This window comes from Chiloscyllium punctatum, chromosome 34, assembly GCF_047496795.1.
Source record: "Chiloscyllium punctatum isolate Juve2018m chromosome 34, sChiPun1.3, whole genome shotgun sequence".
NCBI classification, from domain to species: Eukaryota; Metazoa; Chordata; class Chondrichthyes; order Orectolobiformes; family Hemiscylliidae; genus Chiloscyllium; species Chiloscyllium punctatum.
The window spans coordinates 12,874,895-13,019,073 of record NC_092772.1 but is presented as its reverse complement, the minus strand read 5'-3'; positions in this window follow the sequence as shown (position 1 = coordinate 13,019,073).

Here is a 144,179-nt window from a genome sequence, read left to right as displayed (position 1 = left end):
GTGGGAGATCCTCAGGGTAGCTTCCTCTTCACAAACATCTTCAGCTGCTTCAACAAAGTCTCTGCGCCCCCACCCTCCCCACCATAAGAGCAGAAGCGGGGATGGTCACTGAAGATTCCACAATTCTCAGAACATTTTGTCCCCTGTCAACTCCTGAACTGGTCTGTGTCCCACAAGCAGCAAGACCCAGACTCCATTGAGGCTTGTGCTGTCAAAGGGTCCATAACATTCACGTAAAAGCACTGCCTGGCACTGCACATTGCCACAGTAAAATAAGAGTTCATTCAGCACCTCACGCTGGTTTCACAGGAATATGAGGAAGTCGTTCAGCCCATTGACAGCATTGGAGAAGAACAGGGGCAGCCCATTTGGTGCGTCCAGCCTGTTACTCAGGAAGAGAGGGAGTCTAGTGTGATGGGCCACACCAGGGCCCCTCGAAAATATTTGAAGACGGTAACCTCGACACTATTTTTTTTATTTTAAAGGAAATGTAAACTGTCTGTAGCAGATGCAATGTGACTGGTCAAACTACACGGTGTGAAGCAAAACACCATCTACTTAAACACCAAATATAAACTGAAACCAAAGAAAGAGGAATTTAGAATAACGTAATTCTATTGGACAAGTTAACAGAATAAAGGATCTAGGAACTATTACTGATGAACTGTACCAATATAGGAAAATCGCATAAACACAGCCCTTGGCAAAAATGAATATTCAGACACAAATTGTCACAAACATTTCTCCAATCCAGGAATTAAAAACAGCACCAAGAGAAAATTCAGAGAGAGGAGCAGCGAGGAGATAGTCACTGAAGCTTCCAACTCTGTGGAGATCACAGTAGTTTTTGATGTTACTGAGAAAGCAAAACCCAGAGATCCTAATCTGTGAGAGCTGGCCACACCCATTCAGGCTGCATTAAAATAAACCCGAAGCCTCCCTCGCTATTTACTCGATGGTCATAACTAGCCAGCTTGGTAAGGATCATTCAATCTCTCTCTGAAAAGAAACCAGAATAAAAAACCTCTTAAAGCAGCATCATCACGCTTGTCAGTACATCGAGCTGTTAAACAGGAACCAGGGGTAACCCAGTCAGGCCCTTGGCCCTGTTCAATCGGACGAGGAAGAAGCCATTCAGCCCCTTGAGTATCTTACACAGGAACAGGAGGAGGCGATTCAGCCCCTTGAGTCTCTTACACAGGACAGGAGGAGGCCATTCCCCCCACAACGCACTTACACAGGGACAGAATGAGGTAATTGATGCTGATTCGTGATGAATGGCTTCTGCCCAAAACATGGATTTTCCTGCTCCTCGGTTGCTGCCTGACCTGCTGTGCTTTTCCAGCAATCGACTCTCTACTCTAATCTCCAGCATCCGCAGTCCTCACTGTCTCCTTATTGATGCTCTAATATGATGAATAAGTGGAGCAGAGGCTGCACAGGCAGACTGCTCCACACTGTTCCTCCTGGCTCCGTTGCTCATGATATACACGTGGGACTTTAACGTGGTTTGCTCGCGGTGAGGATGGAAGCCATATGTCTTGTGTGAAGTCTCAAGAAGGCATCTTCCATCTCCGAGAAGACAGCCTGGTGTTCTCTATGTAGGGCGGAAGCTGGTGGGAATTAGTACCTGTTTCAGTTGGAAGGTATTGTGGCTGCTGTTGGGGATTGTGAGCAACTGACGTTCAGTACGGGTTCACACATCGACTGCATAATAACGTGGGGAGAGTTAATTTAGGCATATAAACTATTAGGAAAGTCATGTTAGACTGGACTCTCTAAGTTCAAATAATGCTGATCATGTTCAGTTGATCTTGTCGAATGCTTGTCTTGTGCAGTTTATCCTGTATGCCTTACTCTGTCCAAGCCTATTTCCACGCTATGATCTGCCTCGCCATGCTTACTATGATCTGCTCACAAATAAAGTTTCCCTGTACTGAGGTACACATGGCCATAAATCAAACCAATCAATCCTGGGTAAAGTATGGAATTTCTCACCCTGACAATGTCTCTTTTGGAAATAAGTGATCGCTGACACTCCTCGTGTTTCAGCGTTACCATTTCTTCATCTCTCACAGCTCTACAGATTAAACACTCAGCTTCTTTAGTCTATCCTTATGTTACCATCATCTGTGTCTGTGTTAAGGGAATCATTCCGTACAAAGGACATCACATCTGTAGAGAGTGCCCCAAATACTCTCTTAGCAAGGCTCTATAACAGCAGGAAGATGGCTTTACTTATGTACTCGAATCATCTTACAATGAAGGACAGCATGCCATTGACTGAACCCATTACTTACACAGGGTTTGATTCGGAGCAGTCAGCATAATCTTGTGAGTGGGAGATCATGCTTCCCAAATTTGTTAGAGTTCTTTGATGAAGTGACCAGGAAGGTTGATACCTGTATGGATTTCAGTAAGGCCGTGTAATAAGGTTTCACACGCCAGGCTGTTCTGGGAGATTCCATCATGTGGAATGATGGCGGAACTGGCCAATTGGATACACTGTTGGCTTGATCATAAAAACAGAGGGTTTAGTGGAAGGGTGCTTGTCAGACTGGTTGATCAGTCCATTGCTGTTTGGTCTTTATGATTTGGCTTAGAATGTACAAGGCATGATTATTAAGTTTGCAGATGACACTAAAATCAGTGGTATCTTGATCAGTGAGGAAGTTTATCAGAAATTGCAACAGGACCTTAATCAGGTGGGGAAGTGGGCTGAGAAATGGCAAGTGGAATTTAATATAGAAGTGTGAAGTCATGCATTTTTTGAATCTCAAATCAAGATAGGAGTTTCATGATGAATGGGAGGGCCTTAAGGGGTGCAGTGGGCAGAGAGACCTTGGCATTCAGGGACACGGTTCTCTGAGAGTGGAGACACAGGTAGACAGGGCAGTGAAGAAGGCTTTTGACAAACTGGCCTTCATCAGGCAGGACATTGTGGATAGAAGTTGGGAAATTATGTTGCTGTTACACAGGACTTTGGTAAGACCACACTTGGAATATTGTGTTCAGTATTTGTCACCTTGTTATAAGGAGAATGTTATGAAATTAGAAAGAGTGCAGAAGAAATTTACAAAGACGTTGCCAGTACCCAATGGTCTGAGTTATAGGGAGAGGTTGGACAAGCTAGGGCCTTTTCTTTAGAGTGTAGGAGACTAAGTGAGGGGGGGGGGAGGGACCTTATAGAGCTGTATAAGATTACAAGTGTATGAATAGGGTTAATGCTCTGAGTCTTTTTACAAGTTTGAGAGAAATGAGAATGAGGGGGTATCAGTTTAAGGTTAAAGGGGAAGGAATAAAAGGGAACCTGAGGGGCCACCTCTTTACACAGAGGGCTGGTCCGTGGATGAGCTGCCAACAGATGTGGTTGAAGGGGTACATTAACAATATTTCAAAAGCATTTGGATAAATATGTGGATAGGAAGGGACTGGAAGGATATGGGCCAAATGCAGGGAAATGGGGTTAGTGTGAATGGACATTTACAAGGTGGAGTCAAACTCCTCTGTTAATTAATACCAAACACCCAGAAAAGCTCGCCTCATCTTGTAATCTGTTAAAATATGAGTGACACAGATCTCCTACATTCCATTATTTAAAAAAAATTAACAAGTTAGTTTCTTAACTTTATTAGTGAACACCAAACAACAACTATTCACAAATACAAGCTCCTCTTTTCTTCACTACTTACTATCTGACTCCAACTCTGCAAAGATATGCTGTTCCAACAACCCATATATTAAACATTATAATCTCAAGACCATACAGTCTTTATCTTCCCCGCTGTGTTCACTCTTCCAGCTGCTGGTCTCCCTGGGTTTTTTTTTAATGCAAGTAGGTTTGACATGAACATGTGTCTTTGATAGAGAGTGTTTGAGATGGTCAGTTAGCACTCCTGCTCTACAGCAGTTACTCTGCTGTTGGATGGCATTGGCTCTCCCTCAAGAGTTCAAAATGCTGGGTTTATATACTCCCTATGATACAACATTTCTCATAATTTGATTGCTATCCAAGTGTGCAAACAATAATATTCAAATCCCGTTGGCTTCTGGTATCCTGAACGTTATTTAAACACTTTGGTTATATTTGAATTGTTGTCAAAACAGCAAGCAAAACCCAGATATTCTTTTCCCAGCCAATGGTGACATGTGGAACAGCCTGATCTTTAGCTGGCATCTGTGGCTGTACCTTCTATGCAGCAAAACCCGTTCTGTCTTCAAGTGACCAGACATGTTTTAGGCTTCATAACACCTCCCCGCTTCAGAAAAGAAAATGAACCATCAGAATGAAAAGATGGCATCATTCCTTAACCTCTAATTCTTAATCCCGTTCTTATGAAATACAAAAGTACTAATCTCAGTTATACCATTCATATTAATTCTGCCCACCTATATAACACTGGAATAAGTCAAATCTTATCTAAATGTCTTCCTTTAAATCCGCGATAACACATCTGCTATCAAATTTAAGGACCAACAGCACGTACATTTTGTAACTTTAAAGTCGTTAACATAAGACTCCAATGAAATAGTCTCATCGTCTGGACTTTAAATATTCCAAAAAATGCGAGAGGTTTGTCGTTGTCCACAACCATCTCCAACAATTCCTTTTACATATAAACATTAAAATATTGTCAGGCCAGTACGAAACTTAATCATTCTTTTTCAATAATGGAGATATTGTATATTTTTTCTGGTGGATATTGAGTTTTTTCGACAAGTAGCCAATTGCCCTTTCAATTCCATCATCAGCTTTCTGTATCAATAATCTCCAACCCCTATATCCCGATCATCAAACACAATTTTCAATGATTTCAAAATATTTGATGTATCTAAACCTGATGCGATTAGTCCTGCTTTTAACTTCTCAAATGCCTGTTAGCATTGTTCTGTCCACCACAATTCTGTGATCTTATTTAATAAATCCATCAGTGGTGCCAATACGCTGCTGAAGTTTGCAACAGACTTCCGATAGAATCCACCTAGTTCAAAAAATCGAAGCACCTTTTTCTTCGAGGATGGTCGTGGAAATTCCTAAGAACGTCCCCTCTGCCTTCGCCAATTCTGTTTCCTTTAAGTTTATTACCAAGTTTGCTTCTTGTAATCGTTCCAACATGCTCTGCCAACTGTAATGTGTGAGCTTTCAATCACTTGCTAAAGATCACTACATCATACAGATAACCTGTACAATTTGTTCATCTGGCCACAACTCTGTTCCTGAGTCTTAAATGTGGCTGCAGAATTATTTATTCACATGACATTCTCTAACATTTTTGTCATATCCGATATCTTTACCAGTTAGTTTAACTGATTCAACATTTTGTTTTAATTTGAAAGGGGCCACTAAACCTGTCTTTGAAGAGATTTCCTACCACTGGTGGCGATACTAATACGTCATCCCCATAGGAAAGTGTCAAAGTTTCAGAGTTTTTACCTGCCACTTGCTTCATTCTATACTCTGCCCTCTCTATGTGCTGTTTAGCTAACTCAGCTACTCCATCTAATCTCTCCCTCACCTCCCATACATAATCCAACTGTGAGATCTCCAAATTCGGTCCTGTCAATTTATATTTAACTAGCTTCAAAGGACCTCTCACTTCATGTACGAATATTAACTCAACGGAAGTAAACTGAGTAGATTTTTGTGGGACATCTCTAATGGCAAACAACTTAATGTGACACCTTTATCCCAATCATTCGGGTAATCCTGACAGTACGCTGTTAACATGGTCTTCAGTGCCTGATGTTAACTTTTCAATGCTCCCTGGGATTCAGGATGGGACGCACCTGATTTGAAGTGTTGTATATCTAAACTATCCATGACTTCCGTAAACAGCTGAGCAGTAAAATGAGAACATTTGTCTGAATGAATCTCTCTGCGTCGTCCACAGCGAGTAAAGAAAGCTATCAACCCCTCCACCTCCCTTTTTACCGAAACACTCTGTAATGGAATTGCCTCTGGTAGTCTGGTAGACACATCCATTATGGTCAGCAAATATTGGTTTCCACTTTTATTTTAGAAAGGGGAGCTACATAATTAATCATAACCCACGTGAAAGGTTCTTCGAATGCAAGAATTGCCAACAAAGGTGCTGGTTTTATTACTGCCTGTGACTTGCCTACCATTTGGCATGTATGACATGCGAAACAAAAATTAACCACGTCCTTTTGCATTCCAGCCACTAGAAATGCATCTGTACCTTAGCCTGAACCTTCTGTACACCTAGGTGACCGCCTGCAGTTAGTTCATGTGCTACCCGTAACACTGTGTGCTACCAGTAACACAATCTGGTGCACTTCGGCCCATTTCCCTTCTACATTAACCTGTCGCGGTCTCTATTTTAATTTTTTGATTCTATCTTTAAATTAATAACGTTCGATAATATATTCCGATTTATTTTCTGTGTGTGTGCATGTATGTGTTTGTGTATGCGTGTTTATATACATCTGTTGTAAGTCCATTAGCCTTTATGGACTAAAAACCTCTGCCTGACCCTCTGCCTGTTCAGGTTTTGTTTCCTGCACCGTGACATCAAACAGGATGTCAGTTAACTGAACCTCAACTCCTTTGTCTTTTTCTTTCGTTTTTTTTCCTTCCTGCTGTTACTGATGACAGTGGGATCATGTTACTATATAGTCTGCAAAAATTCCTGGTATTTTTCTTTTAACTCCCGAGTTCCCTAGTTTTCCTTTGACTTCTCCAACACAAGGGGGACCTCTCCAACCTTGACTCCTACTAAATCGTTCCCAAGTACAAACTGTCATCCTAGAACTGACACTCTGTCACTCACTCTCACTGTTACTTCTCCAATATTGATTTGGAACTCCAAACTGATGTTACACAGGGGAATGCTTAATTTCTGTCTCCATTCCACAAATTATCAAGCTCTTGATTAAAACGTCAGAAAGAGTGAAAATACTTCCATCTCTTACTATTAGAAGCTGAGAGAAAGTGAGGACTGCAGATGCTGGAGATCAGAGTTGAACACTGGGGCTGGAAAAGCACAGCATGTCAGTCAACACCTGAGGAGCAGGAGAGTTGACATTTCAGGCACAAGTCCTTCATCAGGGAAGTGGGAGGTAAGGGAGTGGGAAGGGGGTTGAGAAATAAATGGGAGGGTGGGGGTGGAGCTGGGTGGGAGGTAGTTTGGAAGGCGATAGGTAGATGCAGGTGGGGGGTGATGGTGATAGATCAGAGAGGAGGGTGACGTGAATAGGTGGTAGGACAACTGGACCCCTCAAACAATGTAGCATCAACATCGGCTTCACTCATTTCCAAATCTCTCCTCCCAAAACCTTATCCAGATCCGAGCATTGAATTTAGCACCACCCTCTTTCACTGTCTTAATTGTCCATCTTCCTTCCGACCTATCCAGTCCATCTTCCCTTCCGACATATCACTATCACTCCCACCTACATCTTCCCATCGCCTTCCCAGTGACCCTCCCAGCAGCCCAGCTCCTACACTCCTGTTTAACTTACAGCCCCCTTGTGCCCCCGCCACATTCCTGACGACGTCTGATATGTCGATTGCCCTGCTCTTCAGATGCTGCCTGATCTGTTGTGCTTTTTGGGCGCCTCACTTATCAACTATTGGAGACTTAGCAGATCTCGCATTTCACAAAATAATAATTTCTTATCCTTCACTCCCCCCCCCCCCCCGCCCTTTCTGAGTTAAGTTTATTCATAGAGGTGAATTCTTTATAGAGATCAGGCACTGCCTCCATACCCAGCTCCTGCCTCGGCTGTGCACTCTCCTTCAGCTCCTTGACTCTATTTGGGGTCTCCTTTACCAGTTTCACTAATACCACTGGCTTAAACTCTTTTACTACCTCTTTTCCCAAAGTGTCTTCCTTGAACGCCCAGCACTGTGTGTCCCAGCTTACTGCAGTGAAAACACCTTTTCCCAATGCCCTTCTAAAACCATCAGCACTGTAATTTTATGTGTTGCACACCGTTACAGTGAGAACACCTGAGGCCTTTCATCACCTTTCAACCCCTTGGCCATCTTTTCTCACCTGTGGTAAATTATTGCCAGTGTGTTTTATTCTATGTCTTGTAGTGTAGGATCTCTCCTTCTCCCAATTTCCATCCCTCACAGGATGAAAATCCTCCCAGAAGCTAAATTTAGTCTCATGAACCAATGCGTATTTAGCTGCCATTTCTGCCACGCTTCACACTTCTTGAACTGTTTGTTCATTCAAGTGAATTCTTACCATCTGTGGAAATAAGTCTTTAAACTCCTCTGGCAGAATAATCTCCCTTCGAGCCTTACAGGTCTTATCCATGTTTAAGGCTCACAACCATCTATCAAAATGACTGTGTTGAATTATTTCAAGCTCAACATAACTCTAACCTGATTCTGTCTCTATATTTCTGAACCTATGTCTGTCTGATTCTAGTACCAGTCCATAAGCACACAACATAGCTTGTTTGACATCTGCATAATCTTTTGCCCCCTCAACTGACAGCACTGCACATACCTCACCAGCTGTGCCCACCAACTTAGTCTGAACTCGCATTACCCGCAAATTCACTGGACACACCATCTTATGTGTCAATTTTTCAAATGAAATAAAAACGGTTTTTCGCACTGAAATATGGCAATATATTAACATAGTTGTATACATCACTACGTTCTCCCTTCATCTTCATTCTGCTAATTTAACTTTCTTACCTAATTCTCAACTTCTGAATTTCAAATTCTCTCTCCCTTTCTTATTCCTCTCTTTCTCTTTCTCTATCTTCTCTCTCTCTTTCTGTCTCTTTTTTTATCTTCTAAGTCCAGTAGCCACATTTGCAATTTAAGTTTTTCTAACTCGACTGCAGTTGCCTGTTTCTCTGATACACCAAAGTGCTTGACCAACTCCATTACAATTTCAGCTTTCCTTTTGTCCCTGGTTCAAGCCAATTCTAATCTATTTGTTAGTTCTAAACGTATGCCCTTTCTCTGTTTTTCTAAACTTTCCTGGCAAATTTGGGAATCATCTTCAAAACCCAGAACCTCTTCAGTAATGTTAAAAGTCATTACTTCTAATTTAACTAACCAAAGTAAACAAAATTAAACAAATTTTCTCACCTGTTTTATTTAAAGATCTAGGTCACTAATTGCCAAGTGATGCAACCTGCTGGGACCTTTTTTTAATCCCAAATATGTTCAAATCTGTCCAAATCCCATACGACAAGCTCTCAAACTGTTATGATGTCAATGTAGAACCCCTCTGTTAATTAAAACCACACACCCAGAAAAGCTCACCTTGCCTCGTACTGTGTTAAAACATGAGTGACAGAAAAGTCCTAAATTCCTCTATTAAAAGAAAAATAACAATTTACAACTCTGTAAGTTAGCTCGCTGCGCTTGAATGTTTGTTTTCAGATGTTTCATCACCAATGCCATCAGTGAGAGTCTCCGGTGAAGTGCTGGTGGCATGTCCCGCCTCTTTATTGAAAGGCCTTGGTTTCTTAAATTGGGTGCTGTCATTTACGGTTCTTTTTTCAAGGCAAGGTAGATCGGATCTAAATTGATGTGTTTATTAATGTACTTCTGGTTAGAATGCCTTGCCTCTAAGAACTTCCGTGCGTGTCTTTGTTTTGCCTTTCCTCGGATGTGTGTATAATCCCAGTCAAATTGGTGTCATTCTTTGTCTGTATGTATAGAAACTAGTGAAAGTGGGTCATGTCTTTCAGTAGCCAGTTGGTGTTCATGTATCCTGTTAGCATGACAACAGTACAGTTTTAAAAGTAGGAAAATGGTTTTATATACACTGTTTAATCAGTGTGTGTTCAGATATGTAATATTGTTCATATGTGTACAACACATTCTGAATGAACCACGGAGACACAGTGATCAAAAAATGATGCAAATGATGTATAACATTTATAAAGCATTAACACATTATTTGGTCCTCATCTGAAGTGATTTGTTCGCCTTCTCTCAACGTTCCCCCTTTTCTGGGATTCCCTACTCTTGGCTCTCGTTCTTATCAGGATGTGTGTTATAAATTCTTGCTTCAGGTGTCCCAACTTATTTCAGTTAATCCCCTTTCTATCAGGAATCCAATGCATTGGTTGCTGGGTTCTTTCCAAAGCCAGTGTCTGTCATATTATTGAAGATGTAAATTCTAGCATCAGACCCAGTATTTGAGCATATTACGCTGTTAGACATGCACTTTACAAAGGACCTCAGCACACCGAAATTGTCAAAACATTGAGGGATATACATCGACTTCTTTTGAAAATCTAGTTTTCTCAATTTTCACATCTCCACATTTATATTCTGTCTCTCTCGTTCTCTCTTTGTTTCGAATTATGAAATCCACCAATTTTTCTTCGTGTCACATCTTTCAAAAGTCCTTCTTTTGGTTTATACCTATTGCTCTGTTCTTGATGTAATGCGATTATAATTAAGCAATGTATCTACAAAGACATGCGGGAGGAGCTAATTCGAAGGGGAGCCGAGCAGGAAAGACCATGGAGTAGTAATGGCAGGAGCTTCTGAGGATATCTGAGGATATCAGAAATTCATCCCAAAGACGATGAAACATATTCATGGGAGGACAAGGCAACCATGACCGATAAGGCAAGTCAGGGACAGCACTAAACCAAACGAGAAAACATGCAATGTGGTGAAGCTTATTGAGAATCCAGAGAATTCATTGGCTCCGAGACTACATGAGGCTGGTATCACTCACACTACAGAGCTCTAAATCTGGTCAGAAAGAGAAACAGAGGGAAAAACATTCTCTTTAAACACGGAAGATGGTATTACTCAAGGAATCAAACAATTGAAATAAACTCAGTTAAATGCTGTTTTAAAATGTGTCAGATTGAAAGCGTGACCCGGGGAGAGACTCTCAGCACAATGAAAATTTGAAAATGGAAGTATTATCACATCAGAAACCAGAGTAGTTCATTGAGTAGAGGGCTGATGGGTGAATGGGTCTCGATGTGAACTGAGGAACAGACAGCAGAATTGCATTGCAGTTTTTGCAGCTCAAAACTATGTATTCATGTCGTGCTGCAGACCACAACAGCAGGAGAAGGGGACCTGCATTCAACCACAACATGTAACTTGTTTGCCCGGGATAATCTCCTCAGTCTTGCGTTACCATCAGTGGGTGAACAAGTCATGGTCAGAACCACTTGAAGCGAAAACTGATGCTAGCCCATTAAAACTACCGCACTTGACCAACAGATCTGACTGAAGCTCTGCAATCCTGCCACATTCAGTCATAAATGGTGATGGATAATTGAACAAATGACGGAGGAGAGGTCTCCACAAGCATCTCCACTCTGTATAATCAAACAGCCCTGCACATCAGTGTAAGCGACAAGGATGTAGTATCTGCACCATCCTCAGCCAGAAGTGTTGAGGCAATGACCCAACTTACCCTCGCCATGATACCCACCGAATCACAGATGCCAGAATTCAATCAACTCGATTTGCTGCAATTGACATAAAGAAACAGCTGAACACTGTAGATACGTCATATGCAATGGGTCCTGACTCCATTCCCGCAATAGGACTGAAGACTTGTGCTGTCCTTGGGGAACCTATTTCATTCCAGCTCCAAATCCCTGGCAATGTGGAAAATTACTCAGCTATGGCCAGTCCCCTAACAGGGGAATAATTACAATCTGACCAATTACCTCACACTCAGTCCCACCACGACAGTCAAATTGGTAGGAGTTCGTTTTGACAGAGATGTCAAGCAGCACAGAAATAACCTGCTCAGTGTGGTTTCCGATAGGTCCCCATGTGGAGATGTTGCTGCTGTGGGAATGTCACTGGATTACTAATCCAGACCAGGTTAATGCACTGGCAGCTGGGGGAAATTAAAAACAATAAATGAAACATCGAGATTGAGAGGGGATCTGATTGAAACGTATAGGATTATGAAAGGACTGGACACTCTGGAAGGAGGGAACATATTTCCGTTGATGGGGGAGTGCCGAATCAGAGGACACAACTTAAAAATACGGGGTAGACCATTTAGGACAGAGATGAGGAGAAACTACTTCACCCAGAGAGTGGTGGCTGTGTGGAATGCTCTGCCCCAGAGGGCAGTGGAGGCCCAGTCTCTGGATTCATTTAAGAAAGAATTGGATAGAGCTCTTAAAGATAGTGGAGTCAAGGGGTATGGAGATAAGGCTGGAACAGGATACTGATTAGGAATGATCAGCCATGATCATATTGAATGGCGGTGCAGGCTCGAAGGGCAGAATGGCCTACTCCTGCATCTATTGTCTATTGTCTATTGTCTATTGAGATCTAAAATCAGGTACCTGTAATACTTACCTTGAAGCCAATGTCGATTGTAAACAGCAGTTTGCTTCCCAATGTACTTTCAGGAAGTGAATCTCCCGTGGTTTCCTGGTCTGGTGTAAACGTGACTCTAGACACACAGAGATGTGATAAACTGTTCAATGGTCTCTGAAATGGCTCAAAGATTATCATCGCTGCTTCCAATTTGTCTCGCCCTTTCAGAGTTTTATATATTTCCTTGAGATCTCCACTCATTTTCCTAAAGCCCATGGAATACAGGTCCAGTTGCCCCAAACTCTGCTCCCACAACAAGCCTGCCATCCCAGAGATCAGTCTGGTCATCCTTCACTGCACTCCTCAATGTCAGGTTTGTCCTTTATTAAGTAAGGAGACCAAAACTGCACACAATATTGCACAATGTTCAAGATGGGGTTTCACGAAGGCCCGATACAGCTGCAGTAAGACACCCTTACTCCTGGACTCAAATCCCCCTGAAATGAAGTTAAACACACCCTTTACCTTCCTAACTCCTTTCTGTTCCTACAAAAAATTACTTTCAGTGACTAGTATACAGGGAGATCCAGATCGTTTTCAATGCTACAGCTACCCAACTGGTGAGTCTATGTACACTGGGAAGTGTCTCAATACCATACCCAGTATTTTCTGGCTTCAGAACTCACTGCCCTGTATGGACGGCGGGAATCGGTGAAGAATGAAACAAAAAGAAGCATAAGACCCTTTATAGAGTAACATTTTTCAACCTTTTCAGATGGTCGGCTACCATTCTCTTTTTCCCATCAAAAAGCACAACGTCACATCTACCCACATTGCGCTTCATTGCCCCGTATTTGCGCAGACACTCCACTTACCTCAGTCACCTTGGAGCTTTTTTTACATTCTCCTCACCCACTCATAATCCGATATCGGTTAATACCATCAGCAGGTTTGGGAATATTGCATTTGATTCCCTCTAACAAAAGTTTGGCGTGTATTTGAAATAGCTTGGGCCCAAGCACTGAATCCTAGCATATCCCCGAGTACTCTGCTCGAAACAAACATTGATTTATTCCTACTCACTGTTTCCTGTTAGCTCTCCTATCCTAAGACCATACTCTTCTATTAGCCCCAGTCCCATAAAATTCAGATTTGCATTGTTGGCTTGGGGCTTTATCAAAAATCTTCCTGAAAACCCAATCGAGTTGCATTGATTGTTTCTCCATAGTTTTGCTGCAAGTCAGTTTCTCAAATATGATTCCCATTTGATAAATCTCTGTTGTTTTTGTCTCAGCCCATTACTCTCAGTTAAAATACGTTCTCCATATCATTTATTTGCTAATTTTATTGTATTCCCTTTTTCACTCTCACCAGATTAAACTTTCCTAGTATTGCTGGGAAGATTGCTTTTCTTTTGTTTTGTTTTCTTCTTAACTGAAATATTTGCTGCATAGTTCTACCATTTCCCTGTTCGACATTCTCCATTCTCTGGTTTCAGACTGTAATGAATCTGCACGTTTTTTTCCTGTAATTTTGCCATTGACACACTTTTCGAAGCTATTCCAAGTTGACTCGTACTACCCTTGTGCATATAGAGTGTTTTGAAACCCATCAATTCCTGTCTTAAATTTCTTAATGATTGACCTTGCACAACAATGCACTCATAGAAGCATAGACTCTGCACCGTCATAAATACAGCATGGTCTACACTAGTCCTACTTTTCTACACGAGCCCCATAGCTGGGAATGTTATGACACTTCAAGAGGTCGTCCAAGTACTGTGTAACAGCTGTGAGGTGACCCGTGACAACTCCCTCTCCGATAGTACATTACAGAATCCAAAACCCTCTGGGTGCAAAACGATCCTCAAGTCCTCTCTAAATCACAAACCCTTCACTTTAAGAGTGTGCTCCCCATTATTCTTTTGCCCCTGACGAAAGGAACAGATACTGTCTATCCACTGTGCCCACGTTCCTCATAATCTTTTCCTTCTGATTCACGTCCCCCTCAGCCTCTCTGCTCCAACGTAAACAATCCGAGTTTATCCAGCCTCTCTCCATAGCTGATATGCTCTATCCCAGGGAACACCTTGGTGAATCTCCTCTGCACCCCCTCAGAGCATTCACATCCTTCCTGTAATGTGGTTCCCAGAACTACACACTGTATTCCATCTTGTCCTCACCAAAGTTTCGCATAGCTTTTATAATCTGTGCCTCGATGAATAAAGGTTATGCTTACGCTCCCCTTTGCTTTCTCAACTTGTTTATTAACCTATTTAGTCACATTCATGGATGTGTGGAGAAGCACCCTCTGAATTTTCTAGTGTGCTGCCATTCATTGAGTCCTCCACTGTCTGGTTCTTTCTTCCAAAGTTTATCACCTCATATTTATCCGGGTTGCATTCCATCTGCTCTTGATGTGTCCATCTGACCATTCCATCTGTATCTTCCGGTAACATTAGACCTTCCTCCTCACTGTCAAACGCCCGGTTAATCGTTGCATCAGACATAAACTTAGTTATCACACTCTCCTCACCCCTCGTCCATATTTGCATATGCACCATTTATGAATATCACAAAGATCACAAAACAGCAGGTTATAGTCCAACAGGTTTATTCGGAGCACTAGCTTTCGAAGCGCTGCTTCTTCATCAAGTGGTTGTGGGCTTTGAACGCTCGTGCCTCCGAATAAACCTGGAGTTGTGCGATTTTTAACTTTGTCCACCCCAGTCCAACACTGGCACCTCCGAATTCCAAACAATAAGGGACACAACATTGATCCCGATAGTGCACCATGAGACACAAGCCTCCAGTCACACCATCAGGCTTCTACCACCATCCTCTGTCTCCTACCACTAAAATTGACTTAGATGCAACTTGGTAAGTCACTCATGACTCCTATCTATTCCCTGATTATTCCGTTCCACTTGACACACTTGCTGAATACCTGGGGATTCACACTAAACTTGCCCTGCCAGCAGATTTCCATGACCCTATATTAGTCAGTTCTCTCCGAGAGAAGAATTTCCTCCTTATTGCAGGCTTAAATGGCCTGTCCCTTATCCTGTCATTATTTGCCTTAAATATAGAGTAGACAGCCCGAGAAACATCCTGTTTTTTTCCACCTTGTCATATGTTTAGTGAATTTTCTAAATTTCACTGCGATCACCTCTCATTCTTTGAAAACTAGAGAACACAGGTCGAGTTTCTGCATCAGATCATCTCGACATCTAAGGGACGAATCTGGAGAATGTCCATTGCACTTCCGCTGTGGTCAGTATATTCTTTCTCAGCTTAGGTCACCAAAACTGTACACAACATTCCAGGTACAGTCTCACCAACTCTGTACACAATAGTCCAGGCACAGTCTCACCAATACACTATGAAACTACTTCAACATTTTATTGCATCGATAGTCTGATTCCCTGAATTGAAGGTGAAACCAAGTTTAACTTTTCACTTAAATATATTCTTCCAAATACCCTACAAAAAATTCAGAAGTTATCAAGTATGATTTCCTTTCAAAAACGCATACTGATTCTCTCCAATGTTGTTGTTAATTTCTAACTATTCAATATCACATCCTGTCTTATAAATTCCAAAAGTTTATCTTCAGATGTCAAGTTATTTGGTCTGCATTTCATTACACTATCACTTTTTCCCTTTCTAGATGCCTGGATCCATTCTATTCATCTACCTACCATGCTTGGATCATATTTATTTCCTTCCATTTATCTACAATGGCTTTGCAGCCTCTTTGGAATGTACAGGAAAGTAAAACACAGTCATCAACAATGCAATTAATACTTCTATTGCTGATTAATTTTAGACATTTTGAAATGAATTACATCAGTTTAGTTAGACTTAGCAATGCTCCATCCAGCTACATGTTCTAGTACAGATGTACTAGAACAGTTCTTGTTGCAGATGTGAATTGCTTTGTGTCTTAAGTTCCACAAGCCCTATACGATCACTTTGTATTTCTGGGTGATTTTCTGGGTCTTCCTCCATGAAGACAGGTGCAAAGTAACTGGTTATTTTCTCGGCCATTTCCCTGTTCTCTACAATAAGCAGTCCTCTCGTGATTAAACATTTCCACATTTGATCATGCTTTTATTTTGTTTCCTTTGAAAGATAGATCGTAGATTTATGCAGTCATTGTCTTCCTGTTTGTTAGCATGCTTGTTCTCTTTTTGATTTCCTTATCGGTTTTACTGCCCTCCTTTTCTGGATTGTAAATTTCTAACATTTTGCAGGTTTCCACAATGTCTGGATTTCTTCTGAAGTCACTTCTTATGATTAATATAATTTTTAATTTGTTATGTTAACCATCATTAAGTCAGTTTCTCATTCTTGGTTGATTTTACCTTAAGAAATAGACTTTTGTTTCAGACTTTGCAGTATTCCTATAAACCAGATATATCCAAGAACATTGCAAGAGGACACAAAAGAGATTGCGGGGGCCTGGCTGATATTTTTAAATTATCGCTGGCCATGGGAGAAGTCCCAGATGACTGGAAGACAGAGAATGTTGTGCTCTTATTCAAGGAGGGAAAGAAAGAAAATCCTGGAAATTATAGACCAGCAAACTGTACATCTTTAGTAGGTAAAGTACTTGAGAAGATTCTGAGATAAGATAAATATATATTTGGAAAGGCAGGATGTGTTTAGGAGAAGTCAGCTTTGTGTATGGCTGACAAATTTATTACAGTTCCAGCAACGTTGACGAGGGCAGGGTGATATACGTAGTCCAATTGATTTTAGTAAGGTTTTCCATAAGAGTTCACATGTATGCTGCTCTGGAATGTTAGTTTGCATGGAATTGAGTAGGAACAGGGCTAATTTGATAAAAAATTGTCGTGATGATAGGGAGCAGAGAGTAATAGTGGAAGGATGCTTGTTGGACCGGAGGCCTGTCACTAGTGGAATGCCTCAGTGTTCGGTGCTGGGACATTACTGTTTGTTTTATGTATGATGATTTAGTATAGAATGTACAAGGTATGATTATGAAGATTGTAGATGACAATAAATAATTTGGTATCGTGGACAGTAAGGAAGGTTGTCAGACATTGCAGCAGGATCTTGATCAGCTGGGGAAAAGGGCCAAGAAATGGCAAATGGAGTTGAATGTGGATAAATGCGAGTTTTTGCATTTTGCAAAGTCAATTCAAGGTCGGAGTTTAATGGTCGATGGTTGGGACTTAAGGGTTGTAGTGGAACAGATGGACCCAGGAATTTAGGTGCACGGTTCTTTGCAAGTTGATTCAGAGATAGACAGGGCAATGAAGATGGCTTTTGGCACACTGACCTTCATCAGTCAGTTCATTGAATATCGAAGTTGCTGAGTTATGTTACAGTTATACAGCATGGTGGTGAGGCCATACTTTTAGCACTATGTTCATTTGTGTTCACTTTATTAAGGGAAGGATGTTATGAAACTGGAAAGAGTGCAAGGGAAATTTACAAGGATGTTGCCAAGAATTTGGCATTTCTGGGTTTTAAGGAGAGGTGCAACAAGCTAGGACGTTTTACTTTAAAGTGTATGCGACTGAGGGGGATCGGATGGAAGTGTATAAAATCATGGGAGGCAATAGGTAGAGTGAATGCACTCAGTCTTTTTTCACCAGGGTTGGGAAATCCCGGACGAGAGGGCATCAGTCTCCTGGCTGATACAGAGATAATCTGCTGCCCCTCCCCCTTGTATCGTTCCCTCAATCCACCCCTCAATGCGATTACAGGGTAGAGGTCCATCCCATTCAGCCAGACTGAATGGCACACTGAGACAGGAGGAGACCATTCAGACCCTTGAAGGAGTTACACAGGAATATAGAAGGAAGTAATTCAGCTCGTTGAGTACATTACACAGCCCAGGAGGAGGCCATTTAAATTGCCTGATTTGCTGCACAGGAACGGGGATACTGTCGCTAACAGGAAATTGACAGTAGAGATAAATCAATTTTTTTTTACAAAATTGTAACTAGTTTTGCCTCGGAGATCACCGTGGGGTCATCAATGATCAATATTCTATATCAAATATCTGGTTAAAGGGACTGAATGGATCAAAACTGCTTCATCAGATGATAGTGGAGGGCTCTCTTGGAACACAGAATTTATAGCAAAGATTTACAGTGTGATGTAACTGAACTTATACATTGAAAAATTGATTCATGTAGAACTCTAAGCTCAAAAAACTTCACGAATTTCGGTAAAACTCTGTTATCTCACTTTTTAGATTAGAATCAATCTAAACATAATGGCATAGACAGAGAACACAGGGGGCCAACACCTTCAGCATGTTGTCTAGCTATCACTACTGTTAACAGCTAACCCGGGAATGCAACTTTTAAAACAAGGTTTTGTGATTTACACATGAAAGAAGTGGATTTATCACTGTGTTCTAACCGATGAACGGCTGAACAGACAATCAATTTTTCAATGTATAATTTCAGTTACATCACACTGTAAATCTTTGCTATAACTTCTGTGTTACAATAGAGCCTTCCACTATCACCTGATAAAGGAGCGTCGCTCCGAAAGCTAGTGTGCTTCCAAATAAACCTGTTGGACTATAACCTGGTGTTGTGTGATTTTTAACTTTGTACACCCCAGTCCAACACCAGCATCTCCAAATCAGAAATAATATAATGTGAGTTGTCTATTGTGGTAGGGATGATAGAACAGCAGGAAACAATTTAAGTGGGAGAGATCACAGAACTCTGTGATGCAGATGCTTTTCATATTCCTGGTACATGATGCAGATGTGTGCAGATGCAGCAAGTGATTTGGAAGGTAAGTAGAATGATGCTGTTTGTGGCAACGGGTATTGCGTTTAGTCAGGAATGTTTTACTGCATCTGTACGGACATTGATGAGACCACATCTGATAGACTGCGTGCAGTTTTCATCTTCTAAATAAATAAAAAAAACATGTCACTCCTTTCAAAGATTTTCATTTCCTGAATTGAAGGCCTTTTCTTATTGGAGTTACCTGTTTAGGTATTAGATGAGAAATCTTATTGAACCATGATTTTCAAAAAAAGTGTATCAGCTGGGTAGATATTTAATCTTGTTCAGGAGACTAAAGCTAGAGAATAATTTTTACGATTGAGATGTGTTGATATTAATACAAATATTATGAAGACAACAAACTATTTTTTAAAAAAAGTATGCAGACACATATAAAGATGTCATCAAATTATACAGCGGGCACATTTTTGGTTTGCTAATGAAAGGCACTTTGCACAACAACAGCAATGATGCACCTGCATATCATTCATTATCACCCATTTCCAGAGAATGGTCATGGAGATCGCACATGCTCCAGTTTGGGGTTCTGTTGACATTATTGTATTTTTCCACACAGAGGGAGAAAAATATTACTTGCCTCAGAAGCAGCAGTCAATTGGTCTCTCTCTCTTACTTTGTTTTGCTTGAAGACAAGGTGTAAGAGCAGAAAATCCCTGAGTCATCTTTACCACTCATGCAGGTTCCCTGGAGTTGGACTATTTGGCGCAGCCATTTTGGCGTGTGTGATTTGTTGTGGCCTGTTTGGCGCCGTGGACCCATTCAGGTGCAGAACTATTTCGGCGCAGCGCGTATTTATTCCTTTTCAGGCTTAGTTAAAAGCATTAATGAAAGCACTAAAAATAAAAATAATGTTTATTCTCTTCAGTAAAAATGTTAAAAAGAAAAAAAATCAACGACATAAGTTCAGTACGAAAAATCTAAAATATTACATTCATTCAAAATTATGGGCAATCCCTCGTAAATACTCGACATCATTTCTCTCACTAAATCTTCTTACGAGTGTTTGCATTCGAGCATCTGCTTCTTTAATTTCAACGGAATATCGTGCCCTGCTAGAAGATGCTTATAGTAAAAGTCCCTTCCTCACTGAACTCTTCGTAAACTATCAATCAATTTGGAAATAACTGGATGTTCCACATCAAGTTAGCATTGTCATCTCCTGTGGGTAGCTTCTGCATTATTGTTAGTTTTGTCCTCATTGTTTAAAGTTCTTTCATATAAACTCCACATTCCAACAGGAAAAAGCGGTGGACGCCGACCATTTCATCTGCGTAATCTTCCACCTACATAGTCATCCTCGAAACAGTCCAACAGGGGCTGCAGTCCATCTGGAATCGCATCAGTCAAATATTCAATAGCTTCATGAATGTTTTCAATGTGACAAAATGCAAGACCAATCATCATTTTAGCTCTGAAAGAAAACTCTGAGTCAATGTTATACGTACTCAAGTGTCTTTTTATAATTGTTACTAAATGGAATAAATATTATTTTATTTTTATTGTTTTGAGTAATGCTTTTATCGAAACCTGAAAAAGAATAAATATGAGCTGAGCTGAAAGGTTCTGCGCCTAAATGGGTCTGCGGCAAAATGGGCTGCACCAAACAGGTCCCAACAAACAGAATGAAGTATTCAGTAAATGACACAGCACAGGGGGACGCCATATAACCATCCCAGGCTGTTATGCAGAAGCAGGGGCGCCCTGGGTAGCTGTCAGGAAATACAGAGTTGACATCATTACTCATTTTGAGTTTGGAAAGCTGTAACGAATGGAATTCTTCAAGAATATGTGTGAGCTCATCAACAACTTACAATCTATGCAAATGAACCACATAAAGGGGATGGAGCTCAGTTTGCTCATGCACCAGGATAGTCATTCAATAAGATGTCAAATGGAGACAGAGCGTCTGCAATGGGATACAGGCAGGGGGAGGGCAGGACGTCTGCAATGGGATACAGACAGGGGGAGGGCAGGGCGTTTGCAATGGGATACAGACGGGGAGGGCAGGGCGTCTGCAATGGGATACAGACAGGGGGAGGGCAGGGCGTCTGCAATGGGATACAGACAGGGGAGGGCAGGGCGTCTGCAACGGGATACAGACAGGGGGAGGGCAGAGCGTCTGCAATGGGTTACAGACAGGGGAAGGGCAGGGTGTCTGCAATGGGATACAGACAGGGCGATGGCAGAGCGTCTGCAATGGGATACAGTCAGGGGGAGGGCCCAGCGTTGGCAATGGGATACAGAGAGGGGGAGGGCAGAGCATCAGCAATGGAATACAAACAGAGGGAGGGCAGGGTGTCTGCAATGGGATACAGACGGGGAAGGGCAGAGTGTCTACAATGGAATACAGATTACAGATGGGGAAGGGCAGGGCATCTGCAATGGGATGCAGACAGGGGAAGGGCTGAGAGTCTACAATGGGATACAGACAGGCGGAGGGAAGAGTGTCTGCAATGGGATAAAGACGGGGGGGGGCAGAGCGTCTGCAATGGGATATAGACAGGGAGAGGGCAGAGCATCTACAATGGGATACAGACAGGGGGAGGGCAGACCGTCTACAATGGGATACAGACAGGGAGAGGGCAAAGCGTCTGCAATGGGATATAGACAGGCGGAGGGCAGAGCATCTACAATGGGATACAGACAGGGGAGGGCAGAGGGTCAGCAATGGGATAAGCCAGGGGAAAGGCAGAGCGTTTGCAATAGGTTACAGACAGAGGAGGCAGAGCATCTGCAATGGAATACAGACGGGGGAGGGTGATGCGTCTGCAATGGGATACAGAAATGGGAGTGCATTACGTCTGCAATGGGATACAGACAGAGGGAGGGCAGAGAGTCTGCAATGGGATACAGACAGTGGGAGAGCAGAACGTCTGCAATGGGACACAGACGGGGAAAGGGCACAGCAACAAACAACGGCATTCAGACAGAGGACGGCTGATAGCAAAGCTTCAGCAGAAAAAAAAACTGTACAATATATATCTAATGGAAATCTTCTGTTTTAGGGAAAAGATAAAACAGCAGAAATTTATTTAAATGGAAGGAGAATGCAGAACTCAGTGTTACAGAGGGATTTGTGTATCTTAGTACATGAATCACATCAAATTAACTGGAAGATGTTGCAAGTGATTTGGAAGGTAAATGGAATGATTCTGTTTCGTGCAAGGTGTGTTGGGTATGATCTTAGCAATGTTTTCTGTATTAGTACAGGGCATTGCTGAGATTACATCTGTTGTATTATGTGTAGTTCCAACTGTTTAGACTGAAACAAAAACAAAGTTGCTTTTGAGACGTTTCAAAGACGTTTCTCTTTACTCATTCTTGGGATGAAGACATTACGTTATGAAGAACTAACAGTTCAGCCTGAGAATTAGGGATATTTTATTGACCATATAAGATCTTGAGAAGAGTGTAGTTGGTGAATACCGGATGCATATTTCTTCTTCTGTGGGAGAATAAAACTGGGAAAATACTTTAAGAATAAGTCAGGTTCAAGGGAAAGGTAATTGGACCGAAAAATTGAACTCTGAATTATCTTCCTACATACGGCCAGACAGGCTGAGTTATTTCAGCAATTACTGTGTGTTTAAGAATATTCATTTTAACACAAATATTGTGAAAACATGGAACGCTTATTTTTACATTATGCGAGACCATATTAACACATCTTCAAAACAAGTAGGACCATTTTTTGTTCATAAATTGATTCTGAAATAATGCACTGACCTGGAGTCGAGAATGTGATGGAGTCATATAGTTCGGACAATGTTCAAGGAGAGCTCACATGATCCAGTGTGCGACTGATAATGTAACTGATTTAACTTTCAATTGGAAAATGTAGCCTATCTGTGGAGGAACAGTCCTATCTGTTTCCCTGTCGCTCATCACAGTAATGCGTGGGAGTGAAAAAAAAGCCTAGTTGTCTTTTTCACTAATGGAGGATTTCTGATGAGGATTCATTGGAATCTCCCCACTGCCTGAAGCAAAGCAATTCAGCCAAATTCAACATTTTCAGGAAGAAATCCCATTGTCAGAAGGTTGTGCAAACAGAATAACTACAGAAGTAATTATTCAGACTCGATAGTGGGGGGAACAGGCATGAAATTCTGTGGCAGCAAATAGGAATCCGGAACGGTGTGTATCCTCTCACATGCCAGGGTCCAGGATGTCTCAGAGTGGCTGCAGAACGTTATCATCAGGGGTTAGAGGGGAGAGGGTGGTGAAGCAGCCAGAGGTCATTGTGCACATTTGTACAAATGACACAGGTATAAATAGTGATGACATCCTGCAGAGTGATTGTAGAGAGCTAGGGGAAAGGATAAAAGACAGGACTACGACAGTTGTAATATCCAGTTTACTTCCAGTGCTCCGTGCTAGTGAGGGTAAGAACGGGAGAATATGGCAGATGAAGGTGTGGCTAAAGCATTGGTCCGGGGGAAGAGCTTTTTGGATCACTGGGATCTTTTGTGTGGCAGAGTTGACGTGTTTAGGAAGGATTGATTGTACCTGAACCGGAAAGGGAACAATATCCTGGCAGGCAGATTTGCTAGTGCCTCAAGGGAGGGTTTCAACTAGATTGGCTGGGGTTGGGGAGGGGTGGATTCCTCAACAGCAGGGAGGAAAATGCGAGGCTGGAAGGGGATACAGTAATCAGAACAGTAAATTGAAGAGGCAGGTCAGGCTGGAAAACGACAGGCCGCAAGGAATGTCTGTTGGATTAAATTGCATCTGTTTCAATGCAAGATGGCTGACAGGTAAGACCGATGAACTCAATTCGTGGATAGGTAGATGGGACTGGGATATTACAGCCATTATATATACATGGCTAAGGGAGGGTCAGGATTGGCAGCTTAATGTACCAGGGTGCAGGTGCTTTATGAGATGGTGGAAGGAGGGGAGGGGGAGTTTCATTTTTGATTAAGGCGAGTATCACAGCAGTAATCAGAGATAAAATAACTGGTGGATCATCCTGTGAGGATTGTCGGGGGAGCTAAGAAATAAGAAGAGAACGGTGATAATATTTGGATTGTACTATAGGCCACCAAATAGTAACGAGGAATTAGGGGAAAAAAATATATAGACAGACTGGGGAGACTTACAGGGCCAATAGGATTGCCATAGTAGGAGATTTTAATTTTCCTAACATAGACTGGGAATGACATAGAATTAAGGACTGAGATGGAGTGTATCTATTAAGTGTGTTCAGAATAGTTTCCTCCAGCAGTAAGTAGAGGGTGCAACTCGGGAAGGGACAAAACTTGACCTACTCTAAGAACTAGGGCAGGACAGGTGACTGAGGTGACAGTGGGGAAGCACTCTGGGACCAGTGACCATAGTTGTATTAATTTTAAAATTGTTATGGAGAAGGACAAAACTGGTCCACATGTTCAAGTTCTAAATTGGGGCAAGGCGAATTTTGACGGAATTAGACAGGACCTTGTAGGGGTTGGTTGGAGGATTTTGTTTGCAGTCAAAGGGACCTCCTGCAAGTGGGAGGACTTTAAAAGTGAAATGTCTACAGTTCAAGGTCTATATGTTTCTGTGAGAGTAAAAGGCAATGTTGGTAGGAAGAGGGAAACTCGGATGTCAGGGGATTTTGACGCGATTACCTGCAAAAAGGAGATGTGGCTCAGGTCCAGACAGCTGGGATCGAGGGAATACCTGGAGGTGTACACGGGATACAGTAGTTTACTGAAGAAGGAAATCAGGATGGCAAAAAGGGGGCACAAGATAGCTTTGGCTAAGAAGATTAGGGTGAATCCAAAGATTTTTTTAAGTATATTAAAGAAAAAAGAATAACTAAATGAGAATATGACCCCACAAGGTCCAAAGTGGACATACATGTATAGAACCACAGGAGATTTGCGAGATTCTCAATGAAAATTTCTCCTCTGCCTTTACCATGGAGAACTACATGAAGACTTGGGAGCTTTACAAAGGTCATGGTGATATCTTGGGGTGAGTCAATATCACAGGAGAAGACGTGTTGAATTCATTAGAATTATGAAGTTGGATCAATCTCCTGATCCTAAACAGATGCATCCAAGAACACTGCAAGAGGCTACAGAAGAAACTGGGAGACACTGGTTGATATTTTTGCGTCATCGTTAGCCACAGGTTAGGTTATAGAATATTGGAGAGTAGCAAATTTTGTGCCATTATTCAAGAAGGCCTCACAGTGCCAGAGACCCGGGTTCAATTCCTGCCTCAGGTGACTGACTGTGTGGAGTTTGCACTTTCTCCCCGTGTCTGCGTGGGTTTCCTCTGGGTGCTCCGGTTTCCTCCCACAGTCCAAAGATGTGCAGGTCAGGTGAATTGGCCATGCTAAATTGCCCGTAGTGTTAGGTAAGGGGTAAATGTAGGGGTATGGGTGGATTGCGCTTAGGCGGGGCGGTGTGGACTTGTTGGGCCGAAGGGCCTGTTTCCACACTGTAATGTAATCTAAAAAAAAAGAAGCAAAGAAAAATCTGGGGTCTATAGACCAGGAAACCTAACATCTGAGGTAGGTAGGTTACTTGAGAAGACTCTGAAAGGTGAGATATAGATGCATTTGGAAAGAAAAGGTTTGTTTAGAAATTTTTTTTCAGATTCCCTACACTATGGAAGCAGGCCATTTGGCCCAACAGGGCCACACCGAACCTTCAAACAGTAACCCACCTAGTCCCATTCCCCTACCCTATATTTACCACTGACGAATGCACATAACACTATGGGTAACTTAGCATGGCAAATTTACCTGACCTATACATCTTTGGATTGTGGGAGGACAATGGGGGACCCAGAGGAAACACGCACAAACACAGTGAGAATGTGCAAACTCCACACAGAGTGTCACTCGGAGCTGGAACCAAACCCGGATCCATGGCACTATGAGGTAGCAGTATTAGCCACTGAGCCACCATGCCACCCTTGCTTTTTTTAACACAGTTCAATGCCACAGGGACAAAATCTATTCTGTCCTTCACCCACGATGCCCGTTCCAATGTCACATTCCATGGATAATTTATTCTCGACTGAAAATGTCATATTACTATTATTTATTAGTTTGTTATTATTAATTTTAATAATTATTAATAATAGTTGTTTTAGACTGGAAAGATTGCATGGGTTTGCATCAATGAATTTAATACACGCCGTGATGTCAAACAATTCTTCCGTCGCCTCCACCTCCGAGCTTACTTTCACAATCAGGACTGCTGCCCACCTTCCAAGGACCCCTTCGCCCACCTCCAACACCTTGCATCCACCTGGACACCCCGCCCTTGACCTCTTCATTTCCAACTGCCGCCGGGGCATTAACTGCCTCAACCTGTCAACCTCCCTCCCCCACTCCAACCTCTCACCCTCACAACGCACAGCCCTCCAATCCCGCTGTTCCAATCCCAACGTCACCATCAAGCCAGCTGATAAAGGGGGCGCAGTGATAGTTTGGCGCACTGGCCTCTACACCGCTGAAGCCAAAAGTCAACTCAAGGACACCTCTTCCTTCTGCCCCCTCGACCATGACCCCACCTCCCATCACCAAACCATCATCTCCCAGACCATACAGAACCTCATCACCTCAGGAGATCTCCCACCCACAGCTTCCAACCTCATAGTCCGGGAACCCCGCACTGCCCGGTTCTACCTCCTTCCCAAGATCCACAAGCCTGACCACCCTGTCCGACCCATTGTCTCAGAATGCTCCTGCCCCACTGAACTCATCTCTGCCTACCTCGACACTGTCCTTTCCCCCCTAGTCCAGGAACTCCCCACGTATGTTCGAGACACCACCCACGCCCTCCACCTCCTCCAAGACTTCCGTTTCCCTGGCCCCCAACGCCTCATCTTCACCATGGATATCCAATCCCTCTACACCTCCAACCGCCATGACCAGGGCCTCCAAGCCCTCCGTTTTGTGTCTCCAGACGTCCCCAACAGTACCCTTCCACTGACACTCTCATTCGTTTGGCCAAACTGGTCCTCACCCTCAACAATTTCTCCTTTGAATCCTCCCACTTCCTCCAGACCAAAGGGGTAGCCATGGGCACACGCATGGGCCCCAGCTATGCCTGTCTCTTTGTTGGCTACGTATAGCAGTTGATCTTCCGTAATTACACGGGCACCACTCCCCACTTCTTCCTCCGTTACATTGATGACTGTATTGGTGCCACCTCGTGCTCCCGCGAAGAGGTTGAGCAATTCATCAACTTCACCAACACATTCCACCCTGACCTTAAATTTACCTGGACTATCTCTGACACCTCCCTCCCCTTCCTGGACCTCTCCATCTCCATTAATGACGACTGACTTGACACTGACATTTTGTACAAACCCACCGACTCCCACAGCTACCTGGATTACACCTCTTCCCACCCTACCTCTTGCAAAAATGTCATCGCGTATTCCCAATTCCTTCGCCTCCGCCGGATCTGCTCCCAGGAGGACCAGTTCCATCAGAGAACACACCAGATGGCCTCCTTCTTTAGAGACCGCAATTTCCCTTCCCACGTGGTTAAAGATGCCCTCCAAAGCATCTCGTCTACATCCCGCACCTCCGCCCTCAGACCCCACTCCTCCAACCGTAACAAGGACAGAACGCCCCTGGTGCTCACCTTCCACCCTACCAACCTTCGCATAAACCAAATCATCCACGACATTTCCACCACCTCCAAACAGACCCCACTACCAAGGATATATTTCCCTCCCCACCTCTTTCCGCCTTCCACAAAGACCATTCAGTCTGCGACTACCTGGTCAGGTCCACGCCCGCAAACAACCCACCCTCCAATCCTGGCACTTTCCCCTGCCACCTCAGGAACTGTAAAACCTGCGTCGACGCCTCCTCCCTCACCTTTATCCACGGCCCTAAGGGAGCCTTCCACATCCATCAAAGTTTTACTTGCACATCCACTAATATTATTTATTGTATCCGTTGCTCCCGATGCTGTCTCCTCTACACTGGGGAGACTGGGCGCCTCCTAGCAGAGTGCTTTAGGGAACATCTCCGGGACACCCGCACCAATCAACCACACCGCCCCGTCGCCCAACATTTCAACTCCCCCTCCCACTCTGCCGAGGACATGGAGGTCCGAGGCCTGCTTCACCACCGCTCCCTCACCACCAGACGCCTGGAGGAAGAACGCCTCATCTTCCACCTCGGAACACTTCAACCCCAGGGCATTAATGTGGAATTCAACAGTTTCCTCATTTCTCCTTCCCCCATCTCACCCTAGATCTAAACTTCCAGCTCAGTAACTGTCCCCATGACTTGTCCGGACTTGTCCTACCTGCCTATCTCCTTTTCCACTTATCCACTCCACCCTCTCCTCCTCGACCTATTACCTTCATCCCCTCCCCAACTCACCCATTGTAATCTATGCTAATCTCTCCCCACCCCCACCCTCCTCTAACTTATCTCTCCACGCTTCAGGCTCACTGGCTTTATTCCTGATGAAAGGCTTTTGCCCGAAACGTCGATTTCGAAGCTACTTGGATGCTGCCTGAACTGCTGTGCTCTTCCAGCACCACTAATCCAGAATTTGGGTTTGTGAGTGGGAGATCATGCCTCTCAAATTTGTTTGAGTTCATTGATGAAGTGACCAGGAATGTTGATGAGGGCAGTCTGTCTGGTTTTCAGTAAGACCTTTGACAAGGTTACCATTGATAGGCTGGTCTGGAAGGTTAGAATCGCATGGAATCCAGAGCGAGCTGGTAAATTGAACACACAATTGGCTTCATGGTAGTATGCAGAGGGTAATAGTGGAAGGATGCTCTCGAACTGGAGGCCTGTGACACCTGAATTGCCTCATGCGTCGCTGCTGTGCCCATTGCTGTTTGTCATCTATAACAATGGTATTCTTGCGAATGTACAAGGCATGTTCAGGAAACTTGAAGTTGACACTAAAATAGGTGGTATCGTGGACAGTGACGAAGTATATCAGACATTGCAGCAGGGCCTTGATCAAACTGGAGAAGTGGGGCGAGGAATATTTTGGCAACATTAGATCAAGGGAGGAGTTTCATGGTGATTGGTAGGACCTTAAGGAGTGTAGTTGAACAGAGGGACCATGGAGTTTAGGTCCACCGTTCTCTAAAGGTGGCGTTATTGTCAGACATGGTCGTGAAGAAGGCTTTTGCCACACTAGCAAGCATCGGTCAGGATATAGAGGAGAGCAGTTGGGAAGTAATGCTGCAGTTATACAGGATGTTGGTGTGGCTGCACTTAGTGCACTGTTAGTGTTGTGTTCAGTTTTAGTCACATTGCGATCAGGAGGATGTTTTTAATTTGGAATGTGTGCAGACAGATTTTACAAAAATGTTGCCAGGACTCAACAGTATGAATTATAGGGAGTGATTAGAGAAGCGAGGACTTTTTTCTTGAGCGAATAGGATACTGAGATGGATCTTATAGAAGTTTACATGAATAGGGTGAATGTACCCAGCCTTTCCTTCCTAGAGTTGGGGAATCGAGGAGGAGAAGGCATCAGTTTAAGGTGAGAGGGGAAAGAATAAAAGGAAAACTGATGGAAACTGTTTTACACAGGGAGTGGTACACAAAGGCAATGAGCTGCCAACGGAAGTGATTCAAGTATTTATATTAACGATGTTTAACCGGCATTTCGGCAAGTACATGGACAGGAAAGGACGAGAATGCTTTGGTCCAAATGCTGGGAAATGAGGTCAGTGTGGTTGGATATTTGGGTCAGCATGGATGAGTTTGGGCCAAAGGGCCTCTCTGCCTCTCTCCATGCTGTTGGACTTGATGACTCTACAAATAGAACAGCATTTGTGTCAAACTCTCATTTTTCCTTTGGTCATGAGTTCGAATCATATTTGGACAATGTTCTTTCAACTATACTTTGCAGATATTTTGCATTTCAGTTTGTTATTGACAATGTGTGTGTGTGTGTGTGTGCGTGTGTGTGTGTGTGTGTGTGTCTGTGTGAGTGTGTGTGTGTCAGTGTGAGTGTGTGTGTGTTTTTCTCAGTATTTTTCAAAGGGAAAAATCAATGTGTATATTTGTGATATCCTCTCGTCATTCCTCTGTCCATCATAGTTTGAGCAACTGTGTTTTGATCATAAACATATTGGTTTAGCAGATTAAAGACATCTGCCTGACTTGTTTCTAACACTGACCCTGACACACTCTGAGAACTATATCATTGGCCATATCACCAACCTAGTTATAATTATTTTTAGTGGCCACTGGAAGATTGGAGCTAGAAAAGGGAGTAGTAATCCAAAAAAAACACAGGGAATTATCGACTCAATCAGCCAAAGTCAGTGTTGAGAATTTGTTGGAGGGGATTCTGAGGGAACAGGATTTACATCTATTTAGAAAGACCAGGACTGTTAGGGATATTCAATACGGATATGTGTGATGGAATTCATGTGTAATTAATGCGATTGAATATTATGAAGAGGTGACAAAGAAGATTGAAGACTGTGGTATACATTGTTAACACAGACTTCAGCAAGGCATTTAATAAGATTCCCCATCGTAGACAGATTACTAAGGTTAGGTTATATATAATCTAGGAAAAACTAACCAATTGGATACAAAATTGGATTGAAGTTAATGGATTGTTTTCCAGACTGAAGACCTGTGGCCAGCGGTGTTCTGAAAGAATCAGTGCTGAGCTCACTGCTTTTCATCACGGATATAAACAACTTTGATGTGATTATCGGAGGCATGGTTAGTAAGTTTACAGATAACATCACCAACGTGGTGCAATGGACAGTAAAGAAGATTATCTCAGAATATAACGGGATCCTTGACCATCAATGAGCCAAGGACTGGCAGATGGAGTTTAATTTAGATATTATGAGGTTTTGCATTTTGTTAAGTTAAAGCAGGCCCTGGGGAATGTTGCTGAACAAAGAGACCTACTGGTGAAGATTCATAGTTAAGAATACTGTGCACATGTCAGTTCGCTCTGCTAAAGGGTAGATGTTGTTAAGCTTGAAAGGGTGCAGAAAAGATTTACAAGGATTTTCTGGAACCTGAGGGTTTGAGCTACAGGGAGATGATGAATAGGTTGAAGCTTTTTCCCCTGGACTGTCAGAGGAGGAATGGTGACATGACAGAGGTTTAAAAAAAGTCATGAGGGTCATGGCTAGTCTGAATGGGCAAGATCTTTTTTCCCAGTGTAGTGGCGTCCAGAACTAGACGGCATAGAGTGGAGGTGACAGGGCAAAGACTTAGAAGGGACCTGAGGGGAAACCTTTTCTTATAGAGGCTGGTGGGTGTACTGTCAGAGGAAGTGGTGAAAGGGAATACAATTACACGTTTAAAATGTATCTGGAAAGGTACATACATAGGAAACCTTCAGAGGTATGTGGGCCAAATGCTGACAAGTGGGACGAGATATGATTAAGATGCCAGAATGGCGTGGACAATTTGGACAAAAGGATCTGTTACCACGCTGTATGACTCTCTTATTCTCACAACGGGATGAGGGAAAATTCTAAAAGGGCCAATTGAATGGTAGTTCGCTTCCCCAGAAGTTTGTGGTGCCTTTCTGATGATACGTATTCACAGCTGAGTTAGTTAAAGATTTGACAGAGAAGTATGTCAATGATAATGGTTCATAGGCAGGAAAATGAGGCTCAGATCACAATCTGATCAGCCACAATCTTAATGCCTGGTGGAGAAGGCTCAAATTCTCTAATGACCCATTCCTGCCCCCTAGCCCCATGATTCTGTGTTCCATTCAATCCCTCAAACCGGCTAGACAGGAGCTGTTGAAATCCACTGACTGTTATAGCATGGTGCACAGAAACAAAGGAGACAATTTCGTCCCTCAAAACTGTTCCACACGGTTTGGGAGATTTGGAAAATGTAATTGGAAGACCCAGGCAAGACAGAAAAGAGGTCGTTCATCTCTCTTTACGGAGCTTCCTCTCTCTGTTACTTGTGCTTCATTTGTTGATCATGTTGTAGACACAGATTCACTGTGAATACAGCCCACAAATCTCACCCAGCGATGGCTCACAAAATCCGCTGGTCTCCCTGATTGCAGCATTCCATAAAAGACCTTTCAGGAAAATAACACCGACTAACTTTCAAATAACAGAATTGGAGAACATCAGAAACAGGGGCAGGTCATTCACATCCTAAGCCTGCCTTGCCCGTCACTAAGACCAAGGCTGACCTGCTCCAAGTCTCAAATCTTCCTCAATGTCCAAGTCTTCTTGATCACTTCCATAGAATACAGAACAAAGAACAGTACTGATTTGGAGATACTGGTGTTGGACTGGGGTGTACAAAGTTAAAAATCACACAGCATCAGGTTATTGTCCAACAGGTTTAATTGGAAGCACACTAACTTTCGCAGCGTCGATCCTTCATCAGGTGATAGTGGAGGGCCCAATCCTAACACATAAGTTATAGCAGAAATTTGCACTGAGATGTAACTGAAATTATACATTGAAAAATTGATTGTTAGTCCTTTCATCTGTTAGAATGCCACGTTAGTTACACTTCCTTCATATGTAAATCACAAAAACTTTTTTTTTAAAAGTTGCATTCTCAAGTTAGCTGTTAACAATGGTGATAGCTAGACAACATGATGAAGGTGTTGCCCCCCTGTGTTCTCTGTCTATGCCATGATGTTTAGTTTGATTCTAATCTAAAACGTGCGATAACACAGTTTTACAGGAATTCATGCAGATTTTGAGCTCAGAGTTCTACAAGAATGCATGCAGTTAGGACCTTCAGCCCTCGACCTTGTGCCGTTTATCCTATTCTAAGATCAGACTAACCTACGTGCTTCTATTCACTTTGTTCCATGTGCCTATCCAAGAGTCTCTTAAGTTTCCCTCATGTATTTGACTCTATGACCACCGCTAGCAGTGCATTCGACACACCCACCACTCTCTGTGTAAAGACTCTATCGCTGATATATCCCCAAACCTTCCCCCAATTGCCTTAAAATTATGGCACTTAGTCATAGACATTTCTGCCCTGGGAAAATGCTTCTGGCTATTCACTCTCTCTATGCCTCTCATCATCTTGTACAACTCCAGTGAGAAAAGCCCTCGCTCCCTCATGGTTTCTTCATAAGACCTGACCTGCTCCTGGTAAATCGCACTTAATGAGTATTAATTATGACCTCGACACTTTTTGGAGTCATTCATGGCACAAGGGCAGATAATTATAATTGGTGGGCACCAATCATTTCAGCCGTGGGACACATCTGCAGGAGATCCTCAGCGTAGCTTCCTCAGCCCAGGCATCTCCAGTTTGTCATCATAGAATCCCTACAGTGTGGAAGGAGACTATTCAGCCATTGAATCCAAACTGAGCAAATTAGATTCCCTTGAGTGTGGAAACAGACACTTCGGCCCAATCAGTCCACACCGACCTTCCGAAGAGTAACCCACTCAGACACATTTCCCTCTGACTGACGCACCTAACATAATCGACAATTTAGCATGGGCAATTCACCCGGCCTGAACAGCTTCGGACTGTGGGAGGAAACCGAAGCACCCGGAGGAAACTCATGCAGAAAAGTGGGGAATGTGCAAACTCCACACAGACAGTTGCCCAAGGCTGGAATCGAACCTGGGACCCTAGCGCTGTGAATCAGCAGTGTAAGCTACTGAGCCACCATGCCAGCAGAAGAGGGGGCATTCACTGAAGTTTACAAAATTTTCAGAACAAATTGTTCCTCTTCAACTCTTGAAACAGTCTGTGACCATAGGCAGCAAGACTTGAACAACAGTCAAGACCGTGCTGTTAAAGCCTGGGTAACATTTATAAAACAGCACAGTACATTTCCACAGTAAAAGGAGGAGTTCATTCAGCCCCTCAATCTGGTTTGATAAGAATGTGAGGAAGCCATTCATCCCATGAAAACTACTGGGCAAAAGAAGGATGGACCATTCAATCCCTCCTGCCTGTTGCACAGGAAGCCAGGGAGTCTGCTCTCTCCCACATGTCACGTACATGGGAACAGGAAGAACCATTTCACACCCGGAGTCACTTACAAAGGAACAGGAAGAGGTTATTCAGCTTGTCAAGCCACTAACGCAGGAATAAAAAGTGTCAGAGATGCTCCACCATCACAAACAAATGGAACAGGGGCTGCACAGACAGACTGCTCCAAAGTGATCCACATGGCTTAATTACTCATGGTACGTATGTGTTAACTTAACATGCTTTTCTGGTAGTCGGAATGAAGCCAAAATCTTTTAGCCATTCTCCAAGCTATCTTCCATCTCCAAGAAGGCAGACCCATGTCTCCGTGGAGGTCAGAAGCCGTTGGGGAATAACTGACTGTTTCAGAATGAAGGTATTGTGGCTGCTGACAGGATTGTGTACAAAGTGACATTCAATGCAGTGTCACACAGTAACTGTGCATTCAATTGTTCAGAGTTCATTCAGAGCCTGTACCACTGTGTCAATCGACATGGGAGCTCTTCAGATACATGTAAACTATTCTGAATTAAACGTCTAATGAAAAGCATGAAATTTTCACCCTATTCAGCTGTTTGGGACATAATGAGTTTCTGTCCATACCCATCAAAGTTCAACTTTTTATTCTCTCACAGCGCTACAGATTAAACACATAGTTACGGCACTCTCTCCTCATGGTAACATAAAGCCAGTGTTTAGTCTGGTCAAAATAATTTGCACTGTCTCAGTGACAAAGGTATCATTGTTTATAAAGCAATGGGAAAGATATTCTAACTTTTGTACTTCAATCATTTTGCATGAAGAGCCACATATCATTTACTTCCTGCCCCCGCACGAATTCTGTGGGTGACTTATGACCAAGGACATCCAGGTCCTTTTCAATAAAAGAACTTGCCAACCTCTCTACTATTTAATAAATATGAATGTACATGATATTTGCTGTTCACATCTGTATCATTTTTACACCTTGAGAACAGCTATTGCCCAAACACTGATCCTGCTGCCAACCATCAACCCTTCAGACCAGAGTAAAACAGTCTTCTTCTCGTATCTCTATTACCCAATCTTGAATCCATGTGATATATATTCCACCCCAACGTACCGATGGATTATAACATTCCCCATTCTCATGTATTCAAACATGTCAAACGTCTTCTAAAAATACAAATACTCCACTCCCATTAGTTCTCAACTGTCGATGTCACAACGAACAATCTCCACAAACAGATTTATCAAAGATCATTTTCCTTTCCTGAATCTAGGCCGAATGTACCAAATCATATCATTATTCTCCAAGTGTCTAGTCGTCACGTTCCTTATAAAACGTTCCAATATTTTTTTCTCACAGCTGACATCAAACTAATTAGTTTTCTGTTTTCCCACTCCATCCTGTTTTAAATATTTAGTTTTACAGTAGTTGTTTTCCAGTCTGCGGCATCCTTTCCAGAATCTAACTAGCTTTGAACAATAATTCTTTCATTACCTCTGTTCTCATCTCAATCGCCCTTGGATGTAGCTCATCAGATGCAGCACGTTATGAAACTTCAATTCAATTAGATTTTCAATAACATGCTCTTCATTAATTCTGATTTCCTTCAGTCTCCCATTTTTACCAATTACTCTGTTCCATAATATTTGTTCAAGTTAGTTTCTGTACCTTCCTCTGTGAAGATGGAACCAATGCATTCCTCTCAGCAGGCAGGTGGTTTCTGTCAGCTTGTGAATACATTGGAGGACTGCACTCCAGAGATGGTGGGTATATTACCCACAGCTGCCTGCAAAGTTCCACAATCAATCCAGTTTAATTCATCATGAGAGTCAGCACAGTCCTGTCCCTGGTGTGAGACGACAGGTTATACTGAAGGAGGGGATACAGCTCAGTGATCACCTCAATTTTGAGACAAGCTGGTTTTATACTTTACACCTGAATGGGTGTAGCTTAGACAAACATTCCTGAAAATCCCAGAGAGTATAGTACAGTGCCTTGCTCCTCCCTGTTTACACAGCTTCCCTTCTTTGTAGTCTCAGCTCCATTTGTTTACCATGGACCCAGACACACTGTAAATGCAGTATTCCGAGTGGGTTCCCCAGACCCTCGGGGCACCATGAATGAACCCAGTAGCTGACATCACAATCCTGAGAACACCATCCACAGAACCTCCACTGACTTTCTAGATGACAGCAGCAAGTCAATTCCCCACACCCACAGTGCATCCATTCAGTGTTGAAAATGCCTCGGTCTCCTCAGTTTCTCTTCCTGGCTGAGAAAGCTCTTACATCTCCACCCAGTCTCACAGTAACAGTTCCTCTCTCTAAAGAAACAGTTGACAATGGAACATTACGCTTCTCTATATTTCAACGAATATGAGTATTGCTGATGGGCGTGATCACCACAAGAGAGATAGAGGAACATATATCACGGTAAGCAGGGACATCCTGTAACAAATATGATATTCAGGAATATGTGAAAAGGGGAAATGTTAGAATAACTTCCCATTCTGTTTTCCTTCCAGTCCGTCATCAGCAATCCTTTTGCTTGCTTTTTCTTTCTCTCTCTCTCTCTCGCTCTGTCTCTCTCTCTTTCTCTCTCTCTTTCACTCTCTCTTGCTGGACATCATCCACTCAACACAAACCGCCCACTCACCCTTCCAACCATCCTTGATATCATAATATTATTTCTCAGCTGCATTCAGTTTTGTTAGGTTCACTGAAATCGAAACGCTATTTGTGTTTCTTCAGACAGACTGCCATACCTGCTGAGATTCTCCAACATTCTTTCAGACGGTGGAGAATTTTATTTCAGATCGCCAGCATCCGCATTTCCTTGGTTATTTCACTTTTAATGTTGTTGTTTCGAGGGATGCCAGCATCACCGGCAAGGGCAGCATTTGTTGTTGATCTTAACTGCCCTTGACCATGCGGCCATTTGTTAAGTCAATATGGAGACAACCAGATTATTGTGGGTCTGAGGTGACACTTAGTTCAGAGAGGGCAAACATGTTCGGTTTCTTTATGAAAGGTTATCAATAAAATAAGAAAAGAAATCCTGATGGTTAATGGTTACCATGAGTGAAATTAGGTTTCATTCCAATTTTTGTAATTGGAATTTAAATTTAGTCATCGGCAGTGTTAGGATTTCAGACAATGCTTTTAGAGTCATAACCCGTGCCTCTGAATTACACAGTCAGTGACATTATTACTCTGTATAAGAGTCCTGTTGTGAAGTAACTGTAGAGACAAGATCAAGTTTCTGGTCAAAATATTTGTAACTGGAAGAGAGGTCAGAAGAGAACTGGAGCCATAAAATCTGTCGTTAACGAAGGGGTAGGTGATGGCGATGTCAGCAACCGAACTCAGGCAGAGCTGGAAATTGTGGATATTATGAACGTGGGCGTCGGCAGGTTTGATCACAGAGAGAACATGGAGACATAAAACAGTTCACGATAAAAAGGGACTCAAGGTTCCGAACAGTCTTAGTCCTTCTCAGATGTTTATGAGTAAGTAGTTTGGAAATGCATGAGAAGGAAGTGGCGTTTGTGACTGAAAGTTTATGTATTTGTTAAATATAATCAACCAGAATAGCAATAACATTCAGCATCATTTATAGAATTGACAGAGATAGACTTACCAGGAACACTAATAATAGCAAGGATGGTATAGTACCCAGCTTGAATAATCATTAGTATTGCTCGAATCCGTAACTCTAACCGCAGCCAATCACGAGAAAGCCAATAAAGACCCAAGGATAAACTCCTGTCCATGGTTGGAACATTCCAGTCTAATGTTCTCAGATTCTGATCCATTGTTGGAACATTCCAGTCTAATGTTCTCAGATTCTGATCCATTGTTGGAACGTTACAGTCTCAGGTTCTCAGATTCTGATCCATTGTTGGAACATTCTAATGTTCTCAGATTCTGATCTCTCTCTCTTTCTCTGTTGCTGCTGATCCCAATCTTGTTGAGGTTGACTCTGCCCCGAATATTATGGCATAACAAGGTGAAGTAAGTCCCTAATTATGGAAGAGGGAAATCCTCCAGTGACCCAGTTATGTCCAAGAAGGCTTATATTACTCACAGTCACTGAACAAACAGCTCCAGTTAACTCATTTCACGGCACCTCTGATGTATCACAATAATACTTGGTGTGGGTGGGATTTTGATATCGCTTATTATTGGGCTCGTGGCACATCTCCAGTTGCAAACGTACACGTGAGGTAAAAACATAATTCTTTCTCTTCACAAGCTCGATGATTCTGCTGTGTTTTGTCAGTCTAGGAATCGCTCGTCTCCCGAGGCCGTCTGAGTCTGATCAATAGGCCTGTTGCATCTTTTCGTTTTATGTATTTATGTTTAACTTTGACTTTTGTTTGTCGAGCATTAAATGGCTTAGGTGGGTTTAGGCATTTCTGAGAGACACGTACAGAGCCATAGACGATGTAGATACAGTCCAACTAGTCCATTCCTTGTGTTCTTCCAGCCGCGGCCTGGTCCTGTGGAGCGATGGTAAAACTCCCACAGAACCAGGATTCTTAGTTTTACCTTTCGCCAGTTATTGCTGGAGTCTCAGCAGGGTTGGAAGGCAGTAAATCTCTCCCGGGTGCTACACACTCTCTCTGTGATTTCTCTTGGAACTGTCTTTTGATGTTATTTCCTCTTGGGTTGGGGAACTGCATGTCAGACAATCTGTTTCCTGCATTTGTTTTTTGACATTTGTATCCTTATTTGATACCATATTGGAGCAGTTAGTATATAGTAGTTAAATAAACCATTATTCTGCTACGTTTTCCAACAGAATTATGTTATTGCAATTTCCTCTTCCTTTTGTTGTCTCTTATCGACAGTGTTCGAATAAATTGTGTTTTGCTTAATGTCGAATATTTTGACCAAGTCACCTCACATTTACCAGCGGAATGGGCCGAGCTGGAGGAGTGATGATCATGTAAGGAATTATATCGGATACTCAATCCACCTCTCAGATCCAGCCCGGACACGTATAGGCTCAGATGAGATATCTGCTCAGCATGAAGAACTGCGTGGACCAGGCTAGTGTCCTGCTCAGCAATCCGTTCAGGATAGAACACTGTTTAGAGCTCACCAGTTTACTACTTATGTGTCCAACAATGCACTGATCTATAAACTTGGACTAGATGGTCTGTTCAGCACAGGGCGCTATGCAGAACACACAAAGGCATTGTTCCATACACACAGACTGGATCGCTGTGCAGTATGGGGAGCTATGCAGTGAATAGCAGTGAATTTATTCATTAATCTGGAACATTTACCTTCCCCGCATACACAGCTGTGTACACCAATCACTGCATTCCTGAATAACACTGTGTGAGATCACTGCCCAGCGTGGGGAAACTTGCAGCTCATGCTGGAAGTGACAGGATATGCAGCTCCCCTCCATTTACAGCTTCATATCTACATTGTGACATGACACAGGAGTGCTGTGGGTGTGAAACTCACTGCCAGAGGGAGATGGCGGGGGAATCAGGTTAAATACTAAGAAATGGGAGGAGCTTGGTTAAAATAGAGGGGGAGATTGAGAGAGAATTTCAGAGAAGGATCTGATGGTAGGTTTAAAAATTGTGAAATGAAAACATTTCGATAGCATCTTGCAATATAGGCCACTGTTTCCAGGAATGATGGGTGAGCAGGATATTGGTGTAAGTTAAGATGATGGAGAGTTTTGGATAAACAATTGTCCTGCAGCTTTGTAACTGGGAGTGGGATCAGCAGAGTCTTTGTCTCATTGGGCTGAATCGAACAATAATTTGTCTCAGTGCCATTTTCATTGAATGTGAGAGAAGGAATGCCTGCACGAGGCAGAGCTAGTTTCCTGGTGTTATCTTATCGAACTCACCTCGTTAACTATGCACCCCACCCCATGGTGTCCCTCTCATTCAATACCATCCCGATTCTCCCACACATCATGGATGGAGGTACACACCATCTCCCGGATGCCCCTGTATATTCAGTGATCATTAAAAGGCCAATGGGCACACGGTTGAGCTTTCTCAGTTTGGAGCTGCACTGCATAGTTTACCGAGCATGGCAGATAAGGGGAAATTACACCACAGATTGTCGACAGGGGCACGCAGGCCCTGGTGAAGAGGTACAGAGGTACAGAGGGGGACCATTCTCTTCCCAGAGGGATCTGCACCACCAGACCACCGAGCATGGTCTGAGCACACCACCCAGCTCAGTGCAGTACCTGCGGTCCGAAGAAAAGTCCAACAATACTGGAAAAATACCTTCCCGCTCTGTCAGGATAGGTGTCACCGTATTCTCTCTACTCTCTCACACTCACTGTATATCTTTTAGCGCATTCCCCAGAATAAGGCTCCATCACTCTCACCAGTGCAATGCAGCACCTTCTCACTCTCCCACCTAGGCAATACCCCCACATGGTTATAAAATGTTCTTCTGAGTACAGTTTCTAGAATTCTCTGGATGATGTCGTTTGTACAATGTTCCAGATTATTTTCAAATTAATTCAACTTTAGCAAAATGTTCATCCCCCAGTATGTAACGCATCAGAGGAAGGAGCAGAGTTTTCTTTTTTTTTAAAATCACTCAGGATGAAAGTGCAACATGAGGCCATTAAGCATCTCAAATATGCTCCATAATTCAGAAAAAGGCAGCACCGAAACACTTGAAGACTCACTCTCTTCTTGAAGACAGGCGCCACATTGGAGTTTCGCCAGTTTCACTGGAACACGCCTGTAATCCCGAGAGTTATGGAATATTTCACACAGTGACACCAGTCACTCTGTAACCACTTCTATTAAAACAAGCTATGAATTGCTGATGAATTGTTTACCTTTGCTCTTTTCTGTTTGAAAAAAGCCTTGTTTGTTTTCTTAGAGACAGTGCAACACTTACATCTGACTACAATTTTGTTTATAATATTGAAACTCTTTGTGCTTTCCCCTGTGAGGAACGATGTAAAATACTGTTTTAGATGCTCTGCCTGTTCTCTGAAACCAAATTCCGAGACACATCTTCCAGGTGTCCCACATATTCGTTGCTGCCTTTCTTCCAAGGGTCACACAAATATCATGAACGTTTTTTATTCAATATGGGAAAACTCTTGTGGTTAGCTTTTTTTTCGATATTTCTTGCCATTTTGGAATAATTTTTTTTTGTATTTTGTTTTATACAATCTGCTCCTGGTTCCAAAAGTAGAACTCACCAATTTGCCTTCATTAGTTTGTGATTGATTAGTATCCTTCACAGCCTTTGTGCATCATGGGTAGTTCATCTTCACATCTTCATATCATCTTCTTTTTGACCAGAGTCAATAATAGCTGAGCGTTATTAAGCAGTACCTGCTTAAGTGACCCCCAACCCCCACACATCTGCTGACCTTCACCTGTGTCTATTTTCACACTCCATATTTGATCAGATATATTACATAAATCTGCATTTGAAATGCTTGGCCCCCTCTTTACAATCATTCATAGGGAACCTACGGATGTGGCTGAACACATGGAGAGTGACTGCATTCTGTCAGTTTTTCTGGCTCTGTCATTTCTGTTCGATGATGTCACATTCCAGTGGGAAGTTTCCTACATGACATCCTTTTCTCTCAAACGAGAAATCCCCTAAATCTGATGGGCTGAGCTTTCAGCTGTGTCTGTCCCATCTCCCTCACTTCTGCCTTCACTCCACCCCTCCTTCAAAGAGCAATGATAGACCTTCCCTTGTCCTCACTTCCTACTGCACTAGAATCTGCATTCACCGAATCATCCTCCGCCACTTCCATCACCAACAGCAGGACAGCACCATCAAACACATCTTCCCCTCCCGCCCACACTCTGTATTTCACAGGGACCATTCCTTCTGTGGCACGCTCCATCACCCCGAACACTTTCCCACACCTCCATGGCACCTTCACATGTAAATGCAGAAGCTGCAACATTTGCCCAGTCACCTTTTCCCTCTACACTGTCCAAGGCCCTAAACACACCTTTCAGGTGAAGCAGCATTACAGTTTTCCTCTTTCAATCCAGTCTCCTGTCATTGCTGCTCACAGTGCAGTCTGCTTTACATTTGTGAGCCAAACAGAAACTGCTTTGAGGAACATCTCCACTTTGTCTGTAGGAATGACCCTGGCCTTCTGATTGCTCCCCATTTCAATAACCTACATAGCTCTCAGGATAATGAGAATTCTTTGAGGAGGTAACGATGCGTTGAACCAGAGAAAGTTACCTATCTGAACTTCCAGAAAGCCTCTGATATGGTATCGCACAAGAGGCTGCAGCGTAAGATAAGGACCCATGGTGTCAGAGGCCAGGTACTAGCAAGGATAAAAGGTTGGCTGTCTGGCAGGACGCATAGTGAGGATAATATTGTCCCTCTCAGGATAGCAGTGATTAGCAGTGTTCCACAAGAGTCAGTGTTGTGACCACAACATTTCACTTTATAGGTTAATGATCTGAGTGGTGGGACAGAAGACATTCTGACTACGTTTGCAGACGATGCAAAGGTAGTTGGAGGGGCATATAGTATTGAGGAGGCAGGGAGCCTGCAGAAAGATTTCGACAGTTTAGGAGAGTGAGAAAAGGAGTAGCAGATGGAACGCAATGTGGGAGAGTGTGAGGTCACGCACTTTGGTATGAAGAATACAGGCATGGACTATTTACTAAATGGGAAAAAACTTCAGAAATCTGAGTAACAAAGTGACTTGGGATTCCAAGCGCAGGATTCACCTCAGATAAACTTGCAGGTTGAGTCAGTAGTTAAGAAGACAGATACAATGTTGTCATTCATCTCGAGAGGAGTAGGATATAATGGTGGGGATTCTGAGGCTTTCTAAGGCTCTGGTCAGACCACATTTCCAGTATTTTATGCCTCATACCTCAGGAAGGATGGATTAGCCTTGGTGTGTGTCAAGAGAAGGTTCACCAGAAATGAAAAGCTTAACACATGAGGAACGTTGGAGAACTCTGGGTTTATACTCGATGGCGATTAGAAGGAGGGGGGTGGGGGGATACCAATTGAAACTTACAGAATACTGAATGACCTGGATATAGACAAAACTGGCAGGACGTTTGCACTAGCAGGAGGACACAGGCTTAGAGAAAAGGGAAAACCCATTACAACTGAGATAAGGTGAAACGCGTTTAGCCAGAGAGTGGTGAAATTGTGGAATTCCTTATCACAGAAGGCTGTGGAAACCATATCATTTGGCACCAACGATATAGCCAGGAAACGGACTGAGGATCTGAAAAGTGACTACAGAGAGTTAGTTTGGAAGCTGAGGAGTAGTACGAGTAGAGTAGTGATCTCAGGTTTGCTACCAGTGGGACGAACTAATTAGATGAGGAACAGTCAGCGAATGCAGCTTTACACGTGGCCGCGAGGCTGGTGCAGGAGGGAGGACTTCAGATACCTAGACCATCAGGATACCTTCTGGGTAAGGTGGGACCTGTACATGAAGGACGGGTTGCACCTGTACTGAAGGGACACAAATGGCCTGTTTGTGGGGTTTGCTCGTGGGATTCTGGCGGGTTTAAATTAGTTTGGCAGGGGGGTAGGAATAAAACCACATGTCAGAGAGGGGGTTAGTTGCAGCCGGAACAGTGTATGGGTATATTGAACCTATCAGGAAGGTTTCTCACGCGATGAAACAAAAGGATAAGTTAAAGTGTGTCTGCTTTAATGCAAGGAATGTCCAAAATAAGAGTGAGGAACTTAGAGCATGGATCAGTACTTGGGGCAACGATGTCGTGGCCATAACGGAGACGTAGGTTTCACAGGGGCAGGGATGGCTGCTTATTTTTCCAGGGTTAGAACGGTCAAAAGTGCTTCAGGGCAGCACGGTGGCACAATGGTTAGCACTGCTGCCACATAGCGCCAGAGACCCGGGTTCAATTCTCACGTAAGGGAGTTGTCAGTGCGTATTTTGCAAACTTTCCCTTTGGATTTCCTCCGGGTGCTCCGGCTTCCTCCCATAATCCAAAAATGTGCAGATTAGGTGAATTGGCCATGCTAAATTGCCTGTAGTGTTAGATGAAGGGGTAAATGTAGAGGAATGGTTTTGGGTGGGTTGCTCTATGAAGTGTTGGTGTGGACTTGTTGGGCCGAAAGGCCTGTTTCCACACTGTAAGTAATCCAATCTAATCTAAAAAAAGAATAGGTGGGTGGAAAATGTGGAGGGGGTGTAGAATTGCTAATCAGAGAGTGTGTCATAGCTACAGAAATGAAGGTTGTTGAGGAAGGTTTGTCTACTGAGTCAGTGTGGGTGGAAGTTAGGAAGAGCAAGGGAACAGTCACCGGATTTGGGTATTTTCTACAGACCAACTAACAGCAGTAGAGAGATTGAAGATCTCATAGGTGGGCAGATTCTGGAAAAATGCAAAAGTCGCAGGATTATTGTTATGAGTGATTTCAACTTTTCCAATATCGACTGGAACCTCCTAAGTGCAGATAGTGTGGATGTAGCCGTTTTTGTCAGGTGTGTTCAAGACGGTTTCCTTGCTCAGTATGTGGACGGAGCGTCGAGGGGAGAGGCTATTTTGCATTTGGTGCTCGGCAACGAGCCAAAACACGGGTCAGAACTTACGGTGGGAGACCTTTTTGGTGAAAGTGATCACAACTGCATCAAATGTAGCATAGTCTGCGAGAGTGAAAGGAGCAGTTTCCGAGGGAAGATATTCAATTGTGGAAAAGGAAATTATGATGCTATCAGACAGGAGTTGGGAAGTACAGACTGGGAGCAATTGTTCCACAGAAAGGGCACAGCACACATGTGGAGACTGTTAAAGGAGCAGTTGTTGCGACTGATACACAAATTTGTTCCTCTGAGACTGCTAAGAAGGGGTAAGATTAAGGAACCTTAGATGACGAGAACACAGGAACGCCTCGTAAAAAGGAAGCAGGCAGCAAGTATCTCGCACAATGTTAGAGGATTACAGACTTGCCAGAAAGGAGCTCAGAAAAGGACTGAGCCGAGCCCTGATGGGGCATGAAAAAGGCTTGACAGGAAAGATTAGGGAGAATAAGAGAGGAATAAGAGAATAATCAGGGAGAATGTAGGGCCGACCAGGATTAGCGTAGGGAACTTATTGTGGAGTCTGTGCAGATAGGGAAAGCCCTAAATGAGTTTTTTGCTTCGATTTTCACCAAGGAAAGTGAACTTGTAGTAAATGAAACTTAGAGGAGCTGGGACAGATCAGTCTTGACCAGATCATGATTGAAGAATTTGATGTGCTCGCAATTTTGGAAAACATTAAGATGGATACATCCCTAGGGCCAGACCAGATTTATCCGAGACTGCTCCGGGAAGCAAGAAAGGAGGTTGCTAAGCCGCTGGTGAGGATATTTGCCTCCTCACTCTTCACAGGAGTCGTACCAGAGGATTGGAAGGAGGCAAATTTTGTTCCTTATTTCAAGAAGGGTAATAGGGAAATCCCTGGCAATTAGAGACGAGTCAGTCTTACGTCTGCGGTCAGCAAAGTTTGGAAAAATTCTGAGGGATAGGATTTATGATATTTAGCAAAGCATAGTGTGATTAAAGCAGGCAGCATGGCTTCATGAAGGGCAGTTATTGCCTCACAAATCTTATTGATTTCTTTGAGGAGGTGTAAAGACAGGTCGACGATGGTCGAGCAGTGGATGTGGTGCATGTGGACTTCAGCAAGGTATTTGATAGGCTTCCCCATGGAAGGCTCATTTATAAACTCAGAAAGTATGGGATACAGGGAGATTTGGTTATCTGGATTCAGAATTGGCTGGTTGGCAGTAGTCAAACAGTGGTTGTAGATGGAAAGTATTCTGCTTGGAGGACAGTGTTGAGAGGGATCTCACAGGTCTGTGTTCTTGGGCCTCTGCTCTTTGTAGTTTTTATAAATGACTTGGATGAGGAGGTTATGGTGTGGGTTAGTAACTTTGCTGATGACACAAAGGTTGGAGGTGACGTCGATAGTATAGAGGGCTACTGTAGGCTGCAGCACGAAATAGACAGGATGCAGAGCTGGGCTGAGAAATGGCAGATGGAGTTCAACCTGGATAAATGCAAAGTAATGCATTTTGGAAGGTCAAATTCGAATCCTGAATATAGCATTAAAGACAGGACTCTTGGCAGTGTTGAGGAAGAGAGTGATCTGGTGCACAAGTGCATAGATCCCTCAAAGTTTCCACCCAAGTGGATAGTGTGTCAAGAAAGCATATGGTGTTTTGGCTTTCATTTATAGGGGGATCGAGTTTAAGAGCCGTGAGGTTTTGCTGCAGCTCTACAAGTCTTGGTGAGACCACACTTGGAATATTGTGTCCACCTGTGGACGCCCTACTATTGGAAAGCTCAGAGGCTTTGTAGAGGGTGCAAAGAAGGTTAACGAGGATGCTACCTGGATTGGAGGGCTTGCTTTATGAAGAAAAGTTGAACGAGTTTGGATCTTTCTCTCTGGAGACAAGGAGGAGAGAGGAGAGCTGATTGAAGTGCACAAAATAATGAGAGGAATAGATAGTGTCAATACCCAGAGACTTTTCCCCAGGGCAGGATTGACGAGTACAAGAAGTCATAGTTTGAAGATATTAGGAGGAAGGTAAAAGGGAGACGTCAGAGGTAGGTTCTTTACGCAGAGAGTTGTGAATGCATGGAATGCATTGCCAGCTCTGATGGTGGAAGCAAAGTCATTGGGGACATTTAAGCGACTGTTGATCATGCACATTGATAGCAGTGAGTTGAGGGGTGCGTAGGTTAAATTACTACATTTACATTAGGATTAAATCTCGGGACAACATCGTGGCCCAAAGAGCCTGTTGTGTTCTGTACTGTTCTATGTTCTATGTTCTATTTAGTATATTTAAAACAGACACGGATACGTTTTGATTGACAAGGGGATCAAGATTATTGAGAGGAAGCAGGAAAATGGGGTTGAAAATCTGTCAGTCGTGGTCGAATGGCGGAGCAGACTTGATGGTCCGAATGGCTTACTTTCTGCTCTTATAGAGTTGTGGCCTTATAATATTTCGATCCTGGATGGCACGGTGGCTCAATGGTTTGCACTGCTGCCTCACAACATCAGGGAACTGGGTTCGATTTCCTCTGGGTGTTCTAGTTTCCTGCCACAGTTCAAAGTTGTGCAGGTTAGGTGAACTGGTCATGCTGCATTGCCGATGTTGATGTTAGGTGCAATAGTCAAGGGTCTATGTATAGTATTAGGGTAGAGAATGCGATTGGTTTGCATACTCTTTGGAGGGTCAGTATAAACCTGTTGGGCTGAAGGGCCTGGTTCCACACTGTAGGGATTCTAAGAAAATGCAGGTTGCTGCAATGTTCCAATGAAGCGCAACCCAAGCTCAAATAACACCTCACTTTACACTTTGATACGTTACAGTCTGTAGGAGTTAATATTCAATTCCATAAATTCACAGCCTGAACCCATAATGGCTGTTCTCCATTTTCCGTACACTCTCCCTCCCGGGCTCCCGAAGTTCGTGTCTTGTTTTGTTCCATTCAACAGAGAAAATCAATTTCTAATATTTACACATTAATTAACACCCATTATATATCTGCGTCTCTTTCACCACAATTTCAAGCCCATTGTCTTTCACACTGTGCCTCAAAACACACTTTCCCACCTCTGCCAAGATACTAAAGCTCTCACTTTCCAATCCTTTGTACGTCTGAAGAAGATTTGCACTGTACTTGAAACATTAACATTGTTTCTCTCTCTCTGCAGATGTTGCCAGACCCCTGAGTTCCTTCAAAAATGAAAAGTTACAGAATACGTTTTCAATACAGCAAAGATCATTGGATATAGGAAATCTGAAACAAAAACAAAAATTGTTGGACTTACTGGGTGCTTTGAGGAACAGTCACAGAACCCGAAATATTAACTCTACTTTCACTCCACAGATGCTGTCCAGACTTGTCACTGTCTTCAGCAATTTCTGGTCTTGAACAAGTTTCAAACATATGTGTCAAAGCTGCTCACACGCCCGGTCCAACATGGGGCGCCATACACCGGGAAATGAATGCTAATGCAAGGTATACAAATTCATTTGCTCTGAAACTACATAAGGCTGTCATCACCGACAGTATAGAGCTCTTAACCATGGTCATGGAGAGAAACAGAGGGAAACACAGTCGCTTTAAACAGAAGATGGCATTACTGGAGGGGCAAAGATTCAGGTGAAAACGTTAAATGCTTTTGAGGAATGCGAAAAATTGGAGGCATGGCATCATGAAGGTACCCTAACAGGATGAGAATTTTTTAAAAAGGAAGCATTCCCACATCAGAAACCGGGATAGAGCGCGGTGTACAGGGGAGAAAGGTGACCAGGTCCCCGTGCGAATGAGGACAGGCAGCAGAACTGTGTTGCAGATATTGCAGCTGAAACTGGGCATTCATGTGATGCTGCACATCATAGCAGCTGTAGTAGCAGCAGTAGCAGCAGTAGAATTTTATTCAACCACAATGTAATCTCTCAGTCTACCATTTACCATGAAGCCGATCTCCGGTTCAGTGATGAGTGTGGGAGAACATGCCACGGTCAGAACCGTTTGTACCTCAACCTGATGACAACCCATTCAAGCTACCGCACTTACTCCTTACATTAACAAACAGCAGAACTAACATCTAATAGAGAGGGCGCCATGACCCCAAGAATGTGACCACGTCTTTTAAAACCAGCTGTGAATTACTGCTGGCCTGTCTACTCTTACTCTTACCTGTTAGAAAAATCCTTGTTCCTTTTGTTAGGGACGGTTCAAGAACTTCGCTCCTATTACCATTTTGTTTACATCATTGAAACACTTACTGTACCCTCCCCTGTGAGGAAAGATGTAAACTATGGGTGAAAATTATCTGTCTGCTCCCTGTAGCCAATTCTTCAGTCACACCCTCCAATTATCCTCAGTATACTTTCCGAATTAATTTCACCTAAGATCACACACTCATCTTGAACTTTTTTATATGCTCGGAAAAGCTCGTGCTGCTTGTTTTTGTATTTTTTGCCAATTTACTACATCATGTTTTTTCTCCACTTTTCCTCGCTTTCTAAATTCATACAGTCATATAGCGCACATACAGACCCTTTGGTCCAACTTGTCCATGCTGATCAGGTTTTCCAAACGAAACTAGTGCCATCTGATTGCATTTACTCCAAATGCCTCTAAAATTTTCCCATTCATATGTTTGTCCTAATGAGTTTTAAATGTTGTAGCTGTACTTGCATCTCCCACTCTTCCTCTGACAGCTCATTCCATATACACACATCACCCTCTGTGTGAAAACATTGACCCTTCGTCCATTTCAAATCTCCTCTCTTTCACCTTAAACCTATGCCTTCTTTGGTTGAACTCCCCCATCCCGTGGAAAAGACCTTGGCTATTCACTTTATTCCTACCTCTCATGATTTTATAAACTTCTACAATGTCACACCTCAACCTCCTACACGCTATCTGACACTAACTTCATGAACAAGCATTTAAGGATAATCACTGCAAATTTGAAACCGTATTCAAATGACAGGTAAATAACATTCAGCCCAAACTTCATGCTGTGATTTGTTTTTCTCTATGTTACAATACTAAGGCAGCAGGAAACTGTTACGAGTACCAATAAGAGGTCAAACAACTGAATTGCTTTGTTCAAATGGGGTGATGATCTCTACAATGAAAGCGCATCACTGGCCTGAACCATATAAAAAGGGGAATTCTTGTACCACAGAGTCAGCGTGCAGTTACCTTTAGCAGAGTGAGATGAAGGCTGAGGATACCTTTTGAAATTTGGATCACAGTGTGAATTCAGTGCAAAGGGGAAGAGGTAGTTTCAATAAAGTTTACTCAAAGAAGGAAATTTTCTGGAGTGAGATGTGAGTGGGAGGTGTAAAACATCATGACTGGAGAGGCCGAGCCACACTGAGACCAGAGGCAAAGTGGCAGCACTAAACGCAGCTTGATGCTACTGCAGAGTAGGTAGACTTGATCAAAGAGTTTCATTTGAAATGGGGAGGGACCATAATGTAATAGAATGTACACTGTAATTTGAGAGGGAGAACCTGGAATCACGAAGGGGACACGAGCAGGGAAGAGGATGGAGCAGCAATGGCAGCAGTTTCTGGGGGGAATTCAGGAAGCACAGCTGAAATTCATGCCCAGCATCTGCTTCTGGTCCCTGAAATAAACATCCTGAATTTGGCCCTCCACTAATGCTCATCAGTTGTATCCTTGAGAGCCTTTGTCAACCATCACCTGCTTATCGAGTTCTTCTTTTTGAACAGAAACAATAATTACTGAGCGGTTTGGGATATCTGCTTGAATGTCTGCTCACGTATACTCACTGGCCTTCCTCTGGGTCTATTTTCACATTCTGCTTCAGACCTGATGTGAGGCAGAAATCCTCAAATTAGATGCGTGGTTCTTTTCAAACATTCAGGGGGATCTTCTGCCTGTGTCATACTGAACTTGAAAGGCTAACTCTGTTTCTCTGTCTCTGCAGATGATGCCAGACCTGTTGAGTTTCTCCAGAAATGAATAGGCGCAGAACAAGTTTTCAATTAAACAAATAACTATGGATATACTGGAAATGAAAATGCAAAAATTGCTGGAGAAAATGGGAGCTTTGTAGAAGGGTCACTGGTCCCGAAAGATTAACTCTGCCTTCACTCCACAAGATGCTGCCAGATCTGCTGAGTTCCGTCAGCAATTTCTGTTTTTGAATAAGTCCCATAGACGTGTGGTAAAGCTGCTCGAACGCCTTGTCTCACATGGAACGCCGTGCACTGGGAAGTGACCGATAATGCAAGGTGCACAAATTCATTGATCTGAAACTGCATGAGGCTGGCATTACTGACACTGCAGAGCTCTTAATATTTGTCAGGGAGAGAAGCAGAGGGGAACACATGCACATTAAACACAGAAGATACCATTGGGGGAATGGAAAAGATTCAGATGCATATGTTAAGGGGTTTGAGTAAAGTAACAAATTGGAGGCGTGACACCAGGGAGAGACCCTCAGCAGAATCAAAATAGGAAAATGGAAGTGTTACCACATCAGAAACCAGGTTAAGACATTGGGTACAGGGCTGATGGGTGAATGGGTCTTGGTGTGAACTGAGGCATAGTCAGTAGAATTGAATTGAACATATTGGAGCTCAAAGTGGACATTCATATGGTGCGGTAGAATCACAGCAGCAGCAGAATTGTATTCAACTACACTCTGTAACATTTTCCCCAGGATAATCCTCAGCCTGCCATTACTATCAAATCGATCTATGGTTCAGCGATGAGTGTGAGTGAGCATGATAGGGTCGGAACCATGTGTACCTAAACCTGATGACAATCCATTAAAGCTACCGCACTTGACTGGTTATATTCGCAACAGCAGGACTAACATCTGATACAGAGGACGAAATGATTCCAAGACTAACAGATCATATCGAAGTTGTGCAGTGCTGCCACATCCAGACATAAATGTCGATGGATTATTAAACAACTCACTGGAGGAGAGGACTCCATAAATATCGCCATCTTAAATAACGGGGCAGGCCTGTAAATTAGTGTAAAAGGCATGGTTGCATTATCTGCACCGTCCTCAGCCAGAAGTGTTGATTTGATGATCCACCTCACCCTCGCCATGCTGCCCGCAGAATCACAGATGCCAGTCTTTACTCGATCTGATTCACAATATGTGACATGAAGAAACAGCTGAACACAGTAGATACGACATGGCAATGGGTCCTAACCCCATTCCTGCAATAGGACTGAAGACTTGTGCTGCACAACAAGCCGTGTCCCTGGGGAAGCTATTTCATTCCAGCTCCAACTCTGACATCTCCCTGGCAATGTGGAAAATAACTCAGTTATGCCCAATCCCATAACAAGGGAATAACTGCAGTCTGACCATTTTCCACGCCCTGACTCCCATCACGATAGTCACATTGGTGGGAGTTCTTTCTGGCAGATCTATCAAGCAGCACAGAAATAACCAGCTCAGTGTGGTTTCAGATAGGTCCCCATGTGGAGATGGTGCTGTTTTGGAAATATCTCTGGATTACTAATCCAGACCAGGCTAATGCTCTGGCAGCCGGTGGAAGTTATAATTAATAAAATATCGAGATGTAAAACCTGAAGTTATTAACAGTGACCTTGAAGCCAATGACGACTGTAAACACCAATATCCTTCCTCAATGTACTTTCAGGAATTGAATCTCGGGTGCTTTCCTGGTCTGGCCTAAAAGTGACTCCAGATACACAGATATGTGGAAAATTCTTCAATGGTCTCGGAAACGGCCAAGCAAGACACTCTATTGTATCAAACTGCTCCGCGTTCTTAAAGGATAAAACCGTACAGATCACCCGGCGCCAGCCTCAGTATTGGAACGGGAAACACTATCCGATTGACCCTGCAGAGACCTCCTTCCTAACATCTGAGAGCTGGTGGCAACATTTACGGAGCTTTCTCACAGACTGAACAGAAACTTCTGGAAAGGAGTAGGTCATTCAACACACTGAGCATCCTCCATTCTAGTTCATGGTGAAAATCATCTCAATTCAGTTTTCAACACACATATCCTTTAACATGGTTAAACCTCGGAACACATAAAATAGGAACTACTGTATTCGCTTTGGTCCCTAAAGTTTGATCCTCCATTTGATATACAGACAGTGATCCAATAAGGTGTGTTTATTAAACGCAATTTCGCTGCAACACAATTAGTGAATTGAGCCCCTTTCTTTATAAAGCGAGCTCCTGTTCACTGTTATGGGAGTCCGTCTCTGGCACCAGCTGAACAGCAAATCCCAGCCTCAGGATCCCTCTGTCTGCCAAATGCACCCTCAGTGTGTTCAGATAAAGCAGGTCTGTAATCCGCTCTGCCAGCCTTGAAACTGTGCCTGAATGTGAGATTTGTGGTCTACATTTAGAGGAACTTTATTTCAAACTGGGAGAGGAATATTTTGGAGAGAGTGGAATTCCGCACCATGTGGTCAGTCAGCCCGCGTGATTTCTAGTGAAGATCTTGGTGAAAGGTACAGTGCTGTAGTCAGTGACTGTAGTGTTAAAGTGTGGCATTTACTACACTAACTCATTACAATATACAGTTTAAAGATTTATGTAGCCTGTGCTATTGTTTGCGTTCGGCCGACTATTATTTTTGTTTTGATTTTAACTGGTAATTTTGGGTTTCACACCAAATCCTCTTTTTCCCATTGGCCCCATTGTTGATATTGCATCGTTTTCTATAATACAGTATTCCACAGGAACACAGTTGCCACAGAATTGGATAACTACCTTTAATTATTGCTGATTCTATATCTCCACACCAAACCCCTACACTCTCCCCATCCCTTCTGTGTCTTGAAATCCTTATTTATATTCAGCACTTTAGCTTTCACAGCCTGATCAGGGAAATAATTCCCCAAGTTCACCAGTCTCTGAGTGCAGACATTTAGTCTCATCTCAACGCAATTTGGCCTGGCTGTACCCAACACTGTGAGCCCGTGTTTTGGACATCCAACCCAGGGGAATTTTCATCCCTGCTTCCAATCTGTCTCGCCATGTCAGAGTTTTATATAGTTCACCCATTTTCCTAAACCTCATGGAATACAGGCCCAGTCGCCCCAAACTCTGCTCCCATAACAAACCTGTGCTCCCTGGGATCAGTCAGGTCATCCTTCGCTGGTCTCCCTCAATGTCAGGTTTGTCCTTTATTAGGCACGGAGACCAAAACTGCACATAATACTGGAAAATGTTCAAGATGGGGTCTCACCAAGGGCCTGTACAGCTGTAGTAAGACGCCCTTACTCCTGGACTCAAATCATCCTGAAATGAAGGTGAACACATCATTCATTTTCAACAAAATTGTGTGTTCCTGTGACAGCTGAGCCTGCTCTAACCTGAGTGGGAACCTTACAACAAGCTGGTAAAGTGTGGCTGCTGCTGTACAGGGTCTTAGTGAGATCACATCTGGAGTAATGTGCACAGAATTAATCTCCTCACTAAGAAAGGGTATTGGTATTAACTCAGATATTATTCCCTCAACTGATTTCTGCAATAAAGGTGTTAATCATAGAATCCCTACAGTGTGGAAGCAGACCATTTGACCCATCGACTCCACGCTGATCCTCCGAAGGCCATCCCATACAAACCCCACTCTCCAACCCCCTTCCCAACCCAATATCTGCAACCGAGCATTTTCCATGACTAATGCACCTAACTAGCACATCTTGGGACTTTGGGAGGAAACTGCAGTACACGACAGACACCCCTTGCAAGCACAAGGAAAATCCGCAATCTCGACACCAACACTGACTCGAGACTGAAATTGAACCCTGTTCTCTGGTGCTGGGAGGCAGCAGTGCTAACCACTGAGCTACCCACTGTGGGCAACGCAACTTGCTTGCACAATTCAACACTCGAAAAGTGGCATAACAGCAGGGAGATTCCATAAGTCTCCAAACTTGTCATTGTGCAACAGGATAAGGACATTGAGACCTTGAGGGGCTTGGTCAGGAACAGGCGCAGGACATGCAAGACATCGAAGCTATAGTGTAGGAACACCAGGAGGACATTCAGCCCATCTTGTGTGTAAAGCAGGAACCGAATGAGTCCAATCAACCACCCATGCCTCTTACATGGCTATTGGAGCCGATCTTTTACAGCCACGTGCCTATTACACAAGAATTGAAACGGACTCTCGACGTTATGGAAAGTGAAGAACTTAGAATAACCAACTTCATTCGGGAATGGAAAGGTATGAGCAAACGATTGAAGACAAATTGTTCGAATCTGTTATTAAGGAATTAACAACAGGAGACTTTGAAAGTGAAACCACAACCCATCAAATTCGACATGATGGTATTAAGGATAAATCATATTTGAATGATTTTCCGAATTTTTTTACAATTAAAACGTGTGACAAACAAGTTGAATAACGGAGATCTGAAAGATGCATTATATCTGGACTTCAAGAAGGCAATGCTTGACGAAAGATTAATATGCAAGAGAAGAGCACATGAGTTAGGACAATTTATTTGCTTGGAGAGAAAATTGGCTGACCAATAAAAAAACTATAACATGGAGGTGCTAGCTTTGGACTGGGTTGAGTAAGGTCAATAATCATATGGCACCAAGTTATAGTCTGACGGGTTAATTTGAAAACACAAGCTTTTATTGTCCTGCTCCTTCGCCAGTTGTTAGAGAGAAAAGACCTTAGGCACAAAATTTATAAGGAAAGGATGACAGGCTTGTACAACACATGCACATGAATTGATCACATCTAATATGGCTGCCAAATCTTTAATCGGTTAGAATGGAGATGCAGATTTTGATTGAAGATTATGCAAATCCAGAGTTCCTTTCAAGTCCTGCCTGGAGATACCTTCAGGTATTATCGATGTAAAGGAGGTGACCCCTCCAGTCAGACATTGTATTTTAGGCACGCTGTCTTGTTTGGAGTCTGTCTGTGTCTTCACCTGGAATCAGACTAGGTTTATTTCCAAAGTAGGAGTTAACAAAATATAGCATTGACTGACTGTCTACAAATTGTTTTTTTTTGGAGAAAAGATAATGCATCTGGAAATACAAACTGGCAAATGAAAATTCATCTTACAGATTAGGTGTGTATGTGTGTGTGTGTGTATTTGAAAACAAGGTGGAGTGTCTGTGGGAGGAAGAGAGAGCGTGTGTGTTTGTGAGAGAGTGAGGGGGAGTATGTGTGTCTTTGGGAGGGAGAGAGATGGTATGCGTGCGTGTGAGAGAGGGGAGAGTTTGTGTGTGCATGTGAGAGATGGGGAATGTGTTTGTCTGCGGGAAGTAGAGGGTGAATTTGCATGGGTGTATTTAAAAGGGAGAGGGAAAGGATGCGTTTCTCCTCGTTAAAAGACAGGCAGGTTTGGCAGATCCCTTTCCCCACAAACACTCTGTGGTTTCAGTGCTACCCCTCTCTGCAGCCTCTGCTCCACTTATTGTTCATGTTGAAGACCCAGATGCTGGAACTACAGTCCCCATGCTCCATCCAGAGTTGGTTCACCAAATCCTCAGGTTTTCCTGAATGTCTGAGGCAGTCACAGCACAACCTCCAGTAAACCATCTCCATCACCTCCACTAACCTTTCCATGACAGGAGGCAGTCAGATGCCCCTCAGCTCCTGTTCCTTGACAATAATACTCGAGGGGTTTCCTCATGTTATGGACTGCACAATCAACTGAGAGGGACAAACTCAGGCCTACAGAGGTCAGGCACAGCCCAAGTTTCAAAGACGTGTCTCAAAGCTGCTGGAACCCCCTTTCCAACTTGGAGCCACAACCCGCCACATACCATTGCATTTTTTCTGAGCTTCACAATGCCAGCACTCGATACACTCGGGAGTGAAAAAAACAACACCAGGGAAAGGTACAGAAAAACAAACAATTAATTAACTGATAACATATTGTGAAAATATGGATAAGGACACAGGGGAGTGGGAGTAAATCGAGAAGTGAGACAATGGTGGGTTCAATCACAAGAATGGGAGCATTCAAAAAACAATTGCCAGATCAGTTTAAATGGTTAGTTACATCAAATTGTGAATCTGCCTCACAGAACCATCCAAGACACCATAAACTGGGACAAGGGACTAGCCAGAATGGAGAGCTGTTCAGACCATGCTAGTGGACTACTCTATAAACGGGGCTACCTGCCCAGCATGGGGACCATTGCAAACCTTTGCCAGTATATTGCTACTATACTTGCACTACAGAAATGTCTTGCACGGGAAGATGTGTAACCCATGCAGTAAGGGACAGTAAATGGACTCCCACAAATATATAGCTCTGTATCTCCACTGCCGAAATATAAGATAAGAGATTGTGTGTGTGTGTGTGTGTGTGTGTGTGTGTGTGTGTGTGTGTGTGTGTGTGTGTGTTGGTGGCAGTAGATATGAAAATTATTATTTGAGAGAGAATAGACACAGAGGAAATCAGTTTAAATGTGAACAACTGACATGTTTTTGTGTCATTAACCGAGGGAGACTGAGCACCGTGTTATAGACAGAGGTGACGACATGATTGTGAATATTAAAGTAAAGGCATTGCCAGACCCAACAACAATACAAAGCAATCCGTACGGGAATGATGGAATTTTGGTCTGCCTTTAGATACAAGCCATGGAATACCGACTCAGGTTTGGTTAAGCAACATCAGATTATTGGCTTTATTAAGATTGTATTTCGTAGCTGAAGGTTCAAACAGCAGATGGGACGAACCAGTGAAGTATATTCGGCAGTTGTCAATAGTTAAAATTAGGAATGGTCAGGATATGGTGTCAGTAATCAGCTTGTGGCCAAATGGATCACCGTAGTTGTGACTCGTCGGTTTCAGCCTCAGTTACTGGCCAGGGATGAGATGGAGTCAGAGGAGGGAAATGGAGTTTGCATCCAGAGCAGAAGACAGCGACATCCAAGCTCTCAATATTTAAATAGCAAGGGCAGTGATGCAATGCATCCTGGTTCATACGTGAAAGTGAGTAGGTCAACCAACAAGGCCCAGTGCCAGAACTAACGAAGGAGAGAAAGAATGAACAAGTTCACTGTTATTGTTGTGGTTTGGAGCGTGAATACTTACAGAGTAGAGTCATTGAAAAGAACAATAATATAGTCGCACATGGTTAATTCAAATAATACATCGACAGTGAAACTTGCCAGGGACAGCAACAATAGCCAGGATAGGATAAGTAAAAACATTGAATTATGCAAAGTGCATATCTGATCCGTAATGATAACGGCCACCAATAATATGTAGAAAAAAACCCAACATAATAGGATAACATCCTGTCCATTGTTTGAACTTTCCAGTCTATTGTTCTCAGATTCTGATCCACTGTTGGAACATTCTGATTCTGATCTCGCCCTCTCTCTGGAGCAGCCGATCCCTGTTAGTGCGATCGGTGATGCTCCCGCTCATACTATAGGATAACATATTGAAGGGATCCCTTTTATCATGAAAAGATGGAAACTCTCCACTGGGATAATTAGAATCCATGGAGACTGACATTAGTCACAGTCACCAAACAAACAGGTTCAGTTAAAGGTTCAGTTAACCAGTTCCTTACATCATTTTACATAACACAATAAAAGGGATGCTAGGTTTGGATAGAATGAATGAGAGTTGCTGAGGGATAGATCATAAATCTTTCAATCTTTTTAATCTTTCTTCCCTATATGTGAGAGTATTGTTGGAACACTGCACTGTTGTATATGATTCACCCTGTTTATAAAAGGAGATAGGAATAAAATAACAGACGGGCTGCATAAAATGTTTGGTGGAGACGTTTCTAGATACCTTTATGTAATGCTGCTCCAAGTTTGAAATTCCCTGTTATCAAGTCCTTTCTTAATCTTGTGACATCATTCAGAGCATTGAAACTGCTGTTCAGGAGCAGGAAGAAACAGGAGGTAGTCACTCAACTGCTCGAGACTGGGACAGAGGAACAGGAGGAGTAACTCAACTGCTCGATACTGGGACACCGGGACAGGAGACAGTCACTCAACTGCTCGAGACTGCGATACAGGGAAATCTGGAGGCGAGTGAGGCCCAGATTTCTGTTCCCCAGGAACAGGAGGAGGTGACTCACTACCCACCACTGTGAGACACTGGGAGAGAAGAGGAATTGGCTTGGTACTAACAGAAATGTCTGAATAAGTTGCATGAATGAACCATTCAATCCTGCTGCAACATTCTTCAAAACCATGGCTGATCTGATTGTAATTCCCTCATTCCATTTTACAGAGATTCCCGTCTCTGCAGCCTCTGCTCCATTTGTTGGTCATGTTGCAGATCCAGATGCTGTAACTACAGTTACCATGTTTCATCCAGAGTTGGATCACCAAAGCCCCTGGTCTTCTTGAATTTTCACAGCAGCTTAAAACACAGCCTCCAGGAAACCATCCCCAGCATTTCCACGAACGTACAAAAACTAGAGTTAAGTCAAATATCAGTCAAAGGCAAATGAGAAGCCTGGTCTGAATCACTAACAGTTGTGAGGATTCCTCATGTTACTGAGCACATGGGCAGCAGAGAGTGATTAACACAGGCGTTGAATGAATAGGCACAGAGCAAGTTACAAAGATGTGCCTCGAAACTGTTGAAACCCCATTATCCACCATGGAGCACAGGGCAGGATACTGGGAAGTCAAAGAAAACGCAAGCAATGATTTTTGAACACTGTTTCTAAGCTTCTTAATGTTGGAAGTTGATTCTCTTGAGTGAGCAACACTCAAGGGCAGGAAAAGATATAGGACGGCTATTCACATTGAAACTGGACAATTAAAACTGGATGGCGGGGAAGCAGTTTAAACACCAACAAATTGGAGGGATTTGGGAAATAAACAGAGGGAGAGATACTCTGAGTCAGTGTTATGGAAGGATGTGTTTGCAGGTTTCAGAATGCTGTAATGAAGACATTTCGATCATATCTAGCAACATAGGTTAGTATGTCCGGGAATGATGAATTAATACGATATTGGTGCAAGGTCAGATAGAGTCAGAGTCTCGAAGGTGTACAGCACGGAATAAGGCGCTTCAGTCAAACTCGTCCATGCTGATGGGATATCCCAAATTAAACTAATCACATTTGGCCAATGTCTATGTAAACCCTTCCACTTCATGCACCAATCCAAATATCATTTAGACGTTATAATTGTAAAAATCCTCCACCACCTCCTCTTGCAGCTCGTTCCACGCATGCACCACCCTCTGTGGGAAAAAGTTGCTCCTTAGGTCATTTTAAAATATTTTCCCTCTCATCGGAAGCCATGCCCCCTAGTTTTGGGGAAAAAGACCTTGGCTATGCACACTATACATGCTCCTCACGCTACAGGAATAAAATAACCCAATCATCAAAGTTTGTGAGAACCCAATCTACTCGCACTCTCCCTATAGCTCCAATCCTGGCAACATCCTTGTAAATCTTTACTGACTCTCTTCAAGTTTCACAATATATTTCCAAAAGGAAGGAGACCAGAATTGAATGCAGTACTCCAAAAGTGGCCATAGTCATGTGCTGTACAGCAGCAACATGACCACCCAATTCATATAGTCAAAGCACTGGCCAATAAAGGCAAACATACCAAATGCCTTCTTGACTATCCTACCTAACTGTGACTCTACTTTCAAGAAACTATGAACCTGCATTCCAAGGTTTCTTTGTTCAGCAACACTCCCCAGGGCGTTAGCATGAAATGTATATGTCCTGCCCTGATTTGCATTTCCAAAATGCAGCACCTCCCATTTGTCTAGATTAAGAACCAACTGCCAATTGTCAGCCCATCTGCCCATCTGATCAAGATTCCATTTTACTCTGAGGTAAACCTTCTTTGCTGTCCACTACACCATCATTTTTGGTTTCATCTGCAAACTAAGCAACTATTGCTGCAATGTTCACATCCAAATGATTTATATGAATCGTAAAAAGCAGTGGAGCCAGCACTAACCCTTGTAAGCACACCAATGGTCACAACCCTCCTTTTCGAAAATCAATCCTTCACCATCACCGTCTGTCTCCTGCCTTCGGGCTAATTCTGTATACATATGGCTAGTTCTCCCTGTATTCCATATGAACTAAACTTGTTAACCAATCTACCATGCAGGAAGTTGGCAAATGCATTACTGAAGTCCATATCAACAATGTACACCTTTGCCTCAATGAATCCTCTTAGTCACTTCTTCAAACATTAATTTAGTGAGACACAACTTTCCATGCTTCGATCCCTGTGGCCTATCACTTATCAGTCCTTGCTTTTCAAAATCCATCCTTGTGCCTCATAATCCTTATCAACAGCTTGCCCTCCACTGAAGTCTAGCTCACTAGCTTTTCCTTACCATCCTTCTTAAATGTTGTCAGTAATCGCACCAATTTCGCAAGCCTCCTATCTTCCTGTACCTATTCTGTGAAAATTGTTGATACAAATATTTCAGCAAGGGGCCCAGCAATCACTTCACTCGCTTCCCACAGAATTCTCGGGTACATCTGATCAGGTCCTGAAGATTTTCCCACCTTTACGTGTTTACGAACTCCAGCATCTCCTTCTCTGTAATGCAGGCACTTTTCAACATGTCACGGTTTAATTCCAAAGTTCTTTAGTTTCCATATCCTTCTGCACAGGCAATACTGACGCACGGTGCTTGTTTAGCATCGTCTCCATCTCCTGCGGTTTTGCAAATCGGCAACATTGCTGATCTTTAAGTAGACCAAAACTCTCCTGAGTTATTCTTTTGTCCTTAATGTATGTGTAGAGTCCCTTTGGACTCTCCTTAACCCTATTTTTCAGAACTATCTCATGTCCCATTTATGGCCTCTGGATTTCCCTCTTATGTATACTCCTACTGGCTTTAGACCCTTCTCAATAGTCACTTTAAAACTGGAATTAAGAACCAAATGACGATGATGAATCCATTTTCGATTTTTGGAAAAACCCATCAGGTTTCCTGATGGCCTTGAAGGAAGCAAACTGCCTGAGTTACATGTAACTCCAGACCGACAACAATGTGTGTGAATAGTAACTGGATTAGTGGTGTTGGAAGAGCACGGCAGTTCAGGCAGCATCCGAGGAGCAGTAAAATCGACCTTTCGGGCAAAAGCCCTTCTTTAGGAATAAAGGCAGAGAGCCTGAAGCGTGGAGAGATAAGCTAGAGGAGTGGGGAGGTAGGGAGAAAGTACCATAGAGTACAATAGGTGAGTGGGGGAGGGGTTGAAGGTGATAGGTCGGGGTGGGGGGAGGGAGGAGTGGATAGGTGGAAAAGAAGTTCGGCAGGTAGGACAAGTCTGGACAAGTCACGGGGACAGTGCTGAGCTGAAAGTTTGGAACTGGGGTGAGGTTAGGGAAGGGGAAATGAGGAAACTGTTCAAGTCCACATTGATGCCCTGGGGTTGAAGTGTTCCGAGGCGGAAGATGAGGCTTTCTTTCTCCAGGCGTCTGGTGGTGAGGGAGCGGCGGTGAAGGAGGCCCAGGATCTCCATGTCCTCAGCAGAGTGGGAGGGAGAGTTGAAATGTGACTCGTAACTGCACGCTGGGCAATTAGTAATGGGTAATGAATGCAGGCCCAAGCAGTGATACCCTCAACACGTGAATGAGTACTGAAAAAAAACCTTGACTCCTGCTCTCTCTACCTGACATGTACTTCCCTCTTATCCATGACCAGACCCTCAATTTCTCCCGTCCTCCAGCATTCCTTATACCTATCAGCCTTACCCTTCACCCTAACAGGGACAGACTATCTCTGTGATTTTGACATCTCCTTTTTGAAGGCTTCCCTCTTCTCAGCTGGCCCCGTAACTGCGAATATCTGTTCCAATCCAGTTTGGAAGTTCTTGCTAATATCATCAAAATTGGCCGTCCTCCAAGTTAGAGCGTTACCTTTTAGACCCAGTTCATCCTTTCCCATCTCTATTTTGAAACTAATAGAATTATGATTATGTGTCGCAAAGGACTTCCCCACTGATACCTCAGTCTCCTGTCCTGCCGTATTTCCCAAGGGGAAGGTGACGTTGAGCTCCTTCTCTGTGATGAAGAGCATTGGTCAAGCAGCTGCAGCATTGTAACTGGGATTGGGCTCAACAGTGTCTTCGTCTCATTGGGCTGAATCGAACCATAATTTATCTCAATGCCATTTTCATTGAGTGTGACAGAGGGATTGTCTGCACAAGGTCGAGCTAATTTCCTGGTGCTACCTTATCGAACTCACCTCATTAACTACCTACCCCACCCCATGGTGTCCCTCTCATTCAATGCCAGCCCTATTCTCCCACCCATCACGGCTGGAGGTACTCACCATCGCACTGATGCCCCTGGGTATTCCGTGATCCCTGGCACTGGTGCCATCTTCAAAAGGACAGTGGGCACACAGTTGAGCTTTTTTGATGTCGAGGCTAGTTTGTACAGTTTACCCCGGGCGTGGCAGACAAGAGGCAATTACACCACAGTTTGTCGACAGGGATACGGAGGTCCTGGTGGATGGGCTAGTACAGAGGGGGACAAGTCTCTTCCCAGAAAGGGCCGCACTATCAGATCCACCGAGCATGGTCTGAGCTTCCCACCCAGCTCAGTGCAGTACCTGCGGTCTAAAGAAGTATCTAGCAATACAGGACAAGCATCAATAACTTTCCCCGATCTGTCAGGATAAGGGTCACCGTATTCTCTGTAGTCCCTCACACTCACTGTATATCTGTTGCAGCAGTGACCCAGAACAACGTTCATGCACCACCACTCTCACTGCTGCTTACAGTACCTTCCCTTTCTCTCTCTCCCCATTATTCCCCCCCCCCCACACACACACACACTAATAACATTCCATGGATACAACATTGTGGACTGACTCCCTCCAGACACCTCACCATATCTCCCCCCACCTACACCAGCACTAACAGCAGAGGTACAAACTCCCACCCTCCCTCCCTCCGTCCCTCCCTTTCTCCCATTCCAGGAGAAACAGCTTGGAAGAGGACAGTAAGGGTCAAGCCGAGTGGTGGAGTGCCCGATATCCGTTCCCTCACATCCCCCCGCCCCCCTCCATGTGGGGAGGATCCCGGTAGGAGCCGGAGAGGACCGGGACGCCTCGTGTGGAGATTCTGAAACATCCACGTCCCACCGACCGAGTAAGGAGCAATGTTCAGTGACGGACAATTCTCACTATAAACCCACTGGCACCTCCGTTTCCCCCTGGCACAACTTAGAAGCCGTGGCCCTGATGCCATCTCCCTTTTGTGTCGAGCTGGTACAAATGGAATCCCCACGGTCTCGGTGGGCAGGAGGGTGGGCTCACAATACATCATCACCATCACCTCCCAGGAAAGGAGCACGGAGACTCCCTCCTCCACCTCCCCCTGTAAACAGCTCAGATACTGAAACTAATCTGTGAGATTTACTGCTCTCCCCACTTGTCCTGACATCTTCAATAACCTGTTCTCATATACACCCTGGGCTCTCTGTTCCTGCACCTCCTTTATAATGGTACAACCTGTTTTCTATTGTCTTTCAATGTCCTTCCTACTAAAGAGCATCACCTCACACTGCGCTGCATTGATCCTCATCTGCCATACACCTGAACACTACATCAACATACAACTTTCCTGTTGTAGTTCCACACCATCCTCAACAAACTTTACAATTCTTTCAGGTTTGGTATCTGCAACTATTGAAATTGTCCTACAGTCCCACTCCACTCAAAAATACTGACACACACCAAACAGAGCGAGTGTATTACTGTCTGTATTACTGTCAATGTACAGTGAGTGCTTCTATGTGTCTGTATTCGTGTGTGTATCTGTGTGGGGCTGGTCAGGCAGTCTCTGTGATGTTTAAAGTGATGTAATATCCCCCGATATGAGTTCTGAATAAGGATCACTCGATCCAAAATGTCAACTTTCATTTTTGTCCGAAGATGCTTCCAGAGCTGCTGAGATTTCTCTTGTTGTCAATTCCTGTTACACCCCCTCCCCAATACCCCACTCCCCAAGCCACTGTAATCGTGGTGCTAAAGTGTGTAAACGATCAGGGATTCAGTCTGAGAGTGAGATAGGGAGGGCAGCAGCTCGAAGCACAATCCAACCCTGAATTTTGATTGCACCAAACACACACACACACACGCACATGCACACACTAGGTTGCTTTGGAGAGGATTGTCATTGTACTTAGACCCTCAGAGTGGAACTTGTTAGTGTGGAGAAATGTCTGCGCTCCTTCTGCAATGTGGAAATGGTTTGTCACTGGGTAGTATTTCCAACACACAGTGTACAAATTAAAGCATATTTCCATTGCAATTACATACAAGCAATTCCGAGTGAGCCACTTACCAAGGCGATGTGATTAATTTTAATGCACTTCTCTGACTTGGAAGTTTTAATGTTTTACTCTTATAAGTAACCTTACATTTGAGAAAGGATTAAAAAGACTTAAATCAGACTATCAGAGTGTGGGCTTGTATCACTTTAAAGAAAAGAGGGAAAGGGAGAGGAAGGGAAAGTGGTTTTGACCCCGTTTCAGTGATTCACGCCAAAAACGAGAAGAGTTCCCATTGCACAGAGATGCAGAGACAGAGATCCACACACTAATGCAGGAACACGTGTAACAAGCTCAGAGAGATAGACATGCAAACAGAGGTTAACAGAGACATATATAGACACACAGGAATAGATTAACACGAACAGAAATATGCAGATACAGACTTGGACATACGAACACACATAAACTCATCGAGTTATACAGGGTATTCGCAAACAGGCGTATCGGCCCATACAGTCCATGCTGACCATAATAACAAACTAAACCAGTCCTACCTGCCTGTGCTTGGTCAGATTTGTCCAAATGTTCTCTTATTCTTGTACTTAACCAAATGCATTTTAAATACTATAACTTTACCCGCAATCCATCATTTCCTCAGGAAGTTCATTCCCTTTATGAACCACATGCTGTGTAAAAAATGAATCACCTCACAGGTCCTAATCAGGTGGACCCAAGAAATTTGTAGGAAGCTAAGGAAGTGATTGCTGGGTCCCTTGCTGAGATGTTGTCATCATCAATAGCCACAGGTGAGATGCTGGAAGTCATATGTTTAATTAACGTTTTGTTATTAAACAAAATGGAAAGAAAAAGCCAAGAACGATAGATTGGCGATCCTGACATCAGTTGTTCACGGTGTTGGAGGGAATAATGAGCTACAGGATTTACATGCATTTGGAAAGGTAAGGACTGATTAGCGATAGGCAAAAGAGAGGACTGCTGATGCTGGAGATCAGAGTCTAGATGAGAGTGGTACTGGAAAAGCACAGCAGGTCAGGCAGCATCTGACGAACAGAAGAATCGACGATCTGGACAAAAGCCCTTTATATGGATAGTGAAATTGGGTTATGCGTGGATAATAATGCCTCACTAATTTGATTTTGTTTTTGTTGAGAAGTAACAAACAGAATTGATGACGGCAGAACGCTGGATGTGATCTATATAGACTTCAGTTAGGTATTCGACATAGCTCCCCATGGAGACTGGTTAGCAAGATTAGATCACAATGAATACAGGGAGAATTGCACAGTTGCATCCAGTACTGGTTCAAAGGTAGAGGACGGAGGGTGGTGGTGGAGGGTTGTTTTGCAGACTGGAGACCTGTGACCAGTGGAGTGCCACAAGGATCGGTGCTGGGTCCGCAACTTTTCATCATTTATAAAAATGAATTCGATATGAACATAGGACAGTTACTAAGTTTGCAGATGACACCAAAATTGGAGGTATAGTGGCCAGCAAAGAACGTTACTTCAGATTACGACGAGATCTTAATCAGATGGGCCAATGGACCGAGGAGTGGCAGACAGAGTTTAATTTAGATAAATGTAGATGCTGCATATTGGAAAGGCATATCAGGGCAGGACTTATACACTTACTGGTAAAGTCCTGGGGAGTGTTGCTGAATGAAATGATCTCAGTGTACAGGTTTTTACTTGCTAAAAAGTGGACTTGCAGGTAGATAGGACAGTGAAGAAAGTATTTGATATGACATTGGTCAATGCATTGTGTATATGTGTTAGGAGACTGGATTGCGACTGTACAGGACATTGGCTCGGCCACTTTTGGAATACTGTATGCAATTCTGATCTCCCTGTTCTGTAGGAAGGATGTTGTCAAACTTGAAAGAGTTCAAAAGGATTTACACTGAAGTTGCCATGGTTGGAGTGCTTGAGTTATAGGGGGAGGCTGAATAGGCTGAGCCTGTTTTCCCTGGAGAATCAGATGTTCAGGGTTGATGTTAGAGGTTAGTAAAATCATGGGTTCAACGAATAGATTGAATAGCCAAGGTCTTTTCCCTATGATTGTGCAATCAAAAACTAGATGGCAAAGTTTTAAGGTGAGGTAGAAAAGATAAAAAAGGGATCTAATGGGCAACATCTTCATGTAGAGGATGATCTGTGTGTAATGAGCTGCCAGAGGAAGGTGTTGAGGCTGGCACAAATACAACATTTAACAAGAATCTAGATGGACAGATGAATGGGAATGGTTCTGATGTAAATTGACCAAATGTCGACAAATGGGAGGAGAATAATTTTGGCTATCTGGTTGGCATGGACACGTTGGACCAAAGGGTCTGTTTCCACGCTATACAGCTCTATGATGCTATGTCTTTTAAGAAACTTCGTCCTCTTATCTTAAAACAATCACCCACTCGAGGGAAAAACATCTACCATTCAACATTGCTGATACCTCTCATGATATTATAACCTCTACAATGTTACTTCTCAGCCTCCTACGCTCCAGTAGAAAATGTCCGAGTCTGTTGAGCCTGTCCTTATAATGCAAACACTCCATTCCCAGTAACACCCTGATAAATCTCTTCTGAACTCTCCCGAACTTGATAATATCCTTTATATGACAGGCGACCAGAACTGCGCACAGTCCTCCAGGACATGCCTCATGAATGTCCTGTGCAACCTGAACATACCGTCCCAACTCCTGTACTCAAAGGACTGTCCACTGCTATTCGTCATTTATATAAATGAGTTGGATGTGAACATAGGATATATAGCTAGTAAATTTTCAGATGACATCAAAATTGGAGGCATAGTGAATAGTTAAGAACGTTACCACAGAGTAAAATGGAATCTTGTTCAGATGGGCCAATGGAATGTGGAGTGGCAGATGGAGATATATAGATAAATGCGAGGTGCTGCATTTTGGAAAGCAAATCAGAGCAGGACATATACACTTATTGATAAAGTCCTGGAGAGTGTTGCTGAATAAAGAGACCTTGGAGTACAGGTTCATATTTCCTTGAAAGTAGAGTTGCAGGTAGATAGTATGGTGAAGTAGATGTTAATATGCTTCCCTTTATTGTTCAAACCACTGAGTACAAGAGTTGGGAGGTCATGTTGCGGCTGTAGAGGACATTGGTTCGGCCACTTTTGCAATATTGTGTACATTTCTGGACTCATTCCTATCGGAAAGATGTTGTGAAACTTAGACGGGTTCAGAAAAGATTTGCAAGGATGTTATCAGGGCTGGAGGTTTTGAGCTGTAGGGAGAGCCGGATTAGGCTGGGGATGTTTTCTCTGAATCATTAGGGGCTGAAAGATGAATTATAGAGGTTTATAAAATCATGAGAGGCATGCGTAGGGTAAATAGACAATGTCTTTTCCCTGGGGTGGGCGAGTCCTAAACTAGAGGGCATAGGTTAAGATGAGAAGGGAAAGATTTAAAAGGGACCTCAGTTGCAATTTTTAATGCATAGAGGGTGGTATGTGTATGGAATGAGTTGCCAGAGGCTGGTCAAATTAAAGTATTTAAAAGACATCTGGATGAGTATATAAATAGGAAGGATTCAGAGGGATATGGGCAAGTGTTGGCGAAATTGACAAGATTAGGTTAGAGTACCTGGTCGACATGGTCAGGTTGTACCAGAGGGTCCGTTTCCGTGAAGTACATCTCTATGACTCCACGTCTATATAATGAAGGGCGTCATGTGAAACACCTTCATAACCCCTCTTTCTACATATGAAGCAAACTTGAAAGAATTATGCCTGAAACCCTGGGTTGATCTGTTCTACAACACGACCAATCGCTCAACATTTAATTGTATATGTGTTTTTTTTTAGTTTGTTTTACCAAAGTACAATACCTTGCATTTATCATCATTAAACTCCATCTGCAATTCTTTAGCCCACTGAGTTACAATACTGGGGAAGAAAGGCTGGAAAGTAATCAGTTACCTTGTACCATTTAATGCTTTTAGGAAGACGGCAGTCACACGTTAGAGCTGGGAAACGGTGTTCGGTGTTTCAGGCCAGAAAGTATGCTCTGTCTTTGTCTCTGATGTTCAGTGTTGATATCTATTCGAGTTCGTTCATAGTGCAGAGTGTGTCTGCAGGATTTCATTCTGGAAATAATAGCTAAGTATTTAAAGATGTTCATAGTTTATCTCGAAGGCTGAGTACATAAACTCGACATCCTACAGTTGAGGCAAGTACCTTGCATTTTTTAACAACGTTATCATTTTACCTGGGTAATTTAGTAGAGTGAACCAGATTTCAATGAATCCATACCGATCTGGAAGCTGGCATTTAAAGTTAAAAGTTTAGGCATGGTTTAGATCTTGTGTCGTTGGTAGTATCCCTGCCTCTGACGCAGAGCTCTGGATTTTATTCCAATTCCTGAACATGTCTGGTAGTGTCCCTAGCTCGAGACAAGATTGTTTGGATTCAGGTGCAGCATGTCAGAACAGGCTGATGAATAAACACACAGGAGATTAATGTTGCAACTTTTGCGGCTATTGTGGAAGTGTTGGTAGTGTCCCTAACTCTTGCCCCCAAAGGGCTAGCTTCTAATCTTACTAGAAGTGTTTTATAATATGTCTGAACGCGTTGACTAAAATGATTTTAAAATTGTGGTTTGATTGAGATGGAAGAGGTGTCAGTTTTGAATTTCAGAATTTAAGCCCTGGATGACTGAAAGCACAGAGGTGGGAGTCACATTTGCACCTTCTAAAAGTTTCTAAATTCATGAAGTGCAAGGATAGGTGGTGAGTAGTCGAGATCTTTCCCCCATGCTTGGAAGACCAAAATTAGAAGGCATAGATTTAATTTGAGAGGGGAAAGAATTTAAAGTGACCTCGGGGGAACTTTTTCACTCAGAAAGTGGAGCGTGCACATAATGAACTGCCAGAAGAAGTGGTGGAGGTTGGTATAATTACAACATTTAAAAGACACCCAAATGGGTATATTAATAGGAAGGATTTAGATTGATATGTGCCAATTGCTGAAAAATTGATTAGATCACCAACCCTTTGAAAAGTTACCCACCCAGAACCATCTCACCACATTTACCCCGACTAATGCACCAGACATTATGTGCAACTTAGCATGGCCAATCCACATAACCTGCACAACTTTGGACTGTGGGAAGAAACCCACGCAGACACAGCGAGAATGTGCAAACTCTACACAGTCAATCAACTGTGCCAGCAATCAAACCCAGGTCCCTGGCACTGTGAGGCAGTAGTGCTAACCACTGAGCCACTGCACCACCCCAGGTAGGGCACAATTAATTTCCGAAATCAGGTTGTTATGGGCGAGTTGGTCAAAAGTGTTTGCTTCCGTGCTGTATAACTCTAAGATTCATCAAGCCATTTGATCTCGGTCCCTGTGTAATCTTCATTATCCACTATATAGGCAAGCTTGTTTTCATCCACAATCTTTCTAACCACGCCTTCAATAATTCTCATCTGAATCAGTTGCATAAATGTCAAAACAAAAACAGAAGTCCCTGTGGAACACCACTGTGCACAGTGTCACAAAGCTGGTCCCTTTATCTAAAAGCTTCCTTTTCTCAAAGATACTGTATCCTTGATTTTTTTTTCAGAGGAGTCGTAAATAGTTCCCAGCTCCAAGGTGATTGGTTTTGTACAGAGATTAAACGGTTTTTGTCTCTCGGTGATCTGGAGGGTGCTGCACGCAGCAGTCCCCTGCAACCAAGATTGCAGTGGTTCACGGACTCCCAGCCCAACTGCTTGATCTGTGGCGCTGTGGAGTCCGTGGACCATGTATATATTGGGTGTGGGCGTTTGCACTCCCTTTTTCATTTTCTTAAAAACCTCCTCCTCTGCTTTTGGTTGCACTTCAGTCCCACGCTCCTGATCTTCGGGCACCCGGTATGGAGGAGGGAGGGCAGGTCTGAAGATCTCCTCGTGGGTCTGCTCCTGGGCCTGGTCAAACTGGCCATCAACAGGTCCAGGCAGCGGGCAGTGGAGGGGGTCGTTAGGGCCGACTGCCTGCCCCCTTCTGCAGTTATGTTAAGGCCCGGGTGTCCTTGAAGAAGGAGCACGCGGTGTCCATCAACACCCTGGAGTTGTTCATGGAGAGGTGCGCGCCATAGGGAGTGGAGTGCATTATTCCTCCTCCAACTCTATTTTGATTTAGTCCCTCCCCTCCCCTTCACTGTTTTGATCACACAGCACTGCACTTTTTTGTGAAGGGCAGTGCTTATCACAGGCCACTCGGGTCTTTTCCTATCTTCCTGGTGGTGGAAATTGAATAAAGATTCGTATACTTTGTGTATTTCACTGTGTCTCACACCTGCAAACACACACCATGGGTGCTGGGGAAAAATAAGCACTACCTAAAAAAAATTAAACGGTTTTGTGATTAAAGGTATAATGAAAGGGGAGTGGTCAGCTGTCGAGGTGAGCAGTCCAGTCCAGAACCAGTTTGTAGTTCAGCTGTGTGGACAGGCTCTCTCTCTTTCAACTCTCTCTCTCTCTCTCTCTCTCTCTCCTTCTGACCTTCTAACTTTAACGTGCAATAATTTGTTCCATTTGCACTGTTTTTAAGGGGGGTTTGCTTATTGGGATGGTTGTGTACTTCCAGAACAGATAATTAAGTCTAGTTTGAATAGATTGAGTTCTGTAGGGATTCTTTATTCTATTCTTTGTTTTTCATTGTGTAGTTTTATGAATATTTTTTGATAATTTTAAAACCTGATAATTTTCACTGTGCACTTACTGAAACAAATTACAAAGTCATGGTCTGCACTGCCTGCTCAAGAATATTTTGAGTGGTCTGGCCTAATCCATAACAACAGGCCTCCAGTCTGAAAAGCAACTGTCCTTGATAATGCTGTCTTCTGCTATTAGGTAAACACACACACATATACACAGACACGTACATGACACACACACACATACACACGCATCCAAACACACACGCAAAAACACACACGCACAGACGCACATAGACAGATACACACAAAGACACGCACACAGAGACACACAGACATGTGCGCACGCACAGACACACACACAGAAACAATACATGCACACAGACACACGCGGACGCACAAAGAAATATACACATACCAACATACACACACAAGCTCAGACACACACACAGATACACATGTCCATGCGCGTGCCACACACACACACACGTCTTAGCGTCCTTAGGATATAACTCGATAAGGTATGATTCAAGATGGGCTCAAGGCTTGTTGTGAGAGGGTAGTAGAACTGGCTTGAAAAACATGTTAGCCATGATCAATAGTTCAGTGGACTGCATGGCGAAATGGCCTTTTTACTGCTCTAATTTTGTACGCTCTGTGGTATGTGCATTTGTCTGTGATAGTGTGTGTATTTGCATGTGCATGTGTGTCTGTGTGTCCGTGTTTTTGTGTGTCTGTGTTTTTGTGAGGTTGAGTGTGTTTGTGTGTGCACGTCTGTGAGTTTGTATATGTATCTGTGTGTGTGTCTGCATATGTTTGTGTTCCTCATTACTTTTAGTAATGGAAATATCAATGTACATTTTTTGTACTTTCTACACAGTTTGTCATTCATCTTTCCATCATAGCTTGAGGAACTTTGTTTTAGTCATGAATTTGCTATTTTAACAGATGAAGGAAATCTACATGACTTCTTCCTAGGACGACTCTGAAGCAATGTGAGACCTATATTATAAGCCATATCATCATACTGGTTACACCGATAATTTGCTGTGACCAATGGAGGAGTGGCCGTAAAAAATAAAACAGTTACTCAACAACCCAGGGAACTCTCGACCGGTGAGCCTGATATCAGTGGTGGGTGAGCGGTTGGAAGAGATTCTGAGGTATAGCCAATTGCATGCATGTTCAAAGGCAAGGATTGATTGGGAATAGTCACCATAGTTATTTGCATGAGAAATCGTGTCACACTAATTTGACTGAGTATGTTAAAGAGGTGACAAAGCAGATTGATGAAGGTAGTGTTGTAGATGTTTTCCATATAGACTGCAGCAAGTTCTTCGACAAGATTTTGCATATTAGGCAAGTTCGTAAGGATAGGCCACATGGGAACCAGCGCACCCAAACCAATTGAATAAAACATTAGATTGAAGGGAGGCGACAGAGGTTGGTAGAGGATTGCTTTTCAGTCTGGAGGCCTGTGAACAGTAGTGTGCTGAGCCCACTGCTTTTCGTCACTTATATAAATGATGTGGACGTGACCATAGGTGGTAAGGGTAGCAAGTTTGAAGATTACACAAAAATTTTTCGTGTTGTGGGTAATGAAGAAAATTATCTCAGAGTGCAATGAGACCTCGATCAGATGTGCCCATGGGCTGACGAGTGGCAGATGGTGTTTAATTCAGATAAATGTGATGTGCTGCATTTTGGGGAGCAAATCGGGGTGCATAAAGGAAACTTATTGGAGGATGTTGCTGAGCAATCAGAGAGAGAGATGTAGGTTCCCCGCTTCTTCAAAGTGAATAGGATAGTGAACAAGGTGTTTGGCATGTTTGCCTTCATTGGTCAGAGCATTGAGTTTAGGAGTTGGGATGTCATGCTACAGCTGTACAGGATGTCAGTGAGGCCACATTTTGGAATACTGTGTGCAGTTCTGGTCTCCCTGCTGTACGAAGGTTGCTGTGAAAGTTGAAAAGGTTCATGAAATATTAATAAGGATATTGCCAGGTTTGGAGAGTTTGAGCTATAAGCAGAGGCTGAATAGGCTAAAGCGGTTATCCCTGTAGAATCACGGGCTTAGGGCTGACCTTATAGAGGTTTATAAAATGATAAGGGGCAAGTTGTATTTCCCAGAATAGGGGATTCCAAAAATAGGTTTAAGGCGCGAGGGGAAATATTTTAGATGGAACTTAGAGGCAATATCTTCATACAGAGGGAGGTGGGCATATGGGATTATCTGCCAGAGGAAGTGGTGGAGTCCGGCATCTTGATGGGTATCTGAATAAGGAGGTATAGAGGGATATGAGCCAAATACTGGGAAATCAGACTCGATCAGATTGGGATGTATGGTCAGCACGGACAAAGTTGCATGCGATATGACTCTATAAGAGGGATGAGGAGACATTCTAAACAGGCATTTTAAGTGAGAATTCTCTTCCCCGCAAGTTTGAGATGCCTCTTTGTTTACATTGATTCAAAGCTGAGTTAGTTAAATATTTGACAGAGAAGTGAGTCATGGATAACGGGATACAGTCAGGGAAGTGGGGCTGTGACCATAACCTTATCAGTCACAATCTTAGTGCCTGGTGGAGAAGGCTCAAAGTGTCTAATGGCCCACTCCTGTTACTCAGTCCCATGTTTCTGTGTTCCATTCATTCCCTTAAACCTGCTAGACAGGAGCAGTTAGAGGCTACTTACTGCGATACCCTGGTTCATAGAAACACAGGAGACCATTCAGCCCCTCAAAACTATCCCACACAATTTGGTTTGGTTTGGAAAATGTAATTGAAAAACACAGGCTGGGTATGAAAGAGGTCGCTCATCTCTCTTTACAGAGCTTCCCCTCTCTGCAACTTGCACTTCATTTGTTGGTCATGTTGTAGACCCAGTGTCGCTGTGAATACAGTCCCTATACCTCAAACAGAGATGGTCAAAACAATCTGGCAACATTCAATAACAGAGCTTCCAGGAAAATAACACTCTACTTTCCAATAATAGAATGTGAGAACCCCACAAACAGGGATATGTCATTCATCCACACCGCACCTCCCCCGCCCCCCGCAAGCATGGCTTCACCCACAATAAGATCATAAGGTCTAATATCCTCTTTCATGTCCAATTCTTCACAGCCCTCACCTCTGACTGGTGAAAAATCACTCCCTGCCTCCACACTGTGACCTATTGATATGAGCAAAAGACGTGAACACCAGGACTCAGGGAAGAGTGACCGGCTCTGACATCAAGGCAGCATTTAACTGATGTTGGTCTCAAGGAGCTTGAGCAGGATTTCACTTAAAGGGAATGAGTTGTAAACTTCCCTGGTTAGAATGATTTAAAGCATAAAGCACAATGATTGTGGTTTGTGTTCAAAAATCCATGCAGTCCTGGACATGTCTGCAAAAGATCCTCAAGGTAGCTTCCTCAGCACAAACATCTTCAGCTGCTTCATAAATGTCTTCCCACACCATAAGATTAGAAGTGAGGGTGTTCACTGAAGATCACACAATATTCAGGAAAAAAATGTCCCCCTTCAGCTCCTGAACTAGTCTGTGTCCATGTGCAGCAAGATCTAGACAACATTCAGCCTTGTGCTGTTGGAAGTATCGGTAACATCCATGTAACAGTGCTGCTGGACACGGCACATTTCCACAGTTAAAAGGAGGAGATTATTCAATGTCTCACGCTAGCTTCACCGGAATATGCGGAAGTCATTCAGCTTAATTAAATTATTGGAGAAGTGTCGAGATAGCCCATTTAGTGCTTCCACCCAATTACACAGGAAGAGAAGGAATCACGTGTTATGGACGACAGCAGAGCTCCTCAAAAGTATTTGAAGGCCTTGGCCTAGACGCTTTTAATAATTAAGTGTTCTGGTACAGTAATATCCCATAAACATGTACTTGGCAAAAAAGAAAGATCAGACACAGATTCTCAGACGCAGTTCTCCAGTCTAGGAGGGAAAACAAATCTCGTGAAAATTTAGAGAGAGTTGCAGCCAGGAGACTTCCACTGAAGCTTCCAACTGTGGATACCCCAATAGCTTCTGATGTTACTGAGAAAGCAAAACACTTCCTGTAACGTGGCTGCCAGAACTGCACACAGTATTCTATCTATGGCCTAACCAATGGCATGTTTAACTCAAATTCTGTCGCCTCGATGAAAAAAACACTATGCCTACAGTGCTGTGTGATTTCTTAACTGGCCATTACACTGTCCAGTCACATTCCGGGATGTGTGGAGAAACACCCAGTGACCTCCCTCGTGTTCTGCAATATATTGAATTCCCCCCTGTCTGGTTCATTCTTCCAAAGTACATCACCTCATATTTATCAGGGTTCCATTCCATCTGCCATTGATCTGACCATCTGACCATTCCACCTGCATCTTCCTGTAACATAAGGCCTTCCTCCTCGCTGCCAACCACCTGACCAATCTGTGTGTCAAACACAAAATTGCATATTACACTCAGTTCCCACCCCTCTCCACCCCCTCCACATTCACATTTATATCATTTATGAATACCACAAATATTTAAATACACTGCACTGCTCCCTGTGGTACACCACCAGACACTGGTCTATCTCTACCATCTTTCCAATAACTTGGCATGACAGAGCTGTTCTCAAGTCCTCTAGCACCTCCCTTGTGTGGTCAGATTCGACTTAAACATTTAGGTCAGGACATATCCTCTTTTGTCTCCAACAGCATCCTGCAATAACTCATCTGGACTTTACATCATCCAAAACCATCAATCACAACTTGCATCTTATATCAATCTGTTCGAGAGCTTCCCAGTCCATCTTCTTGAATTCTGTACCTACATCTTCCTTCTCCCAACTAAAACAGGTGTGAAGCTCTCATGTCACAGTCTATCAATGTTACCCAGTTTCACATAGTGATTATCCCCTTGGTTTCGAAATGGGTCCTAATTTTTCCCTGTTTATTTAGTTCAGATTGATGTTTTTGTAGAACATCTTGGGTTCCCTCTAACTTTGCCTGCTGCACTTCTCCATGCCCCTGCATTAGTCACTCTGCGATGGGTGAATTTTCTAAGTCTCCCTCACGTCACCTCTCATTCTTTGAAACAGCACAGAACACAAGTATAATCTCATCCGCACTGCGTGCAGTCTGTGCAGAACGCCTTTACTTCGATATTCCAATTTCCATTAACTGAAGGCTAACTTCACTTTTACCTTTCATTTTCCAAAGGTCACCCCTGAACCACGTTGGTTCCATTTTATTTACTATTCACTTTCGGAATTCTTAAACATCCACCTGAATATCGAACTGTATCAAATCCAATAGTTCTCCATTGTCTCCCCCTACAAGAAACATCTTCAAACCATTTCAAAAAAAGTTTGTTCACAGTGATCATTCGGGTGAGATCCAAGATCCAGTCGGACTGCCCTGCACCAGAACCCAGACAAAGTGATGCAATCACCCTCTCTTTCTTCCCTATTGTGGTAAAATCGGTCGTTTTTGATCTCCAGTATTGCTCTCTGTCATTTTAAGTAAGTAAAGGAAAATGTCTATGGGAAAAGGACCATGAGGATCACAACCAGCAGGGCACTGCAGCGATGGATACGCCCGCGGCTGTGATGTCGGCATTGGTGAGCACCCCAGGACCTTATTTGTGGAGCAGAGCCTGGTCTCGGAGTGGAGGAGCCTGCGAGAGAAGATTGATTCAGCAATGGAGGAGATCTGAACCATGCTGGAACTGATCTCAGCCAAGCTGCAGAAGTATGACCAGAAGATCCAGCGTCTCGGGCCACACATCGTGTAAGTGGAAGAGCGGACCGCGGCTTTGGAAACCATGGCAGAATCCTGAAGGGGTCGTGTCTAAGCCCTGGAATGTTAGGTACAGGCCTTAGTGGAGTAGGTCGAGGACCTCGAAAATCGGAGCCGTCAGAAGAACATCTGCTTCGTTTGGCTGTTGGAATGAGAAGAAGAAAGCCAGCTCATCAGCTTCTTGGAACAATGGCTCACGCAATGTTTGAAGCTGCATGTCAGGGCAGACTGGGTGCGGGTCGAGCGGGCCCACCAGGTCGCAGTGTGCAGGCCCGGATCAGACCAGCGCCCCTGCCCAGTCCTTGTGCAACTCCAGCACGATAGAGAAATACCGGTGCTGGAACCTTCTAGAGCTCTGCGAAGGATCTATAGGTTCTGATCTAGAAAGGATCACGAATTATGTTTTTCCAAGACCTTTCTACGGCTGTGATCCGCAAGCGGCAAGCCTTTGATAAGGCAAAAAGGACGTTGAGGGATGTGAATATTCTGTACTTGATAAGATAGCCAGCAATATAACGTGTCAGCCATGGAGGGTCTGTGTTTAATTTTGACTCATCAGAACACGCAAAGGATTTCATGTACACATTAAAATAGACTGGCTAGTTCAAATAATATGGACAATTGTGTTCCCTTTGGTTTCTCTGGGGTTTGCCTGGTTTACCTCGTTTTGCGTTTTTTTAAGTATGTGGAGGTCCCATGTTTCCTTTTTCTCCCTCCTCCTTCCTTCCTCCCCTCCCATTATCCTTTGTTTTTCTTACCATGTGCTGTTCGTTTATCTCTTAGTACGGAATGGGAAAGGGGTTTGGGGGAGGTGGGGTGGTTACATTTTGTTTCACCAGGACTGCCTCGGGTGAAGGTATGGATGGGACGGAGTTGAATGCCCACTTTTAATTTTCTTGTTGAAAGACACGTGGAACGTTCTTTTAACTTTGTTTTGTCTGGGTTGGGAGCGGCTTCAGTTAGGAGGAGCCATGGGGAATTTGTGGGTAGGATGAGCGTCCCCTGTGGGCAAGGGGGAAAGTCTCTGCTTATTTGTGTTCCATGTTGGTTCATGGTAGTAGTAGTTGTTAGAAGTTTTGATTTGGTTGTTTTTGTAGTTATATTTCCACGTTTATACGAACTGTTTACAGCTTTCCCTCGGCGCGCTACAAATGGGGTTCTTCTCCCAGTGGGTTATGGGCTGCTTCGGATGGTTACGGCTAACTGCTCGTTTAAATAGTGCACCTGGAATGTTAAAGGGAGCCATTCACTGATTAAGAGAAACAAATATACGCTTAAGCCTTAAAAAGGAAATGTTTTATGTAGCCTTGCTGCAAGAAACACATCTGAGTGATAAGGAGCATTTGCACTCACAGCAGGGAAGGTTCAGCCGGGTGTATTTCCATCATTTAATTCAACAAGTAGAGGGGTAGCTCTACTCATTCATAAGAACTTTCCACTTCAGTTGTTTGACCAAATTAAGAATGGATGTGGGTGGGCTCTGATCCTGAATGCTTTAGTACATGGAGAGGAATATGGGACATTGATTAATATTGCCGAAGCACACCCCCTCCAATTTCAAATACATCTGCTCTTCTGGTTGATGATCCTTGGAGAAAGTCATTCACTTAAGGGGAGGCTATAACTGAAGTATTCACCCCGAGATGGATAGAATGTCGAGGGTTTTCGAGGGTATTTTCCCGCCACCCTGGCAGCTGGTGGACTTGAACAGGTAGCTGGCTTGGTGGATGTGTAAGATGTCTTCACCCTGAAGATAGGGACTTCACCTTTTTTCGAACCCACATAAGTGTTATACTAGGATTGACATGTTGTTTGCCCCATTGGTCTTTTTAAATTCAGTACTGTCCTGTAGAATTGAGAACATAGCCATTTCTGATCATGTGGCAGTGTACATGGAGGTCAAGGATGGTGGTGATGGGACAGGCTAACGGCACTGGCACGTGGATCCTTTCCTCCTGAAGGATAGCAAATTCATTGAGTGTTTTTCTGGGGAATTTAAATTATTTTGGGACATTAACTTGTGTACGGCCAGTAATCCGATGGTGCTCTGGGAGACTGCTAACGTCTATACAAGGGATTTGATTATTTCTTACTCAGCGACTCAGAAGCGGCAGAAGGGAGAGCAGAAACGTACGCTTGAGGCTCGGCTGAAGAGAGCTGAGATACCATATTTTATCAGACCGTCTGCAACTTAATTGCAGCAGATTACAGAACTCCGGACTGCACTGAATGCTGCACTCGCCGAGACAGCAAAGAGAGAGAGAGATTTCCTATGCGAAACAGAAGTTATTCGAGCATGGTGATAACCAGGTAGATATTAGGCGTACTTGGCCAGAAAGAAGATTGCTGCTATTATAACCCACGATCCCAAAACGATTAATGAAGCGTTCAGGAAGTTTTTACTCTGGGTTGTTCCAGTCAGCGGGCTGGGAGGACTGATTGCCGACGTTGGAGTCCTTTTTTAAGACCTTGGACCTCCCAGGTGTAAGTTCAGAGCAGTCATCTCTTTAGAATGCCCTTCTGATAATCAGAGAGATACAGGAGACATTGAGGCAGCTCCAGAGTGGTAAAGCCCCCCGGCCGAGATGGATTTTCGGAGTGAGTCGAGAAGGAGTTCATACACATTCTGGCTAGGTCAATGTTGGATATGTACAATTATTCGTACAGTTAGGACTGCCTCCCATCCTCTCTGAGAGAAGGAAATATTGATCTTATTCTCAAGAGGGGGAAAGTCCCAGAGGACTGCACGTTGTATATGCCAAATCATTATTAAACGTGGTCTTTAAAATTTTGTCGCAAATGCTGGCTGTGAAGGTCCATTGTGAAAGAGGACCATTTTTATTAGATGCCGCAGGTCCTGTGAAAATACTATAAGAGTGCTAAATATGGTTCCAGTGTGCCAGCAAGGTTCGATTCCAGGCTTGGTAGTCTCCCTGGATGCAAAGAAAGCATTTGACCGGATGGAGTAGATGTGCACCTTTTATGTCCTTGAATGGTTGGTCTTGGAGGGGTCTTCGCCAGGTGGGTGGCAGTGTTATATAGTGGCCCGAAAGCAGCGGATTTCACTAATGGTATACGGTCTGGCAATTTTAGTATTGACAGCGGTAGCCAAAAAAGTTGCCCCCTTTCTCCATTACCATTTACATTAATGATTGAGCCATTGGCAGAAGCCATCTGGAGGGACGCCAATATCACTGCCATGGAGGTAGGATCAGGAAAGCATAAGCTCACCCTTTAAGCAGATGGTGTTCCTCTCTTTCTAACTAACCAAATGATATCAGTGTCCTGTTTAATATGAATGATTAGTTTATTTGGATCTTTCTCAAGCCATAAAATCAATTTTATGAAATCGGAAGCCATCCCTGTTGGGGGTCATTTTAGAGTATCCGACCTTGTGGTGGAATCTGATTCCCTTCCAGATGGTCACAAGGAGGTTTAGATATTTTTATCATCCGAGCCTTCGATCAATTATATAAAGATAACTGCGTGCAGTTGCTAAAGAAGATAAGACAGAATCTTCCAATATCCTTTTTGGGTTAGCTCTGGTTAAAATGAATGTCTTTCCTTGTTTTGAGCTCTGGTTAAAATGAATGTCCTTTCTTGTTTATGATACCGCATGCCAATGTTACTTTTGACGCTGCCCAGGCAGGCGCTACGGAGGCTTAACAGTTTTCTTGATCTTTCATCTGGTGTCACAGATGGCCTCCTATTAAGCTAGACAAATTGCAGCTTCCACAGTGAATGGGGGCGTATGCATTTTCCAGACTTTAAAAAATGCCAACTAAGTTCCTTGCTATCCGATGTGGCTCATTGGGCTTGCCAGGACCCATGTCCAATTTGGCTGGATATCGAGGCCTTCCAGTCAAAATGTCTCCTCATTAATCTGTTGTTGTAGACAAGATGAGGACTGTTATTGAGAATTGCAGAAACCGATTGTCCTTAACACAGTGAAAGCACGGAGAAGGATGTGACAGATTGAGGGCACTTTACAAAACAAAAACTTCGGCTTTCACTTCCATTGTAGGATTGGTAGGGTTGCAGCCGAGATTGATGGATTCTGGCTTTAGGCTCTGAGAGTCCAGAGGAGTTTCCTGTTTGGGAGGATTTTTTGACGGGGAGGTCATAATGACTTTTGAGCAGCTGAACCAGGAATATGAGGTATCTGGGATGGACCTCTTTTGTTACTTTCAGCTTCACGACATTACACAGAAAAACGACTACATTAATGGTTAGTCTCTGTAAGTCAGATATGGGGACGAGAATGTTTCAGTCCACGGGCACTCTCTCGGTCAGCGCCTTCTGTCATTTATTAGGAAATAGTGTCTCGAAGGACATTGACCCTGTTACACCAGAACAGGAAGAGGCTTATTCAGTCATTGGAGCCTGACATACAGTTACAGGAGGAGGCCAGTCAGCTCCTCGAGTCGATAACACTGGGCCCAGATTAGGTCATGCAGCACCAGTACCCTGTTATGAAGCAATAGGATCAGTTTATTCAGCCTCCTCAAGTCTGTAATATAGGAAATGGAAGAGGCTACACAGTGACTTGAGATTTGTGCACTTGGATACCAGGAGGACATTCAGTCCCATCGAGCCTGTTGCACGGGAATTGGAGAAGGATGCAAACTATATGAGACTTCTTATGGGAAAGGAGCAAGAAGTTTACCTCACGTGTCTGGTGTATGGGAACAGTCCTAAATCAGGGATTCAGGAGAGACCGTTCAGTATCTCCAGCCTGTGATGGAGGAATATGAGAAGGTTTTTTCAGCCCCTCAAACTGTTACATAGCAACAGGAAGATTGCATTTGCCCTCATGACTCTTACACATCAACAGGAGGAGGACAGTCAGATCATCGAGATGGTGATATGAAACACCAGACAGACATCAGCCCATCGCTTTTGTGCACAAGGAAGAGAATGAGTCCATGCAGTGACTCAGACCTCCAACGGAGCAATCAGAGCAAGTAATTTTACGCCATGTGCCAATTATATAGGATTGGAGCAAACAATGAGATTATAGAGAGACAAGAATTTAGAATTATCACCTTCGCGATGGAATATAGAGTAGTGAGAAAACTGTTAAATTTTAAGAAATATTGTTAAAGTCGATTATTCAGGAATTAATGTCAAGAAATTTGAAAAGTAAAACCACAATCCATCAGAACCAACATAACTTGACAAAGCTCAATTGTGTTTCAATTATTTGTTGAGATTTTTCAAGACGTGATAAACAATCTGGATAATGGGGATGCTACAGATGAAATATTTGGACTTCCAGAAGGCATTGAATAGCTGTGCACAAATGATAAATCTGCAGAATAAGTTCGCTTATGAATAAAAGTAATTTTTCAGCTTGGGTGCAGGCTTGGTGAAGCAACAAAATGCAGTGAGATGGAAAAAAAAGGGTCATTTTCTGTTTGGCAAAATTCAACTTTTAAGAAACCGCATGTCTTGGTCCCCAGGCCCCACCTACTTACAACCTAAAGTCTTACGTAGTTGAGAGGATAGAACAATTAACAGATGGCACTAACTCAGGTGACAAATTGCAATGAAGATGCAAGTTATTTGAAAATGTATATGGATAGGTTGGGGCAACATTTGACAGAAGAAACTGAACAACGAAAAGTATGAGTGTTTTCGTTTGGATCAGTGTTACAGAAAGGCAAATTATTATCCAAATGGAGAGAGACTTCTGAATGATGAGGTGTAGATGGATCTGGCTGCCCGCGACCATACTTCAGAATACTCAGAAGCAGGTACAGCAGATAATGAGAAAGGCAAGTGCAACTTTGGCACTTATTTGTAAAACAATACATAATAAAGGAAGGGAGATGTGAGATCGCAAGTGAGGACAGTGTGCAGTCTTAGTGTCCTGACTGTAGGAGGGATGTATTTGCCATGAGGCAATTCGCAAGTGGTTTAGTAGATTGACTCTAGAGATGAGGAATTTCTCCAGTGAAGAGAGATTGAGCAGTTCAGGATAACGCTGCCTGGAGTTTAGAAAAATAAGAGGAGATGTCAGAGGTCTGGTCGATGTTAAAGGTGATTGACAATGTAGATGTGAAGTTGGTATTTCTTCATGTGGGAAAATCTCGAACGATCCTAAAACCATTTAGGTTTTAAAATGAGGTAGGAGGGAATTAAAACAAGAGTGAGGAGAACGTACTTCTGTCACAGGGTTGGGATTCTGTGTAATTCACTGCCCCAGAATGCAGTAGGTGCTGGGATATTGAGTAAAGGAAGGAATATGGAGAGCGGACAGGAACTTGGAACTGAGGCCGCAGTGACATCAGCTATGATTGTATTCAATGGCAGAACAGGCCTGAGGGGCTGGATTGCCGAACTGATGCTCCTCGTTCTTATTCAGCCCTTCAAATGTGTTACACATAAATGGGGGAGGACTGGTTATCAAACAGGAAGCAGGCACTCCGGATAAAGCAGCCTTAGTCAGTTTGACAGAACGTCACCAGTGGAGTCACACAGTGACCAGTGCTGGGTCCTCAACTATTTACAATCTGTATCAATGATTAGGAGGAGAGGAACAAATTTACTGTAACTAAGATTACCGATTAAACTAAGATAAACGGGAAACTAAATTATCAAGGGAAGGTGGAGAGTCTGTAAGTGGGTATGGACAGGTAAAGATCAATTGGCGAATGTGAGGACTGCAGATGCTCGAGATCAGAGCTGAAAATGTGTTGCTGGAAAGGCGCAGCAGGTCAGGCAGCATCCAAGGAGCAGGAGAATTGACGTTACGTGCATGAGCCCTTCTTCAGGGAGGGCTTCAGGATGATTCCTGAAGAAGGGCTCATGCCCCAAAGCGTCGATTCTCCTGCTCCTTGGATGCTACCTGACCTGCTGCACTTTTCCAGCAACACATTTTCAGCAATGGACAGGTGAAGTCAATGGATAAAAGTTTAGCAAATTGGATTTAAGGTAATATATAGTCTGTCATTTTTTTTAGGAAGAATGGCAGGCAGTAAGTTACTGAAGTGGAGAAAGACTACAGGACTTAGTGATGCAGTGTGTACTGGAGGTTTCATTCTGACGCGATTAGACACGGGAAGTGTTGCGCCATCTCCCTGATGTTGCCAGGGGCCCCATTGCTCTCAACCACCAAAAATATCCTCCGACTCCAAATGGTGACATTGACGTCGGCATACTGGGAGATGATGGAACTTTCACCCACTCTGGCCAGGAAAGTTCTGGATCATAGAAGCTGAATGAAACTGACCCGAATAGCCACTGGCAGCACCGTCTCCCCTGGTGTGAAGTTGCAGGTCGTGTTGAAGGAGGTGACACCACTCTGTGACCAGCTCCTGGTACAATCAGTGTCCACTAACACTCTACTCCTAATTTAAATATAACTTGGGAAGCTGATCCTGGAAAACCCGGTGTGGATACAGCAGATCCCTTTCCTCACACACACTCACTCCGTGGTTTCAGATCTTCCTCTCCATGCAGCCTCTGCTCCATTTGCTGTTCATCTTACAGATGCAGGTGTTGTAACTACAGTCCCTATGGTCCATCCAGAGCTGTGTCACCAAATCCTCAGGTCTCCCTGAATGTCTGAGGCAACTCACAGCAAAACCTTAGCCACACCATCCCTAGCACCTCCACTAACTTTTCAATAGCAGCAGTCAGTCAAAATCCCCACAGCTACAAGTTAGATGCCTGCTCTTTTATAACAATACTCAAGAGGTTTCCTCGTATTACTGACTACACAATAATCTGACAGGAACAAGCACAGGTGTTTAGTGGACATGCACAATTTCCAAGGCGTGTCTAAAGCTGCCAGAACCCCTGTCCAACATGGAGCACCACGTGGTGGGCACCGGGAAGTGACCAGCAGCCCAGCACAAACACACCCCTGTCCATGGAACACCACATGGGGCACACCGGGAAGTGAACAGCAGCCCAGCACACACACACCCCTGTCCATGGAACACCACATAGGGCACACCGGGAAGTGAACAGCAGCCAAACACACACACCCCTGTCAATGGAGCAGTACATGGGGCACACCGGGAAGTGAGCAACAGCCAAACACATACAGCTCTGTCCATGGAGCACCACATGGGGCACACTGGGAAGTGAGCAACAGACAAACACGTGCACCCCTGTCCATGGAGTATCACATGGAGGACACCGGGAAGGGAACAGCCCAGCACACACACCCTTGTCTATGGAGCACCACATGGGACACATCGGGAAATGAACAGAAGTCTGACACACACCATTTCATTGTTTCTCAGCTTCACAATGCCAGCTCTCGATACACTCGGGAGCCAAATGGGACCCACAGCCGGGTCGTCCAGGAGAGCACAAGCCACACATTTTGCACATTGTTTCTGAGCCCCATAATGATTTCCCCGGGATTCCAGGGATATAAGCACCAACAGCCCAGTTAAGGTACAGAAAGACAGATATTCACGTTATAATTGAATGATTACTTGATCGATAAGTTCAGTAAACAGGCAAATGGGACAAACTGGATGAGTAGTACTTTCGTAGGTCCAATAACAAAAATAAGACTATAAAGCAAATGTGCTGACAAATCAGCTGAAAAAAAGTCACAGCATCAGACACCATAATCCAGATGATGTATCTGTGCAGCATGTAGCAGTGTTCAGACCAGGCTAGTGTACTGCTCAATACAACCCAGCAATCTGTACAGACTACACCAGACCATGAACTACATCTCCAGCACTGGGATCAATGCGGTGAACAGCAGTGAATTGCTGTGTAAACCAGGAACATTTACACTCCCAGCATATAGAGGAGTGTACGCCACCCCAGGGCATGGATCTGTAAACCAGGAGCAGTTACCCTCCCAGCATGTAGAGCTGTGTACATTGCCCAGTGCATCGTTCGGTAACACTGTTTTAGATCACTGCCCAGCGTGGGGAAACTTGCAGCCCACGTTGGAAGTGACAGAATGTGCAGCCCACATCCATTTGCAGCTCCATATCTCCATTGTGTCAATGGATGTAGAATATCTCAAGAGGAAAGAGGAAGATGACTTAGGTTTAACTAGGCAAGGATCAGTCAGGGCTCTAGAGGGTGACAAGGTAGTCAGGAAGGAAGTGAAGAATGATCTCAGGAGAGCAAGAAGCAGGCATGAAAAAGACTTGGTGACTAGGATTAAAGTAAATCTTAAGACGTTCTACACTTTTGTGAGGAGCAATATGATGGTCTGAGTGAGGGTAGGGCTCATCAGGATAGTGGAGAGAATTTGCGCCAGGAGCAGGAGGAGGTAGGGGAACAGAGAACATAGAACAGTACAGCGCAGTACAGGCCCTTCAGCCCTCAATGTTGCGCCGACCTGTCGTTCCAATCTGAAGCCCATCTAACCTACACTATTGCATGTACGCCCAGATGCTTGTCCAATGGCGACTTACATGTACTTAAAGTTGGTGAATCTACTGCCGTTGCAGGCAAAGCATTCCATACCCTTGCTATTCTCTGAGTAAAGAAACTACCTCTGACATCTGTCCTATATCTATCACTCCTCAATTTAAAGCTATGCCCCCTCGTGCTCGCCGTCACCATTCTTGCAAAAAGGCTCTCCCTGTCCAACCTATCTAACCCTCTGCTTATCTTATATGTCTCTATTAAGTCACGTCTCAACCTTCTTCTTTCTAACGAAAACAGCCTCAAGTCCCTCAACCTTTCCTCGTAAGACCTTCCCTCCATACCAGGCAACATCCTATTAAATCTCCTCTGCACACTTTCCAAAGCTTCCACAACCTTCTTATAATGTGGTGACCAGAACTGTAAACAATACTCCAAGTGCGGCCGCACCAGAGGTTTGCACCGTTTGCAGCATAACCTCATGGTTCTGGAACTCTATACCTCTATTAATAAAAGCTAAAACACTGTATGCCTTCTTAACAACCCTGTCAACCTTGGTGGCAACTTTCAAGGATCTGTGCACCTCGACACTGAGATCGGTCTGCTCATCTACACTACCAAGAATCTTACCATTAGCCCAGTACTTTGCATTGAAATTACTCCGACCAAAGTAAATCACCTCCCACTTGCCCGCATTGAACTCCATTTGCCACCTCTCAGCCCAGCTCTGCAGCTTATTTATGTCTCTCTGTAACCTACAACATTCTTCATCACTAACCACAAATCTACCAACCTTCGTATCATCTGCAAATTTACTAACCAACCTTCTACGCACTGATTCAGGTTGTTTATAAAAATGACCAACAGCAGTGGACACAACACTGATGCTTGCGGTGCACCACTGGTAATTGGACTCCATGATGAACATTTCCCATCAATAACCACCTTCTGTCTTCTTTCCGCAAGGCAAGTACTGATCCAAACTGTTATATCTTCCACAATCCCATTCCTCCGCATTTTGTAAAATAGTCTATTGTGCGGAACATGATCGAACGCCTTGCTGAAATCCATGTACACCACATCAACCGGTTTACTATCATCTACCTGTTTGTTCACAAAGAACTCAATAAGGTTTGTGAGGCACGACCTACCCTTCACAAAACCGTCCTGACTATCAATAATCAAATTATTCTTTTCTAGATGATTATAAATCCTACTTCATATAACCTTTTCCAACACTTTACCAACAACTGAAGTAAGGCTCACTGTTCTATAATTATCAGGATTGTTTCTACTCCCCTTCTTGAACAGAGGAACCACATTTACTATCCTCTAGTCTGCTGGCACTATTCCTGTCGACAATGATCATTTAATGATATATGCCAAAGGTTCAGGAATCTCCTCCCTGGCTTCCCAGAGGATCCTCGGATAAATCCCATCCCGCCCAAGGGACTTATCTATTTTCACACTCTGTAGGATTTCTAATATCTCTTTCTTGTGAACCTCAAACCCACCTTGTCTAGTAGCCTCTATCGCAGTAATCTCCTCGAAAACAATGTCGTTTTCTAGAGTGAATACTATCGAAAATATTCATTTAGTGTTTCCCCTATCTCCTCTGACTCCACACACAACTTCGTATTGCTCTCCTTGATTGGCCCTCATCTTACTCTCGTCTTTCTTGTATTCCTTAAATACCTGATCCTATCTGCCAAAAACTTCTCATGTCTTCTTCTGGCTCTTCTGATCTCACTCTTTTGGTATTTCCTGGCAACCTTGTAACCCTCAAGCGCTCTAACTGAGCTTTCACATCTCATCGTAACATAAGCCGCCTTCTTCCTTTTGACCAGAAATTTCACTTCATTTGTAAACCATGGCTCCCACGTTCTACAGCTTCCCCCCTGCCTGACAGGTACATACTTATCTCGGACACACAGTAGCTTTTCCTTGAATAATCTCCACATTTCTAATGTGCTCATCCCCTGCAGTTTCCTTGCCCATTATATGCTTCCTAAACCTTGCCTAATGACATCGTAATTGCCTTTCCCCCAGCTGCAAATCTTGCCCATTCCTATACAACTATCTCATTCTATCACTAAAGTAAACACAACAGAATTGTGATCGCTATTAACAAAGTGCTCACCTACTTCCAAGTGTAACAACTGAACGGGGTCATTACCCAGTAGCAAATCTAATGTGGCTTCTAGCTGAAAATGTGTTGTTGGATAAACACAGCAAGTCAGGCAGCATCCAAGGAGTAGGAGATTCGACGTTTTGGGCATGAGCCCTTCCTCAGGAATGGGCTCTTCTTCTTATTCAAGAAGGGCTCATTCCCAAAACGTCGATTGTCCTGTTCCTTGGATGTTGCCTGACCTGCTGCGCTTTTCCAGCAACACATTTTCAGCTCTGATCTCCAGCATCTGCAGTCCGCACTTTCTCCTCTAATATGGCTTCGACCCATGTTGGCCTATCTACACACTGTGTCAGGAAACCCTCCTACACACACTGGACAAAAACTGACACATCTACCGTACTCGTACTACAGGGTTCCCGTTCAATAATTCGCAAGTTGAAGTCCCCAATTAAAACTAACCTGTCTCTGTCATTCCTATCAAGAATCATCTTTGCTATCCTTTCCTCTACATCTCTGGAACTATTCGGAGGCTGATAGAAAACTCCCAACAGGGTGACCTCTCCATTCCTGTTTCTAACTTCAGCCCATACTACCTCAGTTGACGAGTCCACAAACATCCTTTCTGCAACTGTAATACTGTCCTTGAGCATCAGTGCCACACCTACGCCTCTTTTACCATCTTCTTTGTTCTTCCTGAAACATCTAAATTCTGGAATCTGCAACGACTATTCCTGTCCCTACTCTAAACATGTCTCCGAAATGCCCACAACATTGAATTCCCAATTACCAACCCATGCTGCAAGTTCACCCACCTTATTTCGGAGTGCTCCTGGCATTTAAGTGGACATAATTCAAACCAACCTCTTGCTTGCCGGTGCCATCTTGCATCTCTGAAACTTGATTTTAGACCTCACTACTCTCAACCTTTTCAATACTCGAACGACAATTTTGGTTTCCATCCCCCTGCTGGATTAGTTTAAACCCACTCCAATAGCCTTAGCGAATTTCCCACCCCAGGACATTTGGTACCCCTCCGGTTCAGATGAAGACCACCCTGCTTGTAGAAGTCCCACCGACGCCAGAAAGAGACCCAATTATCCAAGAATCCAAAACCCTCCCTCCTGCACCATCCATGTAGCCACGTGTTCACCTTCTCTCTCTCTCCATATTCCTTCCCTCACGAGCACGTGGCATGGGCAACAAACCAGAGCCAACAACTCTGTTCGTAATAGCCCTAAGCTTCCATCCTAGCTCCCTGAATTTCTGCCTTAAATCCCCAACTCTCTTTCTACCTATGTCGTTGGTGCCGATGTGGACCACGACTTGGAGCTGCTGCCCATCCCCCGTAAGGTTCCAAGAAACACGATCAGAGACATCACGAACTCTGGCACCTGAGAGGCAACACACCAACCGTGAGTGTCTCTCGTCCCCACAGAACTTCCTATCTACCGCTCAATGACTACCGCTCTGCTCCTCTTCCCATTTGACTTCTGAGCAGCAGGGACAGATTCTGTGCCAGAGCCCTCTACGCCATTGCTTTCCTCTGATATGTCGTTCCCCCTACAGTATCGATAATGGTATACTTATTGTTGAGGGGAATGGCCACAGAGAATCTCTGCATGCCTGCCGGTTGCCTTTCCGTCCCCTGACTGTAACCCATTTGTCTTTTTCTTGTACCTTAGGAGTGACTACCTCCCTGTAACTCCTCTAAATAACCCCCTCTGCCTCCCGAATGAACCGAAGTTAATCCAGCTCCCACTCCAGTTCCCAAACGCGGTTTTCAAAAAGTTGGAGTTGGGTGCACTTCGAGCAGATGTAGTCAGCAGGGACACTGGTGGTGACCCTTACCTCACACATTCTGCAGGAGGAACATTCAACTGCCCTAACCTCCATTCTCACTATTCTAAATTCCCAAATATACTCTTGAAAATAATAAGGAATAAAAAAAAACTCGTTACTTTACAGATCTGGGGCACAGGTCCTTTATTTTTGGTTAGAGGAGGATGGGTGGGAAACACCACGCAAGTAGTGTTGCGGGTAATGCAACCACACAAATGTATGACTTCCCAGACGTCCTTCGCTCCTCCCTCGTACCTCTCAGCAAATGCAGTACCAACTCCAGAGGTAAGTCCCTTTTAATGCTGAAAAACTCACCCTTCCTGGCAGCCCTCACTTCACCTCTCCTTCTCTCCTCGTTGCTCTGGCAAAATTCATTAAGGACCTCTGGGATATGCTAGATATGCAAGAACAGGAGGATGTTCTTAAACTTTTGAGAATCACAAGGATAGACAAATCTTCTTGGCCATGTGGGAAAAAAACCTTGGATACTATAGGAAGTGAGAGAAGAGACTGCGTGTGTTTTGCAATGGTCTTTATGTCATCACTGTCCATTGGATTCGTGCCAGTTGATAGAAAATTGTCAAATGTTATTTCCTTGTTCAAGAAATGGAATAGGGATAATCCTGGGAATTAGAAGACAATCATTCTTACGCCAGAGATGGGCAAAATATTGGAGAGGATTTGAGAGACACGATTTATGGTTACTTGTAAAACCATAGTTTGATTAGAGGCAAAGATGTGATGCTGGAAACGCACAGCAGGCCAGGCAGCATCCGAGGAGCAGGAGAATCGACGTTTCGGGCATAAGCCTTTCTTCAGGAATTAGAGGCAGTCAGCATGCCTTTGTGAGGAACAGATCATGCCTCATTAGTCTTATTGAACTTTTTGTAGGTTCATTAGAAAGTAAGGAGGCATGGAATACAGGGAAATCTGGCTGTCTGGATACAGAATTGGCTGGCCCATAAAAGACAGAGGGTAGTGGTAGATAGAAGGTACTCAGCCTGGAGCTCATTGACCAGGGGTGTTCTGCAGGGATCGGTTCTGGGAATTCTGCTCTTTGTGACTTTTAGGACAGTTGACCGGGAGATTGGCAGGGTGGTTTAGTAATCTTTTTCGATGACATGGAGGGTTGGTGGAGTTGTGGATAGTGTGGAAGGTTGTTGTACGTTGCAACAAGACATTGGCAGAACTGAGCTGATGAATGGCAGATCGAGTTAAACCTGGAAAAGTGTGAAGTCATTCACTTTGGAAAGTAAATTTTGCATGCAGAGTACAGGGTTAAAGGCAGGATGCTTGGTAGTGTAGAGGAAAAGAGGGATCTTGAATTCCATGTCCACAGATCCACAAAGTTGCCACCCAGTTTGACGTGGTTGTTGAGAAGACGCAAGGTGTGTTGGCTTCACAAGCCGGGGAACTGAGTTTCATAGCTGTGAGGTTATGCTGCAACTCTATGAAGTTGAGTGCTGTTCTGCATTGATAGCTTGTAAGTAACTGTCATATGACTAGCTAGCGCTCTCAGAATGCACTGGAAAATTGAAAATATGTAACATTTAGCTGTTAAACAGATACCTTGAGTTTCGGTTATTCTTTGGACAACTTTTCATATTTACCGAATCTGTTTAAATTATGCCTCAGGATAAAAAACCCAACAGATTTTGAATTTATTGTTTTGCCAACATTGAACCAGAGATGATTTGATAGTGAGTGGATAAAGAGGTAGGCATAATGAAACTTAGAGAGTAAAGTGCCATCGACAGAGACTGCCACGCCAAACACTCTCTATAAAATTTATGGGTTTTTTTTCCATGAAATATATCCTTGCAGTAAAAGACAGAAGACGACCCAGTGAGATTTTCAGGTGAAAGGAGGACACTGGAGATGACAGCCGCTGTCAAGATTTGAAATTAAATAATGCAATTTTAATTTAGTTTTTTTTATTAAAAAAGGGAACAGTATATTCTTATAAAGGTGGAGGCGTGTGACAAAACGTTCAGAGAAAGGGAGCTGAGAGCTGTGAATAGTTGTTGTTCCATGTTCACTTTTAGAGTTAAGGAATAAATTGATATTACTTTCCTTTAAATAGTGGAATTTTCGAGTTCTCTGTTACTCGTGCTTTAACAGATTATAAGGCAAGGTGAGCTTTTCTGGGTGTTTGGTTTAATTAACAAATAGTTTCATTGTTGTGTGGTAACAGCACACTTGGAACATTGTGTTCTGTTCTGGTCGCCTTGTTATAGGAAAGATGCAGAAGCTATGGTGAGGGTGCAGAGGAATCCCTACGGATCAACAGAAATATTGACATACACTAAACGATCGACTGAAATATTGAGGAAGTCATTACGCTAAAAATAAATACTGGCAGATTTTCCATGTCTGTATAAACGCCAGTGTGTCAGTGTTTGTGGTGTGTCTGTACTGATGCCTGTATACCTGTGTGTGCACGTGCTTCAGTGTATCGGCATTTATCTCTGTGTGTCTGCTTTAGAATCTGTATGACTGCACCAGTCTCTATGTGTGCCTGTGTATCTATATTCATATCTGTGTGTATCTGCGTGTCGATGTGCGTATCCGTGTGCACAGCGGATCTGCCAGCCTCTATGGTGTTTAAAGTGATGCAATGTCCCCCTCTGATCGCCTTCACACTCTACTGCATTGATGGCAGTGGAGGGAGAAAACTGGAAGTGATTCAGTCTATGAGGTTGGGAGAGGGAGATAGATCATAGCACCATCCAAACTAACAGCACCATCAGCACATGCACACACACACACACACACACACACACAATTGAGTATAGGGAGAATCATAATTGTACTGAGGACACTCAGAGTGGCGAATGCTTCTGAGGAGTAATATCTGTGCTGGCTCTGCAATGTGGAAGCGATTTGTCTTTGAAGCTTATTCGTTACACAAAGTGTTCAACTTAAAGAGTATTTCCACTACAACTGCATCCAAGCAACTCTGAACAAACCATTTGTAAGGTGATGCGATGAATTTATTACATGTTCTTCAAACTGAATTATTTTATAATTCAGCCCGACAAGGTGTAAGTGAGAAAGAATTGAAAAGTCCTGAAACCGACCCAGTGGTGTTGGTAATATATCTAGGTATCAGACAAAACTGTTCTGTGCCTCCGGGGATATTTGCATAAACAAACAGCGGTGCAATGTGAGAGATTCGGAATATTTGATGTCCTCTCCGAGAGAGAAAAAGAACTGACACTTGTGCAGTGGCATGGGGAGACCAGCAGAGGGTGGCATTTTATGACTGTAACCTTAACAGGGACAGATGTCGAGGTAGAGGCGGGGAGTAGGGGTTTATCTCAATTTCAATGGATTTACCCCCAAACCCACAGAGCCATCATTTCACAGAGATGCACACAAACATACATAGACACATTAAACACACAACACACATATATACCGATATGGACACTTACACGCAAACACATGCACACGCCCGCACACCACACAGTGGTTTCTTTAAGATAGAGATAAGTACGTTTTTCATGAATAAGGAAATCAATGGTCAGTTGGTGAAGTCAGGAGAATGTGGCTGAGAAACATTTTAACCGTGATCAAACGGCTCAGCAGATCCAAGGGACTAAATAGCCTAATTATGTTCCAATTTCCTATTTTGTGAAGGGATTCATTTTGGAAGTCGAATTTGAATGCAGATTACTGGGTCAAATGTAGGATTCTTAGCAGTGTGGAGGAACAAACAAATTTTGGGGTCCATGTCTGTAGGTGTCTCAGCTGCCACTTAAGTTGATATGGCTGTTAAGAAGGCATATGTTGTGCTGGCTTTCATTAGCAGGGGGACTGAGTTTAAGAGCCGCTAGATTATGCTGCAGGTCTATACCTTCCTGGTGAGACCACATTTGAAATGTTGTGGTCGCCTCATTATAGAAAGGATGTGGAAGCTTTAGAATGGGTGCAGCGGAGATTTACCAGGGTGCTGCCTGGACGAGAGGGCTTGTCTTGTGAAGAAAGGTTGAGGGAGCTATGGCTTTTCTCGTTGGAGCAAAGATGGATGAGAGGTAACTTGCTAGAGCTGAACAAGATGGTGAGAGTTACAGACAGGGTAAATATCCAGAGACGTCTTCCCAGATGTGGAAATGGTTTTCACGTTGTGAGCATAATTTTAAGGTGTTTGGAGAAAGGTTTTGGGAGATGTCAAAGGCAGTTGTTTTTTTACACAGAGAGTGGTGGGTGGGTGGAATGCACTACCAGCGGTGGTAGTAGAATCACATGCATTAGGGACATTCAAGTGACTCTTGAATAGGCACATGGAAGAAAGTAAAATTAAGGGTATGTCGGTTAGATTTATCTTCAAGTCGGCTAAAAGCATGCCACAGCATTGAGGGCTGAAGGGTTATACTGTGCTGTATTGTTCTGTATTATTATTTCCTACACTCTTGTCAGCTTATAGTGTCTGGAATTCCTTTAACTTCAGTGGAGGCTACATTTGATAAGTATTTGATTGAAGGGATTTAATGGAAATGTGGACAGATTTGAGGGACTGAATGGTCTATATCTGTTCCTAATTGTTGTGTCCTTGTGTTTCGAAAGAGTGATGATTGGTTTGAGGGGAAGGTATTTTGAGAATAAGGACCTTCCCATTTCAGACTGAGACGGGGATATTCCTTTCTCTTTTGGATTGTGTGATCTGTGGTGTTCTCATCCCCAGGGAGCAGTGAAGACTGGGTTCCTGAAAACATTCAAGGTTCAGTTCCGTAGCCCTTTGATGAGCAAGAGAATCCATGTTTATTGGCAACAGACAGTAACAGGATGTGTAGTTACAATCACGTCAACAATGCACATTCCGAATGGTGCAGCAGGATCGAGGGGTTGAGTGGCCAACTGCTGCTCCTGCCCCATGTATTGTTGTCTCACTCAACCTCTCGAGGCTGTTATAGTGAGAGAAAGATTCCATTCAGCCAGTCAGGATTGGTACAATGAGGCACGAGGAAACCTTTGTGCTCCCTAAGGATTTATAAAGGTAGAGGATGAAGTCACTCAGCCATTTTGAGTACAATACACCGCACAGGAGGAGGCCATCCAAACTTTCTAGACTGCTACACAGGAATGTGGAGCCCTGACTAACGATCAGTAAATTGACATAAGGGATAAATGTCAGAGATCAGTGCAAGATCAACAACTATTTCTAACCTGTCAATGATTTGGATGTGGGGACTGATTGTATTGGAGCTCAATTAGCTCAGCCACTAGGATAGTCATTCAATCCGATGTCAAGTGGACGTAGAGAGTCTGTAATGGGATAAAGACAGGGGAGTTTAGTGTGCAAACGTTCAGCAGAAACAGTATAAGCTGGGCTACCGAGGTTTGAACTGTGAAAGAAAGGTAAAACAACAGTAAACTGTTTAAATGGCGCGAGGTCGCAAAACGCAGTGTGCAAAGGGATTTATAAATCCTGGTACAGACATCAAAACAAAGTTATTATGTAAAAGTAGCAAGTGATTAGGAAGGTACATGGAATGACTCTACTTTATACAAAGGCTGTCAGGACATTTTATTGCATCTGTACAGAGCATTCCTGAGGCCACATTAGATGCATTGTATGTAGTTATGATTCCCTAAACTGAAGAATCAACAAACGGGGTGGCACGGTGGCACAGTGGCACAATGGTTAGCACTGCTACCACACAGCGCCAGATAACCGGGTTCAATTCCCCCCTTATGCGACTGTCTACGTGAGTTTCCTCCCACGGTCCAAAAATGTGTAACTTAGGTAAAGTGGCCAAGCTAAACTGTCCGTAGTGTTAGTTGTAGCGGAATCGGTTTGGATGGGTTGCGCTTCAGCGGGGTTGACGTGGACTTGTTGCCCCAACGGGCCTGCTTATACAGTGTAAGTAATTTATGTTCAATTGTCTTTTTAAAAATATTTCACTTTACTTGTTTTTCCTGGAATGAAGGAAACACCATGGAAACAGAAACTTTGCTTCAACTTGTCCAACTTTGGACAAACTTTTGTCCATATAGTTCTGGAGAAGGAGAGGATTAAGCAAAATGGGAGGATATTTAATTGGGGAAGAGGAAATTATAATGCGATGAGACATGAGTTAGGAAGCATGGATTGGGAGCAATTGTTCCATGGTAAAGGCTCTATAGACATGTGGAGACTGTTTAAGGAACAGTTGTTGTGAGTGATGAATAAATATACCCCTCTGAGACAGGCAAGAAGAGGTAATATAAAGGAACCTTGGATGACGAGAGCGGTGGAGCTTCTCGTCAAAAGGAAGAAGGTTGATTACATAAGGTGGAGGAAGCTAGGGTCAAGCTCAGCTCTAGAGGATTACAGGAAGACGAGGAAGGACCTCAAAAATGGCCCGAGGAGAGCCAGGAGGGGGCACGAGAACGGCTTGGCAAAATGGATTAGGGAGAACACTAAGGCATTTTACACTTATGTGAGTAATAAGAGAATGGTCAAAGAAAGTGTAGGGCTGATCAGGGATAGCATAGGGAACTTGTGTGTGGAGTCTGAGGAGGTAGGGGAAGCCCTAAATGATTTTTTTTCTTCTGTCTTTATGAAAGAAACGAACTTTGTAGTGAATGAAACCTTTGAAGAGCAGGTGTGCATGCTGGAATGGATAGAGATTGAGGAAGCTAATGTGCTGAAAATTTTGTCAAACATTAAGATTGACAAGTCTCGAGGCCCGGAGCAGCTTTGTCCTCGGCTGCTTTGGGAAATGAGAAATGCGATTGTTTCGCCACTTGCGAAGATCTTTGCATCCTCGCTCTCCACTGGAGTCGAATCTGAAGACAGGAGAGAGGCAAATGTAATTCCTCTCTTCAAGAAAGGAAATAGGGAAATCCACGGCAATTACAGACCAGTAAGTCTCACGTTCGTCGTCTGCAAGGTGTTAGAAAGGATTCTGAGGGATAGGATTTATGACGATCTAGAAGAGCATGGCTGGTTAAATACAGTCAACACAGCTTTGTGAGGGGCAGGTCATGCCTCACAAACCTTATCGAGTTCTTTGATGATGCGACTAGAAATGTTGATGAGAGTCGAGCTGTGGATGTGGTGTATTTGGACTTCAGCAAGGCATTTGATAACGTTCCCCATGGCAGGCTCATTCAGAAGGTGATGAGGAATGGAATACAGGGGAACGTAGCTGTCTGGATACAGAATTAGCTGGCCAAGAGAAAACAGCTAGTGGAACTAGAAGGAATTTATTCTGCCTGGAAGTCAGTGGTGAGTGGTGTTCCACAGGGCTCTGTCCTTAGGCCTCTACTGTTTGTAATATTTATTAACGATTGGATGAGGGGATTGAAGGAAGAGTCAGCAAGTTTGCAGACGATGCAAAGGTTAGAGGTGTCGTTGACAGTATAGAGGGCTGCTGTAGGCTGCAGCGGGACTTTGATAGGATGCAGAGATGGGCTGAGAGCTGGCAGATTGAGTTCAACCTAGATAAATGCAAGCTGATGCATTTTGGAAGGTCGAATTTGAAAGCTGAGTACAGGATAAAGGAGAGGATTCTTGGCAGTGTGGAGGAACAGAGGGATCTTGGTGTGCAGGTACATAGATCCCTTAAAATGGCCACCCAAGTGGACAGGTTTGTTAAGAAAACGTATGGTGTTTTGCCTTTCATTAATAGCGGGATTGAGTTTATGAGTCATGAGATCTTGTTCCAGCTCGATAAAACTTTGGTTAGCTGCACTTGGAATACTGCGTCCTGTTCTCGTCGCGCTATTATAGGAAAGATGTGGATGCTTTGGAGAGGGTTCAGAGGAGGCTTACCAGGATGCTGCCTGGACTGGAGGTCTTATCTTATGGAGAGTGGTTGACTGAGCTCGGACTTTTTTTCATTGGAGAAAAGGAGAAGGAGAGGGAATCTAATTGAGGTATACAAGATAATGAGGTGGATCGATAGAGTCGATAGCCAGAGACTATTTCCCAGGGCAGAAATGGCTAACACGAGGGGGTCATAGTTTTAAGCAAGTTGGAGGAAAGTATAGAGGGGACGTCAGAGGCGGGCTCTTTACACAGAGAGCTGTGAGAGCATGGAATGCGTTGCCAGTGGCAGTTGTGGAAGCAAGGTCATTGGGACATTTAAGAGACTGCTGGACATGCATATGGTCACAGAAATTTGAGGGTTTATACATGAGGATCAATGGTTGGCACAACATCGTGGGCTGAAGGTCCTGTTCTGTGCTGTACTGTTCTATGTTCTATGTTGTCCATGCTGACTGGATGTCCTAAATTAATCTAGTCCCATTTTCCAGCGTTTGGCCCACTTCCCACTGAACACTGCTTATTCATGCACCAAACCAAATGGGCTTGGAATTCTGTAATTTTCCCAGCTTCCAACACTTCCTCTGACAGTCATTCTATACACTCCATGAAAAGGTTACCACTTTTGTCTCTTTTAAATCTTACCCTCTCATCTTAAATTTATTTGATCTAGTTTTGGATTCCCCAAACCAAGGAAATGTCACCATTTCCTTGCCCATCGTCATTTTATAAACCTCTACAGGACCAGAGTACTTCAGGATTGAGAATGAGTGATGTTCATACTGAACCATATAATATCTTGAGGACAGTGTATCAGTTGCGGAGCTGATCGACAAATCCTTCGGTTATGTGAGAATAGAAGTAAGGATTCACATTTAAGAGAGTGATGTACTCATCTTAAAACAGATATTTTGAAGACATGAATTTATTGGGCAAAAATTATGAGGACACGTGCAAACGTATCTTCCAATTATACTTTATAAATTGCTCCGACAGGGAGCAGGTTACAGGGATGAGTCATCCAGTCTCGGGATTGTTCATGGAGGCTTCACATGATCCAGTATGGTGGTCAGATAACATTATTACATATTTCAGATAATACATAGAGAGAATGCAACCTGCTTGAGAAGCCACAGCTTATTGCTCCCTCTCTTTCCTTCTTCCTACTCACAGCAACGTATGAGATGTGAAAACCTGTCAGTCATCTTTACCATTCATGAAGAATTCCTGTTGAGGATTCATTGGAATTTCCACATTGCCTGAAGCAAAGGGAATTCAGCCAACTCCAAATGTCACAGGAAGGAATCCGATTGCCAAAAGGTTGTGTGAGCAGAATAACTTCAGAGGCAGAGTTCCATTTATTTTGTTTTTCCTTTTTGTCTTGAATTTAACAATTTATTATAATGCGCTTTCGAGCTGGTATTCTGCAGGTTTTTTTCTGTTTGTCTTCAGGCATGTGTATGGGTGTGTCTGTGTGCACCTGTGTACGTACCTGTGTGTATGCACAAAGTGCGTTGGTGTATGCATTGAAAGATAAATATTAATGTACATATCTGTCCAAATTGCTTGTAATGTATCTTTCCATCTTATTTTGAGAATCTTTGATTTGGCGAATTATTTTTGCAAATGTAAGATATCGAACTGACTTGACCCTCACAAAGAACGTGACCTACTCTGAGACCTATATCGTTAGCCATAACACCAACCTGGTTGCATTTAAAATTTATAATGACTAGTGGAGGAGCGGCACTAGAAAATAAAACAGTGACCCCTCTAACCGCAGTCTGAGCATGGATGAGGAGAAATTCACAAAGGGCTGTTTGAGTGGAAATGCTCTTGCCCGGAAGTTTGTGGTGCCTGTGTGTTTATGTTGAGTCAAAGCTGTTAATTATATATTGGACTGGAAAGTACAATGAGCTAAAGATAGGAAATTCGGGCTGAGACCACAAACTTATCAGCAACAATCTTACTGTCTGCTGGAGAAGGCTCAAAGTGACCTTTCAATTAATCACTCATCTGCTCCAGAAACGTACCAAGCTTCAATACAATGAGTGTTTCCCCAGTATTTCCACTTTAATAATTCTAATTTCTTGCGGTTCCTCATTTTTCCCAGTCACTCTGCTCCTTAATAATTCAGGAGGATTTTCTGTTGCTTCCTCAGTGGAGACAGAACCAAGACAGAGATGGCCTCTGTCACCTCATGAATATATGAGAGGATGGCACTCTGGCATAATGGGTGTGTCACCCACTCCTGTCTGGAATGTTCCAGAACAAAACCATTGTTGGAGATTGTGAGTACAGTCCTCTCCTTGGTGTGAAACTATTGGATATGCTGAAGGAGGTTCACAGCCTGTGACCTCCACCTTGTTGAAATAAACTGGCTTCAAACTTTACATCTGGAAAAGTATGTCATTGGGAAATATTTGTGGAAATTTCAGAAAATATAGTGCAATGTCCTGCTCCTCCCTGTAGACCCACACACTCTATAAATGCAGTGCCCACATCTTGTCCAGAGTGGGAACACAAGACACTCGAATCTCCCAGAATGATCGCAGCAGCTGACACCAGAAATCCGAGAAATCATCCAGAGAACCTCCATTGACTTTCCACGACAGGAGAAAAGTCAAAACGCTGTGGACAGGCATATCCACTCAGTGTTAAAAATGTTTTTCACTTCAGTTTCTATTCTGGGCTGAAAATCCATAGGATCTCTGCATAGTCGCTGTCACCTGAAATATTAACAGCTTTGTTCTCCATGGAAGTATTTGACAATGTAACTGCACAATTTTCTTTATCTGTCATGATAATAGCAACACTGCTATTTTGGATGGAGTTGTTGGGGAGGTGATGGTCTCGTGTTATTTTCTCCAGACAATAAATTCAGGGACCCAGGTAATGACCCAAACCCGGCCTTCAATCTCCCCACAGCAGACGGTAGAATTTGATTTCAATGAAATATTTGGAAGTAACAATCTAATGAAAGATTGATGGTTGTTAAAACTAAAAACCACGGCTCACTCGTGTCCCATAGGGAAAAAAAGCTAGCTACCGTCACTGGTCTGACCTACATGTTACTCCAGACCCTCAGCTATGGTAGTTTCTCAAATGCCCTTTGAAGTGGCCAAGCCAATCATTCAGTTATAATACTACAAGATCTCAAAGAAGTGAAATCAGATAGACCTGAGCACTGGCAGCCGACAACACATCGAAGTACAGTGGTTCAGAAAGGCAGTTCCCCAACAGGTTCTCAAAGAGAAATAAACTCTGGTCCAGCCAACATCAAAAATGTCCCATCCATAAAGGAAAGAAGATGGCCACACTGAGGAAAGAGATAGAGGGGACAGAACTCACTTCAAACAGGGACGTAGATACATGCCCACACGTGCATGAAACTCAGGAATATGGGAGGAGGTGAAAAATAAATTAAATAATGTCACATTTTATTTCCATCCCAGCTAATTATCAATAATGCCTTTTGTATGCATTCTATCTCTCTATTTCCTGTATATTTATCTCACCCCACCAACACACATTACATTAATTCCCAGCTGCTTTCGGATCTGATACATAGTCAGTGGACTCAAAATGTAAACTTTGTTTTTCTCACCACACTGGCTGCCAAAACTGCTCCATTTCCACTGTATTCTGTTTCTTTTTGGTTCAGGCTTCCAGCATCTTCCATTGTTTGATTTAACATTTTTTTCGTTATTTTATGGGACATAGGCCCTTCGAATCCACACTGACCCTCTGAAAAGCAATGCACCCAGAACCAACACATGCCCTCCTCCTGCATTTCCCATGGCTAGGCCGACTACTAATCTATCACTGCATCTCACATAGTTAATACACTGAGCTGCACATGATTGGTGGGACTGTGGGAGGCACCTGGAGCACCTGGAGGAACACTTGCAGACCCGGGGAGAATGTGAAAACTCAATACAAAAAGTCCTGAGGGCGGAAGCAAACTGGGTCCCTGCTGCTATGACACAGCCGTGCTAACCACTGAGAAACCATGCCCCCTCCACCCACCCCCAAACCGGGTCCCCGGTACTGTGAGAGAGCCGTGCTAACCACTGAGACACCATGCCCCATCTCCCTTCCCAAACCGGGTCCCTGGTACTGTGAGACAGCCGTGCTAACCACTGAGACACCATGCCCCATCCCCCTCCCCACAAACCGGGTCCCTGGTACTGTGAGACAGCCGTGCTAACCACTGAGACATCATGCCCTCTCCCCCCTAAATCGGGTCCCTGGTACTGTGAGACAGCCGTGCTAACCACTGAGACATCATGCCCCTCTCCTCCTCCCTCAAAACCAGGTCCCTTGTCCTGTGAGACAGCAATGGTAACCACTGAGACACCATGCCCCCTCCACCCCCAAACCGGGTGCCTGATACTTCGAGACAGCTGTGTTAACCACTGAGACACCATGTCCCAATTCCCCACCCCCACCCCTCAAACCGGGACCCTGGTACTGAGAGACAGCCATGATAACCACCGAGACACCATGCCCCCCTCCCCGACACCCCTAAACTGGGTCCCTGGTTCTCTAAAACAGCCGTGCTAACCACTGAGACACCATGCCCCCTCCCCCTCTCCCTCCCAAACTGTGCCCTTGGTATTGTGAAACAGCCATGCTAACCACTGAGACACCATGCCCCCTCCCCACCCCCTCCCCCAAAACAGAGTCACTGTGCTCGGTAATACTGGGGAAAATGTGAATAAAAGTGATGAGTTTAGAGCTATGATGTTGTGGCCATAACAGAGACGTGGGTTTCTTAGGGGCAGGAATAGTTTCAGGTGTTCCAGGGTTTAGAACATTTAAAAAGAATGGGGGGAGGTAAAAAGAGGAGGGATTGTAGCACTGCTAAATTGAGAGGGTATCGCAGCTACAGAAGTTACCATTATCGAGAAGGTTCTGCCTACTGAGTCAGTATGAGTGGAAATTATGAACAGTAAGGCAGTAATCACCTCATTAGGGATTTACTACTAGCCCCATAATAGAAGCAGGGAGATTGAAGAAAGCATAGGTCGGCAGATTTTGGAAAAGTGTGAATGCAATAGGGTAGTTGTAATGGGTGACTAACTTTCCCAATATTGATTGGAACCTCCTTCCAGAAGATGGTTTGGAAGGAGCTGTTTTTGTAAGGTGTTTTCAGGAGGGTTTCCTAACTCAGTACATTGACAGATCGACGAAGGAAGAGGACATTTTGGATTTGGTGCTCGGCAATGAGCTGAGGCAGGTGTCAGATCTTGCGGTGGGAGGACATTTTGGTGATAGTGACCACAATTGCCTCACATTCTACATAGCCATGGAGAAGGAGCCAAGCAGGAACAATGGGAGGATATTTATTTGGGGAAAAGGAAGCTATGATGCTGTCAGACTGCGTTGTGAAGCATGGACTGGGAGCAATTGTTCCATGGAAAGGCCACCATAGACATGTGGAGACCACTTAAGGAGCAGTTGTTGCGAGTGATGCATAAATGTGTTCCTTTGAGAAAGGCTAGAAGGGGTAAGATAAAGTAACCTTGGATGACGAGAGCAGAGGAGCTTCTCGTCAAAAGAAAGAAGGCAGCTTACATAAGGTGGAGGAAACAAGGCTCTTGCTCAGCTCTAGAGGATTACAGGCAGTCGAGGAAGGAGCTCAAAAATGGTCTGAGGAGAGACAGGAGGAGGCAGGAAGAAAGGCTTGGCAGGAATGATTAGGGAGAATCTAAAGGCATTTTGCACATACGTGAGGAATAAGACAATGATCAAAGGGAGAGTAGGGCCGATCAGGAATAGCATAGGGATCTTGTGTATAGAGTCTGAGGAGGTAGGGGAAGCCTTAAATGAGTTTTTTTTCTTCTGTCTTTACGAAAGAAAAGGACCTTGTAGTGAATGAAACCATTGAGCAGCAGGTAAGCACGCTGGAACGGATAGAAATTGAAGAAGCTGATGTGCTGAAAATTTTGACAAACATTATTATTAACAAGTCGCCAGGGCGAGATCAGATTTGTCCTCGGCTGCTCTGGGAAGCGAGAAATGTGATTGCTTCACCGCTTGCGAAGATAGAACATAGAACATAGAACATTACAGCGCAGTACAGGCCCTTTGGCCCTCGATGTTGCGCCGATCAAAGCCCACCTAACCTACACTAACCCACTATCCTCCATACACCTATCCAATGCCCGCTTAAATACCCATAAGAGGGAGAGTCCACTACTGCTACTGGCAGGGCATTCCATGAACTTACGACTCGCTGAGTGAAGAACCTACCCCTAACATCAGTCCTATATCTACACCCCCTTAATTTAAAGCTATGCCCCCTGATAATAGCTGACTCCATACGTGGAAAAAGGTTCTCACTGTCAACCCTGTCTAACCCCCTAATCATCTTGTACACCTCTATCAAGTCACCCCTAAACCTTCTTTTCTCCAATGAAAACAACCCCAAGTGCCTCAGCCTTTCCTCATTGGATCTTCCTACCATACCAGGCAACATCCTGGTAAACTTCCTCTGCACCCGTTCCAGTGCCTCCACATCCTTCCTATAGTATGGCGACCAAAACTGCACACAATATTCCAGATGCGGCCGCACCAGAGTCTTATACAACTGCAGCATGACCTCAGGACTCCGGAACTCAATTCCTCTACCAATAAAAGCCAGTACGCCATATGCCTTCTTCACTGCACTATTTACCTGGGTGGCAACTTTCAGAGATCTGTGTACATGGACACCAAGATCCCTCTGCTCTTCCACACTACTAAGTATCCGACCATTAGCCCAGTACCCCATCTTTTTATTACTCTTACCAAAGTGAATCACCTCACACTTAGCTACATTGAACTCCATTTGCCACCTTTCTGCCCAGCTCTGCAGCTTCTCTATATCCCGCTGTAACCTGCCACATCCTTCCTCACTGTCTACAACTCCTCCGACTTTCGTATCATCCGCAAACCTGCTCACCCAACCTTCTAACCCTTCCTCCAGGTCATTTATAAAAATAACAAACAGCAATGGTCCCAAAACAGATCCTTACGGAACACCGCTAGTGACGGTACTCCAAGATGAACCTTTGCCATCAACTACTACCCTCTGTCTTCTTCCAGAGAGCCAATTCCTAATCCAAACCTCCAACTCACCCTCAATGCCATATCTCTGTATTTTCTGCAGTAGCCTACCATGGGGACCTTATCAAAAACCTTACTAAAGTCCATACATACCACATCTACCGCTTTCCCCTCATCTACCTCCTTAGTCACCTTCTCAAAGAATTCAATAAGGTTTGTGAGGCACGACCTGCTCTTCACAAAACCATGCTGACTATCCTTGATCACATTATTCTTATCCAGATGTGCATAAATCCTATCCCTTACAATTCTCTCTAAGACTTTGCCCACAACAGAAGTGAGACTCACTGGCCTATAGTTACTAGGATTATCCCTACTCCCCTTCTTGAACAAAGGAACCACGTTTGCTAGCCTCCAGTCCTCTGGCACTACTCCTGTAGACAAAGAGGACACAAAAATCAAGGCCAATGGCTCTGCAATCTCCTCCCTTGCTTCCCAGAGAATCCTAGGATAAATGCCATCAGGCCCAGGGGACTTATCTATTTTCACCCTTGCCAGAATTTCCAACACCTCTTCTCTACATATCTCAAAGCCATCCATTCTACTTATTCGTGCCTCAGTATTCATATCGACAACAATGTCCTGTTCCTGAGTGAATACTGACGAAAAGTACTCATTCAGTGCCTCCCCAATCTCTTAGCCTCCACACGCAACTTCCCATTACTATCCTTGATTGGACCTATTCCTACCCTAGTCATTCTTTTATTCCTAACATACCTATAGAAAGCCTTAGGGTTTTCCCTAATCCTACCAACTAAGGACCTTTCATATCCCCTCCTTGCTGCTCTTAGCTCTCTCTTCAGGTCCTTCCGGGCTACCTTATAACTCTCAATCGCCCCTATTGAACCTTCACGCCTCATCTTTACAATGGCCGCCCTCTTCCATTTAACAAGGGATTCCAATTCCTTATTAAACCACGGCTCCCTCACACGACCCTTTCCTCCCTGCCTGATAGGTACGTACTTATCAAGGACACTCAATAGTTGCTCCTTGAACAAGTTCCACATATCAATTACGCTCTTGCCTTGGAATCTACTTTTCCAATCCACACATCCTAAGTCATGCCTCAACGCATCATAATTTCCCTGCCCCCAGCTGTAACTCTTGCCCTGTAGTACACACTTATCCCTCTCCATCACGAGAGTAAAAATCACCGAATTGTGGTCACTGTCCCCAAAGTGCTCACCTACCTCTAGTTCTAATACCTGGCCTGATTCGTTACCCAGAACCAAATCCGGTATGGCCTCACCTCTTGTTGGCTTATCTACATACTGTGTCAGGAAACTCTCCTGCACACATTGCACAAACACTGACCCATCTAACGAATCTTTGCATCCTCGCTCTCCACTGGATTCGTACCGGAGGACTGGAAGGAGACAAATGTAATTCCTCTCTTCAAGAAAGGACATAGGGAAATCCCCGGAAATTACAGACTAGTCAGTCTCACGCTGTCATCTGCAAGGTGTTAGAAAGGATTCTGAGGTATAGGATTTATGACCATCTGGAAGAGCATGGCTTGATTAAAGGTAGTCAGCACGATTTTGTGATGGGCAGGTCATTCCTCACAAATCTTATTGAGTTTTTTGAGGATGTTACTAGACAAGTTGATGAGGGTCGAGCGGTGGATATTGTGTATCTGGACTTCACTAAGGCATTTGATAAGTTTCCCCATGGTTGGTTCGTTCAGAAGGTCAGGACAAATGGGATACAGGGAAATTTAGCTGTCTGGATACAGAATTGGCTGGTCGACAGAAGACAGCGAGTGGTAGTGGAAGGAAAATATTCTGCCTGGAAGTCTGTGGTGAGTGGTTTTCCACAGGGCTCTGTTCTTGGGCCTCTACTCTTTGCAATTTTTATTAATGACTTGGATGTGAAGATTGAAGGATGGGTTAGAAGGTTTGCAGACGACTCAAAGGTTGGAGGTGTCATTGACAGTATAGCGGACTGTTGTATGCTGCAGAGTGACATTGCCAGGATGAAGAGATGGGCTGAGAGCTGGTAGATGGAATTCAAACTGGATAAATGCGAGGTGATGCATTTTGGAAGTTAGAACTTGAAAGTTGAGTACAGGATTAAAGGCAGGATTCTTGGCAGTGTGGAGGAACAGCGGGATCTTAGTGCGCAGGTACATAGATCCCTTAAAACTTCGACCCAGATGGACAGGGTTGTTAAGAAAGCATCTGGTGTTTTGGCTTTCATTAACAAGGGGAATGAGTTTAAGTGCCATGAGATCTTGTTGCAGCTCTATAAAACTTTTGTTAGACCGCACTTGGAATACTGTGTCCATTTCTGGTCGCCCTATTATAGGAAAGATGTTGATGCTTTGGAGAGGGTTCAGAGGAGGTTTACCAGGATGCTGCCTGGAATGGAGGGCTTATCTTATGAACAGAGGTTGACTGAGCTCGGACTTTTTTTGTTGGAAAAAAGAAGGAAGAGAGGGGACCTAATTGAAATGTACAAGGTAATGAGAGGCATAGATAGAGTTGACAGCCAGAAACCTTTTCCCAGGGCAGAAATTGTTAACATGAGATGTCATAGTTTTAAGCTGGTTGGAGGAAAGTGTAGAGTGGATGTCAGAAGCGGGTTCTTTGCGCAGAGAGTTGTGAGAGCATGGAATGCGTTGCCAGCAGCAGTTGTGGAAGCGAGGTCATTGGGGATATTTAAGAGACTGCTGTACATGCATATGGTCACAGAAATTTGAGAGTTCGTGCATTAGGTTTACCTTACATGAGGATCAATGGTCGGCACAACATCGTGGGCAGAAGGGCCTGTTCTGTGCTGTACTGTTCTATGTTCTGTGTTCTAAACAGTAAACAGTGATTAAAAAAAACACACACAGATGGGTCAGGGTCTGGAGGTAGAAACAGAGGCAGCATATTGAGTCTGATATGATCATCTTCTGAAAAACTCATATTGGACTCAAAAAGTTAATTGTGTTTCTCTCTGCTCAGAACCTGCAAATGTTTTCCTGCACTTTCAACTTAGTTACTCTTTTGGACAGTGGATATTTTTCTGATCTGAAAGGGAACAGTGAAGCTGCCATTTCTGTTTACGCTCAAGAAATTGGTTATGGTTTTTGAATGAAAAATGAAAAACTACGTGCCTGACAGCTCCCCAAATACTGATAATTTATCGCCACTGTCATAATGCATTATGAAAATGTTGAACTCCGTGGTCATGACATCACATGATCAATCCTCTGAAAGTAACTGATTGAAGTACTGATCCCAATTGTTATCAATGTCTTATCATGCTCCTGATGTCACTGGCATTATACTCATCCAGCATGGTCTTACCTTTCCGAGAGTTTACATACAACTATGAAAGCATAAAATATCTTTGTATTTTTAACAGGACATATTCATCCATGGTTTTGGAAGGCACGAGCAAGGGCAGAGATCATTTGTCAACCCAATGACTCTGGAATAAGTTAAAAAAATTGCCCTGATTTACCTTTTCAATCCAAAGTGTTGCAGATCCAGACAGAGCTGTTTGTAGGGGCTTTCCAAGATTTTTAACAAATACTTGTGAAGGAACAGCAAATGAGTCCCTAGTCAGGATGACATGCAGTTTGGACGATACCTTGCAGAGGCTGATTTTTCTATTCCTCCCATTCCCAGTGCAGAATGTTCTCTAATTCCCTTTAATCACAGTTTAGCTCAGGGTCCTTGATTCCACCCTCAGTCAATTCCTGCTTCGATTGAAAGGGAAGTCACTCTGCTCTCACCTCAAATTACACGGGAAGATCAGTTGAAAGAATAAGGAGCAAAAGACAAGAACACTGCTTGTTTGAACAATGTCCTCGCAATATTCAAAAGAAAATTGATGCATTGTCTTCCTTAATGCATTATTTCAATATGAAATCACGTTTTAAACAATATTCAGAATGATGGGTATTTGTTCTTTTAATTTTTTTCCAATTCAGCGTAGAAATGAGAACGTGAATTGATCTTCTATAGTGAGTTTATAATCCAGAATTTAATTCAAACTTCATCATTATTGCTCTAGCTCTTTCAAACAAAATTATTAAATAAGCCTGTGTCCAACATGCAGATTAAAAAGTTCTTTTAGCTCTGACTATTGCAGCGAATGTTGTAAAGAATAAGCTGCAAGCCCAAGTAAAATGGAAATGTTGCGGGGCAAGGTGCCAAAAGTTGGTCCAAGGTTAATGATGTCCAAGCCATATGAATAATACATGCAGAGGGGAGGAGTATAAAAGCTGAATTCAGCTCCATGTTCAAAATAATATTTGTGGCTCCCTCACAAAAGGCCACAGCTGATTCATGCTGTAAATTCACCAAAACAGGAAAAACAAGAGATTGGAATTCCCAATTCTCCAACAGCAGCATCAACATTTTTCCATCTGTTTGACGCCATTATTTTAAGTTCACCAATAATATAGAAACAGACTTCGTTTCATTATTATATAGATTTCTCGTGTAAGGTTGTTCTCTTAAGACTAATAAATTCCTTCTCATATATTCGTATTGACAAAGAGTCTGTTACCCTGCGAGCTGTTCATCACAGCATGGTGGCTTGTTTAACACTCCATCCATCATCAGTAATATTTACTCCCATTTCAACCGGCACATGAGCTGCACTGCTGGTACTCCCTCTCAACAGCCACTTGAATGGACCAACGTCAACTGGACGGGAACTTCTCAAGGGCAGTTTATGCTAGTCTAGCTCCATGAAAATCCCAAATGAACTAAAAAGAAAATTCGATTTTCTCATAATTATTAAACAAAAAGGACATTTTATTGATCCGATGAGTTTCTCGCTATCTTTGATGTTGTGTGATCTATTTCCGTGAAACCATTTCGTGCCTATATTGGAAGAACAAAAAAGCTCAGCTCACAGAAACTCGGTAACGCAGCATTTAAACGCAAAATGCCAGGGAATAGTAGATTATAGATCTTCAGGTAACTGGGAATAATGTAGTTTGGTGTTTTCTGGCTGGGGTAGTTGCATTGGGCTAAAGGGTCAGTTTGTATACTGTATGACTCTGTCACTTTAATTGTTGGAAACAGAGGATGTGGTCTCACTATTTCCATAGCTTGTGAGCATCAAATAGTGAGAAATAAAATCTCCAAGGTCACACAGGATTTGAAGCTATATAATTCTCCCTTCGCTATCAAATTGTTAAGAACTCCATTTCTCTCGTTGTAACATTCCTGTTAGTGTTCCTGCACGATAAGAACCCCTGGAGTTTATCACCATATACTGATCAGAAATTAAACACAGGCAACAGAATGCTGACCTTGCCAATGAAACGCACCTCACAAGAATAACTAAAAGGAATCTGCATTGTTAAAGTTATCCATTCGACCCAATCTGATTTCTAAAGCAGTTTCAAGCAAGGCTTTCCCATTGTCCTATGCTCCTGACTACTCTACAACATCATGAATCCTTCCTGAGTGCTTTTGAGCGCCGTTTAGAAGTCACATATAGAAAGTTGTGCCCACTAATCTGAAAGGAAAAGTCTTCATGTTCATGAGAAACGTGTCATATTCTTTTCAGTATCTAAAGACAACAGAAAAGTAGAAACTAGCATCAGGAGTAAGGAATCGAAACATCTCCATCATGCGATAAGATCGTGGATGGTCTGATTGTGGCCTCAATCACACATTCCTCCTTTGCTTTTACAACGTTAGTGCGTTATTCTTAGTCAAGAATCTGTCTTAGGAATATTCAATATCTTATCCCTCATCACTGTCTGGAAAGAGAGTTCCACAAAGACACAACACATTGAGAGAATTACACCAAATCATCATCTTCTTCACTGGGATGTTCTTCAGTTTTACAGTCCATTCACTCTTGGTAATCTCTCACACAACCTGAAATATTGTTTCAGAATTCAACTTGTAAAGACTACTTGGAATATTCTGGGGTTAAACAAGATCACATGTTGTTCGCCTAAATCCCAGCAGATCCATGGCCAGTCAGTTCAAGATTTCCTCCTGCAAAAAACGATCCTCACAAGAGCCAGCTGAATGAATCTTCTCTGGACAGCATTTCATATCATTGTAGTCATAGCACTTTCGATGTGGTTAAACTACTACCTTGTAGATGTGTAGAAAATATTCCCTACTTTTAAATGTATTCTGTTTCCGAAACTTTCAACATTGAACTTACCTAACTAAAAAATTGTTGTACACCTAAAGGTTTCATTTTGTAATCCAGATGCCTGGTTCCACGGTTCCTCTGTGCCTCAAGCCAATCTCTCCATTGAAATAATGCCCTCCGCTTCCATTCAACCCTCAAACAAATTTGAGCACAGGCACATTTTCCAACTATGCTCGATACACCAATATTTGGCTGTTCACTTGACCCACCTTAATCTCTTTATGGACTCATGTCCTCGTCATATCTTCCTTCTGTCACATTTTCAAAGGTTTGTATTCTTCCATAATACAGACAGAATATTTGGCCAAATAAATACACTGTGGCGACATTTCAAAGTAAATGGTAATGAAATATTTTTACTCAATGCCTTCGCTATAAATTTGTGGCAATGTTGAAGTATTTTGCAGTTGCATCACTCAGTTGCCATTACTGGAAATAGAGTCAGAGAGTGTGGAATATGTGTGGGCAGAATTGAGGAACCACAAAGGTGCAAAACCATAGTTGGGGTTATGTACAGGCCTAGTCAGCAGCTGGGGCACAAGAAAGAACAGGATATGGAAAACAAAAGTGTAGGAAAGACAAGGTTACAGTGACTGGGGGGATTTCAATATACAGGTGGAATGGGAAAGTCACTGATAGTGGGTTGCAAGGAAAGGAATTTGTGGAATGTCTACGAGATGGATTTTTGGAGCAGCTTATGGTGCAGGCAACAAGGAAACGGGTAATAATGGATTTATTGTTGAGCAATGAGGCAGGCTTGATAAGGTGAAGGAATCCTTTGAAGGCAGTGATCATAATATTATTGAACCTACTCGTCAATTTGAGAGGGAGAAGGTAGAATCGGAGTTAATATTACAGCTGAATAAAGGCAACTACAAAGGCATGAGGGAGGATCTGAGCAGAATTGACTGGGAGAGGAATCTAGCAGGAATGACTATGGAATTGTAAAAGCGGGAGTTTCTCGGAGCAATTTAGGAGTCACAGCAGAGATACATTCCGAGGGAAAAGATGCATTGTACAGAAAGGATGAGGCAACCATGAATGACTGGGGAATTCATGGCTTGGGTAAAAGAAAAAGAGAAAGTAGATAACATGGCAAATGGCAGTGGGAAACCAGATGATTGGGTAGCTTTCAAGGACGAACAGAGAGCAACAAAATAAGAAATAAGGAGGGGTAAGATTAAATATGAGGTCAAGCTATCCAGTGATAGAAAGGACGACTGTAAGAATTTCTTTAGATATATAAAGGGCAAAAAAGAGAAGCAGAAGTGGATATTGGGGCACTGGAAAATGACGCTGGAGAGATGATAGTGTGGAACAAATAATAGATGAGAAACTGAATAATTATTTCACGTCAGATTTCACGGCGGATGACATGAATAATATGCCAAATATTCAAGAGAGTGAGGAGGCAGAGCTGATTAGGAGAAATTGATCGATAAACGAAATGTATAAATAAATTGGATGGAGGCATGAATAGTGATCTTTCAGGAATCTCTAGAATCAGGGAGGGTCCCAGAAGACGAGAAAATTGCAAACGCGACACCCTGCTTTTTAGTAGATATTTTTATTGAAAACAGAAAATTTTTGAAATATTTTACAAAATTACCAAAATAGTACAAACTAGTATATTCTGCTTTACGATATAATAACAACCCCAAAATAGAATTTGTAAAAGAACTATTAATCCATTCTACAAACTATCAAAACATTACTAACAAAAGACAAAAAGAGAAAATAAAATAAATAAGTAAATAAATAACTAGATACGTATTCAAAGTAAATTTATATTAAGTCGTACCAGAACCCGTAGTTATTTGGGATTCGTCCTCCTGGGAGCCCCTGAACCAGCCAGAACCATCCCCACCGCTAAGCAAAGGCCCTGAACAATGTGACTGATATATCTGTGTCAATGTAGTTCAAAAAGGGCCGCGATGTTGTATAAAATAATTACGCTTTTTGGTACATCATATTCATAAGGAAGTCAAGGGGTATATATTCCATGACTATCCTGTGCCAATTTGAAGCTCCTGTGGGACCTTCGGATATCCAATACAATAAAATATCTTTCCTCGAACAAAGGAAAGGATAGTGAATAATTTCCTCCCGTCTACTTCCAAAAATGGGAAATTTGGGGAGCCCAAAAGTAGAGACACTGGGTCCAACCCAATTTCCGTAAACAAAATATTTGCCAAGGCATTCGCTACTCTGTCCCACTACCTGCAGATCTTATGGCAGGTCCACAGACAACTACTATTTTGCATATGGGACACATTGGAGATGCTGCTGCCTTGAACTTTGCAAGTCACTCAGGTGCTATCTGAGCCCTATGAAGAATCTTCAATTGGATAGCCTGAGTTCTGTTACAGATAGAGATTTTCCTGGCATTTTCCCAGATTCCCTCTCACACGTCTAAGGAAATTTCCATCCCCAATTCTTGACTCTAGGTTATATATAACCGTTCCATGTCTTTCGATACCTTATTAAATAGTTAGTGGCAGAGAGTACTGACCACGAGCGGACCTATTGGCCGAAGCACTCTCCTTTCCCTATCCGATTTATAAGGATTAATTATCAATATGGTCTTCTTTTGTAAAAAGTCTCCTATTTGAAAATATCGAAAAAGATCTTTGCTATTCATCCCAAACTTCTGACGCAACTTTTCGAAGGACATCAAGACCTCCCCATCGAACAGATCGCCCAAACAGGAGATACCTTTGCACTCCCAGCTTCTGAATACAGCATCACTCAGCCATGGCTGGAATCCCAACGTTCCCTCCATAAGAATATAAGGGAGGTTTTTTGTAGTTTACCCTCATCCTGTCGCATTATCCTATAAGCTTTGATTGTATTTAATACAATAGAATGTTTACAATGATCCATAATAACTCTCATCTTGTCCATAAATAGTAGATTGATGAGGGGATATTTTGCTAGGGAGGCTTCAATATGTAACCAGGTTGATTGTGGTTCACAAGAGAACCAATCAGCTACGTAGGATAATGGAGAGCTCAATTGGTACCTTCTAAAATCAGGAAAATCCAGCCCTCCCCTTACTTGTGGAAGCTGTAGATTTTCTAATTTAATAAGGGGCCGTCTATGACTCCAAATAAAGGAGCCGAGCCAACCATAAAGCTTACACAGCACCAGTCTCTGCAGCTTCAAGGGGAGCATTCTCAGAGCGTATAAAAGGCCAGGTAGGATGTTCATGTTGACCAAAGCTATTCTATCTAGCCAGGATATCGGGAGATCTTCCCAGCGTTGAAGATCCTATCATATTTTCTCAAATAAATGTGTATAATTGGCTTTATATAGCTGACCGAATGCCAGAGTATTAAAACTACCAAAGTAAAGGAAAGCTCCCAGTGACCACCGAAAGGGGAAACGGGATCCATCCGTAAAATTGGGTATACAGGCTAGACCTCACAGCAGTATGGTCTCCGATTTCATTAAATTGATTTTATAGACTGAAAACATACCAAATAAGTTGACCACTTGAATTAAGCAGGACACACGTGTCAATGGATCATTTAAGAAAAGTAGGACACCATCTGCACAGATAGTAATTTTGTGCTTACCCGTTTTAATCTTCGGAACCATTGTATTAGGATGGGCTCATATAGCTTCCGCCAACAGCTCAATCACAAGCTTAAATAATAATGGTGAGAGAGGGCATCCCTGTCGACAACCTCTCCCAACGCTAACGCTATCCGAATTTAAACCGCTGCTTGGGATCATGATATAATACTGTCACCCATTTAGTAAAGACCTCTCCAACACGAAACCGTTCCAGCACTTAAAAGAGATATGGCCATTCTACCCAATAAAATGCCTTCTCTGCCTCTAGGAAGATAACTAATCCCTGTATTGCTCCTTTCTGGCAGGCTTATCCCATATTTATGACTCTTCTAATGTTATTAATTGATCTGCGACCCTTTATAAACTCCATCTGGTCCTCTTTTATAACGAATGGTAAAACCTTCTCCAATCTAAATGCCAACATTTTTGTGAGAACTTTAAAATCCACATTCAACAAGGATTTAGGTCTGTACTAAGAGCAGTCATCTGGGGCCTTTCCCTTCTTAAGAATGAGAGAAATATTTGCTTCTCTCAGGAAGACAAGAGGCAGTCCTGAATACGTGAATAATTATATGTATTTATAAAATGCCCGGCCAATTGCCCAATAATCTTTTTGTAGAACTCAGCCTGGAATCCATCTGGTCCAGGAGATTTGCCACTCTGGAGCTGCCTTACTGCCTCCTGTATTTCCTGGGTTGCTGGCGGGCATTCAAGAACAACACCCGCTCTGAGGTTCGGCCCGAGAGGGTCAGATCTCTTTTTTAAAAAAACTCTATCTTCCTCGTTCTATCCTCACAGCCCTTTGACCTATACAATTTGAAACAGAATTTTCTAAAGGCTGCATTGCTCATTCCACGATCACAAGTCAGGGTACCAGCACTCTTTCTAATAGACGTAATGGCTTGGGGAGCCTTCTCCTTTCTGGCAAGGTATGCTAGATACCTGCCAGCCTTGTCACCATAATCAAATAACCTGTGCTTCACCAGTATTATCTCCCTCTTTGCTGTTTGAGTAAGTGTGGTATTCAAAGTTGCCCTAAGGGCTGTGATCAGCTGTAGTTTAGTAACGGAGGGTCTATCCACATACGCTGTCTCACCCGCCTTCAGGCGAGCCTCGAGCAGACGCTTTTGTTCTCCCTTTTGTCTTTTCGGGGTCGCAGAATATGAGCTAACCAAGCCTCACGCATAGCCCTTACCAGTCTCCACATCACTGAAGGTTTACTGGCCATGTTTGAGTTGATAACCCAGAAGGTTTTAAATTCCTGCCAAAAATATTTTATGAACTTACTATCCTTCAATAGGAAAGGGTCCATACGCCAATGTCGGGAAGCTATTCCGTCATCACTAGTCTTAACCTTCATATATATTGCAGCACGGTCAGAAATAGTTATATTACCTACTTTACAAAGCAATATTGAGTTCAAACGTGTCGAGGGGACATACACATATCGATTCTGGTATGGCACTTGTATGGATAAGAATAAAGAGTAAAGTCTCTACCCTCAGTGTAAAGACACATCCACACATCTACCAGCTCCAACTCCCTACTCAGATCCGCCAACTGCCTAGATCTCAATGATATGCCTGCAGAGATCTTCGGTATTCTGTCCAGCCCTGGGTCGATGATACAATTAAAATCTCCCCCTATAATTGTGTGGCGCACCGCAAGAGCCATCGACTTGGAGATCACTTCCATTACAAATTTAAATGGTGCACGGGCGGGCAATCGAGATTCAAAATCCCAAACTCCTCCCCATATATTAGGGCTTTAATATATATCACCCAGACTCATCTTTTCGGTGGCTTAGTATTTGGAGGAGAAGATTCTTCCCAGTAAGAGTTGCAACTCCCCTACGTTTTGAGCTGAAAGATGAAAAGAACACCTGGCCAAATCCACCCTGTGGCAACTTCGAATGCTCCTTATCAAGTAGATGTGCCTCCTGTACAAGGGCGACATACACCCTAACTTTTTAAAGACTTGATAATACCTTTTTCCATTTGATTGCTGAGTGGATTACCTTGACATTCCAGGTGCACCAGCTAAACGAATGACTAGCCATGATAGTCCAAGCAAACCCGAGGGAGAACGCCGCCCAAAAGACATTGAATAAAAACCAAAAATGATTCACACATAAAACACTCTTTAAAACAGCTAAATCAAAACAACTAAGAACTATCCCTTAAAGCAAATAACATAAAACATATGTGAATGGAGACTTTCCCCCTTGAGCACAAGAGGCACTACTACCTTCCAATAATCTCACCATAACATCTTCCAGCCAGAGGTATGCCCTCGGCCCGGACATTACAAAGTAGAGTAAATAAATTCCAAAATCTTATAAGACAGAAGTTAAAGGTGGGCGACCCCCCACATACCAACACCTCAATACACTTAGCAAAACAACGCAAGATGAAAATATATAACATTACAAAATTACAACCCCAGCAAGTAATAAGCAACCAAATAAAAAAAACACTCAGAAACGTCCCCCAATAATCAAATAAACTGCACGAACTATAGATAAGAGTCCATACAAAGGATAAGGAACTAGCACTCCCCCCTCCCACACCACCACTGAAAGATAGTGAAGAGTAAAATGGAAGAAAGGAGGAGGAAAAAAAAGAAAATGGGGGCAAAATAAAGACATTATCTATTCAGTTCAAATCCTGCAGTCTATTTGAGAGCATCCAGGAATTCTTTGACATTTTTCCGGTGATCTGGAGTCATATACAGATCCTCCATAACTGCAGCAAAGCATTGCCAGATATCACATAGAAAATTAAATATTTAAATATCTCAGAATCTTCTTCGTCTCATCATATTCCTTCCTGTTACGGACCACATTATCCTTGAGCTCTTGTATATCATGGCATGAGAATCCTTCCCCAGCACTCTGGTGGACTCGAGCAGCTTCTGTTTTTCCCTCTAATGTTGAAGTTAAATTAGTACCTGCCGGGAGCGCTGGTCCAACCCGAGACGGCGCACAGCAACCCGATGGGCCCGCTCAACCGGCAACCAGCCCAGCTCCGACTCCAGTTTCAGCAGCTGTGGGAGCCATTGCTCCAGGAAATCAACAAGCTGCCCTTCCTCCTGCCGTTTGGGAAGGCCCAGCAACCGAATATTTTTCCGATGTTTCCGATTTTCGAGGTCATCAATATGTTCATCTAAGGTCGGGACTCGATGTTCCAGTGCCCAGATCTGACCCACAGATGACTCAGCAGTGGTCTCAGAGGCCGCAGCCCGTTGCTACACCCCACACCTACACGCTGCTCGAGTTTCTCGATCTCTCTGTCATGTTTCTCCAGCACGACCGAGATTGACTCGCACCTGGACAGCGTCACTTCAATGGGCTCATCAATCTTCTCTCAGAGATTAAGAAACTCCGAGATTAGGCTGGCCCCTGCAGGTCATGCCCCTGCAGGTCAGGCCCCCGGGGTGGCCGCAGACGTCTCTGTTGCTGAGGGGGTAATGGGGGAGATGTCCCTGCATGTTGTGAACTGCAAGAGCCTTCGCCTTTGGTCATTTTAAAAAAGCATATGATTGCTAAAGTTTGATGTAGAATGGCCAAGGCTGCTGGGCAAAAACTGTTTTAGCAATTTAACAGGTGAGGTGAGGGTGGGTATCCCACTTTGCCTGAGTCTTGGGCAGGGCTCTGCATTCTCAGGCCTACTGGGTCGCCGCCATCTTGGATCTCGCTGACACCCTGATTAAAAAGGGAATAAGGCAAAAGACAGAAAATTACAAACTGATTAGCCTAACCTCAATGCTGGGTAAGTTCCTGGAATCCATTGTGAAGGATGAGATTTCTGAATAATTGCAGTCTATAGTAAAGTAGGGCTAAGTCAGTATGGTTTCATCAAGGGGAGGAGATGCTAATGAATCTGTTAGAACGCTTTGAGGATGTAACAAACAGTTTAGACCAAGGAGAGCCATTGGATACTATGTATCTGAACTTCAAGAAGGACGTTGACAATGTGCTTCACAGGAAGTTGCTGAGTAAGATAAGGGCCCATGGTATCAGAGATAAGGTACTAGTGTGTACAGAAGCTTGACTGTTTGGCAGAAGGTAGAGAGTGGGAATAAAAGGGTCCTTCTCAGGATAGCAGTCAATGACAACTGGTGTTCCGCAAGGGAACAACAACCTTTTACTTTGTACATTAACAATCTAGGTGAAGGAACTTAGGGCAGTCCGGCGAGGTTTGTTGATGATGCAAATGTATGTAGAGGGACAGGAATGCTGCAGAAGGATTTAGACAGGTTTGGAGAGTGGGAAAAGACTTGGCAGATGGTGTACACTTGGGAAAGTGCGTGGTGGTGCACTTTAGCAGGAAGAAGAGAGGCATGGATTATTTTATAATTGGGGAGAACATTCAGAAGTCTGAAGTGCAGGGTGTTGCGAGTTCCAGTCAGGATTACCTCAAGGTAAATGAGAAGGTTGTGTCAGTAGCTAGGAAGGTGCTGTATCTGCCGCACAGTGTGTTTGAAATCTTATATTCACCAAAATAACGGAGTCAACTCTTATAAACAATGATATTTGTTTATTAAACACAATTAATATTAGAACAATAAAAGTTATTATAACCCAATGAAAAATTCTACAATCTATCTCATGGTTTAACTTTGGATGATCACAGACCAGACCACCAGAAGTTGACCTGATTCCACCTGGTGAAGTCCTCTTGTTCTTTTGATGTTCTTGTAGGTGTCTTCTCTTTCAGTGGTTATTCTCGAGTTACCACTCTCAGAGCGGTTTTACGGTGATTCTTATCCTCCCAAATCTTCATGCCTTTTGGGAGGGTGTGGAGAATCTGTCAATGGAATGATCAATTACCCTGAACAATCAGACCCAACCTGGGGTTGTCACATTGATGGCCCAAAGGCGACATTCCATTGTCACATCCAGGTCCAACTTCAGTTGTGTATTGTAGGGTCTGTAGCTGTCAGGTTTGTTTGCAAACCATCTTTGGGTAGCTGCATGTCTGAATTCTGCAGCATTTGGATGAGCAGAGACTTTGGTCAAGGCTGGGTTCTACTTCCCAGCATGCTTTAATCATTGTTCATTTTTGTGACAATTTACAATTGTCCATCGTAAGATTATTATTTCAGGTGGCCCGTCTGGTCAAAAGGCAAATTCAGTGATGACATTTCTTTTGAGATGACTTTAGTATTACAGCAGGGATGGATTTTCGCGGCTCTTTAAGACTCTGGTCAGACCAGAATGGTGTATTGTGTACCGTTTTGGGCCCCATAACTCAGGAAAGATGTAGCATCCCTGAGCGTGTTCAGAGGAACTTCATACGAATGGTCCTAGGAATGAAAAGCTCAACATATGAGGTCTCTGGGCCGATACTCGCTGGAGTGTATAAGGATGAAGTGGGCTCTAATAGAACCATACAGAATACTGGTTGCCTGGTCAGAGTAGACGTTAGGAAGGTGCTTCCACTGTTAGGAAAGAAAGGACTCAAGGACATAGCCTGACAGTCAAGAGAAAATGTTTAGAATGGAGATAAGGAGAAATCCCTTCAGCCTGAGAGTGGTGAATCTATGGTAGAATGGCAGTTTCATTCCCTAAAGGACATTAGTGAACCAGGTGAGCATTTCTTGGCAATCGATTCATAACCACCATCAATCTCTTAATTCCAGATTTGAATTTAAGCGCTGCCATTTGCTGCGGCAGGATTTGAACCCAGGTCACTCGAACATTATCTGGTTTTATCACATCAGCATTCAGTGATAACACCGCGAGGCCACTGACTTGCCCAAACCTCCACTGTTTGACTAACATGTGCAGTATGATATGCCCTGGGGTTTGCTTTCATGTTATCCTTGACTTCCTTATCAAGATATGGATGATTTTTCTCCGTAATGAAATTCTTCTTCGGTCTTTATTATCTCCCTAATTGTTTGCCAAATTTCTTCAGCTGTCCTGTCTTTGACTGTTCGTTTCTCCACCCCCAGCACCCCCCCCCCCAAGACCACCACAGCCAAATCTTTCCTTAAGCCAGTATAGATGTCATTGACTCACACTAAAACTCTCATGTATGACCCAGTCTTCACTCTGTTTGTGAAACTCCAGCATGTTGTGGTTATTCCAAGGCAAAGCTCATCCACCAATCCTTTCTTGTTACATAATATCAAATCTAAATTAGATAAGATTCCCTACAGTATGGAAATAAGCTTTTTGCCCCAACAAGTCCACACTGACCCTCGGAAGAGTAACCCACCCATTTCCCTCTGAGTAATGTACCTAACTCTCTGAGCAATTTAGCATGGCCAATTCACCTGACCTGCACATCTTTGGACTGTGAGAGGAAACCCACGCAACAGGCACAGAATGTGCAAACTACACACAGAGAGTCCCCCGAGGCTGGAATCGAATATGGGACCCTGGTGCTGTGCTAACCACTGAGCCACCATGCCGTCCCATTCTCTGTTTGGTTCCATGATGTCCTGCTCTCAGAAATAATCTCTCATACACTCTATGAATATTTATTCAAGGATATCACTGTCAAATTGATTAATTGAGCCAATTTACATGTTCAAACAACCCATAGTTACTGTTGTGCCTTTGTTACAAGCCCTCACTCTTTTCTACCTCAGAAGTACTTTGGGAGGACAGTGGCTGAAAATTACTCTTCCCAAGAGGTTTGTTCTCCTGCTTTTTATTTGCACTGAGACGGATTTTAAATATTTTTTGCAACAAAACACTTTGAAAAGTTCTGAGTTCCCACTCGCACGAACAAACGTTTATTTTCTTTTCACTAGCCACATTTCGCAGTAAATATCAAGGATTTAAGAGGGCTAAAAGTGGTCATGAGATATCATTAGCAAACAGAATTGAGGAAAATCCCAAAGAGTTCTTTTCATATATAAGGAGCAAGAGGGTAACTAGGGAAATGTTTGGGCCACACAAGGACAAAGGAAGAAAGTTATGCATGGAGTCAGAGAAAATGGGTGAGATTCTTAGCGAGTACTTTGCATCTGTATTCACCAAGGAGAGGGACATGATGGATGTTGGGGTTAGGGATAGATCTCTGAATACTCTTGGCCGAGTCGACATAAAGAGGGAGGAAGTTTTGGATACTCTAAAAGGTATTAATGTAGACAAGCCCCCAAGTCCGGATGGGATCAACCACAGGCTACTGTAGGACGTGAGTGTGGAAATAACTGCGGCTTTAACTTATATCTTTGCAGGATGATTGAACATGGGTGAGGTCCCGGAGGACTGGAGAATTGCTAATATTGTCCCCTTGTTTAAGAAGGATAGCGGGGATAATCCAGGTAATTGTAGACCGGCAGGCCTGACATCAGTGGTAGGGAAGTTGCTGGAGAAGGTACTGAGGGACTTGAGTAAGGCGTTTTATTAGGTTCCCCAGGGTAGGCTGATGGAAACGGTTAAGTCGCATGGGTTCCAGGGCGTTCTATCTGATGGATAGAGAACTGGCTGGTAAACAGGAGACAGAAAGTAATAGTGGAAGGGGATTTCTCAAAATGGTGACCTATGACCAGTGGTGTGCAACAGCGATCTGTGCTGGGACCACTGTTGTTTGTGATATATATCAATGATTTGGAACAAGGTATCGGTTGCCTGATTAGCAAGTTTGCAGATGACACCAAGATTCTTGGAGTAGCATACAGTGAAGGGGACTGTCAGAGAATACAGCAGAATATAGATTGATTGGAGTGGTGGGCGCAGAAATGGCAGATAGAGTTCAATCTGTGCAAATGTGAGTTGATGCATTTTGAAAGATCCAGTTCAAGAGTGAACAATACAGTAAACGGAAAGTCCTGGGGAATATTGACTTACAGCGAGATCTGTGTGTTCAGGTCCATTGTGTTCCTGAAGATGACAACATCAGTCAGTAAAGTGGTCAAGGTGGCGTATGGCATGCTTTCCTTCATTGGATCAGCGCTGGCAGGTCATGTTACAGTTGCACAGGAGTTTGGTTTGGCCACATTTGGAATACTGCATATAGTTCTGTTCACCACATTAACAAAAGGATGTGGATGCTTTGAATAGGGTGCAGAGTAGGTTCACCAGGATGCTGTCTGGGTTGGACGGTGCTGGTTATGAAGAAAGATTGAGTAGATTAGGACAATTTTCATGACAAAGTCGAAGGTTGAGGTCTACAAAATCAAGACAAATATACACAGGGTGGAGAGCAAGAAGCTTTTTCCCTAGATTGTGGAACTCAATCACTCGGGGTCATGAGTCCAAAGTGAGAGGGGAAAGGTTTATGGCAGATATATATGGGAAGTTTTTTACACATAGGGCTGTGGCAGCTTGGAACATGTGGCCAGAGGAGGTGGTAGCGCCAGGAATGATAGCATTATCAATTTGGACAGAAATATGAATGGGCAGGGAGCAGAGGGATACAGACCCTTAGAAAGTAGGTGGCAGGTTTAGGAAATAGGAGGATCTGGATCAGCAGAGGATGTGAGGGCCGAAGGGTCTGTTCCTATGTTGGAATGTTCTTTGGTCTTTATCAGTTATTCTAAAAATAGCAAGTTTTCAACTTATTGTATACTACAATTTAATAATATGAACGATTTATTTATTTGATCGTGTATGACAAATTATTATCATTTATAAATAACAGTCACAGGGTCAAAGAGATAGACAGCATGGAAACAGAACCTTCGGTCCAACTTGTCCATGCCAACCAGATATCCAAACCAATTTATTCCCACCTGCTAGCACTCAGCCCATATCCCTTGAAACACTTTCTATTCATATACACAACGAGACGCCATCTAAATATTATAATTGTATTAACCACCACCACCTCTTCTAACAGTTCATTCCAAGCATGTACAGCCCTCTGAGTGAATAAAATGCACCTTACATCTCTTTTACATTTTTCCTACCCAACCGAAACCTATGCCCTCTAGTTCTGGACTTCCCTACCCAAGAAAAAAGACCTTGTCTATTTACCCTATCCATGCCCCTCATGATTTCATAAACCTCTATAAGATCACTCCTCAGTCACCAACTTTCCAGGGAAAACAGCCCCAGCCTGTTCAAACTCCAGCTATAGCTCACACCCTCCAACCTTGGCAACATGCATGTAAATCTTTTCTGAACCTTTTCAAGTTTCACCTGATCGATCAGGTCCTGGGGATTTTTCCACCTTCATGCGTTTCAAGACATCCACCTCTTCTTCTGCAATATGGACATTTTTCAAGATATCACCATCTATTTCACCGTATATCTACATCTCCCATCTCCTTCTCCTGAGTAAACACTGTTACAAAATACTCATTTAGTATCTCTCCCATCTCCTGCGACTCCACACAAAGGCACCTTTCTGATTTTTGAGGGCTCTATTCTCTCCCTGTTTACCCTTTTTATCTCATGTATTTGTAAAATCCTTTTGGATTCTCCTTACCTCTATTTGCCAAAAGTATGTCATGTCCCCTTTTTGCCTTCCTGATTTCCCTCTTTAGTATATTCCTCCTTCCTTTACACTCTTCTAAGGATCCACTCAATTTATCGTGTTTGTACCTGTCATATCTTTCCTTCTTATTCTTAACCAGACCCTAAATTTATTTAGTCATTCAGAACTCTCTATACCTACCATCCTTTCCTTTTACCCTAACAAGAATATACTGTCTCTGAACTCCGGCTATCTAATTTCTGAAGGCTTCCCATTTTCTATCTGTCCACTTACCTGCGAACATTTGCCGCCATCAGCTTTTGAAAGATCTTGCTTAATACCGTCAAAATCGGCCTTTCTCCAATTTAGACTTCAACTTTTAGATCTAGTCTATCATTCTCCGTCATTATTTTTAAAATAATAGAATTTTTGGCAAATAACTGAAGCTCACACATTTCAGGTGAGAAATTAAATCGATTGATTATGTTTAACTGTGTAAGAGTTATAATTCGATTTGATTGTTCAATCATTTGCTCACTCTGAATAAGAAATCATGTAGAGGTCAACCATTTTGCTACTGATAGAGCGACAATGTATACAGTTGAATACTGAGAGTCAACGTGTAATTGTGATCACCAGAATAGTCAGACAACGTGTTCTTTTTCGATACAAAACAAAATGTGCATTCTTTGCTTTTGTATCATAAAAGGTTGTTCAGTGTTTATATTTTAATTCCATCAATGTAGAATCAACTTCATTGTTTTCAGAGATGATGCAGTTATTGTTCAGTTGAATAATTGTAGCTCATACCTTATTATTGCCCAATTCACAAACATGGCAAACTCCTGATCATTGATCAGGTCAGTGAACCCATCACTTTGCATCATGACCGACATCAAAAGTGGATTCTAAAAGGCCTGAATTCGGGTAAGTGCTACTCGACCTCACAACTGCATGTAGCACTCGGAAAGACACTGGCCTGGTCCTGAATCTGTGAAGAGAGTTTCCAACCTGGGTCAGAGCAGTCATTCAAATATTTCCTCACAGAGAATGATTTGGAATACACCTTGAGCAGGAGGAAACTAGCCAACAGGCTATCACTGCTCTCAGTTTAGGTACAAATACTGTCTAATTTAGATACCAATGACTGACCAGGAACCATGCCTTACAAATTCATCATCAGTCAGAGCCTGGCCCAGGGAGCAGATGTATGGACATGGAGTGTCAGAATCACATCGCACACGTTACTTATGGTGATGACATCTGGCATGTCCCCCAGATTCCATACATATGCCCCCTGGACCAGACACTGGGTGAAAACGTTCACATTTGACAGTCTATTGCAGCACTTTGTGTCTCACAGTGAACCCTCTGAAACTATATCCAATAAATGTACCTTCACATTCAACAGTATCAAAATAAAATTATACATGTCTGTGGATGGTCAGATTTTAATTCATAGGCCACCAAACAGAATTTATCTGAAGAAATCAGGAACAAACGGCGAGCCAAAAATCGTTTTAATAACTGAACTTGTGGATTTTGTCTGGTCTAGATAACCACACATATTGTGCTGACACTCAGGTGAATGTAACAATTACATCAAAACTGAAAGTCTTGGTCTAACGCCCCTACCCACCTTCCTGACCTCACACACCTCACTCCCTCACACACTCCATTCCTTCTCTCCCTCACACACCTCACTCCCTCACGCATTCACCAACTGACAGGAATCCACAAGCTGAATGAAACTTGCAACATAGAACAGTACAGCACAGTGCAGGCACTTCAGCCCTCAATGTTTTGCTAGCCTTTTATCCCACTCTAGATCCGACTAACCTCCATAGCCTTCAATGCACTAACTTTCGTGTGCCTATCCAAGAGTCTTCTTAAATATTCCTAATGTATCTGATTCTACTACCACTGCTGGAGGGAAGTCCGAACCGCTCAACCTTCTTTGTTAGATATGCCCTCCAGTCCAGCCAGCATCCTGGTAAGTCTCCTCTGCACACTCTCTGAGGCTTCCACGTGTTTCCTATAATGAGACAACCAGAACTGAACACAATATTCCAACTGTGGTTGAACCACATCTTTATAGAGCGAAGAAATAACCTCGCTGCTCTTAAAATCAATCCCCCTGACAATGAAAGACAACACACCGTATTCCTTCTGAACAACCCTATCAACTTGGGTGGCAACTTTGAGAGATCTATGGACAATGACCCCAACATCCCTCTGTCACTCCACACTGCCAAGAATTCTGTATGCTTTATGGAAATGCAACCTTTCAAAATAAATTGCTTCACATTTTTTAAAGTTGAACTCTATCTGCCACTTATCAGCCCAGCTCTGCATCCTGTCGATATCCTGTTGCAAACTACAATAGCCCTCCACACTATCCACAACCCGACCAACCTTCGTGACATTGGCAAACTTACTAACCTACTTGTCCACTTCCTCATCAAAATCATTTATAAACATCACAAGGAGCATAGGTCCCAGAGCCGATCTCTATGGAACACCACTGCTCACTGAGCTTCAGGCTGTATACTTTCCATCTGCTACCTTCTTCTGTCTTCTGTGGGCCAGCCACGCCCGTATCCAGACAACCAAATTTCTCTGCTCCCCATGCTTCCGTACCTTCTGAATGAACCTACAATAGGGAAGACCTTGCTAACATTCTTGTTCACCACATCTATTGGTCTATCTTCATCAACGTGTGTTTTATATCTTCAAAGGATTCAATAAGGTTTCTGAGGGATGACCTGCTCCTCACAAAGCCATGCTGACTATCTCTAATCAAATTATCGTTTTCTAAATAATTGTAAATACAGTCTCTCAGGAACATCTGCAATACTTTGCCCATCACTGATGTAAGACTGACTGTTCGGTCATTCCCAGATTTATCCCTATTCCATTTCCTGAACAAGGGAAACATTTGTAACCCTCCAATCATTTGGCTGGCTCTGCTCCAGTGGATAGTGAGGACGCAAAAATCATCGCCAAAGGCACTCAATCTCTCCCGTCACTTCCTGGAGTAACCTAGGGTACCCCCATCTGGTCCAGGGGATTTATCTATCCTTATGTTTGTAATTCATTCAATCAGTGTATAATTCCATTCAACTTTTCAACACCCTGACCAACCAACTGATTGACAGCTTTCCATTTCAGTGCAATATACAGTGCTGCCTTCCTGAGTAAATGCAGTTCACAACATTCTGTGAATCACGGAATGAAAAAATAAAGGAATGCACCAATGCCTTCCTGATGAAGAGTTTATGACCGAAACATCGACTCTCCTGCCCCTCGGATGCTGCCTGACCTGCTGTAATTTTCTAGCACCACACTTTTTGACTCTGATCTCCATCAACTGCAGTCCTCACTTTCTCCATTACTGAGGGCTGTCCCCTCTGCACACTGAGTGGGGAATTAACCATCAGAAACTCTTTGTATTTGGAGCTGACTGCATAGTTCTGGAAAGTTGCACTTGATGAATACATTTTTTTGAAAAGATAGACATTACAATTCCACAGATGTTCATTAAGTGCCAGAGTTAGAAATGTGGTTCATGGTTTCAGCAGCTTGATAACAGGAAATGACTGAAGAACTCCGAGGTACAGGGTATTCCAGGTATTATATTCCAGTTTACGTTAATCCTGGGAGTATTTTCAGACAGGCTGACAGATGTGATAAGGGAATGAGTTCACATGTAGAGGTGTGACGTTTTTACCAGCACAGAGGCGCATTTGAGGGAGGTCAGGGCTAACAACTCAATAATCTGTTGTACTGGAACTATAGGCAGGACTGGGCAGAGTGTTAAAGGGGATGTGATGTTGCTTTATTAATTAACAGATCAGTTACTGCTGAAAGGATGGACAATGTCTTTGAAGGGTCTTCAAATGAGGCTTTGAGGTCGAGGTTTGAATCAAAATGATGACACACACTGCTTTTTAAAGCACATTATAGCTTACAGTGTGGAAAAAGGCCCTTCGGACCAACAAGTCCACACAGACCCTCCGAAGAGCAACATTACGATTGACAGATCGCCAGGCCCTGATCAGATTTGTCCTTGGTTGCTTTGGAAAACGAGAAATGTGATTGCTTCGTCACTTGCGAAGATATTTGCATCCTGGGTCTCCACTGTAGTAGTTCCTGAGGACTGGAGAGAGGCAAATTTAATTCCTCTCTTCAAAAAAGAAAGTAGGGACTTCCCGTGCAATTACAGTCCAGTAAGTCTCACGTCTGTCATCTGCAAGGTGTTAGAAAGGATTCTGAGGGATAGGATTTATGGTCATCTGGAAATGCATGGCTTGATTAAATGCAGTGAACACGGCTTTGTGAGGGGCAGGTCATGATGAGGGTCGAGCTGTGGATGTGGTGTATATGGACTTCAGCAAGGCACTTGATAAGGTTCCCCATGGTAGGCTCATTCAGAAGCACAGAAGGAATGGGATACAGGGGAACTTAGCTGTCTGGATACATAATTGGCTGGCCAACAGAAGACAACGATTGGTAGTAGAAGGAAAATATTCTGCCTGGAAGTCAGTGGTGAGTGGTGTTCCACAGGGCTCTGTCCTTGGGCCTCCACTGTTTGAAATTTTTATTAATCACTTGCATGAGGGGATTGAAGGATGGGTCAGCAAGTTTGTAGACGACACAAAGGTTGGAGGTGTCGTTGACAGTATAAAGGGCAATTGTAGGCTGCAGCGGGACATTGACAGGATGCAGAGATGGGCGAGAGGTGGCAGATGGAGTTCAGCCTGGATAAATGCGAGGTGATTCATTTTGGAAGGTCGAATTTGGAAGCTGAGTATAGGATTCTTGGCAGTGTGGAGGAACAGAGGGATCTTGGTAGGCAGGTATATGGATGCCTTAAAATGGTCACCCAAGTGGACAGGGTTGTTAAGAAAGCATATGGTTTTTTGCCTTTCATTAACAGGGGGATTGAGTTTAAGAGTTGTGAGATCTTGCAGCTCTATAAAACTTTGGTTAGACAGCACTTGGAATACTGCGTCCAGTTGTGGTCGCCCTACTATAGGAAAGATGGGGATGCATTGGAGAGGGTTCAGAGGAGGGTTACCAGGATGCTGCCAATGGAGGGCTTATCTTATGAGGAGAGTTTGATTGAGCTCGGATTTTTTTCTTTAGAGAAAAGGAGGAGGAGAGGGGAGCCAATTTGGGGTATACCAGATAATAACAGGCATGGATAGAATCGAAAACCAGAGACAATTTCCCAGGCCAGAAATGGCTAAAACCAGGTGTCATAATTTTAAGCTGGTTTGGAGGAAAGTATAGAGGGGTGTCAGAGGCGGGTTCTTCACACAGGGAGTTGTGAGAGCATTGAATGCGTTGCCAGCAGCTGTTGTGGAAGCAAGATCATTGGGGACATTTAAGAGACTGCGGGACATGCATATGGTCTCAGAAATTTGAGGGTGCATACATGAGGATCAATGATCGGCACAATATCGTGGTCTGAAAGGCCTGTTCTGTGCTATACTATTCTATGTTCTATGTTCTATTTTCAAAGTCCTTGCACTTAATAATAACTTGGTCTTGGGCGTGGAATTGAGATCAATCATTTCAATGCTCCATACAGTGAGTTGTGCAGTTTTCAGCATATTGTTATAAAGATGAACCGAATAAAGGGGGGATTTTGTGTTTATTGGGCAATCTAAAAGTTGGTATTAGGGAAGGATGTCGGAACTTCAGTAAAAAGACTTTGCTGTTAATGGTTAGAACAATGCTGCAAACATTTACACAGAGACTTCCACCTCAAGTCACACACAAGGATGTTGGGCTGGGCTGATGCCAGCCATCAATGGAGCTGCACAATTCTGTTTGGATACTGACATTGTGGAGATAACATACGCTGGATATGATTTATGAGGGATTCAATGTAAGATGCCATGTGCTGCAGGAACCCTTCACCTTTATAACACATTCATTCAGGATTGGGTACAAGGTGCAGAATTACAGAGTTTAGGTGGCACACCAGAAGGGATATACTTGCAAGACATGGTTGTTTACAGGTCATTGTTACAAATGTTGAACTGCATCTGGTCCAGCGTCATGTGCGAGTCCATTGACCAGTCTGTCCCACACACATCTCCCTGTTGTTCAGGTATGTCTCTAGCCAGTCTATTGTGAGAGATTGTGTGAGTAACTGTCCAGCTCAAGTTAGGAAGCTCTCTGAACAGATTTTGGAGATGGCCAGTGTTTCAGAGGTCGTGGTGAGGGCCAGTAAAATTGTGTCTGAATGTAGGTTTATTCTCAATTTCATTTCCAACAGCTTTGCTGCCTGCAAGGTGGTGTGTTCACTGAACTGAACATTAATTGGCTGTTTACTACAGTCACTGAACTATAATAGTTAGGTGTGCGCTCTGGTAAATCAATTATTGCTCACTTCAATTGCTTTCAACTGAAAATATGTATTTTAAAATATGTAAGAAATAAAGTGATATTAACTCTTCGTTATACAGAATGTAAACGTGACCTGTTGTACATTTCCCACAGACTAATCAAGCAACAATCAGATATTGCCTGGAAAGCAAGATTATGTGAACAGCACTATGTCCCAGGCTACATCAGCACCCTCTCTGGTAGGTTCTGTCCCACTGAAAGGACAAAGCCAGGCAGAAGACGACAGCTCCTTGGCAGATAGTCAATATAGGGTGCCATGGCAGCTCAGTGGTTAGCACTGCTGCCTCACAGCACCAGGCCCAGGTTTGATTCAAGCCTTGGGAAACTGCCTGTGTGGAGTTTGCACATTCTCCCCGTGTCTGCGTGGGTTTCCTCCCACAGTCCCAAGAAATGCAGCTCAGGTGAATTGTCCATAGTAGTGGGTTGCCCTTCGGAGGGTTGGTGTAGACTAGTTGGGTTGAAGGGTCTGTTCCCACACTGTATGGAATCTAACATAGTGATAGTGCTCAGCATTGATGCTGGACCCTCTGGTGGCTAGACTGCTGTGCGGCAGGTAATGAGGAACCAATAAAAGGGAAACCTATAATTGACCACATAATCTCCGATCTGCCTGCTGCAGATGCTCCCCTCCCTTTCATATATCGGTAATAATGTTCACTGCACAGTCCTTATAGGGAGCAAGGGCTAATTTCACATTTTGCAGACCAACCTCACCATGGTATGTACTGAAAGGTACAGACTTTAAACAGATTAAGCAACCAATGACGATGCATCCATGAGGTACAATGACCCATCGGCAGCAGCACAATATTCTGTACAACTCATGCAGTTTGCAACTTCCTGGACCGACATCCCTCCCACTGTACGGTAACTATCACGGCCCGACATACCACCCACTGTACAGTAAACATCACGGCCCGACATACCACCCACTGTACAGTAAACATCATGGTCCGACATCCCTCCCACTGTACAGTAAACATCATGGTCCGACATCCCTCCCACTATACAGTAAACATCATGGTCCGACATACCTCCAACTGTACAGTGACAATCACGGCCCGACATTCGTCCCACTGTGCAGTAACTATCACCACCCGATATACCTCCCACTGTACAGTAACCATCACGGCCCGACATACCTCCCACTGTACAGTAACCATGTCGGCCCGACATACCTCCAACTGTACAGTAACCATCACAGCCCGACCTACCCCCCACTGTACAGTAACCATCACAGCCCGACCTACCCCCCACTGTACAGTAACCATCACAGCCCGACATACCTCCCACTGTACAGTAACCATCATGGTCAGACAAATCTCCCACTTTACAGTAACCATCACGGTCAGACATACCTCCCACTGTACAGTAACTGTCACGGCCCGACATACCTCCCACTGTACAGTAACTGTCACGGCCCGACATACCTCCCACTGTACAGTAACCATCACGACCTGACATACCTCCCACTGTCCAGTAACCATCACGGTCAGATATACCTCCCACTGTACAGTAACCGTCATAGCCCGACATACCTCCCACTGTACAGTAACCATCAAGAGCCCAGTGCTTAGCACTGCTGCCTCACAGCACCAAGGTCCTAGGTTCAATTCCGGCCTTGGATGTCTGTCTGTGTGGAGTTCGCATATTCCTCCCGTGTCTGTGTGGGTTTCCTCCCACAGTCCAAAGATGTGCAGGTTAGGTGAATTGGCCAAACTAAATTGCCCATAGTGTAAGATGCATTAGTCAGGGTAAAATATAGTTTAGGGGATGGGTCTGGTTGGATTAGTCTTCTGAGGGTTGGTTGGGCTGAAGGTCCTGTTTCCACACCGTAGGGAATCTAATCTAACCTCTAAGGTTCAAGTCAGGAATATGATGGAATAATCACTTGTCTGAATGAGTGCAGCTCCAACAGTACTCTAATATGGACTTACTAGCAACAGGCAATGCAGTTGTGTGGGGAATATCCTGTCTCACAAACTTGATTGATTATTTTGAGGAAGTGACAAAATTGATTGATGAGGGCATGGAGCTGGATGTTTGGACCTTAGCAAGGCCTTTGATATGGTTCCTTACGGCAGGCTGATACAGAAAGTGAAGTGAAATTGGATCAACGATCAGTTAGTAACATGGATAGAGAACTACTTGGTCAGAGAATACAGAGTCATGGTGGAACAGTGTTTTTGTGACTGGAAATTTGTAAATAGATTGGCGGAGTTGCAGATTATGAGGATGATTGCCCGAGAATACAACAGGATGTAGGTCAGCTGCAGAATTGGACAGAGAAAACACAGATGTAACTTTATCTGGACAGTTGCGACGTGATGTGTTTTAGAAGGTCTAATGCAGGAGAGAAGTATAAAGTGGATGGAAAAACTACTGATTGCATCAACATTCGAAGGGATATTGGTGTACAGCTCCTCAGTTCCCTGAAAGTGGTAACACAGGCGGATAGGGTGATCAAGACGACTGATGGCAAACCAGCAGACATGCTTCTGAGCATGCAGTATGAAAAATTAGCAGGCCATATTGCAGCTGTAGAGAAACTTATTTCGGGCACATTGAGAATATTGTGTACAGTACTGTTTGCCACACGATGTTGAAGTGTTGGAGCGGGTATGGAAAAGTTTTACCAGGATGTTGTCTGGTTTGGAGGGTATTAGCCAGAAGGAAAAATTGAAGACACATGGTTTGTGTGCAGCTGGGCATCATTGGCCATGGGGCTACCTGATAGATATTTACAAAATTATCAGAGGCATAGATAGAAGGATAGTTAAGTTTTAGGTAAAAAGGGAGAAAGTTCAGGAGATGTGATAGGTAAGTTTTTTTTGCTGTTCCAGACAGAATGTGAAAGTGCCTGGAATGCACTGATAGAGGGGAAGAAGCCAATATAGCAAGGTATAAAAGGGATCTTGGCACAAGTATGAGTAAGGAGGGAATAGAATGACATATCGGAGCAAAAACGTTTATTTTAACTTTAAAACGGCATCATGTGTCAGTGCGGGCTTGCTGGGATGAAGGACCTGTTCCTGTGCTGGACTATTCTTTAAAACAAGAATTGAGTGCAGAAGTGGCAAGATGTTGACTGAATGATGACTGATGATCAACAGCCACATACAGTGGATCTCTCAACAACTTGGGGCTTTAAACCATCCCTCCTGCAGGAGGGAAACTCAATATGGAAAATTGGACGTGAAAGTCCGAGCTGGTAACTGGTGAATTCATCTCGCCCCTCGCTCCTACAGCCTTCTATCTTGGATACCAACATCTTGGGGGAAACTGCACAGACAGAAGCTGCATGTACTCCACACCCACCAATGCTGGCAACTGTCACATGCCAGCCTCACCATGCCACCCCAGCACATCTCCGACCCACTGACAGTACACTTCTGTATTTCAATTCTGCAGCCTAGGGTGCACTGACAACTCTCATTGCAATGCTGCAGAAAGGACACTGTGCTCAGGGACACACACCGAGCTCATGGCCTGTCCCTCTGGGCTGCTCACTCCATGTTTGCACACACTCAATTTGAACTGACTTGAATGATCCCAGAATTATTGCCTTGCCTTACCCTGCACTCCGCATTGTTTCCCCTTAGCCAGAGCTACCAGGCTCACTGCATATAGTTCTGTTCACCACATTAACAAAAGGATGTGGATGCTTTGAATAGGGTGCAGAGTAGGTTCACCAGGATGCTGTCTGGGTTGGACGGTGCTGGTTATGAAGAAAGATTGAGTAGATTAGGACAATTTTCATGACAAAGTCGAAGGTTGAGGTCTACAAAATCAAGACAAATATACACAGGGTGGAGAGCAAGAAGCTTTTTCCCTAGATTGTGGAACTCAATCACTCGGGGTCATGAGTCCAAAGTGAGAGGGGAAAGGTTTATGGCAGATATACATGGGAAGTTTTTTACACATAGGGCTGTGGCAGCTTGGAACATGTGGCCAGAGGAGGTGGTAGCGCCAGGAATGATAGCATTATCAATTTGGACAGAAATATGAATGGGCAGGGAGCAGAGGGATACAGACCCTTAGAAAGTAGGTGGCAGGTTTAGGAAATAGGAGGATCTGGATCAGCAGAGGCTGTGAGGGCCGAAGGGTCTGTTCCTGTGTTGGAATGTTCTTTGGTCTTTATCAGTTATTCTAAAAATAGCAAGTTTTCAACTTATTGTATACTACAATTTAATAATATGAACGATTTATTTATTTGATCGTGTATGACAAATTATTATCATTTATAAATAACAGTCACAGGGTCAAAGAGATAGACAGCATGGAAACAGAACCTTCGGTCCAACTTGTCCATGCCAACCAGATATCCAAACCAATTTATTCCCACCTGCTAGCACTCAGCCCATATCCCTTGAAACACTTTCTATTCATATACACAACGAGACGCCATCTAAATATTATAATTGTATTAACCACCACCACCTCTTCTAACAGTTCATTCCAAGCATGTACAGCCCTCTGAGTGAATAAAATGCACCTTACATCTCTTTTACATTTTTCCTACCCAACCGAAACCTATGCCCTCTAGTTCTGGACTTCCCTACCCAAGAAAAAAGACCTTGTCTATTTACCCTATCCATGCCCCTCATGATTTCATAAACCTCTATAAGATCACTCCTCAGTCACCAACTTTCCAGGGAAAACAGCCCCAGCCTGTTCAAACTCCAGCTATAGCTCACACCCTCCAACCTTGGCAACATGCATGTAAATCTTTTCTGAACCTTTTCAAGTTTCACCTGATCGATCAGGTCCTGGGGATTTTTCCACCTTCATGCGTTTCAAGACATCCACCTCTTCTTCTGCAATATGGACATTTTTCAAGATATCACCATCTATTTCACCGTATATCTACATCTCCCATCTCCTTCTCCTGAGTAAACACTGTTACAAAATACTCATTTAGTATCTCTCCCATCTCCTGCGACTCCACACAAAGGCACCTTTCTGATTTTTGAGGGCTCTATTCTCTCCCTGTTTACCCTTTTTATCTCATGTATTTGTAAAATCCTTTTGGATTCTCCTTACCTCTATTTGCCAAAAGTATGTCATGTCCCCTTTTTGCCTTCCTGATTTCCCTCTTTAGTATATTCCTCCTTCCTTTACACTCTTCTAAGGATCCACTCAATTTATCGTGTTTGTACCTGTCATATCTTTCCTTCTTATTCTTAACCAGACCCTAAATTTATTTAGTCATTCAGAACTCTCTATACCTACCATCCTTTCCTTTTACCCTAACAAGAATATACTGTCTCTGAACTCCGGCTATCTAATTTCTGAAGGCTTCCCATTTTCTATCTGTCCACTTACCTGCGAACATTTGCCGCCATCAGCTTTTGAAAGATCTTGCTTAATACCGTCAAAATCGGCCTTTCTCCAATTTAGACTTCAACTTTTAGATCTAGTCTATCATTCTCCGTCATTATTTTTAAAATAATAGAATTTTTGGCAAATAACTGAAGCTCACACATTTCAGGTGAGAAATTAAATCGATTGATTATGTTTAACTGTGTAAGAGTTATAATTCGATTTGATTGTTCAATCATTTGCTCACTCTGAATAAGAAATCATGTAGAGGTCAACCATTTTGCTACTGATAGAGCGACAATGTATACAGTTGAATACTGAGAGTCAACGTGTAATTGTGATCACCAGAATAGTCAGACAACGTGTTCTTTTTCGATACAAAACAAAATGTGCATTCTTTGCTTTTGTATCATAAAAGGTTGTTCAGTGTTTATATTTTAATTCCATCAATGTAGAATCAACTTCATTGTTTTCAGAGATGATGCAGTTATTGTTCAGTTGAATAATTGTAGCTCATACCTTATTATTGCCCAATTCACAAACATGGCAAACTCCTGATCATTGATCAGGTCAGTGAACCCATCACTTTGCATCATGACCGACATCAAAAGTGGATTCTAAAAGGCCTGAATTCGGGTAAGTGCTACTCGACCTCACAACTGCATGTAGCACTCGGAAAGACACTGGCCTGGTCCTGAATCTGTGAAGAGAGTTTCCAACCTGGGTCAGAGCAGTCATTCAAATATTTCCTCACAGAGAATGATTTGGAATACACCTTGAGCAGGAGGAAACTAGCCAACAGGCTATCACTGCTCTCAGTTTAGGTACAAATACTGTCTAATTTAGATACCAATGACTGACCAGGAACCATGCCTTACAAATTCATCATCAGTCAGAGCCTGGCCCAGGGAGCAGATGTATGGACATGGAGTGTCAGAATCACATCGCACACGTTACTTATGGTGATGACATCTGGCATGTCCCCCAGATTCCATACATATGCCCCCTGGACCAGACACTGGGTGAAAACGTTCACATTTGACAGTCTATTGCAGCACTTTGTGTCTCACAGTGAACCCTCTGAAACTATATCCAATAAATGTACCTTCACATTCAACAGTATCAAAATAAAATTATACATGTCTGTGGATGGTCAGATTTTAATTCATAGGCCACCAAACAGAATTTATCTGAAGAAATCAGGAACAAACGGCGAGCCAAAAATCGTTTTAATAACTGAACTTGTGGATTTTGTCTGGTCTAGATAACCACACATATTGTGCTGACACTCAGGTGAATGTAACAATTACATCAAAACTGAAAGTCTTGGTCTAACGCCCCTACCCACCTTCCTGACCTCACACACCTCACTCCCTCACACACTCCATTCCTTCTCTCCCTCACACACCTCACTCCCTCACGCATTCACCAACTGACAGGAATCCACAAGCTGAATGAAACTTGCAACATAGAACAGTACAGCACAGTGCAGGCACTTCAGCCCTCAATGTTTTGCTAGCCTTTTATCCCACTCTAGATCCGACTAACCTCCATAGCCTTCAATGCACTAACTTTCGTGTGCCTATCCAAGAGTCTTCTTAAATATTCCTAATGTATCTGATTCTACTACCACTGCTGGAGGGAAGTCCGAACCGCTCAACCTTCTTTGTTAGATATGCCCTCCAGTCCAGCCAGCATCCTGGTAAGTCTCCTCTGCACACTCTCTGAGGCTTCCACGTGTTTCCTATAATGAGACAACCAGAACTGAACACAATATTCCAACTGTGGTTGAACCACATCTTTATAGAGCGAAGAAATAACCTCGCTGCTCTTAAACTCAATCCCCCTGATAATGAAAGACAACACACCGTATTCCTTCTGAACAACCCTATCAACTTGGGTGGCAACTTTGAGAGATCTATGGACAATGACCCCAACATCCCTCTGTCACTCCACACTGCCAAGAATTCTGTATGCTTTATGGAAATGCAACCTTTCAAAATAAATTGCTTCACATTTTTTAAAGTTGAACTCTATCTGCCACTTATCAGCCCAGCTCTGCATCCTGTCGATATCCTGTTGCAAACTACAATAGCCCTCCACACTATCCACAACCCGACCAACCTTCGTGACATTGGCAAACTTACTAACCTACTTGTCCACTTCCTCATCAAAATCATTTATAAACATCACAAGGAGCATAGGTCCCAGAGCCGATCTCTATGGAACACCACTGCTCACTGAGCTTCAGGCTGTATACTTTCCATCTGCTACCTTCTTCTGTCTTCTGTGGGCCAGCCACGCCCGTATCCAGACAACCAAATTTCTCTGCTCCCCATGCTTCCGTACCTTCTGAATGAACCTACAATAGGGAAGACCTTGCTAACATTCTTGTTCACCACATCTATTGGTCTATCTTCATCAACGTGTGTTTTATATCTTCAAAGGATTCAATAAGGTTTCTGAGGGATGACCTGCTCCTCACAAAGCCATGCTGACTATCTCTAATCAAATTATCGTTTTCTAAATAATTGTAAATACAGTCTCTCAGGAACATCTGCAATACTTTGCCCATCACTGATGTAAGACTGACTGTTCGGTCATTCCCAGATTTATCCCTATTCCATTTCCTGAACAAGGGAAACATTTGTAACCCTCCAATCATTTGGCTGGCTCTGCTCCAGTGGATAGTGAGGACGCAAAAATCATCGCCAAAGGCACTCAATCTCTCCCGTCACTTCCTGGAGTAACCTAGGGTACCCCCATCTGGTCCAGGGGATTTATCTATCCTTATGTTTGTAATTCATTCAATCAGTGTATAATTCCATTCAACTTTTCAACACCCTGACCAACCAACTGATTGACAGCTTTCCATTTCAGTGCAATATACAGTGCTGCCTTCCTGAGTAAATGCAGTTCACAACATTCTGTGAATCACGGAATGAAAAAATAAAGGAATGCACCAATGCCTTCCTGATGAAGAGTTTATGACCGAAACATCGACTCTCCTGCCCCTCGGATGCTGCCTGACCTGCTGTAATTTTCTAGCACCACACTTTTTGACTCTGATCTCCATCAACTGCAGTCCTCACTTTCTCCATTACTGAGGGCTGTCCCCTCTGCACACTGAGTGGGGAATTAACCATCAGAAACTCTTTGTATTTGGAGCTGACTGCATAGTTCTGGAAAGTTGCACTTGATGAATACATTTTTTTGAAAAGATAGACATTACAATTCCACAGATGTTCATTAAGTGCCAGAGTTAGAAATGTGGTTCATGGTTTCAGCAGCTTGATAACAGGAAATGACTGAAGAACTCCGAGGTACAGGGTATTCCAGGTATTATATTCCAGTTTACGTTAATCCTGGGAGTATTTTCAGACAGGCTGACAGATGTGATAAGGGAATGAGTTCACATGTAGAGGTGTGACGTTTTTACCAGCACAGAGGCGCATTTGAGGGAGGTCAGGGCTAACAACTCAATAATCTGTTGTACTGGAACTATAGGCAGGACTGGGCAGAGTGTTAAAGGGGATGTGATGTTGCTTTATTAATTAACAGATCAGTTACTGCTGAAAGGATGGACAATGTCTTTGAAGGGTCTTCAAATGAGGCTTTGAGGTCGAGGTTTGAATCAAAATGATGACACACACTGCTTTTTAAAGCACATTATAGCTTACAGTGTGGAAAAAGGCCCTTCGGACCAACAAGTCCACACAGACCCTCCGAAGAGCAACATTACGATTGACAGATCGCCAGGCCCTGATCAGATTTGTCCTTGGTTGCTTTGGAAAACGAGAAATGTGATTGCTTCGTCACTTGCGAAGATATTTGCATCCTGGGTCTCCACTGTAGTAGTTCCTGAGGACTGGAGAGAGGCAAATTTAATTCCTCTCTTCAAAAAAGAAAGTAGGGACTTCCCGTGCAATTACAGTCCAGTAAGTCTCACGTCTGTCATCTGCAAGGTGTTAGAAAGGATTCTGAGGGATAGGATTTATGGTCATCTGGAAATGCATGGCTTGATTAAATGCAGTGAACACGGCTTTGTGAGGGGCAGGTCATGATGAGGGTCGAGCTGTGGATGTGGTGTATATGGACTTCAGCAAGGCACTTGATAAGGTTCCCCATGGTAGGCTCATTCAGAAGCACAGAAGGAATGGGATACAGGGGAACTTAGCTGTCTGGATACATAATTGGCTGGCCAACAGAAGACAACGATTGGTAGTAGAAGGAAAATATTCTGCCTGGAAGTCAGTGGTGAGTGGTGTTCCACAGGGCTCTGTCCTTGGGCCTCCACTGTTTGAAATTTTTATTAATCACTTGCATGAGGGGATTGAAGGATGGGTCAGCAAGTTTGTAGACGACACAAAGGTTGGAGGTGTCGTTGACAGTATAAAGGGCAATTGTAGGCTGCAGCGGGACATTGACAGGATGCAGAGATGGGCGAGAGGTGGCAGATGGAGTTCAGCCTGGATAAATGCGAGGTGATTCATTTTGGAAGGTCGAATTTGGAAGCTGAGTATAGGATTCTTGGCAGTGTGGAGGAACAGAGGGATCTTGGTAGGCAGGTATATGGATGCCTTAAAATGGTCACCCAAGTGGACAGGGTTGTTAAGAAAGCATATGGTTTTTTGCCTTTCATTAACAGGGGGATTGAGTTTAAGAGTTGTGAGATCTTGCAGCTCTATAAAACTTTGGTTAGACAGCACTTGGAATACTGCGTCCAGTTGTGGTCGCCCTACTATAGGAAAGATGGGGATGCATTGGAGAGGGTTCAGAGGAGGGTTACCAGGATGCTGCCAATGGAGGGCTTATCTTATGAGGAGAGTTTGATTGAGCTCGGATTTTTTTCTTTAGAGAAAAGGAGGAGGAGAGGGGAGCCAATTTGGGGTATACCAGATAATAACAGGCATGGATAGAATCGAAAACCAGAGACAATTTCCCAGGCCAGAAATGGCTAAAACCAGGTGTCATAATTTTAAGCTGGTTTGGAGGAAAGTATAGAGGGGTGTCAGAGGCGGGTTCTTCACACAGGGAGTTGTGAGAGCATTGAATGCGTTGCCAGCAGCTGTTGTGGAAGCAAGATCATTGGGGACATTTAAGAGACTGCGGGACATGCATATGGTCTCAGAAATTTGAGGGTGCATACATGAGGATCAATGATCGGCACAATATCGTGGTCTGAAAGGCCTGTTCTGTGCTATACTATTCTATGTTCTATGTTCTATTTTCAAAGTCCTTGCACTTAATAATAACTTGGTCTTGGGCGTGGAATTGAGATCAATCATTTCAATGCTCCATACAGTGAGTTGTGCAGTTTTCAGCATATTGTTATAAAGATGAACCGAATAAAGGGGGGATTTTGTGTTTATTGGGCAATCTAAAAGTTGGTATTAGGGAAGGATGTCGGAACTTCAGTAAAAAGACTTTGCTGTTAATGGTTAGAACAATGCTGCAAACATTTACACAGAGACTTCCACCTCAAGTCACACACAAGGATGTTGGGCTGGGCTGATGCCAGCTATCAATGGAGCTGCACAATTCTGTTTGGATACTGACATTGTGGAGATAACATACGCTGGATATGATTTATGAGGGATTCAATGTAAGATGCCATGTGCTGCAGGAACCCTTCACCTTTATAACACATTCATTCAGGATTGGGTACAAGGTGCAGAATTACAGAGTTTAGGTGGCACACCAGAAGGGATATACTTGCAAGACATGGTTGTTTACAGGTCATTGTTACAAATGTTGAACTGCATCTGGTCCAGCGTCATGTGCGAGTCCATTGACCAGTCTGTCCCACACACATCTCCCTGTTGTTCAGGTATGTCTCTAGCCAGTCTATTGTGAGAGATTGTGTGAGTAACTGTCCAGCTCAAGTTAGGAAGCTCTCTGAACAGATTTTGGAGATGGCCAGTGTTTCAGAGGTCGTGGTGAGGGCCAGTAAAATTGTGTCTGAATGTAGGTTTATTCTCAATTTCATTTCCAACAGCTTTGCTGCCTGCAAGGTGGTGTGTTCACTGAACTGAACATTAATTGGCTGTTTACTACAGTCACTGAACTATAATAGTTAGGTGTGCGCTCTGGTAAATCAATTATTGCTCACTTCAATTGCTTTCAACTGAAAATATGTATTTTAAAATATGTAAGAAATAAAGTGATATTAACTCTTCGTTATACAGAATGTAAACGTGACCTGTTGTACATTTCCCACAGACTAATCAAGCAACAATCAGATATTGCCTGGAAAGCAAGATTATGTGAACAGCACTATGTCCCAGGCTACATCAGCACCCTCTCTGGTAGGTTCTGTCCCACTGAAAGGACAAAGCCAGGCAGAAGACGACAGCTCCTTGGCAGATAGTCAATATAGGGTGCCATGGCAGCTCAGTGGTTAGCACTGCTGCCTCACAGCACCAGGCCCAGGTTTGATTCAAGCCTTGGGAAACTGCCTGTGTGGAGTTTGCACATTCTCCCCGTGTCTGCGTGGGTTTCCTCCCACAGTCCCAAGAAATGCAGCTCAGGTGAATTGTCCATAGTAGTGGGTTGCCCTTCGGAGGGTTGGTGTAGACTAGTTGGGTTGAAGGGTCTGTTCCCACACTGTATGGAATCTAACATAGTGATAGTGCTCAGCATTGATGCTGGACCCTCTGGTGGCTAGACTGCTGTGCGGCAGGTAATGAGGAACCAATAAAAGGGAAACCTATAATTGACCACATAATCTCCGATCTGCCTGCTGCAGATGCTCCCCTCCCTTTCATATATCGGTAATAATGTTCACTGCACAGTCCTTATAGGGAGCAAGGGCTAATTTCACATTTTGCAGACCAACCTCACCATGGTATGTACTGAAAGGTACAGACTTTAAACAGATTAAGCAACCAATGACGATGCATCCATGAGGTACAATGACCCATCGGCAGCAGCACAATATTCTGTACAACTCATGCAGTTTGCAACTTCCTGGACCGACATCCCTCCCACTGTACGGTAACTATCACGGCCCGACATACCACCCACTGTACAGTAAACATCATGGTCCGACATCCCTCCCACTGTACAGTAAACATCATGGTCCGACATCCCTCCCACTATACAGTAAACATCATGGTCCGACATACCTCCAACTGTACAGTGACAATCACGGCCCGACATTCGTCCGACTGTGCAGTAACTATCACCACCCGATATACCTCCCACTGTACAGTAACCATCACGGCCCGACATACCTCCCACTGTACAGTAACCATCACGGCCCGACATACCTCCAACTGTACAGTAACCATCACAGCCCGACCTACCCCCCACTGTACAGTAACCATCACAGCCCGACCTACCCCCCACTGTACAGTAACCATCACAGCCCGACATACCTCCCACTGTACAGTAACCATCATGGTCAGACAAATCTCCCACTTTACAGTAACCATCACGGTCAGACATACCTCCCACTGTACAGTAACCGTCACAGACCGACATACCTCCCACTGTACAGTAACTGTCACGGCCCGACATACCTCCCACTGTACAGTAACCATCACGACCCGACATACCTCCCACTGTCCAGTAACCATCACGGTCAGATATACCTCCCACTGTACAGTAACCGTCATAGCCCGACATACCTCCCACTGTACAGTAACCATCAAGAGCCCAGTGCTTAGCACTGCTGCCTCACAGCACCAAGGTCCTAGGTTCAATTCCGGCCTTGGATGTCTGTCTGTGTGGAGTTCGCATATTCCTCCCGTGTCTGTGTGGGTTTCCTCCCACAGTCCAAAGATGTGCAGGTTAGGTGAATTGGCCAAACTAAATTGCCCATAGTGTTAGATGCATTAGTCAGGGTAAAATATAGTTTAGGGGATGGGTCTGGTTGGATTAGTCTTCTGAGGGTTGGTTGGGCTGAAGGTCCTGTTTCCACACCGTAGGGAATCTAATCTAACCTCTAAGGTTCAAGTCAGGAATATGATGGAATAATCACTTGTCTGAATGAGTGCAGCTCCAA